Source organism: Mercurialis annua, linkage group LG1-X (genome assembly GCF_937616625.2).
Source record: "Mercurialis annua linkage group LG1-X, ddMerAnnu1.2, whole genome shotgun sequence".
Taxonomy (NCBI): Eukaryota; Viridiplantae; Streptophyta; class Magnoliopsida; order Malpighiales; family Euphorbiaceae; genus Mercurialis; species Mercurialis annua.
Genome location: NC_065570.1, coordinates 9,438,096 through 9,579,400, shown reverse-complemented (window position 1 = coordinate 9,579,400; position 141,305 = coordinate 9,438,096). Strand labels below are relative to the sequence as shown.

At 32.6% G+C, this 141,305-nt stretch overlaps 10 protein-coding genes and 3 non-coding genes across 15 annotated transcripts; 5 read left to right on the top strand and 8 right to left on the bottom strand.

Moving 5' to 3' along the window:
* Positions 1 to 17,926: 17,926 nt before the first annotated feature.
* LOC126657923 (uncharacterized) lies at positions 17,927 to 19,687 on the bottom strand. The gene is made up of 4 exons (XM_050352622.1): positions 19,632 to 19,687; positions 18,941 to 19,526; positions 18,677 to 18,880; positions 17,927 to 18,541 (listed from the first exon to the last, which is right to left on the bottom strand). The coding sequence occupies exons 1-4, from the start codon at positions 19,685 to 19,687 to the stop codon at positions 17,927 to 17,929; spliced, it is 1,461 nt and encodes a 486-aa protein (XP_050208579.1).
* A 358-nt stretch (positions 19,688 to 20,045) lies between these two features.
* Positions 20,046 to 24,343, top strand: LOC126665730 (probable proteasome inhibitor). The gene is made up of 9 exons (XM_050358619.2): positions 20,046 to 20,292; positions 20,368 to 20,539; positions 20,625 to 20,777; positions 21,083 to 21,169; positions 22,291 to 22,368; positions 22,470 to 22,501; positions 22,647 to 22,725; positions 22,832 to 22,909; positions 23,908 to 24,343. Exons 1-9 carry the CDS (start codon positions 20,118 to 20,120, stop codon positions 23,975 to 23,977), a joined length of 924 nt encoding a protein of 307 aa, XP_050214576.1. The 5' UTR covers positions 20,046 to 20,117; the 3' UTR covers positions 23,978 to 24,343.
* Positions 24,344 to 30,536: 6,193 nt separating this feature from the next.
* TRNAS-AGA (transfer RNA serine (anticodon AGA)) lies at positions 30,537 to 30,618 on the top strand. The gene has a single exon. It is a non-coding gene; the product is annotated as a tRNA-Ser (tRNA).
* A 1,848-nt stretch (positions 30,619 to 32,466) lies between these two features.
* LOC126657795 (uncharacterized) lies at positions 32,467 to 33,608 on the bottom strand. The gene is made up of 3 exons (XM_050352610.2): positions 33,416 to 33,608; positions 33,119 to 33,355; positions 32,467 to 32,954 (listed from the first exon to the last, which is right to left on the bottom strand). Exons 1-3 carry the CDS (start codon positions 33,606 to 33,608, stop codon positions 32,467 to 32,469), a joined length of 918 nt encoding a protein of 305 aa, XP_050208567.2.
* A 31,063-nt stretch (positions 33,609 to 64,671) lies between these two features.
* LOC126666190 (uncharacterized) lies at positions 64,672 to 67,647 on the top strand. Of its 2 annotated transcripts, none has more exons than XM_050359185.2 (6): positions 64,672 to 65,049; positions 65,448 to 65,538; positions 66,161 to 66,330; positions 66,617 to 66,677; positions 66,786 to 66,834; positions 67,362 to 67,647. In XM_050359185.2, exons 1-5 carry the CDS (start codon positions 64,909 to 64,911, stop codon positions 66,800 to 66,802), a joined length of 480 nt encoding a protein of 159 aa, XP_050215142.1. In that variant the 5' UTR covers positions 64,672 to 64,908; the 3' UTR covers positions 66,803 to 66,834; positions 67,362 to 67,647. The 2 variants fall into 2 exon arrangements, with proteins under 2 accessions (XP_050215142.1, XP_050215141.1); XM_050359184.2 differs by having other exon boundaries at positions 66,614 to 66,677; positions 67,362 to 67,584.
* A 6,231-nt stretch (positions 67,648 to 73,878) lies between these two features.
* LOC126664599 (putative lipid-transfer protein DIR1) lies at positions 73,879 to 74,927 on the bottom strand. Its single transcript, XM_050357074.1, has 2 exons — positions 74,556 to 74,927; positions 73,879 to 74,037 (listed from the first exon to the last, which is right to left on the bottom strand). The coding sequence occupies exons 1-2, from the start codon at positions 74,884 to 74,886 to the stop codon at positions 74,021 to 74,023; spliced, it is 348 nt and encodes a 115-aa protein (XP_050213031.1). The 5' UTR covers positions 74,887 to 74,927; the 3' UTR covers positions 73,879 to 74,020.
* Positions 74,928 to 80,634: 5,707 nt separating this feature from the next.
* TRNAD-GUC (transfer RNA aspartic acid (anticodon GUC)) lies at positions 80,635 to 80,705 on the bottom strand. The gene has a single exon. It is a non-coding gene; the product is annotated as a tRNA-Asp (tRNA).
* Positions 80,706 to 80,813: 108 nt separating this feature from the next.
* Positions 80,814 to 80,885, top strand: TRNAP-AGG (transfer RNA proline (anticodon AGG)). Its single transcript has one exon. It is a non-coding gene; the product is annotated as a tRNA-Pro (tRNA).
* A 396-nt stretch (positions 80,886 to 81,281) lies between these two features.
* LOC126665114 (rop guanine nucleotide exchange factor 7-like) lies at positions 81,282 to 84,831 on the bottom strand. Its single transcript, XM_050357817.2, has 7 exons — positions 83,957 to 84,831; positions 83,747 to 83,863; positions 83,335 to 83,489; positions 82,846 to 82,920; positions 82,477 to 82,767; positions 82,022 to 82,378; positions 81,282 to 81,937 (listed from the first exon to the last, which is right to left on the bottom strand). The coding sequence occupies exons 1-7, from the start codon at positions 84,513 to 84,515 to the stop codon at positions 81,473 to 81,475; spliced, it is 2,019 nt and encodes a 672-aa protein (XP_050213774.1). The 5' UTR covers positions 84,516 to 84,831; the 3' UTR covers positions 81,282 to 81,472.
* A 10,665-nt stretch (positions 84,832 to 95,496) lies between these two features.
* On the bottom strand, positions 95,497 to 97,771 carry LOC126655575 (extensin-like). The gene is made up of 6 exons (XM_050349807.2): positions 97,662 to 97,771; positions 97,185 to 97,580; positions 96,837 to 97,097; positions 96,551 to 96,757; positions 96,268 to 96,471; positions 95,497 to 96,188 (listed from the first exon to the last, which is right to left on the bottom strand). Exons 1-6 carry the CDS (start codon positions 97,695 to 97,697, stop codon positions 95,562 to 95,564), a joined length of 1,731 nt encoding a protein of 576 aa, XP_050205764.1. The 5' UTR covers positions 97,698 to 97,771; the 3' UTR covers positions 95,497 to 95,561.
* Positions 97,772 to 101,313: 3,542 nt separating this feature from the next.
* Positions 101,314 to 102,503, top strand: LOC126655588 (probable glutathione S-transferase). The gene is made up of 2 exons (XM_050349825.2): positions 101,314 to 101,681; positions 102,040 to 102,503. The coding sequence occupies exons 1-2, from the start codon at positions 101,373 to 101,375 to the stop codon at positions 102,391 to 102,393; spliced, it is 663 nt and encodes a 220-aa protein (XP_050205782.1). The 5' UTR covers positions 101,314 to 101,372; the 3' UTR covers positions 102,394 to 102,503.
* A 3,394-nt stretch (positions 102,504 to 105,897) lies between these two features.
* LOC126655607 (universal stress protein A-like protein) lies at positions 105,898 to 111,928 on the bottom strand. 2 transcript variants are annotated; one of them, XM_056105980.1, is made up of 5 exons: positions 111,718 to 111,928; positions 111,524 to 111,633; positions 107,247 to 107,368; positions 106,926 to 107,009; positions 105,898 to 106,312 (listed from the first exon to the last, which is right to left on the bottom strand). In XM_056105980.1, exons 1-5 carry the CDS (start codon positions 111,875 to 111,877, stop codon positions 106,150 to 106,152), a joined length of 639 nt encoding a protein of 212 aa, XP_055961955.1. In that variant the 5' UTR covers positions 111,878 to 111,928; the 3' UTR covers positions 105,898 to 106,149. The 2 variants fall into 2 exon arrangements, with proteins under 2 accessions (XP_055961955.1, XP_055961956.1); XM_056105981.1 differs by lacking the exon at positions 106,926 to 107,009 and having other exon boundaries at positions 111,718 to 111,927.
* A 4,855-nt stretch (positions 111,929 to 116,783) lies between these two features.
* Positions 116,784 to 118,090, bottom strand: LOC126655599 (universal stress protein PHOS32). Its single transcript, XM_050349835.2, has 4 exons — positions 117,766 to 118,090; positions 117,513 to 117,622; positions 117,305 to 117,426; positions 116,784 to 117,073 (listed from the first exon to the last, which is right to left on the bottom strand). Exons 1-4 carry the CDS (start codon positions 117,938 to 117,940, stop codon positions 116,986 to 116,988), a joined length of 495 nt encoding a protein of 164 aa, XP_050205792.1. The 5' UTR covers positions 117,941 to 118,090; the 3' UTR covers positions 116,784 to 116,985.
* Positions 118,091 to 141,305: the final 23,215 nt, after the last annotated feature.

Genomic DNA, 141,305 nt, shown 5'->3' with positions numbered 1-141,305 from the left:
CGGAAGAAGACGGTAACGTTTAACACGCCTGGAATTGAAGTGGTTTCAATTTAGGGTGACACGATGGAATCTTCTAAGAGTATTATCTCGGCTATTAAAGCTTGTCGTATGTTAAAGAAGGGATGTCAAGGATTCTTTGCAATAGTACGAGACGTGGAGAAGAAAAGTGTGAACTTAAGTGATGTACCAGTTGTATCGGAGTATCCAGACGTTTTTCCAGAGGAATTACCTGGATTACCCCCAGATCATGAGATTGAATTTTGTATCGAATTGGCTCCTGGTACGAAGCCAATATCAATACCTCCTTATCGAATGGCGCCAGCAGAGCTCAAGGAATTGAAAGATCAACTAGAAGAGTTGTTTGATTGCGGTTTCATCAGACCGAGTGTATCCCCATGGGGTGCACCAGTGTTGTTCGTGAAAAAGAAAGATGGATCGGTTCGACTTTGTATCGATTATCGACAGTTGAATAAGGTGACGGTCAAGAATAAGTATCCGTTACCTAGAATCGACGATTTGTTCGATCAGTTACAAGGAGCGAAGTATTTCTCCAAGATCGACCTGAGATCGGGCTATCATCAGCTGAAGATTCGCGATGATGATGTTCAGAAGACTGCTTTTTGAACTCGATACAGTCATTACGAATTTCTCGTTATGTCGTTCGGATTGACGAACGCGCCAGCAGCCTTCATGGACTTGATGAATAGGATATTCAAACCGTACTTGGATCAGTTCGTGATCGTATTTATCGACGATATTTTGATCTATTCGCGTACAGAAGAAGAACACGCTCAGCATTTTCGGATAGTACTACAGACGCTAAGAGAGCATCAGCTTTACGCCAAATTCTCAAAATGTGATTTTTGGCTAACGGAAGTGGCTTTCTTAGGTCATGTGGTTTCACAAAACGGTATCAAGGTTGATCCAAAGAAAATCGAAGCTGTGATAGAATGGAAGCGGCCTGAATCAGTTACAGAAGTCCGAAGTTTTCTCGGATTGGCGGGATACTACAGACGATTCGTACAGGACTTTTCGAAGATCGTTGTACCTTTGACGAAGCTAACTCAGAAGAACGCAAAATTCAACTGGACAGACCAACGTGAACTCAATTTTCTGAAACTGAAAGAGTGTCTGACGACGGCACCAGTCTTAGCACTACCAGAAGGAACAGAAGGATTCACCGTTTACTGTGATGCATCAAGAGTTGGACTAGGATGTGTCCTTATGCAACATGGTAGAGTAATCGCGTATGCTTTACGACAGCTTAAGAAGCACGAAACAAACTATCCAACGCATGATCTGGAGTTAGCAGCGGTGATTTTTGCGCTGAAGATCTGGAGGCATTATTTGTACGGCGCAACGTGCGAGATCTTTATAGATCATAAAAGTTTGAAGTACATTTTCGATCAACGAGAACTGAACCTCAGACAGAGGAGATGGATGGAGTTACTAAAAGATTATGACTGCACGATATAATACCATCCAGGCAAGGCCAATGTTGTGGCGGATGCGTTAAGCAGGAAGTAGGCAGGAAGTCTCGCGCACGTTACAACGACATGGCGGAGACCATTAATCAACGAGATTCACATGATGTTTAGCCAAGGAGTGGAGTTCGAGATTTCATCTCTCGGAAACCTAATGGCTCAGCTAACGATACGATCGACGTTGATAGATCAGATCAAAGAGTTGCAAGTGGACGATCCTCAATTAAAGCATCTAATTGAGGAAGTTCAACAAGGAAAAAGTCAAGATTTCAGTATCGTCAACGGAATACTGAAGTACGGCAATCGAATGTGCGTACCAGACGTAGAAGACTTAAGACAGAAGATCATGGAAGAGACTCATGGAACGATGTATAGCGTTCATCCAGGTTCCACGAAGATGTACCACGACATCAAATCAAAGTATTGGTGGAGCGGAATGAAGAAGGACATCGCGGAGTTCGTGGCTAAATGCGCGACATGTCAACAAGTCAAATTGGAGCATCAGCAGCCTTACGGATTTCTGCAACTGTTACTCATCCCGGAGTGGAAATGGGAGCAAATCACGATGGATTTCATAGTCGGATTACCCAAAACGCAGAAAGGTTTTGACTCTATTTGGGTAATCGTGGATCATTTGACGAAGTCAGCGCACTTCATACCGATCAAGACGACTTATTCTGCAGCAAAATTGGCGGAGATTTACATCGATAAGATCGTGAGTCTACACGGAGTGCCAGTGTCAATCGTGTCAGACAGAGGTTCCGTATTTACCTCTCATTTCTAGAAGAGCCTACAAGAAGCGTTAGGAACACGATTGAACTTCAGCACTGCGTTTCATCCTTAGACGGACGGCCAGTCTGAACGGACGATTCAAACGTTAGAAGATATGCTTCGACTATGCGTATTAGACTTCGGAGGTAGTTGGGATACGTATCTACCTTTAGTCGAATTCACCTACAACAACAGCTATCACTCGAGCATCGAGATGGCTCCTTATGAAACCTTATACGGGCGTAAGTGTCGATCCCCTATATGCTGGGATGAAGTCGGCGAACGAAAGTTAACTGGAGCAGAGATCATCCAGATTACGTCAGAGAAAGTATCATTGATTAAACATCATTTGACTACTGCTTCCAGTCGACATAAGAGTTACGCAGATCCCAAGAGGAAGGATGTAGAATTTCAGATCGGAGATTACGTGTTTCTCAATGTATCACCAATGAAAGGAGTGATTCGTTTCGGAAAGAAGGGCAAGTTGGCTCTGAGATATGTCGGACCATACCAGATCGTAGAACGCATAGGCTCAGTTGCCTATAAGTTAGATTTACCACCGGAGATGTCGCAAGTTCATCCTGTCTTTCATATTTCCATGCTTCGGAAATATGTACCAGACCCTTCCCGAATAATTCAACCGCAAGTAGTGGACGTAAGCGAAGAACTGACTTACGAAGAACGGCCAGTGCAGATTGTCGACACGCAGATACGACAATTGCGAACGAAGATAATTCCGATGGTGAAAATTCTTTGGAGAAGTCAGTCCGTAGAAGAGTGCACGTGGGAGACAGAAGAGGATATGAGGCAGAAGTATCCTTACCTTTTCACTCAAGGTACGTGGCTAATTTTAAATTCGAGGACGAATTTATTTTAAAGGGGGGTGAATGTAATACCCCAAAATTTTTTAAGATAATTAAGTCGTGCCACGTGTCATGATTTTCGATAAATTAAATTAAGGAGAATTTAATTTAATTATATCGGGAATTTAGAATAAATTTTAATAAGTCAATTAGAGGGATTTGAGGATTTAACTTCAGAAATTAATATAAAATAAATTATAAATCCCGTAACGATAATTATTTCGCCAAACTCCGCGAAATAATATATAGTGTTTATGGTAAAAGTTTCAAGTTGATTGGAGACTGTTTAAAATTTGGACGCGAATAGGTTTTGGACTAAATTGAAACTTTTGAAAAGTTTCAAGGACCAAAGTGCAAATTAGCCAATATATATAAATCCTTGATGATGAAGGAATTCTCCAGAAACCATTTTCTTCATTTCTTTCATTTCTCTCGTTCGCTTCGTTTTCGACGGTTCGTCGCGCGGTTTCCGTTTCTCGTCCGTTTCCGACGTTCTATAACTCAAAACGATCGTATTTCGATGGAAAATCACGGTAAGCTTGACGTTTTATCGTTTAGACGGATATATTTTGAGTTATATCGATTCAAAGTTTTAGGCCACGGAACGATTTTATCGTTTTATCGATTATAAGATCGTATTTGGATGTTTTGAAGTTAGAAATAGCGTTTTGGATGAGTTTAGGGCGTTTTTACGCCTAGGAGCATGTCGGAACCGACTCCCGGGCAAAGGCTCGTGGCTGTGCGTCGCACAGCCGGACTGTGCGAACGCATAGCTGGACTGTGCGAACGCACAGTCACGCACTGTGCGAACGCACAGTCCATTGTGAAATCGCACAGGCAGCTGCGCATACGCGCAGTGTTTTTTCCAATCGACCTAGATTTTCGAGAAAATTATATATGCGCATATCTAGATTTGAAATGGATTAAAATTCGATTAATTATTGTTTAATTAGAGGCGTTAACCTAATGAGGTTAAAAGAGGATTGAGTTAAAAGTGATTTACGATCCGTAAACGAGTTAAATGCCGTTTAACAGAATATACGTGAGAAGCACGACGGTTAATGAGAGTTCAATATGTCGAGTCTTGAGTTTAGAGTCAATCTTAGAATAGGATTCTAATACCAGTCAAATGTTTAAAATTTGTTTTAGATCCGGCAAGGCAAGAAGCAGCTCGACCAGTAGTTCGGGAAGTTTGACGTTTTAAAGCCCCGACGTATTTTTGGATAAGCGTTTTCTGTGAGTTTATACGATTTGCTATTAAAGTATTTATTTAAGCAATTACTTTATACTGCTTTGCGTTTGATTTGCATGTTTATAGTGCGAAATCTCTATATGAATTGCATATACGCTTGATTTGAAACCAGTATTGATCCGATGGAACGTGCTACCTATTGAGCGGCAATAGGACTGTGTGATCACCAGTTTCAATTTGATACAGCTGTGAATACGATTAAGAACACGAATTTCGAAGTCAAATGTACGACTGTGATACGAGAGTAAACTCGGTTACAGTGTAACCTGAGCCCCGTATATAGTGGGTTGGACCCACCACTCGAATTAAGAGATTTGTCACGACTGGCGTGGTAGAGTGTGAATACTCCCGGGTCGGACTATTGGATAAGTTTTCCTCTGAGTACATACGTCTAGCATGTTAGAGGATTAGGATTTCAATCGGATCCTGTACTTGGCTGCATATGATTGATTACGGTTTTATGTTTTATTTGGATACTTATTAGTAAATGTATGAACTCACTCAGTATATCCTAATATACTGACCCCTCACAGATTTCCTTTCAGGATGAAGACACTTTGAAGCAACGGACTTCTATCCTACTTCCAGAAGTCTGTATTTTTGAGTATGTAAAGAAACAGTACTTTACTCTTAGAGCTGCAGTAGATAAGTGTTTTACAAGTCGGCCTGTAATGTATAGTTTTCTGTAAATATAACTTTAATGTTGTAAAGTTTTAAAATGTTTTACGCTAGCTGCGTTTTGATATTTGAGACTGCCAGAGGATATGTATGCCTGGCATGTGTGCCTCTGCATGACACGTGTTTATGTATGTCATGCAAGACGTATATGTTCCGCGAAAAATTATTTTACGTTTTTAGGCTGCTACGGGTTTCGGAGCAACCACTCCCATTCCCTAGCGCTGGTCTCGGCCCATGAGATTGGGTCGTGACAATGTTGGTATTCGAGCATGGTCCAGTTACCATTGCTCATTTCAGATATATGTTAAGTGGTCGAGTTCCTAGGAAATCTACTGCAGCACATAGGATTCGAATCTTGTCTTTGTTATGTATTCATTTGATTTCAAAATTTCAGTTCTTCCTCTAGGATGTGAGTCTGTCTTGCGTGTGTGTTCGCATGTGATGAGATGCGCGTTTAATACGATATGCATTTGCAATGATATGCGATTATGTGGCTAAGTAACGCTGTTTGTCTTGGTCAGGATGTCTGACCAAAGACAAGAAGCAGAGCGAGCTGCCGCTGCAACACGAAATGTTATAGAAGGGGCGCATGACGTCCATCCAGAAGCTCAAGATGAGTCTTCTGTGCAGGGTGGAGGTGGTGGCCAAGAGGCCCAGGCGCAGGCACCTGGAGTGCAAGCGCAAGCCCAGCAACCTAATGTTGTGGGTTTTGATCTAAATCAGTTTCTTACGGGAATTGCGGCTATGCAAGCTAATCAGGCTGAGGTGCAGAATATGCATCGTGAACAACTACAGCATCAACAGTTACGCAACGTTGCTTTCACTGATCGAGCTATCGTCTTGGCTTATATGCGCCTCAAGCCAACTAAGTTTGACGGCTCAGGTGATGCCCTCGATTTCCTCGAAGAAGTAGAACGTAACGCTCGACGTCTGCAAGCTAATGAGAGGCAAACCGTCATCATGATGGAAATGTCAATGAAACGACCTGCGAAAGATTGGTTCCAGCAACACATTCAGCCAACCATGGACATTATGACTTGGGCTGAATTCGTGAATCGTTTTAGAGAGTTTTTCTTACCATATGCGGTGACGGAGAGTTATCGTAATCAGTGGCTGACCCTGAGTAGAGGTAATCGGTCTGTGCAAGAGTTTGTGACGGAGTTTACCAGGGTGAGTAGGTTTGCACCAGACCTGACTGCAGACCCAGTTAGAGTAAACTCGAGGTTTGTAGAGGGTATAGGAGCTGACTTTGTGAGTCTGACGTCTGATATCGCAAGAACCCTATTGCAACTGATCGACAACGCTAGGCAAATGGAAGTTTCTTTGATCCGTTTTGGAAGAATTCCCGACCCTTCTAATGTTGCACCTGTGAGAGATAATACGTTTCGTAGCATACAGAGTGCACCTACTCAGTCATATGTTGGGAATTATTCTCGATTCACACCGCGTCAGCGAGAACGCAAAAGGCCTCGACGTGGAACACGGGTTAGTACCTCAGGCACCAGATTTAGTGTCAGATCAATGAGTGACATGGGAGGCGGAGTTCCTTTATGTTTGAACTGCAATAGGAGGCACTACGTCGCGTGCTACACTGCTACTGGAGCATGTTTCAACTGTGGTCAACGGGGCCATTTTGCCAGAGATTGTCCGAGGCAGATACCCCAGGGTTCGATGACTACTTTGATGCAGCCTTCTTATCAGCAGCAGAGGACTGCGCATCAGACAGCGTTAGGATATGAGCAGACAAGGAGTACCTTCACTGGCCAGAGAGGCCGTGGTTACGCAAATCGAGGAGGAAGAAATGGCGGAGGTTATGGTATTGGTCAGACTTCGCAGGCTGGCGGGAGTCAGGCTAGAGTTTTTGCACTGAATCCTCAGGAGGCTCAGGCTTCCAATGCTGTGGTGCAAGGTACTTTTCCTATCGCTACTCAAGACGCATTAGTTTTATTTGATTCGGGCGCTACGCATTCGTTTGTTTCGCCAAGTTTTGCGAGTAAGCTAGGAGTGCAACCAGCGTACCTTAGGAATCCTTTGTCTGTAGCTACTCCAGTTGGCGAGAGTGTGGAAGTTAGTATCGTTTATCCATCTTGTCCTGTGAAAGTTCAAGGACAAGATTTGTTAGTTGACTTGATTTTACTCAAGGTATTAGCTTTTGACGTCATACTAGGAATGGATTGGCTAGCTCAGCCTGTAATGTATAGTTTTCTGTAAATATAACTTTAATGTTGTAAAGTTTTAAAATGTTTACGCTAGCTGCGTTTTGATATTTGAGACTGCCAGAGGATATATATGTCGGGCATGTGTGCCTCTGCATGACACGTGTTTATCTTTGTCATGCAAGACGTATATGTTTCGCAAAAAATTATTTTACGTTTTTAGGCTTGCTACGGGTTTCGGAGCAACCACTCCCATTCCCTAGCGCCGGTCTCGGCCCATGAGATTGGGTCGTGACAGTCTCTTAGAAAGACCACCCGGTGCTGGTGTTTGAAGATAACAAACATCATAAGATCTTGGTGAAAGAGCAAAAGCAAGACAATGAATAGGTATGTTCATTTTTTTCCATCTTTCTAACACAATTTTTTTCATTTATGAATAATCGCTAGCATACTTATTCCCCTTCATAATGTCTTTTATTTCACGAAGCATGCTATCTATCTTTTCATAGATCTCAAACATTTTAGGACCCTCACCATTACAATACCTAATTACTAAATAAATAAGTTTTATAATGGAAACGATATTTTCGACCTCATCCCAAAATTCATCATCAGTTATTATTTTAGTTACGAAAGTATCCATTGTTCTTGTTTTTTCATCTCCATGTCTCATCCATTCCTTCCATGAACTAAGAACAATGGTTATTGCAAGTGCCTCTCTACAATCAATTAACTTTTTTAACAAAATATAATGGGAAGCAAATCTAGTTTTAGCAACTCTCAATTGCTTTAATTTTGATTGAGTTCTAAAAATTGCTAAAGAGTGTGAGTGATTTAAAAAATACTTAATAATGGATTTGCCTCTTTTGTAAGTGTCTCTCATCCAACTAAAAGCACAAGCAAAGTCCTTTAAAATTAAATTCAACGTGTGAACAACACATGAAAACCAAAAGATATGTTTATGTACCTTTTTGATCTCTTTTCCAGCCGCTGCACAATTCTTTGTCAGTCACTATTTGCCCAACATTTGATAGCCTTATATCTTTGATTTCTTTCAGCAACTATAGTGCTATGGTTTGTCCAGTTTTTTCTATTCTAGAAATATCTTCAGCAGATATAAACATTGCTCCTCGACTATTTTGTAGCGATGACACTAATCAATGGGCTATTGTTACGATTAGACCAGCCATCTGAAACAATAGACACGCCTTGGGTGTACCATGTATCTCTAAATGGAGTTATATTTTTTTCAACTTGTCTTTTGCACTCATCTAACAACACTGTTCTTGCCTTCTCAAAATGTAGGTACTTTATATCCTTTAGGACCCTTATTGATTGCACTAATCATTTCAGCGAAGTGAGGATTTCTTAGCACGCTAAAAAGAATTCTATTAGCGCACGATCCTCTCATTACTTTCATACCAACATCATTCCTATGAATATTTTAAATGCATATGTGATACGCTTAGAAGGCTCGAGTTTCATTTTTTTGTAAGTGACGAATTCCTCAACATTGAGGACGCACCTTGATTTTTTGCTGCCTCAACTCTTTTTCTTAGCTGTTCATATGAGTCTCTGCTTGCCAACATCGTTTTACGACAAGCGATCCCTGTTTTTTGATAGACCGGAGCACTAAAAAATGATAATATATTACAGTATAAGAGCTTGTATATGTGTTTTTGCAGTGGTTGCACATCCATTCTTTTTATCCCTTTGGATTTTTTCAATTTCCTACTGCAACAATTGTAACTTCTTTTAGAAGTGGCTTTGAATTTGTATTTGCTTCATTTTTGTTTGTATCTTGAATGTGCAATGGATTTTTTTTGTATTTGTACTTCATCAAACTGAGTGTCTTTCTCACCATCTTCACTATCACCATCTTCTAAATTATAAGGCTGCTGCTATTGTCTTCCTATTCTAATGCCATTTTGATTTTGATATTAGTTAAATAAATTTCAGGAAGTAGAGAAGGTAAGTTGTTGTCGTGTTCATGCTTTGTTTTATATAGTAATTTAAGTTATTGATAAGTGTTTTTTCAAATTTTTAGCATTAATTAGACATGTTTTTGTTATAGTAAAACTCTTTGAGTTGTGAAAAATGAATTTAAGCTGACAATTATCTATTAATGTTAGTGTTTATATTTGTTATAAGGTGGCTAGCTGTAAAAACTGAATATAAATAAGCCCATAACCCATAAACCCAAGATAAGAAAACCCTAGGAGATTAATATTTGAATTCAGCAACACACAACCACTTCTACATCTTCTTCTTCTTCACCTTGCTTCTGCAACTTTTTGAACAATCATGGAACTCTTTACATATAGTTCTAGTACTCGTACCAAAATGTTTCTGGAACTTTAGAGTACCGCGAATTGGGACGCCGTACTCCAAGCTAAAACAAATTATGGTAACACAGTCAACAATATTGAAGTTCACTTGGAAAGACATGAAAGGTTCAGAGAGCAATGGAAAGAGAATGCTCAAAATAGGAAAGTCATCACAACTCTCCTCTCTTCAATCTTAAAAGAAGAAATGGGTAAAATTCAACATTTTATATGTGCCAAACAAATATAATAGGGTTTTTTCCTAAACAATTGCCCTAAAAATAAAATATTCCCAAAACGTGCTCTTGTATGGAATCCGCAAGTCTGACTTGCGGATTCCATACAAATCCCTTAATCCCCTGATTAAGGGATTAATCACCCTTAATCAGGTGATTAAGGGGTGAACCAATCATCGAGATCGCTCTATTTAAATCAACATCTGCCTTTTTTGCAGTTTCCTGTTTAAATCAACATCTATTGCTATATTTGTTTATTCTCTACTACTTAAATTGAAATCGCATCAAGACCAAAACTTTTTATTGATTTTTGGGATATCGTTATATGGCATTTTGTGAATAGTATATAACTAGGGTAATTAATTTTCCGGATACCGTTGTATGTCATTTTGGTGACTCGATTCGTTTCATTTTGTTATTAAACTTTAATTTCATTCCATATGAGGATTTTCCCATCAAAAATGCATACGTGGAAGCCGGATTTTACTTATTTTGTTTGAAAATTTGCCACATGTATAGTTCGACTTAAAATCTTTTTGTTGAATTGAATTTATGACAAATTTTCAGATAAAAATAAATAAAAATGATTGTCATGTATGTATTTTTGGCCAGAAAATCTTTTGTTGAAATGAATTAAAAAGTTAATAATTAGAATTAAACAAACTAAAAATTGGTACCAAATTAAAATAATATAATAGATTAACTACTAATGTGATGAATGTTCATTATATGCAAAAATGTTGCATTTTTTAAAATATTTATTAACTGAATTGTTCCTTTAGGTTAACCACTTTTTAGAAGAAAATGGAATAATAATATAAATATAGAGAAGACTTAAACCTAAGATTATCATATTAGAAATAAGTTAGCTATAACTGATGAGACAAATTCTTTAGCATCTACATATTATGAGATTGCGTATTCAAATATAATATGGCCAATTGCTCAATTATTACATACAAAAGAAAATTTGCACCACATTTTACAGTAATTTTCAGTCCAATCCAAAATAAAAAAATTACTTGAATAATAGGATGAATTAGTAATATTTGAGAAGATATATTAGTTGTATTAGAAATATTTTATTTTATAAGTAATTAAAGTTGGATAATAATTTCTTGAATCAATTAAAAATATTATATTCACTATTTACTATTTTATTATTTAATTATAATTTTATGTAAATTGCCCGTCAATTATCAAACATAGAAACTAGAAAAGATATATGTATGCAATAAGACCGTGTAGTAATAGAAACTAATCACCTGATTAAGGGTGATTAATCTCTTAATCAGGGGATTAAGGGATTTGTATGGAATCCGCAAGTCAGACTTGCGGATTCCATACAAGAGCACGTTTTGGAAATATCTTATTTTTAGGGCAATTGTTTAGAAAAAAAACCCAAATATAATATACTTTGGAGAATTACCATGAAGGCATCATCCAAGTTAAAGAGAAGAAACTTGAATTGCTTCTTGAAGAGTACAGAGACTTCAAATGCTTGCCTCATGAAGATGTATCCATGATGATTGCTAGGTTACTTGGCTTGTTACAAACCTTGAGTTGCTTGGGAAGTCTGTTAGACTAAGGAAAATCAATAGCAAAATCTTAAGGTCCTTTCCAATTTTAGAGTGGCAAACCAAGGTAATTGCTATTGAAGAAGCTCATGACTTGTCCACCTTGAAAACCGATGAGATAAGTTGCAAGCTACTTCTTCATGATATGCCTTACATCAAGAGCATTAAGAAGGAGATTCAAAAAGACCATGTCAATGCTTTCTAGGTCTCCACAAGTGATCTTCATTATAAGAAAACAAGAAAAAAAGTAATGAATATGAGATTATGAGGCTTGTCAAAAGAGTAAATGAGTTCAAGAATAAAATAGGTTTGGAGAAAGTCAATCATGGCAATTCCTCCTCCTCTTCAATAAGAGATGTTAAAGGAGGACCAAATGCCTCATTGGATGGTGATCCACAATTCGATAATGAGAGGCAAAAAGATTTATGCTTTGTGGCATTTGAGGAGGAGCCAACAACTAAGCTAACCCCCACAATTTTTTTTTTATCTTGAAATGGTATTAATGTTTAATCACATGATTGCTTAAATATTGATGATACAAATGTTGATAGCATGCCTGATGAACTTATTTTTTAAAATATGGTGATTATCATGCTAATATGCTTTCTTTTAAGATAAAACTTTAAGCTAGAAATCAAATACTTATTTTAAGTAAAGTATTTCATGAGTTTAAAATGTCTAATGAACCTCTTAAATCATCTTTATAATCTATTTCTAAACAAAATTAAATCTTGATAGTTTGCTTAAGGGAAATAATAAACTAAAGAATAAAATTTTAATATAAAAGATTCGATTTCAAAATTTATAAAGGAAAAAAAAGACTTTTGATATAATTCTTACATTTCGTAAAAATCCAACCATAAAATTTGGATTTAACTATAATCAAAATGCTTCTAGTTTTTCTTTTCTTTATAAAATGCTTATAGTTCAAATGTGACTAAATTCCTTAAAGTCTCTTTGCCTCAAACTTCTTCCATAAAAATTCTTCCTAGAATGGTCAAACCATATAGAGTAAGGAGGGTACATGTGCATGCTACTAGGTCTAAACCATTTTTGGTTCAAAAGGATAATAACAATAAGGACATAAGACCCTTTAGATATGACTATGCTTTTCAATATATTTTAAGAGCATCCACATGTTTTTGCGTCTGATAGCCATGCCACATCAGCTTTTTTATTAAATTCATATTTATTATACAATCTCTATAATAGTTAGACTTTAAAAAGTAAACTAATAAGGATCCCACATTTTTATTTATTAGTTGAATACAATTTAAACGAATAAAATAAAAAATTAAAAAATAAAAAGAGGTGTGCGTCCCTTATTGAGTGGTTGGTTCATACCAACCACTCAATAAATATTGAACATTCATAATGAAAAATGCTCAATACCAACTGGTTATTGAGGTTTAAACACTTCTCATTGTGGATGCTCTAACAAAATGTTGCATTTTTCTCTATACTATATTCTAACTAGGTAAACTTTTTGAACCGTGCCTCTTTTTAACTTCTCATGTCTTATGTCTATTGCTTGTTTTCTTTTTGAAAAACCATGACCATATGGTTGACACGAACCCTTTAACATGTATTCTTTTATAACTTAGTCTCTAATTCTCACATCATAATCATGAATACATATTTGAAGCTCAACATTAACAATAGGTTCAATGGGATTAAACTCTACATGAATTCTCTTTTGTGAAATACTAGTTGCCTCATAAGTTGATCAGGTACTCGAATCAAAATATATAGACGCTTGTTCAAAAAAAATTTAATACATTTATATTTCTTGATTTACCTTATAAAATTAATAAAAAAATCATTAATTGTATATATAATCCATCAAATTATTTATGCAATTATCATCAAGTGTATATCCATCAATTCACTTGAATAAAATACTAAAACTGAAAGACAACCAAATCATTCATTTATATAACAATTAACATACACAAAATCAATTCATTTATGATTCATCATCAATACACTAATTTAAATTAATAATTAATGTTTAAAATAAACAATAATTATAAAATATTTATTTGTTGATGTTTTGTCAAATCCACCACCTAGCATTGCTAAATCAATGTATATGACCTAAAAATATAATTTAAAATTACTGTTAGATAATAAAATAGAAAATTAATTATTATAAAAATAGAAAAAAATTAGAAATCACAATATTTTGATAATTGAGTAGAAATAATGATGGAGTTAAGAATTGAGTGGTATAAAATGATGAATTGAGTGAAATAGATCCAATTTTTTTTGAGAGATAAATAGATCCAATTTTAGGGTTTAAGTTTAGAAATTAAAAGAGAAAAGAAAGAAGAAATGAAGGGCTGAATAGCGAGTTGCTTTGTTTCAAAATCGAAATAGTCCATACGACAAGTCGTTTAGCTAAAAAAATTAAAAAAAGTCCGAAAGATATGTCATTCAACCCTTAAATCCTTTGAAAAATATATAACCAGTTGTAGCGCCCGCGCTGCAACTGGTTTGGCCAGCAAATTTATGTAATCTGTCGATGAGAGTCGAAAACAAAAAATCGGTGGTGGAGTAACACCCATCTCTTGTATTTCTCTAGTGAGTAGGGTCGGCCGACCGCCATTCCGCCCTTAATCTAAAGATTTAAAGTTAGTAAATCTGAACATAAAATTAATCTGCAATACAAAACTTAGTGTTGTTTTGAATAAAGGTTTAATTTGGCCTTTGATTTTGAAATGAAAGATTCAATATGATGACTTTAAATAAAACATCTTTAAAATATGCATTTTAGATTAAAATACCCTTAAATAAGATTGTAAATAGAAATATCATTAAATTAGACATTTTATCTCATTTTACCACTTCAACTCCAAATAATTTAATAATTTGTTGTTATTGTGACTCTACTTATTCCAGTTACTAGACGTAAGTCCCATAAATTTATGCGAATTCAAATTAATAATTTATTTAAATAATAAATTTATTAATAAAAATATATAAAGTGTGAAAAAAATTCATAATATGCAGATTAATAAAATAAAAATCTCTTTTAATGTTAATAACAGATTATTTAAAAGTACTAATGATTTCTAATATTAATATTCTTTCAATAATAATTTTTATATTAGGTAAAAATAATAAAAAAGTATAATGTTAAAATTATAAAAATTAATTAAATATTTTTTATAACATGGTCAATTTGTCAAAATTTTAAATTAATATTTTTTTTCAAAATTAAAATTTTTTATATATAAATAATTTGTAAAGATTAGAGGTTAATATACATTAAACACTATAAAGTGTATAGATTAGAAGTTAATATAGATAAAAATATTATAATGTGCTTAGAAGTTAATATAAATCAAAACATTCATTAAAATAAATATAATTTAAATAAGTGATTTAAAAAAGTGGAAATTGATAAGAATATTAAGAATCAATGAGAGACCTCCGTTGGTGTTCTTAATTATATAAGTATATACAATCGACCCTCTAATAATTAATATACATGGTGGATCAATTTTATTTAATTATTAAAATTATATATTTATTAAATTTTTTATAGAAAAAATTATAAAAAAATAAAAAAATTATTTTAAAGCATCTACATTCGTAAACCTAATATTAATATTATATTATAAAAAAAACTAACTAAATACACTTTGTAATCACTCAATTCAAAAGAAATATTTTTGTATTCAGTTCAAAAAACATCAATTTGATATTAAACCAAAAAACAATTATCAAAAGAAGTATTCATGAAGTAAACTATTTTTTAATATCTTTTTGTACTAGAGATGCTTCATTATTTTTACTTATTATCTAATAACTTTTCTTGAAATTTTCCGAACGAATAGAAAAGTCATAGTTTCATAAAATTTCAGCTTTCACTTTATAAATTAAGGTTAGTGTTAGCCCAAATAAATCATCAATTGTTATATATTGTTTTTAAAAATCTCTCTAATAATTAATATTTCTATAGAATATATTTTAAATTTTATTAATTATTAAATAATAAAATAATTAATTATCCGACGTGTATCGAAATTGGTTCCTTCAATTTTCTATTAATTATTAGAATTATTATAAATTTATTAAATATTAATTATAAGATTGTCTATTGTTTTTGCCAGAGTATAAGATTGTCTATTGTAAATATAGATTTTTATGCCACCTCGGCTAAGAGGGTAAAATAATTATTATTTTTTCCTCATAGAAGAGGGTAAAATAAGTTTTTTTTTCCAAAAGAAGATAGTAGATAGATCATAAAATGTAAGTTACAAATAAAATTACAAAGTCTGAATATATGAGTTCTTAACAGCAGAAGCTAACTCATGTGCCATAACATTAAACCTACGACTAACATATTGAACAATACAATATAGAAAACGACTCTGAAGACGCCATATATCTTGACAAATCCCCCAAGTTCGGTAATCCAGTATCTTGTGTGAAGTAATAACCTGTGAGACTTGAAGAGCGTCACCTTCCAATATGACATGACTCCAAGAACATAGAACAACCCAGTTCATAGATTCTCTGAGTGCTAAAAGCTCTAAAATTCCAGGATCCCATATATGTCTAAAATGAGCATGAAAACGGCCAATAACAAAGCCATTTGAATCTCTAGCCACCGTTGCTACAAACCCACAATGATGTAACCGAGAAGTAGAAGCATCGTAATTAAGTTTTACAAACCCCTGAGGAGGTGGTATCCATGCTGTGTAAGGTGATAAAGGTTGCTGAATAGAATATGAAGAATTAGAAGTTTGACAAATACCTGCAAATTCTTGATAAGCAGCAACAACATCATTTACTACCTGCAAAGTTTGTATTTCATTCCCAAATTGCAATTTGTTACGACATTTCCATATAAACCAACAAACAAAACACGCTAGCTGTAACGATTCTTTAGATGGGTCCTGAGTAAGAAGAACATTAGATAGGTACTGCCATAATAAATGAAATGGTAATAGTGGGAAATTTTTCGGTAATAAACCCAATGGAGAAGCAAACCAAATTCTTTGAGCAAATGGACAAAGGAACAAAAGATGAGCCATTGATTCCGTTTCTCCACAATGCACACAAGTAACGTTAATATTGCACGAATAAGTAACGTTAATATTGCACGAATAAGTAACGCTTCCCCTGTTGGTAAGGCTTCCTGAAGTGCTCGCCAAAGAAAAACCTTGATTCGAGGATATATCTTTAATAGCCAAAGATTTTGCCAGTCAGCTTTTGAATAATGAATTGTAACAGGAGATGTAGCAGGATGTTTATTAAGAGAAGCTTGAAAATATCCAGATTTGGATGTATAATTTCCAGAAATATGATGCTTCCAAATCAGTCGATCAGGTTGAACACAGTACGGTAGTGGCAATGATAAAATAGCATTAGCATGATCATGGAGAAACAAATAACGAATAAGCACTTCATTCCAATTACAGGTTAACTGATTTATCAATCCAGAAATGGAAGTAGGTACCTCATATTTAGCAATTCCATTATTTAACATAGGGACTGAATTTGTAAGGTCAGCTAACCAAGGAGATGTAAGAGGATTAAGATGAAAACCTGAATTAATTTGCCAAAGAAGTCATGGTTTCAGCAATTTGAATCCAAATAGTAAGCTTCTCCATCCCCATGATGGATTGTGTCGCAATGTAGCCTCCATAATATGTTTATTTGGAAAATAACGACCTTGAAGTAATCTGTATAGCAAAGACTCTGGTGCTTGAATAATCCTCCACATTTGCTTTGCTAAAAGAGATTGATTAAATAGTAATAGATCCTTGAAACCCAACCCACCGCGCCATTTGCTTACACAAAGTCTCTCCCAAGCTAACCAGTGATGTTTCTGACCTTCCTTATTCAAACCCCACCAAAAATTAGCAATTAATCTATTAATCTGTTTGCAAAGCGAGACTGGCAACTTGAAGCACGACATTGAATAAATAGGAATAGCATAGATAACAGCTTTTAACAGTATTTCCTTTCCACTCATTGAAAGAAATCTTTCTTGCCATCATAACAGTCTAGATTTAACTTTAGAAAGCACAACTGCAAACGTAGATGTTTTTGATCGCAAAATAACTGGACATAAGCCTAAATAAGGTTTTGCAACATCCATTCGACCCATCTGTAACACTGAAAGTATTTCATTTTGTATAACCAATCCCACATTACGACCAAAGAAAACTGATGATTTACCGTAATTTATCATTTGACCACTAGCAGCTGCATAACTGTTGAGTAGTTATAAAATATTACTAGCCAAAAAAGCAGATGCTCGACTGAAAATAATTACGTCATCGACAAGAATAGATGAGATATGGTAGGACAATACCTGTTTAACTGTATCCCCTTTATTGCACCACATTGAACTGACTTCTCAATCATAAATGATAACCCTTGTGCACATAAAACAAACAATAACGGCAAAAGAGGATCACCTTGTCGAAGTCCTCTTGAAGGGTGTATATAGCCATACGATGAACCATTAAGTTGAAAAGAATACGTTACAGTTGTGATACAGGTCATTATCCATTTAATGAAAGTTTTATCAAAACCCCAACATTGAAGAATAGATTCAATATACTGTCATTCTAATCTGTCGTATGCCTTACTAATGTCCAATTTAAGTGCCATAAAAGGATTTCTCATCGCTGTTTGATGCTGCATATAATGAAATAATTCGTGTACCACCAGTATATTATCAGCTATTGACCGTCCTTTTATGAAAGAATTCTGCGAGTGTGGAAGTAAAATAGGCAGAAATTGCTGTAATCTATTAGTGAGAACTTTAGATATTATTTTATAAAAAATCGAGCACAGACTAATAGGTCGTAGATCGGAAACATGAAGGGGTATTGGTATTTTAGGTATGAGAGTAATAGAAGTATGGTTAAAACCCCTTAGCATACATCCCGATTGAAAAAAATCCTGAACTGCTAGAATGACTGATGGACCTACTATATCCCAGTATTGTTGGTAAAAAAATGCAGTGAAGCCGTCTGAACCAGGAGATTTATAAGGATGTATTGAAAAAACTGCTTTTTGTATTTCAATTGCATCAACTGTAGCAGTTAAAACACTATTCATATTAGGAGTAACCTTAGCTGGAAAAGAATGAAGAACCTGATCAATATTGGAAGGGAAGGAAGTCTGATATAATTCCTCAAAATAAGCAGTAATAAGCTTGACCAATTCCGGTTCCTTTGTATGTCAATTCCCAGCTGAATCCTGTAAAGCCGCAATAGTGTTCCTTCGACGACGTTGCTTTGTTTTTGCATGGAAAAAAGTTGTATTTTGATCACCTCATGTAAGCCATGAAATGCGGGATTTTTGAGCCCAATAAGCTTCTTCTTGAATCTGTGCCTTAACTAATTCAGATTCTAAGCTCTTAATGTAAGGCCATTGAGTATTCGATGCGGTTTGTTGCTGAGCTAGTTCTAATTCTCGACGGAGATAAATGATACGTTTATGGGAATTTGTAGTAGAACCCAATTTCCATGATTTTAAACTTCGTCGAACACCTTTTAGTTTATTGAAAATCTGAAAAATCAATGTACCCGATATTTGTCCATCCCATTATGCAGTAATTATGTCTCTAACCTCATCCACTGATCCCCATCGCTTGTCAAAATAAAAGTGAGTATGTGTAGGATTTGAAGTAGATGTGGTATTAAGTAGAATGAGAGCATGGTCTGAACCAATTAATGGTAAATGATGAACAGAAGCCGTATTGTAATTAGCAGTCCATGTTGAAGTAACTAGAACTCTATCCAATCTTTCTCGAATTAAGAGTGGAAAGGCACGTTTATTACTCCATGTGAAAGGAAACCCCATATATCCCAGATCATGTAATGTCATTTGCGAAACAAACTGAGAAAATAAAGTAAAAGATCGAGACAAGTAAGGAACTCCACCCTCCTTTTCAGAAGGATGGAGAATTGCATTAAAATCCCCCATGATGACAAAAGAAGGCATTAACAGCCTTTTAATAGTTAACAAAGTTTCAAGTTGGGAGCCTAAAATCCTAGGGGAACTATGCAAGTGGCAAAAAAGTACATCAAACTTGATAGTAGTAGAATCAGTTACTGTACAAACAACCATAAAGGAGGAGTAGTACTGAATATGTAGTTGTATACGGTCATGCCAAAATAACAAAAATCCTCCTGCAGTACCCACAGGTTCTACTCTAAACAGATTAGGAAACCCAAGTTTAGCAACATACTTAATAGTAGCTTCAGAATGAGACTTAGTTTCTGATTAGAGATTATGGGACTTGACGAGCCAAACCAACTGTTTTCGTGTTAATGTTGTCCCAAGACCCTGACAATTCCAAAATATCACTTTCATCCTCTGTTGAAAATTGCAGTAGATATCAAAGGAGCAGTGTTAAGAAGAGAAAGCAGAGTCTTGGAAAAAATATTAGCAACTAGACCAGGCAAAGCATATTCAGCAGCAAGTGTCATCACCAAAATCAATAATAAATAACACACAACACCGATGCAGCATGAATAGAGCACCAAATTCTAATTCCAATCCAGAAAAACCATGAACTGAAAAGGAGCACCAAACAGAAAATTACGTACCACATCTCAGTAAATTCATAAAACCCTTGTGTTATTTCTATCTAACATTATGAACTTGTCCTTGATTGACATTGTGTGCAAAATTAAGGGGTCAAAATGAAACTTTTGTTTTCTTTGCAAACAAGACAATTTCGAATTCAGTAGCTACCATTTTCTCAAGAAACAATTCAGTTTCTCCAGTCACTTTTACAACAATGACGAAAGAAAAATCAGTAATTGCTGTAATTAGAGCCGCAAGGCCAACTTTCAAAAACAACGCCGATAAAGTAGTCTTCGCCGCTCACGCCTCCTTCCTCTCCGACGGTTACGTCCTCACCGCCACCGGTCCTCCCGCTTTCTCCGACTCCGCTTTTTACTCTTCCTCCACCGGTAAATCCCCCTCCTCATTTATTCTCAATCATTTAATTTTTTATTCTTAATTTGTTTCAAAATTATTTTGTGTAGAAGAGGTAGGGTTTGAAAACTGGAACGATTCAGAAAACGAGTACGCGTTTGTCTATGTAAACCCTGAGAAAAACGGGAAAAAAGTGCTGGTCAAGTATTTGGTTATTAATGATAAATTGTTTGTTGATGCTTTGGCTGATGGTGTCCCGGAGCCTGTTCATCTCGAAATCATGTAATTCTTCGTGTTCTTGTTGATTTGTGAATTGAAAATATTGTTCTTAATGGAGGTGGAAATGAAATGATGGATTTTTATGCAGGATTGGTGAGTTTGTTGATGAGAATGGAGGTACAAATATTTCTGATCAATATAAAAATTTGGGGAAGCTTGTTAAGAGTATAGACAAGGAAGTTTTGTCTAAATTGGATGGTTCTTCTTCAAAGAAATCAACTTCGTCGAGCAGTCGATCAAAGTAATTCATTTATGTTTTGTTTATTTTATTCACTGTATATCATAACTTTGTAAGTAACTGTTGCTTTCGTGGGATCATTTTGGCATCTATACCCGTATCAAGGTTCAACCATGAATCAAAACGTAGATGTCTGGTTAAATTGAACATAAGGTTTTAAAGTTCTTAGAATCGTTTTTGTTTTGGTTGAATTTCATATATGGTTTTTTGACAACTAGTTCTAAAGCACCTGTAAAATGTTTAACACATGATTAATGGTCGACTCATGTTCTTCTTATTGATATTTTTTCTTTTGGTATATTTTGTAGATTAGAAACGAGTGATGCATCAAGGGGTGGTATAAATGAGTCTGGTGTTCGGCCTCAACCAGTAGGCCCTCAAATTCATCCTTCAGGGTATGTACATTTTTGGAAGTTTTAGCTGATTGTAGTGTCTCGTGCACTTGAAGTTTCCTGTTACATTGGTACTAATAGTCTACTTCTGTTCATGTCGAGTTTTGAGCTCACCTTTTTACTAAATTCCAGTTTAGGAATTTTTGTGAATTGTTAAGTCAGGTACTGATGTGAATCATGATACTATGTAGATTACTTTTCATTTATCTTTTTAATTGTTGCACCTGCATCCTATGCAAGGAGACAAGTTGGCGGTTAGTCACAAAATAATGTGCATTAAGTTGAATCTCTTGTTTTTGACCCAGTTGCATATGATATTATAATGAGACCGCCATTGACCTTGAACAGTGCGTGGCTCAAATGACGAGACTATTGTTTACGATCGTTATCTATTATTTTGTAGTTGAGAATATGGATTGAATACTGGTATTATTATTTCATATGGTAACGGTTTATCCGAATCGGATTGACTCAGACTGTATAGGAACAGGCGCTAACAAGATTTTTTAAGACCAATTAGAAATGAACGAAATGAATACTAAACCTAGAATATTGTTATTTTTACTGCATTAATGCATTGAAACACTTTAATGAACATTATATTGAAATGAAAAATACATAAAATTAATAAAATGATAAGAGTTATTTGAAAATTGCACTAAATGAATCGTGTATTTGGTCTGTATCGGCATCCAGATCGGTTGTATCTGATGTATCAACCAATCAATACTGATATTTTATGATTCTTCACAATATATAGCGTATCAGATAATATTGTTATGGTCTTCAAAAACTTCTGGTACATATTGACCGTCTTGGCCAATACGCACTTGTTCTAAGAACCATGGTTGAGAATGTTTTAGTGACATGAATCATCTATGATTTCTGGAGAATTTGTTATATGTTTATGAAAAATAGGGATGAGAGAATTTCCATATGTTGTTTGCAGGACTTCCATGTTTGGAATTTATTGCAGCCTTTTTTTGTGTCCTTCCTGCATATTCATATAGTTTTCTCTGGTCTCGCCTGCCATGTTAAGCTGTCAGATTAATGATCACGACATATAGAGATGCATCTCATTAAGATTATGGAATCTGACCCTTGTTTTCTGGCTTGCTTTCTAGAACTGTAATCCCTCCTATCAATACAGATAGAGGTAGTGATCTTTTTCCTGGTCCTGGTGCTGGGATGTATCCAACTAGGTACTCATATCCTAAAGCATTGCTTATTGGTAATTCTTATTCTAGTTGATCATAGTAGTTCTCAATGTGAACTTTGAAGTTTTTTTGCTATTCTATTTCAGGGAGGGCTTTGGCGGTGGTAGCATGCTTTTAGGTATATATTTCTGAATGCAAATAAAGATTCTTAATTTCTGATTGGAAAATTTAGAAAGCAAATTAGAAAAAGGTAGGAAGAAACACAGAATAAAAAGGAAATGTGTAGTTTTTTTGGTATCATTGATGTTCCACTTTGTAAACAGGGCCTAATGATCCTCGCTGGTTGATGCCTGGACATCCAAACCGCCCTGATATATATCCAGGCTTTCCTGGTGGGCAACCGTGAGTTATCTATCTATCTATCTATCTCTCTCTCTCTCTCTCTTCCCCTTCTGTGCTATGCACTTTTTATTCCATGATACTAATTATGGGAAGTTCTGTTCTACAGGGGTGTTCCTCCAGGTGCTCGTTTTGATCCATATGGCCCCCCTGGGGTTCCTGGCTTTGAGCCCAACCGATTTGCAAGGTAAATAGACTTTTTACTCAGATTCATATTTGTTTTATAAGTCGACATGGAACATTCGCCCACCCTTTTTCTCTAGAATGAAGATCCTGCAGTTAGAGTGCTTCTTTCTCAATGATGTTTGTGTGCAGCTGCGTGTTTTCTTTTTTTTTAGCTTTTTTTAATTTGTATAGCTGTTGCTGAAGCTATGTGATGATTGGTCCGACACTGATCGTCTTTGGCCCAACCTTAAATTAAATGGCTGAGCTACTAATATATTTAAGAGTGTATATGCATATACAATGACTATAATCTAAACAATCTCATGTATACAATTAGAATGATATAAATTATAATTGACAAGAAACAAAAAAAAATTGAGTGGGAAGGAGAGATGGAAGCTAGTTGTGGGTTTTTAATTGGGAATCTGGTGAATGTCAATTTGACCTGTTTATTAATTGAATAATCTGGAAGACCAATTTGAATTTCATTTCTCCCAGAAAAACATAATGCTATCATTTGGTGGTTATCCATGAAGTTGCTTCAATACCCTTTGGTTTGTCCTCACAAACCCTAGTATTAGATTTTCCTAAACATCTTGCTGATTGCTTATGCTGGGAACTGGTGTTTGATTAATGCGAAGTTCTTTTTCATCTTAGTTTTTCGCAAAGTTATGAGTGTGCTAACATAATTATGTTGCTGAAGAAAGCTGATGTGTTTTTCATAAAAATAGAACTGAATTCATCATGTTAGGAAGTAGGTTCTATGCTTTGATCGGGACCAAGACGGACAATGGTGAACTGAATGACTTGCTTTCACTCTCTTCACGATGGTTTTCTTGAATGATGTCTGTAAAATTGGCAATTTCGGTGACAACTTACAAGACCATAATCTCCTAATTTGTACATACAAACATTTTATTAGAACATAATTTTTATGTCATCTAATGCAGCTACTTTGATACGACATATAACACTGAACATTTGTCATCAACTCATTGTTCGGTTTTATGTTTGTTGCAGAAACCCTAGGCGCAGTGGGGGAACTCATCCGGACCTTGAGCATTTTGGCGGTGGTTCCGATTTCATTTAGAGTGCATAACCTTGTGGAAAATATACACAATCTGAGAAAGCTTTCCAAATACTATACTCTATCCGTGCTACAGACTAGAAGACTGTATATATAGTAAGAAGTTTTGAAATGTCACTGGCTTTAAGTTTTAACAGCTCAAGTTTTTATGTATATGCGGTCGCCAAAGTTGGGCTTTTGGTATGAAAAATTCAACATTTTGTATGTACGGACTCAGTATGCACTCGGGCCAAATCTGCATGACCTGTTGGATATACTAGTCTTGTTTCTTCTAGAGTTGACATATTTTTCCCTTCTATAGCCTTTGCTGTGGCCTTGTAGGTGTTGGTTAATTAATAGGGCATTTTATATAAAATACTGATTTTGGCAGCCCATTTACTTTTATACAGTACAAGTTAAATCTTTACTTTACCTACCTCATTTTCTTACTTTAATAACTTGTACTTCAAATTTCTTTCTTTTATACGATTTTTCTTATTTCTCTCAATCATTCTTCTTCTTCTTCTCCATGATTTCTTTTGAGATGTGAAAGAAAATTTCCACGATTTCTGCTCTTTCGCTTCCGCCGTTCCGCTTCCGCCGTTCCGCTTCCGCCGTTCCGCTTCCGCCGTTCCGCCTCTGCCGTTCCGCCGTTCCGCCGTTCCGCTTCCGCTGTTCCGCCTCCGTCGTTCCGCCTCCGCCGTTCTATTTCCGCCGTTCTATTTCCGCCGTTTCGTCTTTGTCTCGCCGCGCCATCTTTGTTTTATCTTTTTGATTTTAGATCTGAAATTTGTTGTTCTTTTTTTTTTCATTTTCAGATCTGTAATTTGTTTATCTTTTACTGTTTATCCACCATTAAACATGTATAAAGAGTATATTTAAAGTATCTAATACTTATTTCATGTTATTTAGAATAATTTTGTGATTTTATGTAATAAAATTCTGTTGTTTTCTGCATTTTTTGTGTTTTGTTGTATTTCTGCGTTTTTTTATTCTGCAGAACGATTTATTGATGATGATTGATTGCTGAATCATTGTAATGTTACAGTGTTGTTGATTTTATGTTGACTTTATGTTGATATTATGTTGATATCAACTGATTTTTTTTATTTTAACATTGACAAATAAGATAATATTGTCAGTGAAATAAACTTTTGTTGGATGAAATGAAATTGTATCATAACCGGCTTTGTCGAAATTTAGTTAGGTATGAGAGGTGGAAAACGGAAAAAAATTATACAAGTGATATATTGAAGGAACTGTGCGGCTGCTAGCTCATCAATACAATAATTTAAGACTAATTTTATTTTTCTTTAAATGATTGAAAAATCAAAATATTATCAACAGTATATCAACAACATGTCAACATAAAATTGAAAATCAAAAAAAGTTGAAATACTTATCAACATAATGTCAACAATAAATCAACAACGAATCAACATAAGGAATAAAATAAAATATAATTTTTTGAAAAACTGTGACAATTAACAAAATATCAACAAAAAATCAACAACATGTCAACATAATAATGTAAACATATAATTTATTTTTCTTTCAATGATTGAAAAATCAACATATTATCAACAGTATATCAACAACATGTCAACATAAAATTGAAAATCAAAAAAAGTTGAAATACTTATCAACATAATGTCAACAATAAATCAACAACGAATCAATATAAGGAATAAAATAAAACATAATTTTTTGAAAAACTGTGACAATTAACAAAATATCAACAAGAAATCAACAACATGTCAACATAATAATGCAAACATATAATTATCTAGTATCGGTTAAATTTTATTTTATTTAATTTATTTCGCTGACAAAGTTATCTAATTTGCCAATTTAAAAAAAAAATTCCAATGTTAAAATCAAGGAAATACTAACTGATTATTAACACAAAATCAACAACAAATCAACAACACTGTAACATTATAATAATTCAACAATCAACCATCATTAAAAAATCGAGCTGCGGAATAAATAAACACAGAAATACAACCAAACACAAAAACAAAATGCAGAAATAACAAAAAATTATTCCATATAATCATAATTGTATATTACATAACATGAAATTAACATTATATTCTTGAAATATAATCTATATACATGTTTAATGATGAAAAAACAGTAAAACAATTGTAGATCTGAAAATAAAAAAAAAGAAAAAGAAGAAGAATGAATAAATTGTAAATCTGAAATCAAATAGATGACAAGACGAGCAGAGGAGATGATGGCGTTGGCGAAGATGACAACAGAGACGATGATGAGAACGATGACGGAGGAGCGTAGGAATAGAGGACGGCGAAGCGGAAGACGGCGGAGAGGAAGAGAGAGGAAGATGAGCTGAGAGGAAGAGAGAGGAAGAGAGAATTGAATGACGAGGAGAGAGAAAATAAATGAAATTATGATGATTGTGCTATTAGGGTTGAATATATAAGATCCGTATAAAAGTTAGAATCAGCTCCGTGTATGGTAGTTTAGTAAGTGAAAAATATGACATGTATAAAAGTAAACAATTAGTCAATGTAGGTTGTTTGTGTAAAAAGCCCTAATTAATATAGAGATTATTGTTATTATTAAATTAGTTAGAACATTAATAATTACTATCAATTTATCTTCTAGATCAGTAGCAGATATAGGTTTTTATTTCAGTCCGGTCTTAATCTATAGTCCGACCTCTCGATGACCAATCTTTTAAGAACAAAAGGTCAACGCGCCCCTAAACTTGTGACACGGGGTCATCTAACCCAATTTATACTTTTTTGAGCAACTAACCCCAAAACTCTTCAATTTTGGGTCAAATAACCCATAATTATATCTTTTAAATGTGTAAAATATAAATCGGAGGCGAGAGATGCAAAAAAGTAATTATATATTTCTCTAATTGTTGCGATATAATTATTCTAAATTTATTTTTTAAAATAAAAATATAAATTATGGGGTTATTTGATCAAAAAATGAAGAGTTTTGGGGTTAGTTGCTCAAAAAAATATAAATTGGGTTAGATGACCCCGTGTCACAAATTCAAAAAGTGCGTCGATCCTTTATTCAATCTTTTAACCTTGATTTCATTTCAAACCCTACCTATTAGTCTTTAACAATTCTGAAGCGAGTTTGAACTGAAGCTTATATGCTTGTGTATATTTGGTTCCGTCCGTGAATTCTATATTTCTAATTAAATAAATATTTTTTTTATTATTGTAATGATAAACATCAATTTTATGCTAGTTGACTAAAGCGTGCAAGCTGAGTGGTAAATTCATATTTATTATAGGGTTAATGTCATAAAAATTCACCAACTTTACACGTTTTTTCATTTTAATCACGCAGTTTAAATTTTCTCATTTTCATGCATGAACTACTACTTTTTCTCAAATTCATGCACGGTGCTGAGGCGTCACGGCTCCATTGGTGTAATTCGCTAAGGTAGAGGTTATTTTACACCAATAAATGAGTACCACCTCAGCACCGTGCATGAATTTGAGAAAAAGTGATAGTTCGTGCATGAAAATGAGAAAATTTAAACTGCGTGATTAAAATGAGAAAATGTATAAAGTTCGTGATTTATTTTGCCATTAACCCTTTATTTTATGTTTCTGACTTGTAGAACATATGTTTCTGCATTTTTTATTGTTAGAGGTGTTTATTGTTAATACATTAATCCTTGGTTTGGTTCAGTTCTAGTGCAGAACATATTTCATTCACAAACAAATTCATATAACATAAACATAATTAATTTTATAAAATTTAAACCATAGAGCTACTAAATAAATTTTTTATATAAAACTAACACAACAATATTCATTTAAGCCAAACTATATTAAAGGGGTTAAATAAATAACGCTTAATTGCATAAAAAATCATCAACTTTCGCGTATTTTTGGTATTTAACATAATCTTTTTTTCTTGGCGTATTTAACATTAACTTTTATTTTTTGGCATATTTGTCCATGAGACTATTTTCTTTGAAATTTTTTATTGTTTTGGGTGTAAAACGTTGCATTTTTTTGGCATATTTGTTCATGAGACCATTTTCTTTGAAAAGTTTTGTTGTTTTGGATACAAAACGGTGCCGTTTTACACCCAAAACGACGTCGTTTTTTCTCCAAAATGGTCCCGTGGACAAATATGCCAAAAAATGAAAGTTAATATTAAATACGCCAAGAAAAAAAGATTATGTTAAATACCAAAAACACACAAAAGTTTGTGATTTTTGGTGCAATTAAGCCAATAAATAACGACTACTTAAAGTTGAACAACATAAAGTCTTAGAAGCTTATCTTAATATTTTTTATTAAAGTGCAAGTAGGTTTTATTATAAGCTTCGCTAGTTGAATATCTTAGATTGTATCAGTCAAATTAGACCAGTCATTTTGTAGTTGTAAGTTAGGAAGGCAAAATTAGCAGATGTGGATTACAAATTCAAAATTTTTTTCCCACTATTTCAATTTGTGGAATAACTCTGTAATTTTTACAGAGAAAATTTAGAAAACGTTCTATTTTTAAATAAGGATAGTGGATAGAGGTTTATATCAGTAATTTTGGCGGCTAAACCGGTGAGACCATCAGTTTCTGGTTCAACCGGTATAATAAATTTTAAAAAAATTAAAAAAATTGTCGGTTCATCGGTTTTTTACCGATTCAACTTCGGGTTTACTAGTTCAACACTTGGTATTTTACCGGTTCAGTTCGGTCTAATCCGGTTCAACTAAAAAATTTGGTTCTTTATAATTTTAGACCGGACTGCTGGCCGATTCTCGGTTTAACCGGTTTGACTGGCGGTCCAATCTTTAAAATACTGGTTTATATTATAATGGTGGCTTTTAAGTTTTAGTGGTTGAAAGCATCTATTTTTGTGCATTTTACGGAGTTAAAAAGTAAATCGCTGAATTGAAAAAATATATTTATTTATCCATAATTATATTTTGTTTGTCAAATATATCATGATTTAAAAAAATTTACAAATTTTATTATTTTTTCGAGTGTTGCAAATATATCCATGTTTAGTTTTAGCTGATGCGGTGCGATCTTATATATGTCAAACATGATAAATTTTGCACACACAACTATAAATTAAAAATTATATTCAATCTTTTTAAAAACTCAACTGGATATAAAATATTTTGGTTCGACTCTATTTTAATTTTTTTAAATATCAATGTGTTTTTGCTTTTTGTATGGTTTGATTTGAAATAAAAAAATTAAAATACAAAAAACATATACTCTCCCAGTCTTATAAAAACAAAAAAATAACTTCTTTTGTCTCATAAAAATAAAAACATTGCTACATTTAATGTTAGTTAAGAATAAAAATTGTATTAAAATACTTTCATAGCTTATCATATGAGCATTGTTAAAAAATATAATGGCTCTATAATGATTCACTTTGAAAAATAAAAAAGCATTGTAGGAATCTTATCATAGATGAACTATAATTAATTAATTTTTTAATTCTTGTGAAAGTAAACATATTTTATTTTTTATTTTTGAGGAATATAGGGAGTGCTAAATTTTAAATATTTTATTGAATCAAAATATATTAAAATTAATAAAAAAATATATTTGAGTATATTTCTTTTAAAATATAATAAAAATCTAAAACAATTAAAATATTATGATTTAAAAAGTGATTATTAATTATTTTGAAATTTCATTTATTTTTTTAATAATTTTGTGATTTTCTTAAAAGAAAAACAAGTTTGAGGCCAAATTTTGTTTAATCCTTGTAGGACTCTATGAGAACGTCAAATAATATAATACTTTCTCCGGTGCATAATATTTGTCGCATTTGACTTTAACACAAAAACTAAAAAAAAAATCAATATGTTTTAATTTATAAATACTTTTACTAAATTAAACCTACATTAAAACTTATTTATATTTATGACTATTATTTTTATTTATTTATTGTATTTTTTCAATAAATTAATTGGAAGCAAACATGGAAAAATAGTAATTAATGCTCTTTTGATACTCCCTCCGTTCCACTTTAGAAGTCCCATTTGACTTTACACACAGATAAAAAAAACATTAATTATTCTTGTCTTTTCATGTTTTTTCATGTTTTGCCCCTATTAATGATAGTGAAATTTTCCATAGAACTCTTTTAATATGACTAAAATAAGGGTAAAATAGAGTATTCAATGGAAAAATATTCTAAAAATAGTAATGGAACTTTTTAAATGGGACATCCCAAAATGGAATATGGGACTTCTTAAACGGGACGGAAGGAGTATTTTAAAGTGACAAGTATTATGAATTAATATTTTTTTCAAATGCGATAAATATCATGGATTGGAGGAAGTAGTTAACTAAGGGAAGGAGTTAATAGTAATTTAATAAATATTACAATAGAATAGTTGATTTGTCTAAAATATGAAAAACTAGTAATTATCATGGAGAACCAGTTATTATCTTTTTATTTTATAAATGCAGTAAATCATTCTTTCAAATGTAAATTTATAGTTGTGAGCAATTGTAATTAATAATTATCATAAAATATTTCAAAAACTCGGTGGTCTTATCAATAGTTATATGTACATTTATATTGATCAGTAAAATTTACCGTCAAGTGAGCGTGCCGGAGTGGTTATCGGGCATGACTAGAAATCATGTGGGCTTTGCCCGCGCAGGTTCGAATCCTGCCGCTCACGTAACCAATTTCAATATTTCAAACAAGCTAGGTTAGCCTTACTATTCTTCTTTTATAAAGTCTAATTATATTCCTTTTTACCAATCTTTTGTAATTGTTTATCGTTGCAGCCTAGGTAGGGTGTAAATGAATCCAGCCGAGCCAATATTTCAAGCGTTTATGTTCGGTTAATGTTCAGTCGAGTTTTAAATGGAATGTTCATGTTCAGTTCGTTTAGATTTCAGTTCGTGTTCAACTCATGATGTTTGTTTAACCTTTAAACGAACAAGTTCGCGAACGAGCTCGCAAACAAGCTCGCGAACGAGCTCCCAAACAAGCACGCGAACGAGTTCGATAAGTACTAAACGAGTTCGTTCATGAACAAACTCGTGAAGAAGCTCAATAAGTACTAAATGAGACCGTCCATTTAGCGGCTAAACGAACGAACACAAACTGAATACGAACTAAACATGAACACTATATAATTTAAACGAACGAACACGAATACGAGCTGAATAAATTATAAAAAGATTGGTAAATTATAGTATGGTTGTGGCTATGATGGTCGTGTCATGTGGATAATTTCTTGGATGTTTCTTTGTATTCTAGGTGGGGGATGTAAGGGTCTTACTCAATCAAGTTTTAATGTACCAATTTCAGCTTCTGAATCTCGGTTAATTGAATCCCCTGCTCCAGGGATTATCTCGAGACGTTCCGTATAGGAGCCTCTTCACACATTTGCTTCTAGAGCTACTCGATAAGCTACAGCACCAGGCGCTATCATAATTTTTATAAAAAGAACAGTTGCATTCTCATATATGGCGGTGATGCATTAGTGGTTTAGGATAAGCCAAACATGTTATGATGATGTTCTATCGAGAGTCCTAGAGAATAAATAAGTAAACTGAGTTTCGAATTTGGCATTTAAGGTCTGCTATGATGCTAAAGTTAATAAGATACAAGTGATAGTAACTGAATATTAAATTTTTAGTCAATGAGAAGATTAAGGAGTTATACTAGGTCTTTCTCTGAATCCAGGTATTTTTATTTGTAGTTCACCAACATAGATATTTAGATAATATTAATAACAAATCTATATTAGTAAAAATTTATGGAATGATAAAGGATTAATTATAGACAAAATCACCACCTTTACACGAAATTAAAAAAATAACATGATTTTAAAAACGTGTCAATTCAGGAAACCACCTTTTGTTTCTTTTCAAAAACAACATAGCTGATTTTTAGAGGTGTTTTTGCTAATGTGGCAATGACACATGGCACTTCCATCAGATGTCCAAGTCAGCAAAATTTTACCTAAAAATGTGCCCATGTTGTTTCTAAAAAGAAATGAAAGGTGATGTTCTGAATTGATACGTTTTAAAAAGTCGTGTTATTTTTGAGATTTCGTGTAAAAGTGGTAATTTTATATGTAATTAACCTAAAAATATATGATAAAGATGTTAAAAGGAGTTTTTTTATGACAATCATAAGACTGAAATGAAATTTAAATAAGTTTTGAACAATTTTTTTTTTTTAGAATAAGGAGCCATATTATTAAGCTATATCGGAAGCAATTACAGAAGTAAGAAATGCCGAAAAGTTGTGAAACTGTTCCTGCTGGCCTGATAGAACAAGAGGCTTGCGCTAAGAGATGCGCATCTCCATTCGCAGATCGTCTTACAAAAATAAAATAAAAATTACTAAATTGCTTCGATAGAGAAATACACTCATCAATGAGAGGATCAATTCTGGCTTTTAAAGGCAAAGGGAGGTCTGAGATAATGTCCAAAGCGTCTGACTCGAAGATAGCATTCTGATTTCCTTTTAACTAGCTCAAGGCTTCCTTGATGGCAATTAGCTCAGATTTTCAAGCAGAAGAAGAACCCTGAAACGCAGCAGTCCTTGCTTGGAGCAGTCGACCATCATCGTCTCTGATTACGCAGGAAACGCCTATACCGCTCTCGTCTAAAAAAACGGAAGCGCTAACATTGGCTTTCAGCCACCCTCTAGAAGGAGCTCTCCACACAGTCAAACCATCATCGTTTCCCAAACTGGAGGACAACTGCTGACCATTCTTTTTTTGAGCAAACTGCCATGCAGCTAAATCACTGGCTGCTGAATTAACGATTAGCTCCAGAGAACTCCACTTGTCGTTCCAGACGACATCATTATGGTGCAACCAAAGTTTCCAACAGACCATCGCCACATCGTTCTTCTCATTATTATTTATGGAATTAAGAGTTTGATACAACCAGATCTTTATGTCCTCACTGTCATCATCAGGCACCTGAACTCCCAATCTCCGCCAACAGTTTCTAGCAACATGACAGTGATAAAGAACATGCTCAACTGATTCTTGCACAGAATTTCAAACCTTGCAAGTTAACTGAACATGAATGCGTTTTGAGAGAGATTTGTCATAGTTGAGAGATACGATTTACCCGCTTGTCACAAGAAATTTTGAACTTTCATTGGAATATTTAAATTCCAGATAAGCTTCCAAAGGCCATGCACTTTACCTACAATTTCCCCATGCAAAAGACGATACCCAGTCTTAACTGAATGATTCCCTCTTTTCTCAGGCGACCAGGTCCAGTAATCCTCTTCTCTATAGTGGAACAACGGGACTTTCAAAATCCTCTCAACCTTTTGCCTGGAGAACATGTCATTAAGAAGCCCTAAGTCCCACTCTCTTAAGTTTGGTTCAAGTAACTGATTAACAATTGTGTTAATTAAACCCTTCGGAGCCGCTTCATCTACGAACACACCACTTCCATCAACGAGCTATGGGTCTCTCCATATCCTAGTCTGCAAACCAGGACCGATCACCTTCCTCACTCCCCTTCTCATCAAATCATGAGTTGCAAACAAACTCCTCCATATGTAACTCGGGTTGGTACCGATAGAAGCATCAAAGAAACTTCCGGATGGAAAGTACTTCGCCAATAGCACTTTAAAACAAAGCGAATCTCGATTCTTTAATAATCTCCACAATTGGCAGGCAAGCATGGCAACATTAAACTCTTATAAATTTTTAAAACCCATCCCCTCTAAGTTTTTTGGGGTACATAAATGTCACGACCCATTTTCATGAATCGCGACCGGCGCTAGGGTATGGGTAATGTAGTACCGAAACCCGTAGCTAGCCTTTCATTTAATTCATAAACACATAAACCTGCAGAAAACCAATGCTCGGGGGCAACCGAGACTTCAGCCTAAAACTAGCAGTTATAATGTTCAACAGTTAATATAACATGCTTATTCAATTTTGGGTCTAAAATAGGCATAACATAAATAATCCGAAATAAATACATAACATGCCAGAGCAATATAACCAGTCAGACCAATCCGACAAACAACTGTAACAATAAATAAGACGTCTAGTCAACTACTGCGGTCTAAGAATAAAATAGTTTGACAGTTTATCAAAATAAATGGAACCTCCGAGGAAAAGTAAATGCGGAGATCACCAGACTCTCTCAGATCATAACCCTGGGAAAAATTGGGAAAACAACGGGGTCAGATATACTGAGATGAGTTCATACCACTATTTACATTTATTAAGTGGAAAACCTTTAAAACGTTTAAAACATTTAATAATGATATTACAGATAATAGTTGGAACCCTAATCCACAATTCTAAATAATAATCATAATCCAATAGGTCTGGTCCCGAGAGCTGAGCTACACCGAGTTACCACTGACCACACTTATACCAGAGTCCCGAGAGCTGAGCTACACCGAGTTACTCTACCTGGTCCCGAGAGCTATGCTCACACCGAGTTACCACATTTCCATATATACCTTACCCAGATCAATACCGGTGCGCACGCAGTCCTAATGATGCCCATTAGGTAGCATGTTCCAACTAAGAGCCATAATATAAAACAGTTCGAAATATACATACAGTATATATATTTAATATTAAAATAACAATTTACTTAATAAAGCGGTAAATAGTAAATATAAACTCACAGCTTTGCTAATCCGCGTGAAATACCGGCAAGCAACTAACTCTGGTTCGCCTCTGAAGCACGAACAGTAGACGAGTCTAGACAAATAAAATAATTATTAAAATCAGACCCTAACTCTAAAGAATACTAGACACCACATAGGACTAGCACAAATAACACGTCGGACTAAATAATCCAAGGCACACACAAATAATACCCATTAGGTAATAAAACCCAATTAATATAAGTCTATTGAGTTCTCGCTTATAATTCGATTTAAAAATATTATTTAATAATTTTAAATAATAAATAATTTCCAAATAGTGGGTTAGCCGAGTTACCAATAACTACCAAGCTAACCTCACTTGTCGGGTGACCCAAGTCTAACCCGATTCAAAACGTTTATCAAATATAAACCCGAGTCTATATTTATAAAATAATTCCATAAAATAATATACCATTTTAAAAGCGGAACTCAATAACTTCCATTTCAAGTAACCCAAGTTACACCCTAAAAATCTAACCATTTTAAGTTTATAAAAGTTTAGGGACTAAATTGCACTTTAGCCAATTAGGGACTAAACAATACTTTTTCCAATTAGGGACTAAATTGTACTTTAGCCAATTTGGTATCCAAACTCAATTTAATTGCTTTTGTTTATAATTTAAATAAAATATGAAGTTACCAACCAAAAACTTAGGTTAAATAAGTTTTAAAACGTTTAGGGGCCAAATTGTAATTTAGCCAATTTATACCAAATCGAAATTCAAAGTTAAATATAAATTCCCGAGTATTTATATTAACTCGATTTATAATTGATTATTGTTTTCGATATTTAATTAGTAAATCAAAATAAAATTCAAGTTATTAGGTAAAGTTAAACTTAAATGATTAATTTATTTTGATCAAAACAATTGCATGATTGAAATGTTCATTTGTCCATCTCTTTCCTTTTAAACAAAAGCAATCCCCGCCATCACCTACAATTCCATCACTGAACACGATTTCTAAACCTAAATTCATTCAATTATAAAGCTAGCACATCAAGCTTTATCAAGAACAATCTGAAACTTAATCTATCAATTAAAACCAAAATCAAACTTCAACACCAATAACAAAACCGTAGCAATTCATACAAAAAAAGAAATGGCAGGATCATGGCGTGACAACGGATAGATTTAACACCACACTATCAAATCGTTTATGAGCCATCACATCCCTAAAGATTTAGCACAATGAAACACAACAAGATCCAGCCAAATGAAAAGAAATGGTTCGGCAGAAACCATAATCTCAAGAACAGTTTATAGCATTTCTAAAACGGAAACCGTACGGCGAATGGAAACGAGGTCGATCACGTACCGTTCAACGAAAACGAGGTGGGGAATCGAAGGTATATGAGTCTAGAACGTCTGAGATCAAACGGTTTTGATTTCGATCTAGAAACGAGCAAGAACGAATTAGAAAACCGAAAGGCGTTTCAAAATGAAAACTGAAATTTAACGAAACCAGAAAACTTACTGAACAGCGACCTTTGGAGGACGATAACAGCTTCGATACTCAGCGAATGGACAAGAGGGAAACGGCTAGGGTTTGTTTGCAGCGTGATGAAGGTTTTCTGTTTAGAAGTCGACTTTAAATATCGAGAGGAGATGGGTCGAAAATGAGTACGAAGTGGGCTGGACGCAAGGTTCAAAAGCTGCTAAGATTCCCGAACGGGAATGGTCTTTCAGCCCATGACTCCCGTTCGGGAATGCCTGGTCTCGAACGAGACCAGGCCCAAAAAGAGAGATTCCCGTTCGGGAATTCCAATTCCCGAACGGGAATGAATGAATTCTATTTTTTTTTACTTTTGATTTAAATATATAATTGGTTAAACCAATAAATCACACCCAAACCAAACAACTCGAACCAAGCCACTAATATCGAGATTACTTCAAAACGACCGGGAAAAATGTCGGAATTTAAATGTAAAAAAAATGTAAAATATTACGGGATATTACATTCTCCCCAACTAATTAAAAATTCGTCCTCGAATTTACCACGACAAGTAATATCACACCAGAACAACACGTAACACAAGTAGAAATTATAAAAAATCACAGAAATCAAGATATTGTACCTCACGGAAATAGAAAAGGATAGCGATTCCGCATATCCAACTCGGTCTCCCAAGTACACTCCTCTACAGAATGATTGCGCCAGAGAACTTTGACCATCGGAATCTCCTTGTTCCGCAATTTACGCACCTGCGTATCAACAATCTCAACTGGCTGCTCCTCATAGGACAGCTCCTGGTCAATCTCAACACTCTGAGGCACAATCACGTGCGAAGGATCAGAAATGCACTTTCTCAACATAGAAACGTGAAACACAGGATGTACTAACGACATGTCTGGCGGTAGAACCAGACGATAAGCCACAGCTCCAATCCTCTCCGAAATCTCATAAGGACCAATATACCTCGGTGCCAACTTTCCCTTGACACCAAAACGAACCACGCCTTTCATAGGCGAAACCCGAAGAAACACGAAATCACCAACCTGGAACTCAACGTCTTTCCTCTTCGGATCCGCATAACTCTTATGCCGACTAAAAGCAGTCTCTAACCTCCGCTTAATCAACGGTACCTTCTCTGAGGTAATCTGAATAATCTCCGCTCCCGAGAGTTTACGCTCCCCGACCTCCTCCCAACAGATAGGAGATCTACACTTGCGCCCGTACAAAGCCTCATACGGCGCCATCTCGATACTCGCGTGGTAACTGTTGTTATAAGAAAACTCAATCAACGGCAAATGAGTATCCCAGCTACCCTGAAAATCGAGAACACACATCCTGAGCATATCCTCCAACGTCTGAATAGTCCTCTCAGACTGACCGTCAGTCTGAGGATGAAAAGCTGTACTGAAATCCAACCGAGAACCCAAGGATTCCTGTAACGCTTTCCAGAACCTCGAAGTAAACACAGAACCTCTGTCTGAAACAATAGAAACCGGTACACCATGCAAACTGACAATCCTGTCGATGTACAACTGAGCCAACCTCGAAGCAGTATACGAAACCTTTATCGGAAGGAAATGAGCTGACTTAGTCATACGGTCAACTATTACCCAGATGGAATCGTATCCCTGTCGAGTACGTGGTAATCCAACCACAAAATCCATAGCAATCCGCTCCCACTTCCACTCTGGAATAGGTAGTGGCTGCAGATAGCCAAAAGGTCTCTGATGCTCCAGCTTCACCTGCTGGCACGTCAGACACTTAGAAACATACTCAGCGACATCCTTCTTCATCCCGCTCCACCAGTAGGTACCCTTAAGATCATGGTACATCTTAGTAGAACCCGGATGAACACTATAAGCAGACTTGTGCGCTTCTTCCAGAATTTGGTCCCTCAAACCATCTGAATCCGGAACACACAATCTCGAACCATGTCTCAGAACACCATCCACAAAAGTAAACTCAGAATTTCCATCCTGCTGAACTTCCTCAATAATCCGTTTCAATTGTGGATCCTCAGCTTGTAAAGCTTTGATCCGATCAATCAAAACGGGTTGCACTTGTAACTGTGCCAGCAGACAACCAGTCTGAGAAATCTGAAAACCATAGCCTGAAGCTATCAAACTGTGCCACTCTCTAACCATGGGTCTACGCCCAATCTCAGAAATATGAGCCAAGCTGCCCGAAGACTTGCGACTCAACGCATCGGCTACCACATTAGCCTTACCAGGATGGTACTGGATAGTACAGTCGTAGTCTTTCAGCAACTCTAACCACCTCCTCTGTCTCAAGTTCAATTCTCTCTGATCAAAGATATATTTCAGACTCTTATGATCAGTGAAAATCTCACAAGTAGCACCATACAAATAATGTCTCCAGATTTTCAGTGCAAAAACCACAGCTGCCAACTCTAAATCATGAGTAGGGTAATTCACCTCATGCTTCTTCAACTGTCTGGAAGCATAGGCAATCACCTGTCCATGTTGCATCAGAACGCAACCCAAACCAATCCGAGACGCATCACAATACACTGTGAACCCATCAATGCCAGAAGGCAATGCCAAAACCGGAGCTGTAGTCAAAATCTCCTTGAGCTTCTCAAAGCTCGCCTCGCACTTGTCAGTCCACTCAAACTTGACACCCTTCTGTGTCAGTTTAGTCAAAGGTGCAGATATTCTGGAGAAATCTTGCACGAACCGACGATAGTAGCCAGCTAAACCCAGAAAACTTCTGATCTCGGTAACTGACCTTGGCCTTTGCCAATCCATGACCGCCTCAATCTTCTTCGGATCAACCTTGATCCCATCTTTCGACACCACGTGTCCTAGAAAGGTAACCTGATCCAACCAGAACTCACATTTTGAGAACTTAGCGTACAACTGATGCTCACGCAACGTCTGTAGTATAGTCCTCAAATGGTAAGCATGCTCCTCCTCACTCCGAGAATAGATCAATATGTCATCAATGAAGACGATAACAAATTGATCCAAAAACGGCTTGAACACTCTGTTCATCATATCCATAAACGCTGCTGGTGCGTTCGTCAGACCAAAGGACATAACCAGAAACTCAAAATGTCCATAACGAGTCCGAAAAGCAGTCTTAGGCACATCTGCATCACGGATTCGTAGCTGATGATACCCAGACCTCAAATCAATCTTGGAAAAACACTTCGCACCCTGCAACTGGTCAAACAGATCATCGATGCGAGGAAGAGGATATCTGTTCTTGACAGTAGCCTTATTCAACTGTCTGTAGTCGATACACAGCCGAAAGGAACCGTCTTTCTTCTTTACAAACAGAACTGGAGCACCCCACGGAGAAGTACTCGGTCTGATGAACCCGCTATCCAACAACTCTTGTAACTGGTCCTTCAACTCCTTCAGCTCTGCAGGAGCCATCCGATACGGCGGTATCGAAATCGGAGCTGTACCAGGAACCACATCAATGCAAAACTCAATATCCCGATCAGGCGGTAATCCAGGCAATTCCTCTGGAAACACATCAGTGAACTCATTCACTATCGGAACACTATGCATATCACTACCACCAGCCTCCAAATCACGAACCACAGCAAGAAAACCCTGGCAACCCTTGCCTAACATCCGCTTCGCCTTGATGGCGGAAATCAGATTCTTAGGTGTCTCTGCCTTTTCTCCCTGAAAGGAAAAAGGTAGATCACCTGGAATCCTGAACTCGACTGACTTCCCTCGACAGTCAATAGAAGCATAATGGCGTGACAACCAGTCCATCCCCAAGATAACATCAAAAGAAAGAACGTCAAGTACAATCAAATCAGCACATAATTCTCTACCCTGAATAACCACAGGACAAGAAGGATAGACGACGTCCACTACTACACCTTCAGACATAGGTGTAGACACAGCTAGAGGTTCACTCAAAACAGATGGTGCTCTACCCAATTTCCCAGCAAAACAAGTAGAAACAAACGAATGGGTCACACCCGCATCAAATAATACCAAAGCATCAGTAAAAGAAATCGGAATGGTACCTTGCACCACAGCATTTGATGCACGCGCATCCTGAGGAGTAAGTGCGAACACTCTGGCCTGACCCTGCGGCTGCTGCTGCGAACTCTGTCCAGTACCATAACCGTTGGAACCTCTACCGCCGTTACCACGGCCACCAATACCTCTGCCACCAGAACCACGGCCCCGCTGGCCACCAAAAGATGCTGCAGGTTGAGAGTACCCTACAGACTGTGTAAACGCAGGTCTCTGCTGCTGATAAGATGACTGCGCCACACTGGAGTTAGACATCTGCTGCCCAGATGTCGGACACTCCCTAGAAAAATGACCCGGCTGGCCACAAGTGAAACAACCTCCAGGAGCTAACTGACACTGACCATAGTGCCTGCGTCTGCAATTCTGGCAGAACGGAATGTTCGATCCACCACTGAACCCGCGTCCTGAACCACGGTTGCTCCCACTGCTACTAGAACTGTACGGAGCACTCCTGGCACTATGCCTCCCTTTGTTGTGAGTCCGTCGACTCCCCCTGTTGGCCTGAGAAGAGCCACTGTAGTAGTTCCCACTACCATGCTGCACTGGGGCCTGCTGCCCCCCACTAGGAACGTCACTCTTTCCCTTCTGATTCTGGAAAGGGTCAGAGATCGTTCCAAACTGAACCATCGAATTCTCCATCCGCCGCGCACTATCCACTAACCGGGCAAACTCCATGTTTGTCCCTATCAGCAAAGGGAGAAACTCCGAGCCTAAACCCCTAATATAACGGTCGTTCACTCGCTCTTGATCACCCTGTAGATCTGTAGCAAACCGCCCCAAACGTACGAACTCCGTAGTGTAGTCTGTCACTGATCTATCCCCCTTCTTCAAAGTGAGCAGCTTTTCCCTGAAACTCTCAGTAACAGAGAAGGGTAGATAGTAACCTCTGAACCTGACCACAAAATCAGCCCAAGACAAAGTATCCATAACTGGCCTGATGTTATCGCGATACCAATCCTTAGCTGGACCCTTCAGCGACATCTCCACAAGCATCACTGATTGGCGATCAGAAGCTTGAATCCTCTGACTGTTGTACTCAAATTCCTCCAAAAAGTCCAGAGCATCCCCAGTACTATCAAAAGAAGTCGGATTCAACTTCAAGTAGATCATCACCAACTCTCTGTCCGTCGGAATGTGACCGACACCAGCAAGTCCACCAATACCAGCTACAGCACCAACCTGAGGTTGCTGTTGCTGCGCTAACTGACCCAGTATATTACACTGATTCTGCAGTAGAGCCTGATTGTTCTGCATCTCGACAACGCCAGCCAAGAAAGTAGTGAAGTCGAACGCTTGCATATTTGGTGCTTGCTGCACCTCTGGTGCCTGCTGCACATTCGGTGCCTGAACACCTGCTGCACCGCGTCCCCTAGCTCCACCTCTACCAGCACCAGCTCCTCTGCCTCTACCAGCACCTCTACCTCTGCCAGCACCTCCACCTCGACCACGTCCAGCATTAGCCTGAACTGGTGGTACGTTCTGATCGACTTCCATGGAAATCGCATCATCAGCCACAGCTTCTTGCTCTGCCGCAGCACGAGCACGAGTACGAACAACGTTGTCCATATCCTAAGATTGAACAACAACAATTTAAATAACAGATATTTCATACCCAAGTATGAACAAAACAAACAACATACAGGATTTCCCAAGAAATCAACAGCAATAAAATGTTCACCCAAGTGAAATAAGATTAACATTTAACAACATCAAATTAACATACAATGACTGACTCGACGCAATCCTATTGGTGTAGGCAGAATGTTTTTTTTTTAAAATCAAAAGATGACGGTTTTAAAGACATGACAGAATCCTATATCCGCAGTAGTTCCTAAGACACAACCATACTTAACAGAGTAAACACATAGCAAGCAATGGTCTTGGTTTGAAACCAAAGCTCTGATACCAAGTTTGTCACGACCCATTTTCATGAATCGCGACCGGCGCTAGGGTATGGGTAATGTAGTACCGAAACCCGTAGCTAGCCTTTCATTTAATTCATAAACACATAAACCTGCAGAAAACCAATGCTCGGGGGCAACCGAGACTTCAGCCTAAAACTAGCAGTTATAATGTTCAACAGTTAATATAACATGCTTATTCAATTTTGGGTCTAAAATAGGCATAACATAAATAATCCGAAATAAATACATAACATGCCAGAGCAATATAACCAGTCAGACCAATCCGACAAACAACTGTAACAATAAATAAGACGTCTAGTCAACTACTGCGGTCTAAGAATAAAATAGTTTGACAGTTTATCAAAATAAATGGAACCTCCGAGGAAAAGTAAATGCGGAGATCACCAGACTCTCTCAGATCATAACCCTGGAAAAAATTGGGAAAACAACGGGGTCAGATATACTGAGATGAGTTCATACCACTATTTACATTTATTAAGTGGAAAACCTTTAAAACGTTTAAAACATTTAATAATGATATTACAGATAATAGTTGGAACCCTAATCCACAATTCTAAATAATAATCATAATCCAATAGGTCTGGTCCCGAGAGCTGAGCTACACCGAGTTACCACTGACCACACTTATACCAGAGTCCCGAGAGCTGAGCTACACCGAGTTACTCTACCTGGTCCCGAGAGCTATGCTCACACCGAGTTACCACATTTCCATATATACCTTACCCAGATCAATACCGGTGCGCACGCAGTCCTAATGATGCCCATTAGGTAGCATGTTCCAACTAAGAGCCATAATATAAAACAGTTCGAAATATACATACAGTATATATATTTAATATTAAAATAACAATTTACTTAATAAAGCGGTAAATAGTAAATATAAACTCACAGCTTTGCTAATCCGCGTGAAATACCGGCAAGCAACTAACTCTGGTTCGCCTCTGAAGCACGAACAGTAGACGAGTCTAGACAAATAAAATAATTATTAAAATCAGACCCTAACTCTAAAGAGTACTAGACACCACATAGGACTAGCACAAATAACACGTCGGACTAAATAATCCAAGGCACACACAAATAATACCCATTAGGTAATAAAACCCAATTAATATAAGTCTATTGAGTTCTCGCTTATAATTCGATTTAAAAATATTATTTAATAATTTTAAATAATAAATAATTTCCAAATAGTGGGTTAGCCGAGTTACCAATAACTACCAAGCTAACCTCACTTGTCGGGTGACCCAAGTCTAACCCGATTCAAAACGTTTATCAAATATAAACCCGAGTCTATATTTATAAAATAATTCCATAAAATAATATACCATTTTAAAAGCGGAACTCAATAACTTCCATTTCAAGTAACCCAAGTTACACCCCAAAAATCTAACCATTTTAAGTTTATAAAAGTTTAGGGACTAAATTGCACTTTAGCCAATTAGGGACTAAACAGTACTTTTTCCAATTAGGGACTAAATTGTACTTTAGCCAATTTGGTATCCAAACTCAATTTAATTGCTTTTGTTTATAATTTAAATAAAATATGAAGTTACCAACCAAAAACTTAGGTTAAATAAGTTTTAAAACGTTTAGGGGTCAAATTGTAATTTAGCCAATTTATACCAAATCGAAATTCAAAGTTAAATATAAATTCCCGAGTATTTATATTAACTCGATTTATAATTGATTATTGTTTTCGATATTTAATTAGTAAATCAAAATAAAATTCAAGTTATTAGGTAAAGTTAAACTTAAATGATTAATTTATTTTGATCAAAACAATTGCATGATTGAAATGTTCATTTGTCCATCTCTTTCCTTTTAAACAAAAGCAATCCCCGCCATCACCTACAATTCCATCACTGAACACGATTTCTAAACCTAAATTCATTCAATTATAAAGCTAGCACATCAAGCTTTATCAAGAACAATCTGAAACTTAATCTATCAATTAAAACCAAAATCAAACTTCAACACCAATAACAAAACCGTAGCAATTCATACAAAAAAAGAAATGGCAGGATCATGGCGTGACAACGGATAGATTTAACACCACACTATCAAATCGTTTATGAGCCATCACATCCCTAAAGATTTAGCACAATGAAACACAACAAGATCCAGCCAAATGAAAAGAAATGGTTCGGCAGAAACCATAATCTCAAGAACAGTTTATAGCATTTCTAAAACGGAAACCGTACGGCGAATGGAAACGAGGTCGATCACGTACCGTTCAACGAAAACGAGGTGGGGAATCGAAGGTATATGAGTCTAGAACGTCTGAGATCAAACGGTTTTGATTTCGATCTAGAAACGAGCAAGAACGAATTAGAAAACCGAAAGGCGTTTCAAAATGAAAACTGAAATTTAACGAAACCAGAAAACTTACTGAACAGCGACCTTTGGAGGACGATAACAGCTTCGATACTCAGCGAATGGACAAGAGGGAAACGGCTAGGGTTTGTTTGCAGCGTGATGAAGGTTTTCTGTTTAGAAGTCGACTTTAAATATCGAGAGGAGATGGGTCGAAAATGAGTACGAAGTGGGCTGGACGCAAGGTTCAAAAGCTGCTAAGATTCCCGAACGGGAATGGTCTTTCAGCCCATGACTCCCGTTCGGGAATGCCTGGTCTCGAACGAGACCAGGCCCAAAAAGAGAGATTCCCGTTCGGGAATTCCAATTCCCGAACGGGAATGAATGAATTCTATTTTTTTTTACTTTTGATTTAAATATATAATTGGTTAAACCAATAAATCACACCCAAACCAAACAACTCGAACCAAGCCACTAATATCGAGATTACTTCAAAACGACCGGGAAAAATGTCGGAATTTAAATGTAAAAAAAATATAAAATATTACGGGATATTACAATAAATTATTCCAATTGGACCATGAAATACCTTTTTGAGCCGTATCTTCCCCACCAAAAAGAATTCATCATTCTTTAGAGCTCAGCGCAAATATCTACAGGAATAAGAAAGACAAACATCACATGATTAGGCATAGCCTGAGCGACCGTTTTAAGAAGAACTTCTTTGCCACCTAAGGAAAGCACCTTACTTATCCACCCTTGCAACTTTTGCCACACCCTATCTTTAATAAAACGTAAATCATCACGTTTATTTTTGACAATAAGGGATGGAAGACCTAAATACAAGCCCTGGTTATCAACTTCTTCTATACCCAACAAATTGTTAATCTCACCTCGCATTCTCTGATCGGTATTGAAGCTGTACCAAATATTAGATTTGTGATAATTCACAACCTGAACCGAGACAAAACCATACTCCATGAGAGTCTTCTTAATAGTAGAAGCTTCGTTCTTCAGAGCTCGGAAGAAAAAATAGCAATCATCCGCGAAAAAAAGGTGATTAATTTTTAGGGCCAATCGACTAATCGCACAACCATGGATATCTCCAACTACCTCCAGGCCATTCAACTTCGAACTCAGTCCCTCTGCGCAAATAAGGAAGAGATATGGGGATAAAGGGTCCCCTTGACGAAGACCCCTACTAGGAACAAGCAGATTATCCAGCTAAAAATCACCAATCTTGGTATATCGGACAAAAGCTATACACAACATTATAATTCTGATCCATCTGTTATCAAAGCCCATCTTCCTCATCATACTCTCGATGAACGACCACTCCACTCTATCGTACGCTCTGCTCATGTCAACTTTTAAAGCCGCCGTACCCACTTTACCTTGCCGCTTCCTCTTAAGGTAATGGCCAATTTCATAAGCAATGATAAAATTATCTGTCATCAAACGACCTTCTACAAATGCACTTTAATTTTCCGAAATGAGATTTGGGAAATTTTGTTTTAATCTGTTTAGCAAAGATCTTATAACCCACATTACAAAGAGAGATGGGATGCAAATCTACCATAACCGACGAAGTCTTACACTTCAGAATAAGAACAATAGTCGTGTCACTAATACCCGCTTCAAAGTTGCCAAAAATAAAAGAGTGCTGACATAATTTCACCATATCCGGGCCAACTATCCTCCAATATTTTTGAAAAAACGCAGGATTTAACCCATCTGGTCCAGGAGCCTTGTCTTGATGCATACTAGATACTGCAAATTTTGCTTCTTGAGGATCAATATTCCTAAGAAGCATGTCATTCTGCTCCTTGGTAATATGTTTATTAACACACTCAACAAAAGAGTCACTATTAGGGGTAATAGAGCTAAACAAATTCAAAAAATAACTAAACATAACGTTACTCAAGTTGCCGTTAAAATCATGCCAAACATTGTTATCGTCTTTCAACTTCCAAATTTTACTGTGTTTGTTTTGAGATGACGCGAAAGGATGAAAGAACCTGGTATTTGAATCTCCATTTTGAAGCCAGGATTGCTTTGCCCGTTGCTGCCAGTAGGTTTCGTGCTCCTTCAGTAACAAATTCAACTCTTTATTGCATGCATGGAAGCTTTCAACACCAGTTTTGCCTCTCCTCAAACGCAAAGCACAAATCTTCTGCTCCAAGCTCTTGATTTTCTTACGATAATTAACAACAGTTTGTTTACTCCAGACACCTAAAGCCTCTGAACAAGACTTCACCTTATCGCACAACCCCCTAGCACCGCTGTGCTGCCAGCTCTTCTCTATAATGCTCCCACACTCCGGCTTCTTGATCCAAACATTTTCAAAACGAAAAGGTTTCCTTTTATCCCGAACGTGAACTTGTGATGTTTGGAGAAGAATAGATAAATGGTCCGAAGTCGAGGTTCCCAACTTTGTAAGTATAGTATTACCAAATAAGTTTTGCCAAGAGTTGGAAACCAACACCCTGTTTAATCTCTCCTCAATCTAATTTGTAATTCCACTCGATCTTCCCCAAGTAAATTGGTGACCTACAACCCCAATATCTATCAAACCAGAATCAGAGATGGCGTTTCTAAAATCAGACAACAACCAGTGAGGTTGGGGACGACCTCCTCTTTTCTCAGAGTCAAAAGCGACATCATCGACCGAAGACTGTATTTTTTTTAACGAAATAATCTATTAATTTGTTTCATTTTAGTAAGTAAATCTCCAAATGAGACTGTACATGTGTTATTAGTGTAAAATGTACATTATGTGTCAGATCATCAGGTTTATTTTTTATTTTTTTCTAATTTTTTATAAAGCGAATGTTTTAAATTTGATTTATTTAATTAATTTTTTTAATAAAAGAAGAGTTAACATATACACACAAGTAACCAAAACTTAATCCTATTTGAAAAAAGAGATGGCAAAGCGCTCTCACATTTCATGTGAAATTAAGACTTTGCAAATGATTTATGAAGACTATATTAAAACCAAAAGATGATCAAATAACCAAAAAATTAGTTAAAACCTTTCTTTATCATACGTCAATTCGTAACTATTTCATTTCCCTCTAGAAACGTAATCAACTTGGAAACGCGTCTCACCACCCTTTTGTCGGCTCTAGAAGCCCCTTGGTTTTGTTTTGAGCAGGTAAAGTTTGAGTGGAACAATTAAATTTTCATTGTATTAAAAATTAACTCTGATAGAGCATACGATTTAAATTCGGTAAAAAAGTTTGATTTAAACAAATAACATACAAACCCATAAAAATAAATCAAATTTTAATATATTACTAGACTTTTGATTCTTAAATTATTTCGAATTGAATCATCAGTTACTTTTCAATTCGACAATGTCCTACTGTCCGGTCCAATGCAATTTTATAACCTTAAAATTCAGAATTAAGATAAATTAAATCTATATTATTGCATTTTAGCTGAAATTAATTTTTGCACGGGACATGATTTTTTAACTATTCTTTAAAAAGAATGAGCCTCTCCAAAAAATACTAAAATTCTCCCTTTTCATTTTTTATAGTCTGTTTTTAAAAATATTTGTAAAACGTATTTCATTTTTTTAAAAAATTGTTTTAAAAACGGTTTTAAAATTCATTTCTAAAAACCATTTTGAATTTTTTTTAAAACTGTTTAAGAAACGGTTTTTTTGGACAATAGCAAATTGTGTTTTTATAAATTGTTTGTAATCATTCGAAGTCCGTGTAGAGATTGTTTAGGAAACTTTTTTTTTCAAATTATATCTTTTTAAAAAATGTTTGGAGCTGCGGAGTAAAAAATAAAGATTAAGACATGCTGAAATATAACTAATAATTTGTTGTTGTAGGTTAAATTTTATAAATATTTTAAATATTTTTGTAAAGATGTCGAAAGAAAATCTACCGTAACTTTTATGAATAACTAAGTGACAACTCTTTTTCAAAGAATTTTTTTTGTAACGTTTAATTTTTATCATGATAAATCTATAAAAAAAAACTGTCTTTTATTATGCAGTCCGAAAGTTCAAATGTTTGCATTGTCTTCAATTTAAATCAAATCTTTTAATTTTTATAATATTATTATAATTTTATTTTTCATTGCAATAATATCCAATCTTTTTCTAGTCAATTTAATTGTCTCATTTTCAGTTAAATTTATATACTAACTCCGAAATTAGCATAATCAATTTTTCAAAATTGTGAAATTTAACTTCTAATCTAAAAAAAATACAACATTAGAATCTAATTCTAAATTCTCAAACTTTTGTTGGTTGAATAAAAAGAAAACAAATTTGAAGTTAAAAATGATCAGCAAAATCAAATAAGACAAATAGATATTATATTTAGGTGAAAAATTGAAAACATTAAGTTGCTTGAAAAACAATTACAACAAAATTGTCAAATTAGAGTAATATTGTAGAAATGGGCATTAACAAAATAATTCCTAATGTTTCAACCTTATAGCGATTTAATCTCATTTTTTAAAATTTTACAAGATGAATGCTAATTTTTCTATTTTTTTATTTTGTAGTCCAAACTGTTTTTCCGACAATTTTATTCCTCTTTTTAGGCTACATAGTGTAAACACGCTAAAGTTTAGGATTTTATTTGTAACGTTGAAATTTGATATGCCAATATATGTATCTAATCTAACTGTCACATAAAAAAACTTGCCGGAAAACAGTTTGGGCTACAAAATAAAAAAAATAAAAATGTTATTTTATAACGTTTTTAAACAATAAAACTTCCTATTGAAACGTTAGAATTTATTCTGCTAATATCCTTTAAAAGTTAAGAAACATGGTTTAAATTTCAAAAACACATAAAATTTTGAATTTTGGCACTATTGTTTATACCTGTCTAGCTCATATGATCTACTTAATTAAATAAGGTTTAATTGCGTCAAAAATCACCAAGTTTCGTGTGTTTTTGATATTTAACATAATTTTTTTCTTGGCATATTTAATATTATCTTTCATTTTTTAGCATATATGTTCACGCGACCATTTTGCATGAAAAACGGCGCCGTTTTATATCAAAACCGACACAAATTTTCAAAGAAAACACAACCGTGGACAAATATGTCAAAAAATGAAAGTTAATGTTAAATATATCAAGAAAAAAAGTTTATATTAAATATTAAAAACACGCGAAAGTTGGTGATTTTAGTGCAACTAAGCCATCAAATAATTATATTTATATAACTTGTTATTTACTATAAGATATTATTAAAAGAGAGAATTATATGTAAAAATAATTTATCAACATCAGACAAGCAAAAAGAGCCAACCCTTCTAGATTTTTTTTTATGAATAACCCTTCTAGATTAAAAATTAGATTAAAGAAAAAAAAACCAATCATGTGGGGGTTTCTATATAAATAAATAAAATGATTATTGTCTATATACTTCCAAAACCTCTTGACTTGCCTTGATCTTTCCTTAGATTGGCAAATATATAAATCTCTTTAAAACCACACACATGCTTTATTATTGCCAACAAATTAAAGAAAATATGGCTATCAGTTTTAAGTCTTCGTCTTTGTTTATTTTGGTGATTGTACTGACACTTTCTTTAGCTGATCAGAAATCAAGAATATTTACAGAAGCAAGAATGATTTCTTTACTTCCTGAGCAAAGTAAGTTAAATCAAGAAACTTTTAATTAATTATCTTTTATAATTATTAATCAATGATTCTTGAATTTTATTATATACTTATTATGTTTTTTTAAATAAATAATATTACAGATGATTCAAAGGTTTTTGCAACGCTGGGAATTGTTTGTAAGTGCTGCGACGGAGAAGAATTAGGTGGATGCATAAGTTCATGGAAGGGTTCTTGCCATAAGCTTCAATGTTTTCCTTGGAAGTCAGGGTAGCTATTATATATATAAATAATTGATATTCTTATTTTTCTTCTTAATTTGTAGTGTTTGTACATACTTAAAAGTTTTGCCTTGTGTAATTCATAGAAAGAAGATATGCATATTGGTTCAAAAATTATTAGTATTTGTTTTTTTTATTTTAAATATTATTGACTATGTACGAGGGGCTTGAATTAAAGTTATCGAGCGTTTGCGGATTTTGTCAGTTATAAGCAAAACTTTTAAAATCGGCTAGTTTGGTTCATTTTGGATAATTTGAAACATTTAGTCATTCGTGAATAAAACTGAAAGTTTTAGCATTCGTGAATGAGATGAATTAGCCGATTTTGATTGATTTTACTAGAAAATGTTTCGAATATTACATAGCACTCATAATCGGTTAGTTTGGTTCATTCACAAATGAATTTTTTTTCAGTTTTATTCACAAATGGGTAGAAAAAATTTCAAATATCCTAAAATGGAATAAACTAGCCGATTTTGAAAAGTTTGATTACAACTGCAAAATTCGCAAACGTTTGTTATTTTATTGGAATTAAGTCCTAGAATTAAATAGAAATAATATCAAGAAAAAGAAGTGATGAAAAAAGTGATAATTTAAGATGTGTATTTGTTTTCAAAAAAGATAAAACTGGGCTGAACCCAAATTATTTTTTAATCATTTAGATTGGAATTTTTTTGACGTTAACATACTCTTTCGATCATTACTCAATTTACGTAAAGAGAACAAATTTTTTCAAATGGTGTGGCTGCTGGTGGTGGTGTGGTTGTTTGGTTGCACTTTTATTCATGGTGGTAAAGCCTATTGCTATCTATATACCATGGACATATGTATGGAAAACGGCGTTGGATACAACTATAACGAAATAGTGCTATTTTAAAAAATTTCTATACTAAAATCAAATTCCGTATCCGAAATGTTAAGTTTTTTTTTTAAGTTTTAATTATACATTTTCAAAATAAAAAATATTAACTGAACGAAGTGTTCATGCTACTTAAGCTTCTAGTAGTATGACTAACCGACTAATAAAATGCTAAAATGTACAATTTGAACCCTCATGTTTGGCTCAGTTTTTAAGTTGGAATTTAATGATCTTTTTTATTTGAAAGTGGTACCTATATGAAAAAATAATTAAATAAACTCTCCTTTCGGTGTGTGCGTATACGTGGCATCGATAAAGAGTCCAATATATAATTACTTTTTATTAATATTAAGTTTCAAATTAAAAAAAAATCATTTATGTTAGAATTGAAAACATTCCACATATATTCTATATGGAGTTCATGTCCGCGAAGATAACGGCGAGAAACCATTTGTTAACCTAGGAGCCATTTTGTAATTTTTTGATAACATTTGTTACCACTTTTAAACAAAAAAAAAATCATTAAAATTTAGGTTAAAAACAAAGCCTAATATGAAATATAAATTGGACATTCGACCTTAATAAAAAAAATTAATTTTTGATCAAACCAAACCAAACTCATACATTTAAATTCAGTATAGTCTTTAGTATTATATTTAATGGTTATTCTGTTTTTATCATTGGATTAGAGTGATTGTAATTCATATTGATGAGTGAATAAATTATTTAATATCATCAGTTTCTTTTTTGGTAAAATGGAGTATTAGAGATTATCGTTTTCTTTTGGCAAAAGGTACAAAAAAACCTCCAAATTTATTTAAAAGTACAAGACAATCCTTTAACTTATTTTTGGTAAAAAAACTCTCGTAGTTCTAAAATCGAACAAAAAACCCATACGTCCATGACTTTAACTAACAGACGTTAAAATGGTGACGTGGCACTAGAACAAAAATTCAAAAACACCCTTAATTTTTAAAAAACTTACCAAATTTATATTTCAATTTTTTTCTTATTATTTCACCCTTATAAAAGATTCAAAAGTACCTTTAATTTTTAAAACACTTACCAAATTAATACTTATATATCTTTTTGACAAAAAATTAAATTAATCATTTCCGGCACCGCCGCCGCACTCCGCCGCCGCCCTCTTCCGGAAATGAGCCGCTCGTCTTCCATGGAAGACCAGCAGCAGCTGCTCTTCTTTTGATGACAGATCGTCTTCCCTAAAAACCAACCATGGAGGAAGACGATATGTCTTCCCCAAAACCCTTGGGGGAAGACCAGCGGTTGCTGGTCTTTCTTTTGGGGAAGACAGATCTGTCTTTCTCATGGGAAGGCCAGCAGCTGCTGGTTTTTTATGGAAGACGATGACGGAAAGCGGCGGGTGCTGGAAAAAGGGTCGGAAAAATATGATTTTTTTAATTAGTGGAGAAGAGGGTTTGGTTGAATGTATTTTAAGTTAAGGGTATTTTTGAATTGTTTATGAGGGTGAAATAACAAAAAAAACTGAAAAATGAATTTGGTAAGTATTTTAAAATTAAGGGTGTTTTTGAACTTTTTTTTCTAGTGCCACGTCATCAATTTAACGTTTGTTTATCGAAATCATGGACGGAGGGAGTTTTTTGTTTGATTTTAGAACTGTGAGGGTTTATTTGTGCTAAAAATAAGTTAAGGGGCTGTTTTGTACTTTTGGATAAATTTGGAGGGTTTTTTTTAATATCTTTTACCTTTTCTTTATTTGCAAAAATCAAATTAATTTTTAAATAAATATCTCTAAAATTTTCGTAGAAACACTCGAGTTTTTCAAATATTAAAGACCAATCTTAGTTGCGATTTTAATGGGCTAATATGATAAACAGTTTAATGAAAAGATTCAATATATTGATGGATTTTGAATTTGTCCACGTATCATATTTGTTTACCTATTAACATTGTAGAATTGTGTAGACCTTTAATTCTCATAGATATATGGATTGTACATTCATTCTTATCTTTTTTTTCTTCTTCAGATTTCCCTCTGGATTTTAACTCAAAATAGAAACTTTTGGAAAGAGTAGGAGAGGACCAAGTGAACGAGAATTTACTCAATTTACAAACTGAAAAAACAAAAATGTATTGGGAAATGGGTGGCTTGTAAGAATGCCTTAACGTGCTAAAATTTAAATGTTGATTCAATTCTGGGGGAAGTTACAAAGATGACCTAATATTTATTCTAAATTTACTTGACTCCTTTATATTTTTCGGATCTCTCTTATAAGTATAACTCATATTTTTTTCGTTAATAAAAAAAACACACGACTTAAGAAGTACATTCATTCCCGTTACGTAATCTGACATGACTTTTTTTTTGCCTCAAGACTCCAACGTGGCATGCCTTAATTTTTTTATTTTGCAAAAATGATTCTAATATTTACTCCGATAATTTCGTAACTTAATATTTTTAGAATTTCAATTTATGACCTTAACATTTTTCAATAATTTTCTACTAGGATCTCTTCATTAATAGATATGACATGGCATCAATCCACGGACTTATGGACATCACAAAATTCCGATTTAGTATTAATTAGAAATATAAAAAACGTAAATGACAAAGTTTTTAAACTACTATTTGTATTAAATTATTATAAAAATAATTCTTTATACTATTATTTTTATACTACTAATTTTATCTAGGTTTTATATTTTTTTATTCGGATTTTATAGCATTAAATATTATAGTAATATAAAAAAATTATGATTTAATAAAAATTAGTAGTATGAAAAATTTACCATCTAATTTATCATACGGATATTGGCATACTAAATCTCAACGTTTAGCATTTGTAGCGATTTAATCCTAACTATCAAAATATTATAAAATAAATACTAACCTTTTCAATTTTTGCATTTTATAGCCCAAATTTATTTTCCGGTAGTTTTGTTCGTACATAGCAGATCAAAATACCAAATCAGATACATGTACACACATATTAAATCCAAACATTTCATACTTTTGCACTATGTAACCTAAAAATAATTAAATTGATTAAACTTAATTTTTTTATTTATCTTTTCAATTTTACTCTTTTACAAATTTGTAAATATACAAATAGTTTATGAATAATTAATAACTATATATATAATTATTAAGAGTAAATTAAATTTTTAATTTTTAAATTATTTATTAAATATAGAAAATACCATATAATTTAGAACGTCAAATATAATAAGATGGTCTACCAATTTGAAACAAAAGGAGTATCACGATCAGCAGGAGCGTCTTTCTTCTGGAAATTTAAACTCCCGCCTCGAATACAATTCTTCTTGTAGTTGTTGGCAAGAAATATAATCTGTTCTAACTCAATCCTTATTAGCAGAGGTATAATCATTCACGAGAATGATAGATGTACTTTTTGCAGTCAAGAGGAGGACAATATTCATATTATTATCAAATGTCTTTTTGCTTGACTTGTCCGGAGTAAGCTTTTTTGTATGTGCAACATCATCTCAGTCTTATCTCCTTCATTATTCCAGTTATTTCAGTTTTGGGTTCCCTTTCTCATGGAAGATTTAGAATTCTATGGAGGACGATTGATTTTTATTTTTTTTTGCGTTTGGGATTTGTGAAAAGTTAGAAATAAAAGGGTGTTCAAGAATGAATTTATAGAGGTTGATATGGTGGTCTACACTTCGATTTGTAAGGCGGTGGACTTTTTGAAAGACAACAATTATGATTTTGTTTATTCCAGAAATGATGTTTATCACAATTTACTTTTTTTTTTTTGTAAATTTGATTGAATTTTTGCCTTTTAAAAAGACTTTTGCTAATCACGGCTTTGTGATTGAGCTTTTTAAAACCCATCAATAAAAAAATTAACAGTTGTTGATTATATCATCTTATCAACATTTTAATAGTTATTTAAATTGAAAATGCTCGTGTTTGATTATCAAAGAGTTAAATCAAATATCCATTAAATATTCTATATAATTTTTAAAAGAGACAATGTCATAAAAATTCACAAAGTTTACACGTTTTCTCAGTTTAAACGTCTTTTAAAACTTATCATAGAGATACATTAACTTATCATACAGATACATTAATTTCCATTTTTTAAAACTTATCATAGAGTGCCACGTCAGAACCGTGATTTGATATGTATTTTTATGATAAGTTATAAAGACGTGATCAAATTAAAAAAACGTATAAAATTAATGAATTTTTATGATATTAACTCTTCTTTTAAAATATATAAAAAATGATATAGAAAACTGATATGATATCTTTCTTAATCAACTATATGTATTAATTTCAATTTATATTGATTTATTTTTCTAATAAGATAGTTTGTTTTAGTTATTCCATTATAATGAACATAATCAAGTTTACATTTTCTGATCGAGTCATTGCAATCCATAGTTGGTCTACCAAAAATGCCATCAATGAAAAATGACATTTCATTGGAAAGTAGAATTGAAATTCATGAAATAAGAGCCTCAATTTGACATGTCAAGTTGGATAAAAAGAGGAGAGAAATGAAAGGGACCAAAGAAAATGAAAGGGCGACACCCCATGTGGCATCAACATTGGACACTTCTACGTCTTGCGGCGACCCAAAGTGGCTAACTATCTTACTCCACAATTTCCTTTGCAACTGTTTTTTTGGTGGGTAGGTATTTCACACGGAAAGTATCAAAATATCAAATCTTTTATTCTAAAACTAGATTCTAAATATTACTTTCAATTCTTTTTAAAATTTCTAACTATATTTAAAAGTGTAAATAGACCGAATCGAATCCGTATTAGGTCAAATTCGAGTGTCTTATATAGGTTTGAACTTGAGCTAGGATTGGCTTAATATCTGAAGGTCGGACTTGAACAATATCCGAGATACTCAAGTTCAAACAATATCTAAACTATTCAAACCCGGTTTCAACAAAAATAAAAATGATTGTTAAAAATTATCATATTTGATATATTTAAATTTTTTATTGTTATAAATATGTAATTAGTCAATGAATATGATTTATTTTTAAATATAGAGGCATAAAATTAATATAGTAAAGAAACAAATTATTATTTTAAGGATTAATTCCTAAAAAAATCACGAACTTTACACGAAGTTTCATTTTAATCATGACCTTTAAAAGTTATCATTTAAAGGCATGAACTTTCATTTTATTTCAAATCTATCACCAAAATAAAATTCAGTGTATTTTATCTGACTAAAAATTCCTAATCCTAGATACTCTAACTGAAAGATAATAAGATTTGATGTTTATTAATAACTTGGGTCTTTCATTAATGGTTTAGTAAAGAATTTAGTCAATAAAAATACATTGAAATGATGAATTTGAAACAATATGAAAGTTCGTGCCTTTAAATGGCAACTTTTAAAGGTCATGATTAAAATGAAACTTCGTGTAAAGCTCGTGATTCTTTTAGGAATTAACCCTTATTTTAATTATTGATACTTGAGTTACGCTTGAGATGAAATTAGAGTAGTTCGAGCTTGAGCTCAACTTGATTTTTTAGAGCTAATCTCGAATATTTTCAAGTCGATGTTGAGTATATTTGCGAGTAGTTTAACTCAATTACACCCCTAGCTATTCTATATATAAAACTACGGTTATTATAATGGACATGGACATTTACAAGGGCCGATAACCTCTAGCTCAATTGGCTAAGGAGTGAGGCATAAGACCTAAAGGTCTGAGGTTCTATCCCTCATGTGAACAAGAGGGAGCACATATTGGAAAAATATTGAAGGTATTTGAAGAAGCGTCAGAAGCGGCGGCTACAGCATCATTCCGTCATATTGGCGAGCTCGGCGATGCATTCAACGTAAACGGTGTGGATGGCGTTAATGGCGGGTTTGCACATATTTGTAAAGAGTAGTATGTATATGTATAGTTTTGTTTGTAATTTTGTTTGTAGTAGTAGTGTAATCTCTATCTCTGTTAAAAAAATGTACATTTTCAAGGCTATTAATTAACTATGGTACTCAAATTTAGAGCTCCCTATCACAAAACCTCCTGAACTTTAAAATTGGCAACTAAACTCTCTAAACTTTATCTAATGGTCAACTAAACTCCTTTTGCCGTAAATTGACCAAAATTCTCGTAAAATCAATAAGAAAAAAAATCAAACCAACCAAACTTAAAGTCACTCATTTTATCAAATGAAACATAATTCATTCTTCCACTCAAATCAAACCTAGATCACTAATCCACCTAACTGTGTCAAATTACTCCACCGGAAACCGCCACGGGCTGCCATCACCTTTTTTTGGCCATTGCTACTGACCGCTGAAAAAGAAATTCGCCAATAAAATTAAATAAATAATTAAAATAATTTTTTTGTATCTTAAATAATTTTTTATTTGTCAATTTTTTTATTTTAGGCGAGGTATGTTTTCAGGCTAACCTCTAGTGAAAACCGATGAACAGACCTGATCTGGGCCTGTTCATCATCTGATGAATATACCCGATCTAGGTCTGTTTAGTTTTCAGGCGAAGTTCGCTTGAAAATGAACCTCGCCCCTGTTCGTCTTTTCAAATGCAAAAAAAAAAATTAATTTTTTAAAATTGATTTTAATTATTTATTTAATTTTTGGTCGGAAATCTTTCGCCAATGATGGATGGTTGGCGGTGGATCGCAGATCCGGTTGAGTGGTTTGATATAATTGGTGTATTGGTGATTTAAATTTGATTTGGTTAGATGGATGAGTGATATTTGATTTGGTTGGATGAGTGACTTTATGTTTGGTTATATTTAAAATATGCCTAAAATTTTAATTCCTATTTGTATTACGACTCTATTAATGAAGTGTTTGGGAGAAGGATAACTTTGTTATCATTGGCTAATTAGGAAGTATAAATCCAATTAGGATTAATATTCCTAATGCCATATAGACTATTTATTCACTATAAATACAGTACCTTTTTCACTTTTTAGACTACACCAAAACCGAACACACAATGTAGACATTGATGTGAATAAGGGGAAAAGAGGGTGTGTGTGATGTGAGGAATATAAGTTAATTCTTACCCTTTCGGCTTACTTCTTATAGAGAGTGAAACACTTTGTGGGTTTTTCTTCTAAGGGCATATTTATTAGAGATGTTCTCTATTCGAATCTTTCGCCCGTGGATATACGCTTTAAAGAAAAACCACGTAAATCTCTTGTGTTATTTATTATTTTGCTATATAATTGTTTGTTGATCAAATCCATAATTAAATATCTACTGAATGGTTTCGATTCCGCTGCGCATACCAATCCGGTCACGAACCGGTCACGACAATTGATAACAAAGATTCAACAATCGGTATCAATGTTACAACAATTGGTATCGGAGCCAATTTGATTTTCAGATTTAATTATGGATTATGATTATTATGGTAAAGTATTATTTGGAGGATTTCGCAAGGCGCAATTACTTGACACAAAGAAGATTTTTTGGAGATAGAGAAGCCACCAATGTTGGAAGTGCCGAAAGTCGTTGATTCAGATTGAAGACAGACTTGGGTATTAAAATTCTTTAGGAGATTTTTTGTGATGTAAATTAATATGCTACTTTAAACTACAAATAAAAAAAGTATGGCTTTTCTAAACACACAACTATTTGAGGATTTTATAGAGTCTTTGTAAGATTAATGATTGGGGTAATCTCTTTATACTCTCATAAAATTCTATTAGTAATATAAAAATTGCTTTTAAGAGTTTGTTGAATGAAGAGTTCGTTTGGGCATAATCAGATTTTGATAAAATCATGATATTGTAAAAGAGATTTTGTTTTGAATAAGTAGCAATCTTAGACACAAGATGGATTACAACGTTTGTAATTGGAATAGCGTTATTATTGGATCACTTATAAGTCAATTTGTTTGGAGATAATTAGATGAGGACTGAATGCTAGCAGTTACAGGCGAATCAAGTTAGAGAACCGGTCTACGCTTAAAATTACAGCATAATTGTTTTTTTTATCCGAAATTTATGCAGATTCAGGTTGTTCATATCACATTTGTGCCAATTTCGATTGGTTTTCCGTCTACCACTGAGTTGATAGTGGAGTGTAGTTATGGGTAACGGTTAATACATGCAGAATTTTGGGATTTTTGGTTCAGTTAAGGGCAAGATGCATAATGAGGCAGTTAGAACAATAATGTATGTTCAACATGATTTCTATATGCATATATCTGGTATCTCAATATATGGAACTACGAGTTTTATGGGTTATTTGGCGATGAAGTGAGATTGGATGCTGCACTTGTGATGTATGCTTATTGGGTTGGTCGACTTATGAAGATTAAGGGATATGCTACGACCTCAACATTTGTTTTTTGATTTAATCATTGCAGGCTACTAATGACGTTTGTTTCTGGTATCAGTTTTAAGACCGACAAAATTCGAAGCTTCGGGAAATTTTGATTGATACACCCGAAGATAGTAAATCTTCAAGTCATTTTGGTTTCAACAAGTTCAAGACGTTCTTGAAACTTGTATGGTCCTCCTCAAAGAACCTTTTTTGGAATAAGTTCATGGAGAAGGTGGAGCACAACAGTAATCACAGTTTATTGGAGAATTCAAGTCAAGGTGGAGATTGTTGGAATATGCCTAGAATTCTAATTCCTATTTGTATTAGAACTCTATTAATGAAGTGTTTGAGAGAAGGATAACTTTATTACCATTGGCTAATTAGGAAGTATAAATCCAATTAGGATTAATATTCGGCTAAACCCATCTATAGGTCCCTGTACTATATCATTTTTGTTTAAAAAGCCCTTGTACTATTTTTTTATTCTTCAAGTCCCTCTACTTAAATAATTTTTGATTTTCAGGTCCTTTTTTATTTTTCTGTAGTCCTTCTACTTACAATTTTTTTGTTCCTCCAGTCCCTCAAAAGGACCTGAAAATCAGAATTTTGCCAAGTACAGGGACTTGAAGAACAAAAAAATAGTACAAGAGCTTTTTGAACAAAAATAATATAGTACAAGGGACTCTAAATAGGTTTAGCCTTAATATTCCTAATGCCATGTAGATTATTTATTCACTATAAATACACTACCTTATTCACTTTTTAGAGTACACCAAAACCGAACACACAATGTAGACATTGATGTGAATAAGGAGAAAAGGGGGTGTGTGTGATGTGAGGAATATAAGTTAATTTTTACCCTTTCAGGTTACTTCTTGTAGAGAGTGAAACACTATTTGGGTTTTTCTTCTAAGGGCATATTTATTAGAGATGTTCCCAATTTGATGATATTCTCCACCAATTTTGTACTCCTTTTGATGATTAGTGGATGACTCGCATCTTTCGCCCGTGGATATACGCTTTAAAGCAGAACCACGTAAATCTCTTGTGTTATTTATTATTTTGCTATATTATTATTTGTTGATCAAATCCATAATTACATATCTACTGAATGGTTTCGATTCCGCTGCGCATACCAATCCGGTCACGAACCGGTCACGACAATTGGTACCAAAGATTCAACAATCGGTATCAATGTTACAACAGTTATACTGAGTTGTTTTGTTTTTTTATTGATTTTTGAGGTATTTAGGTCATTTTTGAAGAAAAAAAAAATATTTGCGGTGATTTTTGGACGGTTTTGGAGCAAAATGAGTTTAGTTGACCATTAGATAAACTTAAGTGGATTTAGTGGCCGATTTTAAAATTTTAGAGGTTTTATAATAGAGGGCCCTACGTTGGAGTGTCATAGTTGATCAATAGGCCATTTATAAAGTAGTCTTTATAAATTATTACTAATTAGATATTTAATTAAAGTTTTATAGTTTTTTTATTGTCTATTAATCAATTAACGAGTAAAAGTAATTAAAATTAGTCTTCCCCTAACAATTTAAACAATCTAATCACAATTTAATGAGTATTACATTTTTGAAAAAAAATTGAGTATTACATATTCATTCGCAGATTGATCATTATATTGATTTTATTTTGCTTTATTACCTAGTATTGTTTATTAAGTTTGGCTTTTAGATAATAAGATAGCATTGCTTGTTTGAGTCAGACTTCTAAATTCATAATTTATTTATTTTTGAGAGAAAATATTAAACTTTAATAATTAAATAGAATAGACCGGGAATAAAACTTCACCGTCAACAATACAATATTTATTAATACAAATGTCCCATTTAACTAATGCATGGGCGATTTGGTTGCATTAATTGTCTTCGAACATGCTGAAAGTGAATCGTGCGAGAGGTTATTTCCATCATACAATCGTCGATAATATTGTATGGGATCAATGGTACCAACAGGGTTACTGAGTCTATGAATGATGTTGGATGCATCAGATTCAACAATTAAGGCTTCGCAGGACATCTCGGACGCAGTCTGAATACCAAGCTGGATTGCCTTGGCTTCAGCTACTTCCACTTCGGTTATACCACGAAGAATCGAAACGCCTTATCTTAGAATGGCACCAGAAGCATCTCGACAAACACCACTAATCACAGATTTATTTATTTGAACTCCATAAGAAGACATGTTATTTATTTAGCTATTATTTAACATTTCAATTATTTACTAATTAATAAAATTTAAATTTATGATCATTTATTTAATCTATTTAGTGATTGACTAAATTAAAATTAATGATTATTTATTTATGGTTAATTTCATAAACAATCACGACCTTTACACGGAGTTTCATTCTAATCACGACATTTAAAAGTTGGTATTTAGTGGGTGTTTGGTTCAGCTTTTCGATGGAGCTTTTAACTTTTACTTTTCAAAAAACTCCATAAAAGTGTTTGGTGAGATTTTCTTAAGAGCTTTTTGGAGCTTTTTAAACCTCCAACAGCTGCTGTTTGAAAAACTCCATTTTGGAGCTTTTTGCCAACAGCTGATAGCTGTCTGTTTCAACATTTTTAATTATTTTGACAAAATTACCCCCATTATAATATACCATTTTTTAATATATAAAATTATTTGAATTATTTTTAAATACTCTAATCATTTATAAATTATATAAAATTATTTTATTTATATTAAAATAATTATAATTTAATACTTTTTTAAATAAATCATAAATTTATCAAAAAAAATCTAAATAAATTTAAACTAAATATTGGCTTTTTATATACAAATAATTATTAATATTTTATTAAATATTATATAAAATAATATATTTATAGTTTAATAAATAAAAACAAAAATTATGCCCTTTACGGTCATTTTACATATAAACAGTAACAGTTAATCAAATCTCACTAAACACGTATGGTCTATCAGCTATCAACTATCAACCAACAGCTAACAGCTACCAGCTACCAGCTATAAGAAACAGCTGAACCAAACAGGCCCTTAAAGGCACGACCTTTCATCTTGTTTCAAATCTATCACCAAAGTAAAATTTGGTGTATTTGTTTCGACTAAAAATCACTAATTCTACATAATCTAACTGAAAGATAATTACTTGGTGTCGATTTTATAATTTAGGTCTTTAATTAATGATTTAATGAGGAACTTAGTCAACAAAAATACACTAAAATGATTGATTTGAAAAAAAAAAGGTTATGATTTTATATGACAAATTTTAAAAGTCGTACTTAAAATGAATTTCGTATAAAAGTCATATTTATTTATAGAATTAATCCTTTATTTATTAATAAAAAATAGAGGAGCGTGCACATCCACTTATGTATTATTAAATTTCAACTATAATTATACTATATATATAAAAGTATAAATGATGGAAGGATAAGTAAAATTATGTAATAGACCTTTTAAATTTAATACCAATTGATCACTAACTTGAGATTTTATAGTAATTAATTATATAATCTAAATATTAAATTTGTTATTAGAGATAGAATACAATCTAATCAAATAAAATTACTTATGTATATTGAGAATTCAAATATATTTATTTCTTTTTTAGAGAGAGAAAGATCTTAATAAATCAATCATTAACAGTTACATTCGTGAGAAATTCGAGAAAGTGATAAAAGCACTCCCGATGACCTGAAATAGAACAGACATTTATGCCATTACATACATTGCTTAATTCGCAGATCGCCTCATGAAAAAAAAATATAATATTATGAAACTGGTTAGCTAAATACGAACATTTTTCTACTAGCAAGTCAGACTCCATCATATTTGGATTACGATACTCCAACACAACCTCCACAGCATCTATTTGCACAATTATATTATTTTATTTTTAAAAATTAATTATAAAAATTTGTCTCATAAATTACTAATTACATACGATACCTAGTTTCATAAAATATTTATAAAAATAATTTTTAAACCATCGTTTATTCAATATAGAATTAAATTTCTTAATGTAAAAATATAATTCAAAATGAAATTGTTAAAAGAATTTGATGGCATTATTTCGGATGAAAATAACAAAATGTTTTTTTTTTTAAAATAAAAAGGAAAATGATTGGAGGGGGTGAAAGATTAGGAATGGTTAGAAATGGTTGGTATTATCCACTAAGGCATTCGTGGCAGTAAAAGGTTGGAAATCAAAAGCAGGACCCCAGATGGAGTTTTGATTGTACCACGTGTCATTAATCTGCCATTCTGTCGACAGGAGACGGAGTACTTCAAAAGAGAGTGTAAAAACAGAAAAATAAATTGAAACAGAAAAAGAAAGACAGATCTTCGGTGACAAAACAAAATAATTTTTTTTATTTGCATTGATACTTTTTAAATTTCTTTAATGAACAAATGATCAATTCACCCCTCAACTTGTCATAAAATATTAAAAAAATTCAAATTTACAAAGACGGATTTTCTTTACTCTAAACTTGGTAATCGGTTCACGTCTCTAACAAAAAAAAGTGAAATATTTAATTCAATCTAATTACTCCTAATTAATCATACTTTGCTCTAAATCATCCTAATAAAAATTTAATTATAACCCTAATAAAAATTTCAATTAGTCTTATTAACTTAAATAAAATCCAATTTAACTAAAACTAACTTAACCTGATTAACATTTATCTGTTGCCTCCACCTTCAGCCACCACCTTTACCATAAAAAAATTAACGAGAACAACAATGATAGGATGGAGCAGTAGTAGCAATGCATTGAGCCGTTTTTTTGGCTGCAGACGAACTGTTCATCGCAACAACTAAACCTTATTGTTTAGTTTTAGTTGCTCAACAAAAGACGACATTTTTACTAATGGCAAATGCTCGTGAGTTAGGTGGCCGATGGTGGTGGAGGTGGCGACTACGAATTATGTTAATTAGGTTAAGTAAGGTGAACTTTGAAAAAAATATTAGGATTGGATAGTTTGGAAGGATAATCACAATGTGAAAGGCAATGAATTTTTAACGATAATTAAACTTTTAAAATTATAAAAAAAATGATTGATATTTAGAAATAATTAAATGTCAATTTATGAAAGATAAGAATGAAAGATCATTTTAAATTACTTATCATTAATTAGTAAAGAATGTGTCTCACTTTCGGGGGGATCACGAGCAGAAGAGATTTGATACGATTTGGTCAAATTTAAGGTAAAAATAATACACTTTCACGAATTTAGACTTTTTTAGTATTTCATAACAAGTTGAGGGGGTGAAATGATCCTTAATTCTTTCTTTAATTGTCTTATAAATTAGTGACCGACGGTTTCTTTTTCTCTCACAAGAAAAGGAAAAAAGAAAACAAACTAACTAACGCCCGGATCTTCACGTGTATTCTTTTGCTTCTTCTTCTTCCTTTTTCCTTCTCTGTTTCTTGAACAAAAAAATTATCACCGTCTCGTATAATCTTTGACGGTGGTGTTTTTATATGTTGAGTACATGTATATATAGAGTGGGTGATAATATATAGATAAAGAACTAGAGAAGTTTTTTAAAAAAAACTGTTAGAAATGGAAGGAAAGAAGCAGCAACAGCAGCAATTGGGTTCGTCTTCTTCGTTTACTTCGGAACTGTTTGGTTCTCGAGATTGTTCTTCGTCTTCTTCGTATTCTTCTGGGATTTTCGGGTCTATTTTTGCACCGCCTTCTAAGGTAATTTTTTGATGATAAAATCATGTCCTTTTCTGGGGTTTAAGGCATTGATTTGTTAGTTGATAGTAAAAAAACGCTCAATTAAGGGAACAAACAACGAGACAGGTCTGTCTGACGATGAGACCTGACATGCTTCGTATAATAATGGAGAAATTTATCAACTAACGAGCTATAGCTCAAATGGTGGTAGTATTATGCTAAAGTCGTGGATTCAATTTCTCGCAGATTCAATTTTTTCCGAAAACGCTCTTTCTCCTAGACTATAAAAAATGGAGAAATTTTCCTTTCTTGTTTTGTTTTAAATATCATTTTTTTTAAATTCTGTTTAAGTTCTGGAATTCTTAAGATGATTTTATTGAGTATGTTAATTATTTTGATGAGTTTTGATTTTGATTCAGGTGTTGGGGAGAGGTTCACTGCGATCCGACGGTATTGGGAAGAAGCATGATTCTGCTAATGAGCTTTGGAACACCAAACTTGGACCTCAAGGTTTGAATTTTTAATCTGACCTTTTTTTTTTTGATTTTGTTTTAATTGATTTGTTGTTGATTGACAATTAATTTTAAACTTGTAGGTTTCATGATGACAATTGAAGTATGAATTATCCTGTTTGTTTGGCTCCACCACTTTGCTTTTTTTAATTAAAATATTGAACATTTCAGCACTCATTCGTATGAATTTTAGTTTACATACTAAAGAACATTGTTATTGTTTGAATCTTTTATCTTATGGGATAAGCTTATTCTACCTTGTGACTTTCATAATTAAATAATTTCTCGCCAGTATTAGGGAAAAAAAACAGGATTTATATTCTGTACACTGTTTTTAATAGAAGTTTATCGATCTTTATCGAGTTTAAAATTGAGTTAGCCTGAAATGGTATCTCTCTCTTTTACCATGTTATTGGGAAGGTAGTTTTCTCATCAATTATCAAATTTGATGTGGTTTCGTAACATGTCGAAGCCTTTGGAATCGCATTCTGAACTGTAGAAAGTTTAACTCGCAATGATTATGATGTGTTTTCCGTTTCCACTTTAAAACTATTGTTTTCTTAGATTATGAATATAGTGTTTTCAAATAGTGTATCTAATCATTTGTCATTTGTTCTCAGCTGAAAGTATAAGAACCAACGAGGGTGAAGGTCAGAATGTTCAAGGTAGAGATACAAATTCCTTTTATCAGGATCAAAAAATGCAACCATGCCATCTCAGCTCATCGATCTATTATGGTGGTCAAGACATTTATCACCCCAGAAGTAGCCAGAGTTCTAGTCACCCGGTGGTAAGCATAAACTTGGATAAGCAAACCATTTATAACGATTGAACGATGTGTTTCAATATAAAATATACGTAGTCTAACTCGGGTATCCAGTTTACAACATAACTATGAAGAGTTCATTTATCATATTAGTATAATATCAGTCTAGACACGGGATTGTACGATTTGCAAGAATTATTGAAGCAGTTTTATGCATAATTTGACGAAAAAGAAGTTGCCATAAGAATTATCATTCATCTGTCTCATAGTCAAACTAAGGAAATTCTGTCATGTTCTAATTTCTCAGCAGTTGAAGAAAGATGGGACAGAAGATGATTCTGGAAGTGCTTCAAGAGGAAACTGGTGGCAGGGTATGATTCTGTGATCTCTGATCAAAATTCAGTATATTTAATATTGATCAGCAAGGTTAAAAATTGCTCGTGCTGATTTCCGGTTATCCTGATGTTGTTGCTCTGCAGGATCTCTTTATTATTAAGATCTCGCCCGCCATGGCACATACTCAGCTAGGTATTTATGTTTAAAATACATGTCCTGGAAAAAGATATATTATTACTTTTTCTTTAATAATCCGACACTTCGTATCCATAAGCTACAATTTCCTCCATCATTTTATATATAGTGAAGCTGTTACCTAATTGCTTTTGTGAACAATGAAGAAGCCTGATACTGCTTTGGTTTGCTCGATTTTAGTGATAGAGATCATTTATTTTACAGGACCTAATTGCATTTGATCTTTTGAACTGATTGTTTTACATATATTGACCTTTTAGCTCGTTCATAATTACTACATCAAGTTTGGCAGATAATGTTTAAATTTGTAATAGACACATAACTGCTGGTGTGTGAAGACTTTATGCAAAAAAAAAAAATACATATGCTGCAGTTCCAGCAGGTTGAACTTCAACTGATCTGTTGGCTGCCAATATGTAATAATTTGTCTGTCACATTGTCGCTCTTCCATCCGTTGCGCTTCTATGTATAATTGTTCACTGGTATTATGCGTGCTGAACTTTTCGTTACTTGTTGTATTGCAGGTAAATAGAAAACATAGGGCCGTAGTAAAACCTAAATTTACCTTATGTTATATGTAAGACGCGTAGTAGCGGGTCGGATGGCAGTTCATGGCTGGTTATTGTTGTTTCTCCAGCTAAAGATACATTTCCTTCTGCCCACTTTTTTTGCATTATTTATGTATATACTACAGTGTAAAGAATAATGAACCTTTTTTTTGTAATATAAATATATTGGTTTTAGGAACACCATTATGCAACTCACCATTTTCTTGTACTGTAATCTGCATCTGGTGATGGATTTCTTGAACATCCCTTGTGTACAGTTGACAAGCTTTATTGTGAGGAACACTTTTTTTTTTGGATAAATTTGTGAGGAACACTTTTGAGCTTTATGAATTCCTGTGAATTAATCTTTTCTTAGACTTGCATATGTTTATAGCTTTTCAACTCCATTCCTGATTGTATATCGTCTGGAGCCGAATATAACTGAAATTTACCGACTCTCGTTTTTAAGCATTTCATTTTTATTTTTAAAAATGTTTGTGAAATTTTAAAAATATTATTTTATCATTTCTTGTTTCAGCATATATAAGCCATTATGTAGGATGGGCAATTCGTATCACCGTGTCATAAATATTATATAAATTTGAATATAATTCTTCAATCTGAATGTGACACGTTTAAGTAAATGTGTCAAAGTAAAATTCAAACACAACACTAATAGATAATAGGTGTCGAGTTGTCTAATGTGTTTAGTAAAAAACCTACAATAGACCTCTATACACATAATTTCTTTTTCACAAACTCTAATAGCCTCCTCGGGAGGTGGTTTTTGGCTAATTTTTTGTTAAAAGTCACGCCCCAAACTCAATTTTCTTTATAAATCACATAAAACAAATGATTTTATCATATAATTAAATATATTATTGTTTCTTTTATTCTGGGTTTATCTACTCTTTATGAGGTTATCCTTTTTATGGAGTATTTTATTCTCCATATATGAAATTTTCTTCAAGAAATCGTCTACTAAGGTTAACTTACAAATTTGAGTTTTTTCAACTTAATTATTGTTTCTTATATTTTAGATTCATGGCTTTTCTTGTCGTAATTATTTAGATTTGTAATTTATTATTGTCTTTTAAGTAGATTTAATTTTTAGATCTAGTTATTTTAACTTATGTATTTGGGTGATTTTTGTTTGCTAGTTTAGCTCTATTCGATAACTGTATTTTTATAGCTCTCGTTATCCTTTCTAGAATAGTTTACTCAATGTGTTAAGAAATCGTTTATGTACTTTTTATCACTATCAATGCAAGTTATAGCATTTGACAAAAAGAAACTAAAACTTATACAACCTATTATATGTGTATATTGTGCTATATAATTAATTAATTAGTTAACAATTCATTGTTTTGGTTGATCCATTCATGATTCGAAGGTATAAAGGGATCGTTGCATACTTGCATGTTCTAAAAGATGAATATTCCTGAAAGCTCCAGCCGTTTGTTTTCAACAATGGCTGATATTAATTAGGGCCACGCACTAGAAATAGTGTATGGACCAGTTTTTCACAGTTCATGTGTGCAATGTGTCCACTTTATTTAGAGTTATAGTTGTCCTGTCAATTTCTTATCCTCACCCTAAAACATCTAAAACCTGACCCACAGACGGGCGCAGTCCTTATCCAGAGGAGTGCACAAATGTGTTCATTTATAGATGAAGTTGATGTGGGTCATTCTTATTTGGTGCAACATCTTTTCAAATGTCGGTCATTACTATATATTATAATATATTTGTCAAGATCAGAACTTATATCTTTGAATCATCCACATTCCTTCTGCCATTCCTATTTTGCCAACCGATATTCAATCTACTTTAAGTTTTCGGATGGATAATACAGATTTAAGCCAAAGCCACTAAGGCTATTAAAATGGATTATGATATACTGATCCGATTCACCAGAAACGTAATATTTGTAAATCTGTATCGAATGGGTAACATAGAGGGCACATACAATATCAACTTATTTATAACATGAAATAAATAAACGGTTTCATGGATTGACTAGAAAACCCGTATAACCTGTTTTAAATTATACTTCCTCCGTTTTAATAGAGTTGTCCACTTTGAGAATTTTTTTTTGTCCCAAAACTGTTGTCCACTTTCAAAAAGTAACTAACTTTTACACTCAATATTCCTATATTATTCCTATTTAAAATCCACTAATGAGTAAATTGAAAATAAATTGAAAATGGACACTATATTTAATAGTGGTATAATAAAAAAAATTAAAGGAAAATTTTACAAAACTAATAAACAATAATTGTTTTTCTTAAACTATGTGATAAAAGTAAAGTTGACAACTCTGTTTGGACGGAGGGAGTACTATTTAGTACTCCCTCCGTCCCAATAGAGTTGTCCACTTTGCCTTTATCACACAGTTTAAGAAAAGCAATTATTACTTATGGATTTTGTAAAAAAATTCTTACTTTTCTTGTCATACCCCTATTTAATATAGGGTCCACTTGCAATTTACTTTCAATTTACTCATTAGTGAATTTCAAATAGGGGTAATATAGAAAAATTGAGTGAAAAAGTTAGTTACCTTTTCAAAGTGGACAAGAGTTTTGGGACAAAAATATTTCTCAAAGTGGACAACTCTATTGGGACGGAGGGAGTATAATATAGAATTAAAAAGTTAATAGTTTTGTAAAATATAGAAACAAAACTATTAAATAAATGTAATATATTATATTAATATATAAATAAAATAACAATATTAAGGTTTTATAATTTTAATATGGATTGATAAATTTATTTAAATTTTATTTTATATGTTTTAAATATTTTTATAGGTTAAATAGGTCGTGTTCGTCGTGTTAATTGTGTTATTTATTTGTTTTAACGTGTTAATCATGTAATATTGTTATTTGTTTTCAATTCTTGTCGCATTATTGCTGAAAATTTTGACATGATTAGTTAAACGGGGTCGTGCTCGTGTTGATTTTAATAGTATCATCGGAGTAGGACGATATGATACGATCCGCCAATCTATTCTGACACCCCTGAAAATCACTAATAATTAGTCTAATTAGTATATTCATTTTATGAGAAGGTATTGAATTTTTGTAGGACCCTAATATTTATATGTTTAGGTTTATCAAGTGAATATAAGGAAATGAGCTACTATTTATTGATATGCTTAATTGTTTGTCCGACGTGGTGATTCGATAAGCTCTCTAATGCTTCATCTTTGAATAGGAAAAATTTAAAAGTTTGATTGATAATAATGATAATTCTTGAATGGAAATGTGCATACCAAGACTTTCTATAGAGATAGGATGAAAAAGCGCACTATAAGAAAAGAATTATCTATACAAACTGATTAGATCAGAGTGTCATAATATATATGTACGTCGGAGAGTGAGTTTTGCTTGGAGTAGATATTCGAGCTATGGATGTTCCATATGTATCGTAGGTCACCATTCTTACAAGGGTTTTAAGCTTAGAGAAAATTAGGATAAATATTTTATTTTTAAAAGTAATTTGATTTCCTATTTTAACAAGAAAAAGATATAGAAAATACCGCATTTTTAGTATTTTTACTTTTTTACTCTAACACCTATTTATATTATAATTATATCTATCTTTTATTATTATTTTACTCTAATCATATTGTTTCCACTCTTACGTAACAACTGTCACTTATTTTCTTTTTTTCTCTCTCCTTTTCTCTTTTTTCTCCATTCTTTTTTCCCCTTTTTCTGTTCTTTTTTTTCCGCCATTTTTTTCTTCTTCTTCTTCTTCTTCTTCTTCTTCTTCTTCTTCTTCTTTTTCTTCTTCTTCTTTATTCCTTCTTCATTTTTGTTCTATTTTCTTCATCGTTAATTCATCATTCCGTCGTCGCTCCGCCATCATTTCGCTGCTGCTCAGCCGTTTTTCATATTCAATTTTAGCGTTTTTTTCTCGACTCGTGATGATTAATACGATTGTTTAACTTTCAGATCTAAATAAATTACTCTTGAATTTTCTCAATTTTAGATCTAAAAATCTGCATTAAAAACATTTGTATACACAAAAATGATTTTCTGAAAAAAAAATCTGCGTCTGATTATCATATAAGTATTATCACTGCATTATCATGCAAGTATCATAACACTGCAGAAAAAATCAATTTTTTTATTAAAAAACAACGTCTGATTATCATGTTGTTATCACTACATTATCATGTCATGATCATAACAATATATGATTATGATAAGGTTATGATAATACAATGTACGATAATGATAACTAGATGATAATGAATTATAATGAGGTTATGATAACTGGATGATAACGTACATGAAAATATAATTATAAAAAAATTCATGACACCAGTATGATAACAAAATGATAATAAAATAATAAAGTTATGATAATAGTATGATAATATGATACATATATGTAAACAATTTACAGAAAAATTATGACAATGAGATGATAATGTAAAGATAATAGTATGATAATATGATACATGTATGAAAAAATAATTACAAAAAAATTATGATAACGAGATGATAACGTGAAGATAGTAGTATGATAATATGATACATGTATGAAAAAAACAATTACAAAAAATTATGATAACAAGATTAAAGTGAAGATAATAATATGATAATATGACCTTATTATAGTTCATTATCATACTATTTTCTCCACATTATCATCTCGTTATCATAATTTTTATGTAACTTTTTTCCATATAGGTATCATATTATCAAACTGTTATCATAACTTTATTATCATGTCATTGTCATACCATTATCATTTAGGTACAATAATACATTATCATCTCGTTATCATAATATAATCATATGATACCGAGATGATAATACAGTGATAACAACATGATAATTAATTTTTTTGTAGAAAATCTTTCTTTATGCAGTGTTATGATAATAACATGATAATACAGTGATACTCATATGATAATCAGAGACTGTTTTTTTTTTTATAAAAAATTATTTTTTTCTGCAGTGTTATGATAATCATATGATAATCAAATGCTGTTTTTTTTGCAGAAAATCATTTTTTGTGCAGAAAATCGTTTTTTCATATTAAAAATATGACAGTTGTCATATGATAAGTAAAAAGGGCTAATTACTTAAAAAAACCCACCTTATAACATTTTTTCGTTTATACCCTCACGTAGGAAAAAGTTCATTTGTATCCTTTTTTTGATTTTTCATTTTCATCTCTATCCTAAACTTTAAATTTTTGACAATTAAATTTATTAAAGGATGAAAACATTATAAATGATTAATAATATTAATGTTTAATTAGTATATAAGCTAAATATAAAGGATTATTTTGAATATTTTTCCAAATGAAAAGAGGTCAAATTAGCTCTTTAGGGTAGAGACGAAAATGAAAAATAAAAAAAAGGGTATAAATGAACTTTTTCCTAGGTCAGGGTATAAACGAAAAAATGTTGGGATATAAGTAATTAGGCATAAGTAAAAATATATATTTAGAGTAAAAAGTTAATAAAAAGTAGGTATAATTATAATATAAACATGTTTTAGAGTAAAAAAATAAAAGCATTAGAATGTTGAGGTATTTTCATAATCTTTTTCTTATTAAGGTAGGAAATCAAATTATTTAAGAAAATAGAGTATTATCCTAATCTTCTCTAAGCTTTATAAGTCGGGCTCTGCGGTCTAGACTTTGCGGTCTGGGCTTGAAAATCGGGGACTTGTGGGCCGGGATAGGTGTCCGGTCTTGTGGGCCGAGTTTAATCTTTGTTAGACTTAGTAACATTTAAATTTTTTGAAGTTACTTCACCCCTAGTAATATCAAATGGTTTTTAAATGTGTTACTCAATTATTTTTTATTTAATTCAATAAAAAATTAAATAATCATCTTACTTATTATTAAAAAAATTATAATTAATCAATATTATTTTTTATTTAATTACTTGGTATATAATTACTTAGTATAATTCTTTATTTAGCGTAATTAAATAAAAATATACTAAGTAATTATAAATAATGTTTTAATAATATAGTAAACTAACAAACAAATAAAATATTTTAACTTTTAACATAATATTTATGAAAATAATTGATTTCTTAAGTAATACGTTTATAAAAAATTTAATACCATTAAAAATCACTTGTCAATATGTTAAATTGAAAAAAATGATAATCGTTAATTCATATCAGTCTTATAAAAACCAAAATAATTAACTTTTTTTAAAAAAAAGAGGCTAACTCGCTTTAAAGATTATAAATGGTTAAATATTCTTGATCTTTGATCAAAAAGGCTTATTGGTATATTTTGCTTTACATGACATTCAAATGAAATTTTTAAACAGAATTAACAGTCATATCATGTTATTATGATTATAGTAGTTTAAGTGAGAGGATCTTGATCATAAGAGCTTAAATAATTTCAGGCTTTGACCATATATCTTTAAATTTTATCTAAAATAGTTTGAGCTGGTTAGTTTTGATTAAATCAGTTTGATTAATATAAATGTTATTGTGAACCCGGATAATTTAAATAACCATTAACATTCTGAAAACACACATTAATGACAATACATTGGAGTTGCTAAGTTTTATTGAATACAGAAACAGATGACTGGTATAGCAGCTTCCAAGTGTTTCAGCCTTCAGGTTTGATACTTCTTTCAATCACGGAAGCGCATAAGCTGCAAAACCAACAATTTTTAGGTTACTATACAAAACTGTCAATTTATAATCTAATTTCTATTATAAATTTATGACGACATTGTGAAAGATTTGTCACGGACTTTTGAAAATTAATGATGAAAATGTGACTTATTATAGAATTTTATGACGGCAATTTCCTTCATAAATTTATTATGAAATTTTGTGAAGGAAATTCTGTCACAAATTTAATTAACAATGACAAATTGATATTTTTTTTATAATTAATTATATTTCTTCGGTCTCATAAATGTATGTTTCATGTAAAGATAGAAAAACTTGGTACATTTTGATATTAGTTAATAATAAAATTATTAAAATACATTATTGTATAAACATTAAATATAGTGGCTCCATAATGATTCACTTTAAATAAAACTAAAAGAGAATTATATGAGTATTATAATTAATTGACTATGACTAACTATTATTTCAATTCTTTTGCTGTGATTTTTCTATATTTATGGGACGAAGATGAAGAGGGAAACATGGTACTAACCTCCGCACTTGTAACCAACAGGACGATTAGCAATATTGCATCGTTTAGGGATAGTTACAGCGAGCTCCGGTTTGATTCCAGATGCCTTTGCAGTGTCCGAAAGCATGACAGCGCAAAGGCAGCTCGGATTCTGGCCTATCCGCTTGACCTGAAGGCAGCAACTGTCGGAAACAGGAGCTTTCGCATTCTGCGCTGCCTCAGCACAGGGAGCTAGCTTAAATGCTTCATTATCTGCAGAAGATTTTCCACATTCCCCTGCCCCATCAGCAAGGCTCACACTCACCAGCACTAGCAATGCGAGAACTGAAAATGATTTAATTGCAGATTTCATTTCTATATTCTATTTTGCACTATCTATGCATAAATTATGTTGTGCTATCCACATTATATATACTGCAAAACTAGCTCTAAATGTGAATGCAGTTTCTGCCCACTAAGCAATTCTATATTGCAGTTCTTATTTGAGCGTTTCATTTTTTTAAAATACTTTTGGAAGTCCAAAATGTTATATTTATAACTTATTTATAATTTTTTGGTTTTATCCATTTTCCTTTTAGCATTACAGGACATTACAAATCAATAAACTGAAAATTATAGAATTGTAAGTAGCACGGAAATAGAAAACAGAAACAACACAAATATGTAGAAAAAATAACATTTTTTTCGAAATAAAAGACATGGAACTAGGGGTGATCAAAAATACCGACTAACCAAATTAACCAACCAAATTGATGACTTTCGGTCGGTTCGGTTGTGAGTTTGAATCAGGCCCGGGGCCCCATATAAATATGGAGTTCTTTAAAAAAAATATTTTATAAAATATATATTTTATATTTTTTAAAATGTGTTTTATTGAAATTTTTAGGTGACATATATATACATATATATGTATTAATAATTTTTTTCGAATGTACTTTATAAAAATTTATTAATGGTCTATTAAAAACATATTTTATAAAAATAAAAAGTGAAAAATGAACGTAATTTTATGAAAAAATAAAACAAGTTAATTTTTTTAAATACTTTGTAAAAATAGATATTTTTATGGGTAACTATAAATATACCCGTAATAATCACTTAATTTACAAAATGCGTACTTAGTCAAAACAATTCACTTCCACCTAAAAACTGAATTTTTTTATATAATTTACGTACTTTTTGTTTACTATAAAAAATACATTCTTGATACATTAGCAATACATCTTTAATACATCTCCAATACGGTATGTAAAAAATGAAAATATATTTCGTTTTTTTGTAAATTTTTTAGGTATCAAGTGTAAACTTTTTGGGAAGTACGTATTTTTTAATTTTTTCACGTTTTTCGGATTTTTTTGTAATTTTTTCTATTTTTATAAATATTTCAAAAAAATCGCCTAGGGCCTCATCTCGTCTAAGGCCGTCCCTGGTTTGAATTCAGTCGATTCCGTTTAAATAAAATAAAAATTGGTTTTCGGTTATCCGTTCAATTTGAGATTTAGAATATTTGAATTCACCTAACCGGCCGAATAAACAAAATATATGAATTTTTCAATTTTTCCCTGTATTTTTGTCGGTTTAACCGAGCCGGCTGAATTACCGACCTATTCAATTAGGTTCAGTTTTGAATTTATATTTTTCTTTCTATTTGGTCGGTTTTGTTTCGGTTAAACTTTCATTTTGATTTTGGAGTATTTTTTGGTTTTAACCAAACTGACTGAATGCTAACCCCTATACGAAACATAGAAAAAATATGTAAATAATAAAATTATATTTTAAAATATTTTACAATATTTAATTTTATAAATTTTATATATTTTAAATTTATTTACATATATAGGACGCTTAATAAAATAATCATTTTAAATAATCTTAATATTTAAATTTATAACAAATAATATATTATCAATAAACTTTATAATTAAATTTGAAATTAATATTTTAATATTGGATAAATCCATCATAAAATCTCTATACTGTTAACTTTTATTTCACTTGGTCCTAACAATATTTTTGCATTTAAGTAATCCCTCAACTATTTTATTTGTACAATTTGTAGATGAAACTACAAAAATACGTTATCATTTAAATTGCATGAAAGGACATTTTATACCTAAAAGGACTACATATATATAAAATAAATAGTTAGAGGATCATTTTAATGTAAAACAATTGTCAAGGATAGGTGAAATAAAAGACAATAGTACAAGGGCTTTGAGATAAATTTAGCCTTTTTATAAATATTTATAATTTCATATGGTCCAACAAAATAAAAAGATAAAATTTATTGTTGGTAATGTAAATAATAATAATTTTCGATAATTAATTATATTTTTTATGGGTAATTAGTTACATCCTTTTACAAATGCTAAGAAGCACGGAAATTATGACAAAATTGTGTCCTATCTCGAAAATGTTTTGGAAACCTGAAACTCAAAAGAAAATATTTTGGACCCTTTCGGAAAATAAAAATAATTAGACAATTGCTAAAAACCTAAAACATTTGCAACAAATAATTTTTTTAAATCAATGAACCATAATTTTTATTATTCAAGTTATATACAATAAATCTTATCTTTTTATTTATACTGGGTTTCATTACGTTTGATTTAATTTATTAATTGACATAAATGTATAAATAAAATCTAATTTATATAATATTTTATAATTTTTAATATCATAAACATATCCCTATATTATTATTATTTACACGTTTCCTACACGTTTTATGTTCTTTATTTTAGAAAAATACCGTTTTTCCGTGTTTGTTTAGTGTCGTTTCCGTTTGCGTGCTACTTTAGTACAAATGTCAAATTTTCCTTATTTACTAAAACAAACCCAGAATGTTTCCGCGATATTTTATTTTCCAAAAATGTTTGAAACTTTAATTTTATATTTACATTTTATTATTATAAAAGTATAATTTTACTGCTCGTTCGTTGTTATTTTCTGATTCAAGCGTTTGTGTTACCGTACAATATTGTTAATCGTAATGCAAGCAGCACTAGAAGAAGAGAGAATAAATTAAGAAAGCACTTTGGTTTAATTCATTTTTATTGAGTGAAATCATTGTTGGTGTCTCCACTCTCCACTACCATTGTTCTAAAACCGACCCAGATGTAATAACCTCAATGGCATTATTGTTAGAGTAGACATGAAAATGAAGAGCTTTTCTTCTGCTAATATTTAGTGGGCGGATACGTGTTGGCACTTAATTTTCATCCAACTACCGCACATCTATATATATTATATAATTGAGAGGACCAACGGATGTCTCTCATTCATTCTCACTAAATAGAGCATTTTGGTAGTTCCCACCTTTTTAAAAAAACCTATTTAAATTTATTTTTAAATAACTATTTAACTTATACTAAACTTCTTAATTTGTATAAATACTTATTTAAATTTAATTTTTAGCTAACTATTTAACTTAAACTAAACTTCTCCCTTTAATTTGCTACTCTTATCAATTACTACTATATGCTAATAAATTACTATATTTCTTCGTCTTTTTTCAAAGTTGTCTAAGCAAATTGCATGTCTAATTAATTCAAAGTTAAGAACCAGTAGGTGAGTTTCATGCGTCTTCTTTGAACCAGTAGGTGATGAATATGACTGTTCATTTCTTTTATTCTATTTTCCAAAATCATATTATATTTCTTTTATAATATTATAAGCACATCAATATTAAGTTTAATATAATAAATTTTTAACTGCAATTAGAAAGTAATTCAACTTTTTGACTTTTACCCAACTGTATCTTTTCGAACTACAGTTTGTAATATGAGTCAATTTCTTTTGTCTTGAATGAATTTCAAAATTATTATTTTTTTATTTATGTTATATTAATTAATTAATTTTCATTAAATAAATTATTCTCATAGTTTTTAATTTTTTTTAAACCGCATGTGTTTCAAATTTATATAAACTACTTATTTATTTTTGATAAAAAAATTATTTAGATAAATATCATTACATTTCAATTTTATTCATCCAAAACACTTAACCTATTAGTTCTCATTTTCAATAAACTACTTATTTATGTACTCATAAAAAAATATTATTAATAAATCATTATCATCAGCTTTCAATTCAATAGATAGCATATTTAATAAATTAGAGATAGCGAATTGTGTATTAGAAAAACAAATAATTCAATCGGAGTACATAGTTACTGAACCATACCACATAGTTTCAGCAAAAAAACGTCTATTGACAAAAAAAAGTGACTTTGATTAGGGCAACATATTTTGTAAACAACAAATTGTCTATTGGAATTAAAACAAACCGGTGTACATTGTGGATATATTGATGATTCTTAGATATTTTGTAGAGGTTCATCGTTTTCCCTAATCACAATCAAATTCCAGTTTGAAAGGGTTTGCACCACAATCAATTTAGATTTGGTTTCTAGAGAAATTCTTAGGTAGATGGATTAAGCCTATCAAATAATGACACGTCATTAAAATGATATCAATCTTATAATATTACTATTCAAATGTGTAAATAAGTAATAAACAAATTTACAAGATCGCCATTATTTTAATGACGTGTCATTATGTGATATGTTTAGTACATGGAACCGAGTCTACCTAACAATCTCTCTTGGTTTCTATGTATACCATAAATTCAAGTCATGGTTGAATCATTTATTGGGTAATTTATTGAGTGAAAGTGCTTCTAATTTTGAAGATCAATGACTTGATTTTTTTTTTCTGGTGAGATTATTGTATGTTTCTTTATTTACATTTTATTTATAATACTTAAACATATTATGATAATGAACTTATAAATAAAAAAAATTAATTCAAAAATTAATTTTAAATAGGTCTAAATTTAGAATATTAAATTCTAAGGTTTTTAAATAGAAAATTATCCCCAGATTTTAGTATTCAAACTGTGGATGATGATATTTGTTTTTGTCTAATATTTGCAGATTTTAGTATTCAAACTATTTGCTCTCTTTTGAAAAGTAATATATGATATTTGTTTTAAAAAACATATAATCTAATCAAGAAAAAAGTTATGTGTTTTTAAGAAGTCATACCAATTTTTTTTTTGAAATTAAAAAAGAAGTCATACCAATTTAATGCGGCAATACAATAAAAGAATTCCTGTTGAATCATGAATTTCTTTATAAACTCATATGTAAAATTTTAAAAAGTAAATATGACATGATACTGAAATTAAAAGTTAGATATAAATATGTTGTTTTTATTATTGAAATTTCAGTCTTATAAAAGAAAGACTATGTATTTAATTTTTATATATGTGGTTATCAAGTACATATCTTATAAAGAAAAAAGAATATCAATTTTATTGACAATTGTAAGAATAAAAATCACATAGAAAATTTTGATAAATATCGTAAAATGTTAAAAGATAGGATACTCGATCTATATTTTATTATATGAACTACTGGTAAATTTCCGAGGAAATAAAAGAAAATTATTTTTAGAGAGAAAGACCAGATTTTAAAACCATAAATATATAAAATTCATAAAATGTAAAAAATTTATCATAAATATGATATTCAATATTTTAAAGTAATTAATAATTAGAATTAGTAAAAAATATTTTATTTTTACTTTCTTTTATTAGTTTGCTATATTGATATTATTTACATCCTTTGTATTTTTTTAATAAAATCTATATCTATATACTTATATAATAGAGAGGACCAACCGAATCCTCTCATTTATTCCTATAAAATAGAGCTCTCTCATTGATTCCTATAGAATACAACACTCTCATTGATTTTCAAAAAATAGAAAATTCTGATGAGTTCCCACTTTATTTAAACTACTAAATAAAAGTTATGATTAATAAGTATTTTTTATTAGTTTCTCAAATTCAATAAAATATTTATTTTTTGACTTTATAAGCTGCAAAATATTAAATATTGTCCATTTTTTCGTATGTTTCAACAATATAATTATTAAATAGTTATTAATTAGATTCCGTGCAAACGCACAGGCTTACGACTAGTTGCTTAATATTTGGTGGCTAATTTAAAGGCGCATACTGTCTCTAATCCAAGAAATAGAAATCCAAAAAGAAAAAAGAACAGCTAAAAAACTTACAAATGAAAAAGAAAAATCGCCGTTGCCGGGATCGAACCCGGGTCACCCGCGTGACAGGCGGGAATACTTACCACTATACTACAACGACTTATTGGTTAGATTTCAATAATATATTAGTTAAAACCATGTAATGCACTGCAGTGCACAGTTACAAATTCAATTAAATTATTGGGTTATTTTTGAACCCGGCGTAAAAGGGCATTTGGTCTAGTGGTATGATTCTCGCTTAGGGTGCGAGAGGTCCCGAGTTCAATTTTCGGAATGCCCCGTATTTAATATACTTTTTTTATTTTGGAATTTTAAGATTGTTGCTTAGGTATTGACTGCTTTATGAGTAAAAAATCATTTTGGTCGCCATATTTACATGTAAAAATTAATTAAATTACACAACTATTTTAATCGATTAAGTAAAATAATTTCTATTTTTAGGTCAGTTAAGAATGAAAGAATATTATATAAACAAGTTAAGGGGTACTGATAACCCAATTCTAACCTTAATTTGCTTAAAAGTTAAAAATATTGTCTTTAATTATCCTAAACATAGAGACAATGGCAGTTAATTGATTAAAGTAACTTAGTGTGCATTACTTGATTTTGATGAACAAATTTATGAACCGTGATGACCTTTTGTTCGTTGTTTTATCTGTTTGTTGCTTCAGCTGAATTTCTGTTGAAACGCGATGCTCTTTATATATTGCAAGGCCTAAGTACATGAACATGAAGCAATTCAACTCATTTCATCATTACAAATATCTTTTAGCAACAAAAATCTACCAACATTTTCCTAAAGGGAATGCACAAAAACCATGTTAGCTATCCTACTTAACAATGTGTTTGTAAATCCAGTCTCCACTGTCATTTCTCCCCAACCACATCCTCCTCCGGTGAACCAACGGAGCTGGTTGGTTCTTTTACGCACCCGAGAGATTCAACTCCAGCTCGAGACACCGATGCTTTACCTTTAGTCTCAATGCTGAGGTAATCTGTTAAGACCTTTTTCACACCAATACCATGCTGCAGAGAGATTTTGTTGCTCGTCGCGAAAGGAGATCTTTCTCCCTTTGCAGGACTAACTAATTGACCCGGAGAAAAGCTCGGTGTGGTGTAAGCTGTTTTATATGGAGTGCTTGGGGCTGGCACGGAGTATGGAATTGTAACGCGTTTGTGTGCAATGACGCTGACTTTAGAGATTGATGAGTATTGATCTGAATGTTTCGTCAAATCATTAACGTATAGCACATCGTCAATTCGTGCTATTATATTGAATGCCAAACTCTCTAAAACTCTGGAGTAGCTCTCCAAAATGGACTTCCCAACATCCTAGCATACAGTAAACTCGGTTGTTGAGTACATAAATTAATTGGATTCAGCATTAAAAAAGTTATGAAGGTATAAGATTTGAACCTTGTTGCACTGAATTTTGCTCATATCTAAAGTTGTCTGCGGAAGACCAGGAAACCGCTGTTTCAAGCAAAGCAGAAGGCTGTCTGCTCGGTCTGCAAGCAATTCCCTCTTGTCTACATCTGTCATCATCTCCTTGACCAATTCCCATGATGACTTTGAACCGGACCTAGTCGTGTTATTAGCGGGTTTGGAGGTAGTCCTTTTGCGCCATATGTAGGTTGCAGCCTCAACTCTGTTGGCAAGTTCTATAGCTTGATGTTCAGATGACAAATCAAGGCAATCAAGCAGACATTCTGGGGAAAATTGATCCGATGAAATATATCGATATATGAGATCACCTAAGCTGGCTTTTCCATTCTGAAACCAAGATAAGAGGAAAAACGGGAAAGAATTTTAAAAACTTTGGAGGATTAATTTGCATTCAATAAGCCATTCTCACAACAAGTAAAATGTACCTTCGGAAGACCCTCCAAGAATGATTCAGGAACTTCCATGTCGGCTAAAGCAATGCTGTTGATTGCCATTGCAGCTTTTAATATCTGGTTTGTGCAATCACGTTTATGCTGAAGTTGTTTTCTTGAATCTTCATGCAGGCCACAAGGAGGGACCCGAGGAACAGGTAGCCACCACTTCTCCTCTTGGCGATGAAGGCTTCTTCGGAAAGATGATGACCCATCAGCCTCGGGAGCTAAGATCCCCTGATCGACATACCAGAACTCTGTATCGTCAAAGCTTTCTAATATCTCCTGCAAAATATCGTTCAGATTTAATAAACAAAAAACACAAATCTATATGCATGGGCTATGTAGTTTTGTGAATCTTACGAGAAGCATGTTATCTAATTTGCGCAGAGCTGGGAGATTCATGTAAAGATCTGACCGAGGTCTGCAAGTCATGACCTGTATGGCGAACATAAAAAAAACAATAAAGATCAATTCGAAGTAATAATTCTGTTTGATCCAAAGAGGATAATATTTTTCCCTGTACTTTATCCAGTGTAATTTAATTATAACTGTGTTTAACAAATGAAAATGAAATGGTTCTATGTTCTACATACTATTTTAAGCTAACAATTAAGTAATGTTAATGAAATCACTCTGAGGAACAAAATCCGGAGAAAACTTCTGCTATTCACAAAGAACGTTAAACAGCTCTAATTTTTCGGTCATATTCTCTCCATTGGTCCTAGTTCACCACCTAACACCTCCAATAATGACTTGGCAATAATATTCAAAAATGATTAAAGATTACTACAGTACAAAAGCAAATTGCTGTATAAAGTGCAGATTTAATTATGTGGCCGCATTGAGTACCTCAAGCTTGCTACCGTCGGGAAATGTCTGCCAAGAGGGTATAAACTCCACTATGTGGTCACTCACACAAAGAAACCATTCCATCTCTCTTCTCCACATTGCTTTCTTCTCTGTAGGTAGAGGCTCTAATCTCCATAGTTGTCCAAACAAGGTAGCTACATTTTAAAAAAAAACAATCAAAGATAGAAACAACAATCAAAAACCATGCCCAACGAACTATGCTGCATGAAAACTTATTGAATCCTACGTTTCAATTCAATGTTTACTTCCATTTCCGAAAATGCTTATGCAACTCCGAAACTTTACATTTATACATATTCTTATAGATTACATCCTCTTTCTATTTCAATATGTCTCGTTTCGGCCATAGCCACGAATTAAGCAAACAATGCAAAAAGACTAATGAACTTACCACATAGATTAGTAATGGCATTTGAAATAGCCAGAGCAGTGCAAACCCCATTTCCACAGCCTGACATATCCTCTCCAAGCAGCAATTTTGCAAACCTTTCCTTCATCATCTCAACCTCTACGACCCCATAAAAAAACAAAACACATTATATCAAACACTTTAACATCAAACAAAAGATCACATAACAACACAATAGAGACAAATTAATACCTGAAATGGAAGACCCTTGTTTTTCCATTTTCCTATCATCCAAATGTACCTTTTTTTTACTATCATCGGCACCATTAGTACTCCTGCAATCCTCTACTTCTTCTTCGTCTTCGTCTTCTTCATCCTCTTCCTCCTCTTCTTCTTCTTTTACAGGCCAACCCAATGATTCCTCTTCCTCAGAGCTACTATGGCTGTGTTCTTCATGCCCAGTAGTCTCAGAAGTCAAAAAATCAGAACTTGAACTGCTCTCTCTACCCTTAACCTCAATCAAATCCCCAAATGTCTGAACTTCACCACCATTTTTCTCAACAAAACCCTCCATTCCTTCTTCAAGAACCTCACCAAAAACAGAGTTGTTCACTACCATACCACTAAAATGCACTCTCTTGAACCAAACCCCATATGAAAACTGAGCTTTGTTATATAAGTTGTGCGCAGATTTTGAGACCCAAAATCCCAAATTTGAAAATGGGTTGTTCAAAGTTTTAAACTTTTGTAATGGGACACAAAAAAGCTGGTGTTGAGTTGTTTTACTTTGTTGGTAGAAAGCAATCTCCATAAGGTAAAAAGCTGGTCATAGAACAAAAAAACTGAGGCTTTAACATTTTTTTAAGTAATTTTAATATTCTGTGAAGAAGATTTGATATAAATACATGTAAAAATGTGAAGGTTAGTGATGATTACTGAGACTTGGTAAAACACATGACATGAAAGGGACAGGAAATGGCTCTTCTTTGCACCATTTTAGCTCATTTTAAGCAGACAGTAAAGAAAGTTGGTTTGGCTCTTGCTTAAGTTTGGTTTTGCTTGAGCAAGAGTTCTAAATGATTAAGCAAATTAATTGATTTAGAGATGGATAGGTTATGATGGGAGTCGTGTAAGCAACGGATTCTATGAGAAATTATGAAAAGATACAGAACAAAAGTTACTTTAATTTGGACCTAAAAATTATCACCTGTATAACTGGGTCCAGTTCTATGATCACTCAATCTAGAGATCATTACATCAGTTAATATCTATTAAAAGAAATGCTAATAATTAGTAAATTGCTAATAAGTATCACTTTCAGAAATTTAATGGTTCTAACATTTTATATTCAATTTGAACTAATAATATGTAATATTCACACTCATCATGGGTTGGTTAAATTGATCACAAAAGTGGATAGTAAGCATGAGACTTTAAAAACCTAAATTCAAATTTCATATTCTATAAAATGGGACTTATTAGAAGTATTTATAGATAAATAGTTAAAATACATGTATTAAATGGGAGGTACGGGCGGTGGGATGCCGAGAGAGACTAGTCTTTCCGAGAATTTATCCAGACGGCCGGACTCTACCTCTAAAAAGGTGGTCGCGTTCCGCCGGGGGCTTCCGTGTCAGCAAAAAAATGCTAGGTTTGATGCTTTAACTGACCCAGTGTTTAGAGTCTCACATTGGCGATAAATTTGTCATCTCTATCAGTGTATTCCAACCGCGTATCTTGAAACTCTTAAATCAAATGCTTCGCTTTGTTACAATATCTGACCAGGAGCTCTGATTCGCATTTGAATTCACCTATAACCTGTTAATCACCAGCGGTGAATCACTCCACACTTATATTTCCTTTTCCCCCAACTCTACAAGTACTTCGAATTCGAATTTTAATGCTTCGTATTCGGCATGATTGTTTGTGCATGTAAACTTCAATAAAAAGGATATCTAGTATGATGCCCCTAGTGGTGATATAATATGGATATCTGCTCCTACTACTTGGCAAGTTCTAGACCCATCAAATCAAAGCTTCCAAGGAGTTAGTTCTACACAACTTATGCTCTTCTCCGCCAAAATGACGTCCGGATAGTCAACTAAAAATCAGCTAAGACTTGCCCTTTGACTGTTTTCTTGGGAACATACACCAAGTTAAATTTTGTATCACTTGCCTATACGGTTCTTTAAGTATAGTTTTGATAATATAAACTTGATAAAATCGGTCTGTGACAATGCATAAACTGTAACTAATAGCATGTAGTACCGGAGTTTATAATAAGTAAAATATAGACAAAGACAGTTTTTCGATATCACAAAATTTTTGTATCGGTCAAGGCTCAGCTTAAGTAGTAAACTGATCTTTATGTTCCCTCATCCTCTTGGGCAAGCATACATCCCGAAGAGTCGTGAGTAGCCGACAAGTATAACAGCATAGGCTTGTTCGGCATTAGAGGTATCACGACGGGGGTTTTGCAAGTTATGCACCCGTTGTTGCTCTATGGACCAAACAAACTAATCGGTCTCTTTTCCTAATAGCAACATGCTTTAGCTACAGAGGCGCCCCCCAGTGTTAGAAATAAATCGTCTCAAAAAGTTGTTTTGGCCGATTAGTCTTTTGAGTTGCTTCTTGGTTTTAGGTGGTTCAACATTGATAATAACCTTAGCCTTATTTTTATCTATTTTTTCTCCCTGCTGGTGAATCAAGAAACCCAAAAGGTTTTCGGCCGATACTCCAAATGAACACTTCAAAGGATTCATCTTTAAAGTAATTTTAAAATATTAATATATGATCGAGTTAGAGACAATATATTTATTTAATTTTAAATAAATATTTAAAAATCTTATTAAAATACAAAGAACGAAGGATCATTTTACCCCCCGAACTTGGCGCAAAGTATCAAAAACGTCTAAATTAGCAAAACCGAATCACTTTTACCCCAAACTTGGCAAAACCGGTTCAAAAACTCCCCTAATGCTGATGTGGCACTAAATTGGAGAGTGAGATTCCAAAATACCAATTAATCATAATTAACTCCTAACTAATCCATGGGCCTTTTTGAACTTTTTTCAGAAAAAAAAATCAATTTTTTTTTAAATTTCCGACGAGGAAGAGCTCCTTGCCGGAGAAGAGGAGCTGCTGCTCCTAAGGAGCAGCAGCTCCGGAGTCTGTTCTTTGAATAACAGACCGCCGGAGTCTGTTCTTCCAAGAACAGACCTGGATCTGTTCTTCCTCAAGAACAGATCCATGGGGTCTGTTCTTGAGGAAGAAGAACAGACCCCGGGTCTGTTTTTTTTTTTTTCAAAAAAAAAATAAAAAAAATTAATTTATTTTTGTTAAAAATATTAATTTGAGGGTTAATTTGTTGGATGTAATGTAATTGGTGGGTTAATTTGTGATATAAAGGTTTAAATTAAAGGGATTAATTTTTATTTTTTTTAATTATTAGGTATTAATTTAAAATGTTTAAAAACAATAAGGACCATTTTAAACTTTTTTTTATCAAAAACCACCTAAGAAAACTGAAACCACCATCAAAACCGGAGAGTGTATCTCACTCTCTTTGGTGAGAGTGGGGAGGGGGGGTTTTGTACCATTTTTTACAAGTTCAGAGTAAAAGTGATCCCGTTTTGCTAATTTGGACGTTTTTGATACTTTGTGCCAAGTTCAGGGGGTAAAGTGATCCTTTGTTCAAAATACAAATATAAGAAGTTATTGACTGATAAATAGTTGTTTAATACACTATATTTATAACATATTTTATTTTGGAATAGAAGTTAGAGATTGTTGGTGATAACTTGTAAATAGAGGTGGCCATGGGTGGAGTCAGCCCGTGAACCGGCCGGAACCGGTCCGGTCAAACCCGGTCTGGAACCGGTCAAATTCGGAACCGGATTAAAACCAGCCCGAAACCGTACAAAGGGCGGTTCAGGGGCGGTTCCAGATTTGTTGAACCGTGAACCGGTGGTTCCGGGTCGGAACCGGCGGTTTAAAGGTCGAATCCGTTGAAAAAAAATATATTATATATTTAAAACATATATTATATCTTTATCATATAATATATTTATTTTTGCAATAAAATATATGTTATATTTTGTTTTAGTTAAATTTTTGGCTAATATAATTTTTTTTAAAAAAATTCTTTAATTTCTTGTAATACTATCTCCGTGAGTTATTTTATTGTTAAATTATATTTTTTAGTAATTAAATTTTAATTTTATTTAAAAAATTTATTTTAAACCGTCCTAAACCGGAACAGGAACCGTCCGGTTCCAAACCGTCATGGAACAGGGCCAGTTTCACTTTTTCTTGAACCGTGACCCGGCGGTTCCGAACCGGAACCGCCGGGTTATGAACCGTGGCCACCTCTACTTGTAAATCACCAAGTGAGTCTTCAAATAGGAGGATCGGGTCAATCACCTGAAAAAGAGGAACACAATCGGTAGAAGGATGCCGAAAGAGGATGTCGGCAAACCTCTCCGACGGTCAAGTCAGTTTTTAGTGAGAGAAAAAAGAGAAAAGTGATAGAATGTAGTAAAATAATGATAAAGAGTATTACCCGTTACTTTCCTTTGTGGTGGATATTTATACCTGTTTGACTTATTGGGATTTAGTATGAGATAGGACTAATCCGTCCGCACTATAAATATTCTTTTATGCAGTATCTGTCGTCAACTTTTGAGTCAAGGTGTAAGATGTTAGGGAATGTTTCTTAGGTTACTGTCAACGGTTGTATACTCGGTATCTTGTCTTTGTTCGGAACTTAAGTTATGCCCGGAGGATTACATGTTGTTTGTTATTTACAGGTGATGGTGTCTTCAGTTATTATCCTTATCTTACCGAGTATACTGTACTCAATACAGTGTGTCTGACTCTGTAGGAAACCGTATCTCAGAGAGTTGTTGATGCGGTTGCGGAGACGGATTTTGAGTTCTTGGAGAAAAGGGAGCGCAAAGTGGCGTAATGACAGTTTCGTAATTCTGCCGAAGTTGAAAGTGAGCGATTTGAGCGGTTCCGGAGTCTAACTTTATTGGAAACAGGCCAACGATCGATACCCGTCAGCTTTGCTCATGGCCTACGTCGCTTTTGGGCTGATTTCCATCATCTGGGCCCTCAAAATGGCGTTTTTGTGATTTCAGCAGTTTTTGAGACTTTTTCGTTTATTTCGTTTTACACCCAGTTTAGGGTTTTTATTTTGTCTTAGTATTTAAACAACCTTATGAGTTGTTGAACGGCAGTTTTTGATGTTTTGAAAATTGATTTGTTATTTCCTAAATTTCGGTATTCTTTGAATCAACGATTATTTGATGCCTATTGTCTAGTATTCTTTTATTTGAATCAATAGGTTTTAGAAGTTAATTGCTGGCATAATTTGATTATCAGCAGCTTTTAAAGTATCTTGTTCTCTGTTGTGACTTCTGCTACATCAGTTGTGTTGGTATGCTCGATGTTGTGACCGTCTTTAGTCTTAATCTTGGCGTGACTGACTTTATCTCAGTGTAATATGGATAGTCAGCCCTGGTCTATGGCCTGTTTGCAGCTGTTCTATGTAGGTTGTTATTAGTTTGCAATTGCTATGAACATTTTTTTATCAATATAACAATTGTTCATGTTGGAGGTAAATATTTTTTTCTGAATAAAATAGTAAATAAATAGTTTAGATGAATTAAGATATTTATATAAAATAAAAAATTTAAAAAATTAAATAGTTTAAGAAAGGTGTGAACTAATGAAAATAATCTATTTGGTAAAAATTAATGAAAAATATTTATTTGGTAAAATTGAATGAGAGGGTTTCGTTAGTTCTCTCAATTATATAAATATAGATAGTTTGTATTAGTTTTGTTGTTATTTAATTATTGTTTATATTTATTTATTTTTTAACTTTTTGAAGTTGATCTTAGTAAAATCATTATTAATTTATAATTTTTATAAATATGGTTATTGCGATAAAATATCCCCAGCTTTCTCGTTTTTTCAATTTGAGCACATTTTACCAAACGTGTCGCCTCATATCCTAACCTTTTTAAACTTTCATTCTACAATTTAGCGCCATTTTAGGCATTTTTTTCTCTTGTAAAAAACGATTTTGGATGTTTTGAATAATCAAAGAGTCAGGATAAGCCATTTATGCTGAAAAAATAATAAGTTAGCATATGTGATACCATGTTTATTAAAATGTGTTTAAATCGAACAAAACGTGAAATTAAGGTGAAGATATTTAATTGAAAATAACATTTATAAATATGACTTTTGAATGAATGTCATAAGATACATTTGTCTTGATCATTATTTTTTTCTTGTTGCTCATCCGGTTTTCAGAGTTTCGCCCTAACTAATTCATATCCGATCCGCATTGCGCACTTGACATGATGGGTGAGTCTGCTAGCGGAATTTTTTTGCATACACAAAATTCGAATCAGAACTTTATTTAAGTGATATCAAACCGTTTACCGCTTGAACCAACCGTGTTGGTTGTCTTAATCAATATTTTGAGTGTAATATTTTGGGGATAACATCAATATATCACAACATCTATCGATGTGTCCACACTCTGTATTATAGACTATCCTTTTCTTAGCTTTCCTCGGAAGGATCTTTTGGAAAAATAAAATAGTTTGGAACAGTGTTATTAATCATTTTGCCGGTTGTTCCAACAAAAATAAATAGGAAATATAGATCATAGAATAGAAAAGCAGGAAAATCTCCTTCTAACGGCTTCCATTTAAGTTCGTTGGAGCTGATGTTGACTGCTCATTTGAATACCCGTTTAGAGGGAAACTAAAAGCTACGCCATTCTTTTCATTTGATTCATTCCTTCTTTTTCATCAAAATACACTACTCATCCTTAGGTTTAACATGATTAAACAAACCCCAACGGTTTATTTTTTTCTTCGACTGCTGCGGATGATTTTTCTTATCATTGATGTCAGTCATTTATCTTTTCCTTAGTTAACATTCCCTCCGATCCATAATATTTATCGCATTTGAATTTTTTTTATGGTAAATAATATATCGCCTTAAAATATCAAGAAAATATTTATTGTTATTTTTTCAAGTTTACCTCCTGCTAGTTTATTGAAAAATACAATAACACAAATAATGTTAGTAGTCATAAATTTCAAAACAAATTCAAAATAATTTAATAAAATTATCTATAAATTAAGCATATTAATTACTTTGTTAGTTCTTATGTTAAAGTCAAATGCGACAAATATTATGTACCGGAGGGAGTATCGAAAAATACTTCACTTCTTTTTAACTTTTTTTATATATATAATTCCACCTTTTACAATCCTTAATTTTATCCCATTTTTCGAATTTCACTGTTAATTGCAATAATTTGTTTAAATTGGAGTTCAAAAAGATTTAATTATACCTTTTATATTATTTCATATTTAAAATTTTTTATGATAAAAATGCAAGCTGGAGCGATATAAAACAATATAAAAGGCGTATTTGAATTTTTTTTCCGCTTCAATTTGAATAAATTACTACATTTGAAATAAAAAAATGTAAAAATATGCTAAAATTGAGATTTTGAAAGGTGGAATTAGAAACAGAAAAAGTCAAAAAGTAGGATTTTTTTTTTTTATGATTAAACCTTTCTTTTTTATGTTGCTTTAATTTCATTAAGGCATAATGTCTTCGAAAAAATCTAACCTTATAGCCCTTTTTCGATTCTAGTTTGACGTTGAAAACTCATCAATTTTATTATATTTTGTATTTTAATTGTTTCAATTGTACCCCAATTTTTTTTACTTTTTGTCAATTTTTTTAATTTAAATGATAAAATTATTCAATTAACCATGTTTACAGATAAAACTAAATTCGTTTACATTCAAAAACGTAAAAATAAGTCCTTTATTTTTAAAAACTAACTAAAAACTATAGTCATATTGAAACTAATTAAATTTTTTAATTAATTTAACTAAATCTAAAAAAAAAAATTAAACATGTACAAATTAATATATGATATATATGGAGAACGTTTCTGAATTTTTTTTCAAATGAAAAGACATCAATTTAATATTACAGGGTACAATTGAAATGGTAAAATACGAAATAAGGTAAAATTGACAAGTTTTTAAAGTCATAGTAGGATCGAAAAGGGGTTATAAGGTCGGAGTTTTTTTTAAGGTATTAGGCCTTTCTTTAAATATAATAAATCGCCAACTTTTTTTATTTTTTTTGTTTAGATGGATTAAATTTTATCAATGAAGCGCGTCTCATATCAATTTATTGCAGATCAAGAATCAAAAATTGGTCGAGGACATTTCAATCACCAAAATTGAATTACTTATGCATCGTCTTACTTTTAGTTTTTTGAATATTACATTTTTATTGTTTGTCTTTCTTTTTGAAAGTTTCGTTTTGTTTTTATATTGTAAAATATTTGTTTGTCAGTTTTTTATATCGAGTTTATCAGGTGGTGGTTGAATCACATATCATGATTATAGTTTCTGATATAAAAAATAAGTTTACAAATGATACCGAGATTTTGATCGAGGGCTTCATTTTGTTAGCAAGACGGTTTTATAATTTACTCTTTATTTGGCTTCTCCATATAAAGGCGTTTGTAATATATCATTTTTGTTTAAAAACTCTTGTACCATTTTTTTATTTTTCAGGTCTCTGTACTTACATAATTTTTTATTTTCAGATCCGTTTTTAGTTTTCTCCAGTCTCTCTATTTACAATTTTTTTTGTTCCTCTATTCCCTCAAAAGGACCTAAAAATGGAATATTGCTAAATACAAGGATCCAAACGTAAACAACTCTGGAGTAGGGGCCTCTTGAACAAAAATGATAAAATAGAGGGGTCTTCGTAGGAGTTTTGCCTTTATAAGTAGACCTGCGAATCAGACAGTACACACGTTAGCGTAAAATGTATATTCCATTTTTGATTTTTTTTTATGAATGTAACTGTTTCTGACTTGATTCAATAAAAAACAAATACATTATTGAAATTTAAAGATCGAATCCATCACCAACTTTTATCATGAATTTTAAAATTTATAAATACTGAAACCAGTATGAGAACAATTCTTAAATGATTCGATTTAGATAGAAAAAAAATTCAAACTTTGAAAATCCGTCTTGTTTTAAGAGTAAAAGAAGTGTATTACTTACTACATTCTCTTTTGGCTCGTCTGTCGAATTTTTTAAATGCCAAAACAACAAAATGGACCAAACCTACATGTGCATGCATGCATTATATGTAATAATTGTAGAACATTGCAGGCTGTGTTTTGATTACTCTAGCTAGTGCAAAATTCGTGAATGAATTGAATTGAGAATTGAAGTATTAAGGTTTCAAATTTGAATGGTCTTGACGTATGTATCACGTTAAAGCGGGAAAAAAATCTTATATATTAGATTGATATCGTTTTGATCTGGTCATTTTGATCTGAATTTGAATTCAAATATTTTTCAAAAAGTTATAGATTTACGTTTGCATAAATCAAATCCAAAGTCATATAAATTCGGTTATTAAATTCGGTTAGATTATTCAATTCTCTTCAGTTTGATTATTCGGTTTTAACCGTTTAATGCTCACCCCTAAAATAGGATTTGATAATAAAAGAAGGACAACATTCCAAAATTAGACTTATTTTATAAGTTTGGCTAATAATAAACCGTGGCCTCTCTATTTTACCCTTACTATCAGAAAATTCTCCTATTTTAAGAAGTATCAATAAACCCAATATATTAATGACGGCGCTCATTCACGGCTCTTATGGACGAAAATACTCCTAGCGTTGTCTTTTTTAGTTAACTGTCAATTTTTTTTTTTAAAAGGTAAAACGTATAAAAAAAACTCTTCAAATTTTTTCAAAAGGACAAGACAGCCCCTAAACTTATTATTGGCACAAATAAAATGTTCAAAATACCCTTAATTTTTAAAACATTTACCAATATTATAATTATAATTTTTTTTATTTTATTTCACTATCTTTTTCCTAATTAAATGCTCCTCGTTATATCCGATGAGGAGCAGCGGCTCCTCGTGAAAGAGGAGCTCTGCTCCTCAGTTCGGTCTTGCCGGAAAACTATTTATTTTTAAAACAAAAAAGTACTATAAAATTTCTATGTTTTTAAATATAATTAGGAAGAAGAAAGTGAAAAAAAATAAAAAAAAAATTATAATTATAAAATTGGTAAATATTTTAAGAATTAAGGATATTTTTGAATCTTTTATTTGTACCAAAAATAAATTTAGGGGTTGTCTTGTCATTTTAAGGAAGTTTGAAGATTTTTTTGTACCTTTTACTCTTTTTCTTTGAAAAAAAAAATTGACAGTTGACTTAAAAAGACGGCAGTAGGAATATTTTCATCTATAAAGACCGTGAATGAGCGCCGCCATTATAGAGGGTTTACTAATGCTCTTTGGGGGGGGGGGGGGGGATAAAGAGTAAAGTAGAGGGGTCATGGTTGATTTGGCTTCAATCCGGCGAAGTTAGGATGCATAAATAAGTCTATAATTTAATATCACAACTTTGTGTTACATCTGTTTGATAATGAAACTTTTATTTCAATTATTATCGTTTTATGTGTTTTTCATGTAAAATGTAATATGACCTTACAATGTTGAACTTAAAAAGTATCAAAGAAAAATTAAATTTAGATTAAAAAGTAATAATAATTGACTTTGATTGTTAATTAAAACAGACTGAAATTATATTTGAGAATTAAGTACATAAAAATAATTCTACCTCTCTTTATTTTTTTTTAGAGGAAAATTGGAACTTTATTAACTTAAAGAGAAAGTTACAAGTTTGCTAACCGGATAAGGAACGTATCCGTCAAAACTACAATCTTTACCGAAAAACAAGCCCCATTTAGCCAAAGAATGAGCCACTTGGTTAATCGATCTAGGAATGTAGTTGAAGCTAACATCAAAACCGGTAGAAGCTACAAGGCAGTCTTCAACAATAAGCTGCACTTGATCACAAGCATCTCCAGGTTGGTTGATCCTGTTGACAACAGATAGAGCATCTGCCTCAAACACTACTTTACTAGGGTTTTTGACATTTCTGTGTCTCATAGACACAGAAATTCTCATTTTGTGCCTTCTGACACCAGCCCGCTATCTCAGATAGCGGGCTGCTGTAATTTAGCACCAGCCCGCCATATGAGATGGCGGGCTGGTAGCTAATTACGGTGATTAATATAATCACCGTAATTAGCACCAGCCCGCCATCTCATATGGCGGGCTGGTGCTCCCCAATGATTGGGGAGAGAGTTAATTACTCTCTCCCCAATCATTTGAAACTGATTGGGCAATAATTGCCCAATCAGTTTATTTTTTTATAAAAAAAAAATTTATTTTATCAATGAATTGTAATTTACGCTAACTAATTTCGAGTTATTTTCGGAGACTTCCGAGCGTTATTTTATAAAATATATTGTCATTTGTAATTATTGTTTGAACCAATCTAAATTTAAAAAGTTAAGTTTGACATTAATTTTAAAGATCTTACAAATGTCGAATAAAGTTCGAGTAAAAATGAAAGTCGTAGATGGTGGTGCGGACTATATTAATATCCAATTTATTTTGAGTTAGATCTATTTTAATTAAGTGATTTTAATAGTTAAATTTACCTAATAATGTAGTATTTGATTAATTGATTATATGTTAAATTTTAGTAATTCACGCTTTTAGTAAAAAACACGACATTGCTATGCAATACTTTTTAAAAATAGATTAACAAATTTAGGGTTTATGATTTTGATTGTTATGAAGTGTTTTTACTGTTTTGTAAATAATTATAAAAAAGCCATACAAAGAAATTAAAATAAGTCAAATAATCAAAAATATGTGGACAACAATAAAAAAAAGCTATAAAATACAACTACATGTTTGTTCTATATGGGGTCCGTAAGAGTGTCCTCAAGTTTCGACCCCTGTTCTGACGCCGACTCATCTGGGTATGAGTCAATGGCCGATAAGGTCTGAGATCTGGGCCAGAGCTGTTGTCGTCGCTACCACTTGGACTGACCACATCGTCATCCTCGTCGTCAGGAGCCTGTGAGGAGGGGTTCCCTAACCCCAGGGAAAATGAAGGAGGCGTCATGTTAGCAACATCACCAAGTGGAGGTGTGGGAGCCTGCAAATTGCTCACCCACTCATCAGTTAGAGAAAAATGCATTTGCGATGGGCTCTGAGTTGGGCGGGGAGAGGAGGAAGGCGGCTGTGGAATGTACCCCTGAAGAAGCTGGCTAAAACTACCTACTGCAGGCGTTTGAGGATAGGACAAGTTCTCTTCAAATAGTCCTCCGTACTGCTGGGCTGGAGGTGTCTGTGTCGGGGGTGGTGGCTGAAAGGGGGTAAAAGCGGAACCACGGTAAGTGGAGAAGTCCTGCGGTACTGAATAAGACGAAGATGGTGGCGCCTCGGGCTGTGAAGAGGTGCTTCCATAGTGCTGTGTATACCCAGTATACCGCCGAATGAAGTCCTCGGTATTCCCCTGATAATCGACCTGAAAAAAAAAAACAAATTATGTAATTACGGTTATTGATGTTATAACTAAAAAAATATAAATTCAAATTCTAACATACCGGTGTGGCCAGAGGGTCCGGCGTGGCCAGCGGAGTAATGTAAGCGGTCTCCCCAAACCATGGGTCAACATAAGGCACAGAAGAAGGCGGCAATGAAAAAGAGGAAGACGGTGGGCGCTGGGGCTGCGAAGATGTGCTGCCGTGGTGCTGCGTATACCCGGTATACCGCCGAATGAACTCCTCGGTATTCCCCTGATAATCGACCTGCAAAAAGAAAAAAAATAGTGCAATTAGGGTTACTGATGTTAGAAGAAAAAAAATGTAAATTGGAATTTAACCGTACCCGTGTGTCTAGAGGGTCCTGTTGCGTGGCTAGCGGAGTCGTGCCAGCGGTCTGCCCAAACGATGGGTCGACATAAGGCACAGAAACAGGTGGTACTGAAAAAGAGGAAGCCCGTGGCCCCTGGGGCTGCGACGAGGTGCTCCCGTACTCACGCGCAGACCCGTAATAACGCCGGATAAAGTCCTCTGTGTCCCCGTGAAAGACGACCTGGACATAGAAAAAGCCAGTTGGTCACTGTAATTAAGGGATGTAAATTATTAAATTGTACATTGAAATTGAAACGTACCGGTGGGGGAAAAGGGTCTGTCGGGATCTCACGGGTCGGCTCTGGCTGTCTGGGTCTGCCTCTACGACGTCCTCGTATGCGCTGTACATCCACGGTCGGCGGATCGATCTCTGGAATAGCGTCTGGCGGAACAGCAGGGTCTGGCGGTGGCCCGCTGACGTTCCGCCGGTCTTCCCTAGTGGCTAGCTGAGAAGTGCGAGCGTAAGTCCGAACAGTGGAATCCGCCTCAGACTGCAAGCGGATCCTCTCCATGGTATCGCGCTGTAAAAAGTCAACGTAAATCGTCAGGTATTATACATTATTGACAAAAATACGTAAATGAAAAAAAATATTAGCATGACTACGTACATGAGAACCGAGCTCAGCCCCGCGATGGGTAATCCATCTCCTGCTCACTAGCCTGTACCAGTCCATGTACTCTGAATGAAAGTGCGGCGGATGCTCGAGTACACGCCCATGTACCACATATCTCTCTCTAGAGTCCCAGATGTCGATATACTCACTGAAAAGCGCCTGGAAGTCTGAGCTCCCACGGTATTGGACGCCATGCATGATGGGTTGCTGTAAGGGGGCCTCCGGAATAGGCTGAACCAGTCCGAACTGCTGAAGCACCCTGTCTGGCTGGTGCCACTCGATAATGTGGAAGTAGATCAGTGGGACGCGTGCACGCCAGAAATGGGACCCCTCGAAACAATATGACGGTAGCTGACTGATAATCAGATCGGAGTATGGCTGCCAATCGATCTGCCAAAGTACAATATAGAAGTTAGTTTTTATGAAATATAACTTTTGAAACTGAAATTAAATTTTTAAAAATTCACTCACATCTGAATAGCGCATCTCATCAAGTGCTAATCTCATGGCCGCCAAGTTTTGTCTAGGAACGTCCTGAAAATTGAGGTGACCTGCCCATCTGCGTAAGTCAAATATTTTAAATTGTTAGTAGTTACAACAGTTAACATGTGTAAGTCAAATAAACTCCGTCGCTTCAACCAATTCCGGAAAAATCACTCCGTCAAACTCTACTAAAATTTACTAATTTTTTTTTTAACGAGATAACCACTAAAATTTAATTACAATTCCCTATTTTTTTTTCTCTATCTTCTAATTTTTTTTTTCTTCTTTAAAATTTTTGTTCTCTCCGTTTGAATAGGTGAGTGCTGAAGCACTCACCTATTTAAAGCAAAGCAGCCCGCCATATGAGATGGCGGGCTGCTTTGCTTTAAATGATTCCCTGCAACAGCAGGGAATCGTTTGACTGACCAGCTGGTCAGTCAACTGACCAGCTGGTCGGTCAAATGATTCCCTGCTGTTGCAGGGAATCAGTCACCAGCCCGCCATATGAGAGGCGGGCTGGTGCTAATTACGGTGATTAATATAATCACCGTAATTAGCCACCAGCCCGCCATCTCATATGGCGGGCTGGTGCTAAAAAATTGCAGCCCGCTATCTTAGGAGGCACAAAACGAGAATTTCTGTGTCTATGAGACACAGAAATGTCAAAAACCCACTTTACTAACCCCCAAACTGCTCGCCATATCAATACCAAATCTTATAGCAGCAGCTTCAGCACTTTCGACATGAACAATCCCATGCAAAAACTTTATACCACAACGCACCACCTTCCCCAACGATGCATGGATTGCAGATTCTTTTGAAGCACAACATCTCGGGCAGAGAGGCGAGACTGGGATTTTCCTTGCCGCTAACTTAACATTACAAGGGAGAGCGTCATGACAGATCCGCCATAAAAAGTGCTTGACTTTAGGAGGAGCCGAGCAACCTCTCTCTATTTATTTATTTATTATTTATTACCTAATAGTAATTTACCTTTGGTAAATTAAAAGTTTAATTTACATTTTATTATTGTTAAGCAATAGTATTATATTACTAATCTAACACTAAAACTATCTATTGAATAATATTAAACATTGAATACATTCAGCATTCTACATTATTTAATAGATTTTCTAATTTCATTTAATGCTTAAAAATTCACCAATAATAACAGATTTTATTTAGATCCATAATAGTTTTGAGTATATATAAATAAAATATCAAAATTATTATCAGTTGCATAATTTTAAAATTAGATTTATAACAATTATCACATATAAAAATAAAAATATAAGAAGATGTATGATAATTGCAGAGGCCCGAATTATCATACAATAGATCAACTTAAGTGAATATAAATATTAATATTAATAACTAAAATAATTAAGAAAATAATATTAATTAGAAATCATTTGAATAATAATATAGACTAAGGGGCCGTTTGTTTGGCCAAAAAAAGGGGAGAATGGGAATCGAAATGAGAATGATTCTCATTGTTTGTGTTTGTTTTGTCAAATTACACTAGGAAATGGGAATGTGATTACCCCTTCAATGAGAATCACCCATTCACCCCTTACCCCATGAGAATGAACTTGTGGGAATGAGAATCAAAATTTGACAAAATATTTAAATGATAAATAATAAATATATAATTATTAAAAAAATTATTTTAAATTTTAAAAAATATACTTAAAATAAAAAAAATTAATATTTTAAAAAAATATTTTTATTTTTTTAAGTAATTTTTTTAAAAAAAATATTTTTTTTATAATTTTTTTTAAAAAATATTTTATTTTAAAAATATTATTTTTTTATATAAAAAAATAATTAAAAAATAAAAATAGTTTTTTTAATAAATAATAAATAATTTTTTTATTAAACTTTACCCATTCCCATTCCCATTGCTACACGTTGAACCAAACAAAAAATGAAAACAATCATTCTCATTCCCATTCCTTCTCATTCCGATTCCCATTCCGATTCCGATTCCCAACGTTGAACGAAACGGCCCCTAATTGTTTTGAATGTTTTTTTTTGTCAAAATTTAGTAATGTATTTAAACTGATAAAAATTTGAAGAGATTTTTAAATAAGCTCAGACTATCACGTCATCTGTGTACTAATTTATCACATTATGACACGTTATTAAAAATAGTGGCACTATTATGATTTTATTTGTTACTTTTTTATACTTTTAAATATTAATATTACGATAGTGTCACTATTTTAATGGCATGTCATAATATAATAAGCTAGTTTACGGATTACGTGATAAACTCAGTAATTTGAGATACATGTGTAAACCTGAGAATTAGGCCTATTTATATTTGGGCCAAATTACGATTGCTGTTAGCCTATCGAGCTATTTCAATCCTATTCATGGACTAAAAGCCCATAAAATTGTACACGTTGCAAGAACTACTCAATGGAAAATTCCTACTTAAAAAATAAGTCCACAAATATGCATATAATTATTGTTATCTAAAAAAAATTAATTTAACTATTTTTAAAAATTAAACTACCTGAAAACAAAGATGATGATAAAAATTAGTGAAATTTAATAACTTTTGGATTTTATTATATGAAAAATAATAAAAATAAGATTAGTTATATATATTGTTTTCAAATTTCTTTAATATTATTATGTGAAAATTAAGTTCTTTTTAACTATATTAATGAAATTAAGTAGTTTAATTTCTAAATTAAACAAACAAGTTAGGTTAATTATTGAATAAATTACTCTAAGACCTCTCACATATGTTAATTCGCGGTTTGGTACCTCTTGTTTGAAAATCAAACGATTTGGTACCCCAATTTTGATTTTGTAAACTATAAAGTCTTTATGGTATTGTTTTTACATTTTTATCGTTAAATACGAACAAAAAAAATAAAAATACCCTTATCTAAAACTACGTGGTTTTGTGAATCGAAAAAGGTCGCTAGAGATGAACCCATCATCTGGATTCCTCAGGCAAACCCAGATGACGATGGGTTTGCCTCAAACCCTGATGCATCTAGTGCGTCTGGGTTCGTTTTAAGCATGGCACATGTAATTCTGGCAGGGAGGTGGCGGCCTGTATAAAGGCGGTGGTGGGTGTCGGCAGAACTGAGGTAGAAGATGAATAAAATAGTAACAATACCAATTGGTCCCTAGTTTTCGTTGAAAGTTTCAAATGATTCATGGACATTTTAAGATTTAAATTTTTTATTTAAGGTTTGACTAATTTTTTTTGGTTTGACTATCAATTTAAACGGAAAAACTAACATAAGGAGTTTACAGTTTACAAAATCAAATATGAGATATCAAATTGTTTGATTTTCAAACGAAGAGTACCAAACTGTAAATTATGATATATATGGCGGGCCTTAAAGTAATTTGCTCTTAATTTGTCATTATGAAATAAATAATAAATATGAAACACATTAAATATAGGAATGATCGATTCAACTTAGAACTATAAATAATTTTATACTGTGAATAATTGAGTTCATCTGTATTCATCCCACATATGGTTCCAACTGCCAAAGTTGACTATCAAACTCCAAAATATAAAAAAAATGAACCAAATACTTGCTGCCTAAGTAATCTTGATTCACCTACACAATTATAAATAAGCAAATTAGCCAAGACTAAACCAAATTACCAAGAAAAATCTCCACATTAATGATATTCTTTTTCGGGTAATTAGAATTTAAAAAAATGAGTCAAGTAAAGCTACATGGAGCATTTTATAGCCCTTTTAGTGGTAGAGTCCAAATAGCTCTAAGATTGAAAGGTGTTGAGTATGAATATGTTGAAGAAGATCTTGCTAACAAGAGTGATTTGCTTATTGAATTAAACCCTGTTCATAAGAAGATACCGGTTCTGGTTCATAACGGTAAACCGATTTCTGAATCGTTTGTTATTGTCGAATACATTGATGAAACTTGGAAGGAGAATCCTATCTTGCCTCAAGATCCATATGAACGAGCCATGGCGCGATTTTGGGCTCAGTTCGTCGATGAGAAGGTAATTCCATTCCCTCGGTATCCAATAAATTTTATCTAGAGTTAATTATTGGGTCGAGTACATCCTGGTCGATCTAGACTTGACCTGCTTGAACGATTAAGTATTTTTTAATAGAGTGAACCAGTTATGTCAAAAATGAATTGAAATTTTTTAAACCTTAAATTTCAACTAAACTAAAAGTTAAAATTTTTATAATTTCAAACCGAACAGAGCTAAATTAAGTTTGTTAGTCTAGTTTATTTGTTCGGTTTTTGCGCAGCACAACTGTACATATATATGTTGATACTTGATTGCTTCACAATATTGGGTTTTGTTTTAAGAAATTCATATGGATAAAATTATACTCGTTTTTGTATAGTGCAATGCAGCAATTTGGGGAATCATATGGAGCAGAGGGGAGGAACGAGAGAAGGCTATCGAAGAAGCATGTCAACACCTCAAAACGCTAGAAAATGAGCTCAAAGATAAGAAATTCTTCGGAGGAGAGACAATCGGACTAGTCGATATTGCTGCAAATTTTTTGGGGTTTTGGGTTGGAATCGTACAAGAAGCTATAGATGTTGAATTTTTAACAAAAGAAAAATTCCCCATTTTGTGCAATTGGACTGAGGAATTTTGTAACTGCGACGTAATTAAAGAAACTCTTCCTCCCAAAGATAAGCTTTTCGGCATGTTCCAGTCTCGCTTCAATGCCCCATCTTGGAAGTATTAGAACGGAAATTAATATATAGGTTATGCATATGTCGTTTATGATACTTATATTTGCTGTGTTTTGTGTTGTATGCATCTATATTATAATAAAATTGGGGAATTTGTTATTAATGGGGTCATTCTAGAGTACCACTGAAGTTTAGGTACCACTGGTTATGATAACCGTCAGATCATTTTCTAATTAATTTTCTCCGTTGATTATATTATCAGCTACTTATTCAGTTGGTGAGATAATTAAATCACCGCCATCTCTTATCTGCTCAGCCATAATTATCTTTAACCTGCTCTTCTGTTCCGACAATGGTCTTCGCCACCAACAAGATGAACAGTTCCACCACCACCAACAGCTACTCCCCTTCATTCTCCTCCACTTCCACCTCCTCCACTCCTCACCCAACCACCACCGCCGCCGCAACCGCTCCTTCTCTTCTCTCCTCCCATCAGATTCTCACTCTTAATTCTTAATTCTTAAAAGGAGGTGGATCGATTTGTTTATTGTTTGTTAATGCAGGAAAGATGTCTGAGGGAGAGATACCGGTGAACGGTTTCGATCAAGAAAACAAAGGAAATTCTGATTTATTGCTGGAAAAGGTACACTATTGTTGTGTTTGTTTGTTATTGAAGATTTTACTTTCTATGAAGAAGAAATTGAAATTTAGTTTAGTTGAGGATTCTAAGGTCTTTGCTTACTAGATATATCAAAAGTGTTTCGGTTTCAATTTCGAGTTCAGGCATTCCTTATCAGTACTGATTGATCAGTTTATAATTGGTGGTTCGAATTGCGATAAAATTGAAGTTTGTGTTTCGAGTTACAAATATGTGATGAAATTGGAAAAGACGATATAATTCATGATTTTATTTGTATTTAAGTCTTAATTTTCCGAGTGTTAAGAGGAAATTTATGTACCAATGACAATTAAAATGACAGTATTTATCCCATCAGTTTCGTGTTGCAGGTGTAGTTTGATTTTATAGTTGAAGGACTTCAATTCACATTTTTTTCTTGCCTTTTATGTTTCGTAGTACTTGTTTTGTTTACTTTCTTTAAAATTCAATGCTTCAAATGCTATCTTGTTTCTAATTTCTCTTGTATGTCTGATGTAAAGGTTGATCCTGCAACTCCTGCTTCACTAATCTGGCAGTGAAAGCTATATAACGAGGATATTGAACTTAAACAATTCAGTTTAAGTTTTCAGGAGAAGTTTCAAATGGTATGGCTCAATTTTATTTAGGTCACTTAAATACTTTACCATCAACATGATTACATATTCAGAATTTCTTAATATTGCTACCTCGTATTAGTTTGCTTTAATTGTTGAAAAATAAAAATAAAATATGTTTTTTATTTTCCCGCTTCAACTCCCATCTTTTATTTTCCCATCTTTTATTTGTAGAAATTACTAAAAATAAAATATTGCTACCTCGTTTTTTTATTTTCCCGCCGCAACCGCTCTCTCTCTTCTCTCCTCCCATCTTTTTCCTTTACTTACTACTTAATTCTTTCAGAAAAATAAAATATCATGCTCTTTTGATTTATTTTGTTCACCTTGTTCACCATGCTTTGCTCTTACAAAATCTTCCCACTTCAACTCTATAACGTGTAGCACCACACTGTTATAAATTTTCTAGTGCATGTTAATTGTATTTGGATGAATTAACCGTGAACCATGCTGCACTTGTCTTTTGAGCTGTAAATTTGTTGTAATAATCAATGTGTTGCTCATTTTTACTAGGTATTTCTGGCAACTGATGATGATGATGCTCCTGTTATTTGTTTTCTTCTTCAAGAACAAAAGAAGTTGTTGTCAGTAAGGCTTCAGAGTCTTGAAATCAATAATGAGATAATCTTTGATGTTAAACCTGACATGAGCTGGAGCATTACTGCAATTGCTGCTGAACCAGTGGCTGTAACACGACCAAGGTAGGGCTTCTTCTGTTTTCATCACTGTTTTCCTCTCCATTTATTTTCATCCTGATCCGTATTTGTTCCATTTAATTGTTCTTTTTATTGTCAGAGGGAAACTCAGACTGCTGCCATATTCAGATATCATTGTTTTGGCCCCATAAAACACAATTCTCCTCTATGTAAGCTACACACACCCGTCTCTGTAAATTATTGTTAAAAAAGTTTGTTTGAACTTATTTGAACTATGTCTATGGAAAGTCGCTTTCATACTAGAATGAACGTTAGAAACTAATGGAGGAAGGAATGCGAGTAAGCATTATTTTGTTAAAAGTGGATGGTATAAATTAGTTCCTCTTGATCTTGCAAATATGGTAATATTGATAGTTAAATTGCAAGCTGAGAATTTGATTATAAAAAAGTGTTATCATTGTAATAAATTAGTTCCTCTTGATCTTGCAAATATGGTAATTTGTGGTCTGAATCCCATGATTTGGGTGACGGTTACATATCCATTTGGATGATTGATAACATTCATCTGAATTTGGATGCTTTACTCGGTGATGGTACCATTGAAAACGGTGCTGTGAGAGTTTGCAGAATTCGCAATGCGAGTCTTTGAGATGGTTAGATAGAGAAATGAGTGATTATTTGCTGAAGAATGTGAATGAGATACGAAAGGAGCTTCATGACCTGAAGAATGCAGCTGATGAAGCACGAGAGGAGCAAATGGAGACATTGAGAAGAAGAGATCAGATTAATGAGTTGACGAATGAATTGAACGCAGAGCATGCACGAGTTACTGAAGCTAATGCTAGAAATGCAACAATGCTAGACCAAACTGAGACTTTGAGGGCAGAAATTCAGTCGTTATCGCACGAAAATCGGTTAATGAAAGAGGACCATTTTGTGTTGATTAAAGATTGATGTGCATTGAATCTTAAATGGCATAAGCTGCTGAAGTCATTTACTGACCAAAAGTATATGCTTTGCAGTGATGCATTTTGGTGCTTTTAGATGCTTCTAATTTACGGTATGTATACAGGTGCACACCCTGTTAGCTATATAATTTTATGATCTCTAATTTGTGGTTTTATCTCTCTGAAGTTTTTCCTTCTCTGCACCTCTACAGCGTGAAAATTTTCAGATGGAAGGACCAACTGGAGTGATGAAGCAGTTGCAAGCATTGCGGCATATCTTGGAAGTCACAGATTAGAAAATTTTCTTGCATCTTAAATTTCAGCAAATTGCTCTGTTGGTAAAATATATATGTACTATTATTGAAGAAATGAAGCGATAAACTGATTAGGATCACAGAGATTTCTGCCAATTAATTGGCAGTATGGTAAGTGACTGAGATGATAGTTTATAGGAGTGTTTGCCGTTTCTTGCTATAAAGGCACATCAACAAGAAAGCGCCTAACAATTTGAATAACCAAAGGAATATGATTAAAAATGTGAAATTACAAAATTGTAAAGAGCCTATGGTTACACTTCTCTCAATTAAAATCACTCAGAAAAAAGTTCCGGCACAATTAGATGCTACAAAAGCTGAATAAGTGTAGCAAGTTGGGGCAAAGTAACAGAGAATGCAAATAAATCTAAAGGGTCAAATAAAACTCATATATATTAAAGCAGGTTCAAAGGTACATTTCAGGAATAAGGGGGAGAACCAAAACTAAACCCCCTCAACAAACATATAGAACACAGCACTGTAAAAGAAAATCAAACTAGCTACACAACACATCAATACTAGAGATTACGGGTTACGCCTACGATAATGTAATCTGTTTTAAACCCGTTGACTTCCAGGTACCCGAATCAAGATGGCAATGGCAACTCCTGGTTTAAAATTCACGAATTAGCTTCTTGCATCAAAAATATAACCTCCTTTCTAAGAATCCAACATCTCGTCCTAAATCTCATTGGGGGCGATAAGCCCTGGAATAGAAAGCATTCTTTGTCTCTCCCTTTCTCTCTGAGCAGCAGCTTCTTCGGCATAAAGATCTTTGTTATCCTGCAGGGGGGAAAAAGCATCAAATATCCTCGGAACCCTTTCAAATCACAAAGTGCGTAAGAAATTTCAATCATTTATATGAATTAATATGCAATGACAACTTGATATAAAAAAAACCCTAAAGCTTATCTCGACTCCATTTTTGAAAAAGCCAGGCATTTGTTGACATAATATGACTAGGTTAAATTTAGAAAAGAAACTGAAAAAAGAAAATGAACAAAGAAAACGTTTTAGGAAAATGGTTTAATGAGCAAATGTTAAAGTTACCTGGTATATCAAGTTATAGATGGTGAATGACATAAGTGGTACCCAAAGTTAAGTGGTACCGTATAACTAGCCTTATTAATGAGAAGTGTTATTGACAAATTGTTATTGTAATCACTTACAGGAACACTAATTTAGTAACAGTTTTAAAACTGTTACAACAGTATATATAAAGCAACAGTTATGTTTTGCCTAGAAACCATTACAAAATTTATAAAATTGCTTATTTAAAACATATCGCAACAGATATATGAAATTGCTGCATTAACAAAAGAAAATACAACATACAGGTGTATTTTAGAATCAATCAAGAACAGATTTATAATCCAGAATTGCAGCTCACTGTTACTTTTTAGATTCACGTTCTTTGACAATGGTGACAGGGCAAGAAGCCTGAGTCATCACATATGTGCTCACACTACCCAACAAAATCCTGTTTTTCACAATTCAAACATTAACAATTAATTTTCAATTTCGTAAATCCAATATAACACCTGTAGATTTAAATATAAAATTATTTATCTATACAATTTCAGCTTTTAGCATTATTATTGATTTAAATATTAAAATTTGGCATAAAATATCTAAACTTGACTTTTTAGCATTTAACAGCAAAAATGCGAGAGGTTGAAATTTTATATATAAATAATTCTTAAATGTATATACATACCTTTGGACAATGCCCAGTCCTCTACTACCCATAACCAAACAATCAAGCTTCAGATCTTCAATTGCTTCTACAAGCTTCTCTCTTGGATCTCCTCCCCAGTACATTTTCAATACAACAATCACCTAAAATAAATATCAAATTGAAATTCTATATCATTTTTATAAGATAAAAAATGAGAATTTTCTTCGCAACCTTAAAATGTGTTGTCCGCGCTTATACCATTTATATTAGCAAACCTGATTCTATTGATGAGTCAAAGGAGTAATAAGGAATATCTCATCAATTATGGAGTGATAAGGGTGGTAAATCTCATTCAATATTATTTAGTCAAAGGATAAATTTGATGTACAGGCTTCTCAAGAATAGCAAGTCTCTACATATGGTAGTCTAATGAAATTGGAAATCTTCTAATCTACTCCTTGATACATGGCATTATCTCTTGATTTATGGAGATTCATATGAACACAAATCTGCACTAGGCAGATTTGTTTCACACAGCAGTAGCATGTGTGATCTCTATATATAGACTTGTTTCTTTCATTGTTAGATATTAAGAAATTATTGAATAAAAAGGCTACTCATTAAACTCTTCCAATTGTGTTTCTAATTCTCAATTCTAAATTTCTTCTTGGTATCAAAGCAGGGAACGTTCTGTCTCTCCTTTTTCAGCATGACTTCACTTTCTTTGAATGTCGGAAACTTTGTCACTTTAAAACTCAACCCATCAAACTACCCATTATGGAGAGAACAGGTACTAGGCCTAGCCGAAAGTCAAGATCTTATTCACCATATAAACAAAGAAAACCCAATTCCAATCAAATTCAACACACAAAATACAGAAATCACAAACACAGAAACAACCCCAACAAAAGAATTTCTTACTTGGCAAAAATCAGATCGACTCCTCAGAGGGTGGATAATCGGAACTCTCTCCGAAGAAACACTTGGTCTTGTTATCGGGTTAGACACAGCATCGGCAGTATGGGAAGCACTCAAAGAAGCATATGCACAAGATTCTCAAGAACGAGAATTCACTCTCCGACAACAGCTCACTTATCTGCGCAAGGATGACAGTAAAACCATTACTGATCACATAAGAATTTTCAAAGGTCTTTGCGATAACCTTGCAGCGATTGGAAAACCTGTACCTGATAAAGAAAAAATCTTTTGCCTTCTCACAAGTCTTGGTTCACAATATGAAACTTTCACCACCACAATGTTAAAACCTCCAAGACCAACCTATTCAGAACTGATCTCACAACTGCAGAACTTAGACCATCGCCGAAATTGGTTTTCAAATCAGTTAGATATCTCCACAACACATCTGGCTTTCTATGGACAACATCAAAAACAAGCTAGAAATCCCACACCTAACAATCAGTATAACACTTTTAATTCTGCAGGTCGTGGTTTTCAGGCACAACATTCACGTGGACAATCACAAAATACTTCTGGCTCCTTCAACTCACAACAACGACGTCCACCACCACCTGGAGAACGAAGGATGACTGCGGCTGAAAGAGATATGTACCGAGACTCGACTTGTCAATTTTGTGATAAAGGCGGGCACATTGCAAAAATTTGCTGGTGGTTACCAAAGAAATCTAGCCAAGAGCTTCCACAAGCACTTGCTGCACTTACATTGGATAACACTGTTGTTGAAACGGAATGGACATCAGACACAGGAGCTTCAAATCACATGACCGGGCAACAAGGTATGCTAACAAATATTAATAATTATCATGGAACTGATTCTATTATTATTGGAGATGGTTCTTCATTACCAATAACAGGTATTGGTAATTCAATTATCAAACAAAAAAATAATGTGTTACCTCTTCATGATGTTCTTTTAGTACCACATTTAAAGAAAAATTTACTCTCTGTAAGTCAACTTACCTCTCAATTCCCTGTTACATGTGAATTTTCTAATGTTAATTTTTGTGTGAAGGACAAGAACACAGGTCAACCACTTCTAACAGGGAAACGGAAGGGTAATTTATATGTTCTGACAGATGAACCAGAAGCAAATTTTTCTTGTCGATTTCGATCCGGCACTACAAACATCTGGCATCAACGTTTAGGACATTCACAGTTTTCAACAGTTCAGTTTTTAAAAAATAAAGGACTGATCAAAGTTTTAGGCCCTAAAGAAGATCATTTTTGCGATAGTTGTCAATTAGGCAAATTAAGTAAATTTCCTTTTAGTTTATCTGAACACTCAAGTTCTGGCATTTTTGATAAGATACATTGTGATCTTTGGGGTCCTGCCCCAGTTTTATCTATTGGCAAATTTCGTTTTTATGCTTGTTTAGTAGATGATTTTTCGAAATATACATGGATAATTCCTTTACGTAATAAGTCCGATTTCTTTGATGCTTTCTTAGCATTTGAAAAATATGTTGAACGTCAATTCAATAAAAAAATAAAGACTTTCCATTCTGATGGAGGAGGAGAATTCATTAATTCTCGACTTTCTTCCCATTTTATTGCTACAGGAATTCTTCATCAGATTTCATGTCCTTATACACCAGAACAAACAGGTATGGTTGAACGTCGACATCGTATAATAAGAGAACTAGGTATGACAATGTTATTTCATAGTCATGCACCTTTATACTTATGGTTAGAAGCTTTTTCAACTGCTGTTTTTCTTATTAATCGGTTACCTTCTTCTGCTATAACTTTTAATACACCATACTTCATGATACATGGAAGACATCCTGATTATACATCTCTTCGTGTATTTGGTTCTAAATGCTTTCCCTACACTTGGGACACTAGAAATAACAAATTTGATCCAAAGAGTGTTTCATGTGTGTTTGTCGGATATAGTGAAAAACATAAAGGATACAAATGTTATCATCCATCCAGTCGTAAATTTATTATTTCACGGCATGTTGCATTTGATGAAACAACATTTCCCTTTAAAGCATCAAACACCCCTCTCTCACTTCCTCACGTGAATCGCATTTTTGATTCTTGGTTGTTAACTTATGGTTCTGCTGATACAGGTACCTCAAAACTGGAAACACCTCTGCTGTCTTCATCTCATATACCACTCCCTCAAGTTGTTGTTTCAACTAACAACATATCTGATAGTCTTATGCATACTGATTCACCCACCAGCCCCGCTACTTCTACTCCTACGCAGGCTGCCTCAACGACCAATTCTGCACCCACCAGTCCCACGGTCTCTACTTCTACGCAGGCTGTCTCAACAACCAGCCTTGATACTTCAGATCCAATGCGAACAGCCACATCAATCAGATATGTTGCATCTGATGATAATTTATCTGCTCCCACTTTGCAACCCGTACTTCTTCCACAAACCATGGTCACTAGATCTCAACATGGCATAATTAAACCAAATCCCAAATATGCATTAACAGTTACTTCATCTTCTACTATACCACCTGAACCTAAGTCTATCAAAACAGCTTTGTCCCATCCAGGTTGGAAATTTGCTATGCTTGATGAGCTAGATGCTCTTCGTCAAAATCAGACTTGGCAACTCGTCCCTCGGACCTCTGATATGCATGTAATTGGCTCAAAATGGGTTTTTAAGGCAAAACTAAAACCTGATGGAACTTTGGATCGTCTTAAAGCACGTCTCGTCGCTAAAGGTTATCATCAAGTAAATGGACTTGATTACACTGAAACCTATTCTCCTGTCGTTCGTCCAGGTACGATTCGGTTAATTTTATCTGTTGCTCTAGTTAAACGTTGGTGTATTCGTCAATTGGATGTGAAAAATGCGTTCTTACATGGTCATATTATTGAAGACATATACATGCATCAACCCCCAGGTATGGCTAACACCCAGTTTCCAAATTATGTTTGTAAGCTACAACGCGCATTGTATGGTCTTAAGCAGGCACCACGTGCTTGGTTTGATCGACTCAGTAAATTTCTACTTTCATGTGGATTTTTCTGTAGTCTTGCTGACCCATCTTTATTTATTTGTCACTCTGATCGGAAATTGGAAATCTTCTAATCTACTCCTTGATACATGGCATTATCTCTTGATTTATGGAGATTCATATGAACACAAATCTGCACTAGGCAGATTTGTTTCACACAGCAGTAGCATGTGTGATCTCTATATATAGACTTGTTTCTTTCATTGTTAGATATTAAGAAATTATTGAATAAAAAGGCTACTCATTAAACTCTTCCAATTGTGTTTCTAATTCTCAATTCTAAATTTCTTCTATTTAAACTATAACTCGTTAGTAAAACAAATAATGTAAGAAAAATTAAATATGAGTACGTACATTTTTCTGTCTGTGAATGGTGTCAAGCATATCAAGAACTTCCATATCAATCTTCAAATCATAACTATTCAAAATCTGAGGCTCTCTAAACTCAGCCAACGGAATTAAATCTGTTGAAAGTTAAAAACAAAAATCAGATAGGATCAAAAAGTAATGTAAAGTAACGATGATAGATCAAATGTAAGAAATTGAACCAGATTTAGGCCTGAGTTTGTGATCAAGCGAATTGGAATGGACATGGACGATATAGAGAGTGTGTCCATTACCAGCTAAGTTATCGATGGCCCAGTTAAGAGCATTTTTGCTGCTACCTGAGAAATCCATAGCCACACCTATGTTTCTATCGCCTGGCATTTTGTGAGTCTATTTGTGTTGATTTTCTTGAATGCATGGGGCTTTTAATTGCTTGATTAGAGAAAAATGAACAAGATAGAAAATGTTGCATACACTTGGCCGCATGCCCATTTTAAACGGGAGCCAAATGTTTAGCTATTCTTTTGGTTTGGTTCGAAATCATGTCCGGATCTATAATAAATTCTCATTGTGAAATCACATCTCCAACTAACAACAAATCAAAAATTGAGGAATTTGCACAAAATATTCTGTTTTTAAATTTATTTGTTTTAAATATCTCAATTCTGAAAATTTATATTTTTATTCTTTTTTGTAATATTTTTATCTATACTCCAAATAGAATTTTAACTTATTAGCATTTTTACTTCACTCATGTAATGCACATGTGTACTCTTATTTTTTTTTATCATTTTCTCTTTCCTATTTTTCTCTCTCTTTTCTTTTCCCTTTCTTCTCTTCTCTTCTCTCTCTTTCTTCTTTTTCTTTTACGTTTTTTTTTTCATTTTAATGAAATTTCTTAACAAATTCTATCTAAAAATTAAAGATAAAGAAGAATTCATTACGAAAAATTCAACCTAATTCCTCTCAAGAAATAACGAAGTTTTCCGCCATCCCCATCGTCATCACTGATCTTCTTCTTTTTTCAAAATTTTCTTCTTCTTCTTCTTCTTCTTCTTTTTATGTTGTTTTAATTGTAGTATTGTTTTTTTGTTATTTTATCAATTTTTTTTTGAAAAAATCGTTTTTTCTTCAATAATGATGTCTTGACATGGTTTTCAAACGTTTTTAAATTAATTTTAGAAATTGTTGGAAACTGTTTTTTCGAAACTGTTTTATACTGTTTGAAACCTTTGTAAACGGTTTGAAACTGTTATTTTTTAGATTGTTTGAAAATGTTTTTTAGAAACTGTTTTAAACTGTTTGAAACTTTTGTAAACGGTTTAAAACTGTTATTTTTGAGACTGTTTTAAAGTGTTTTTAGAAACCGTTCTAAACTATTTGAAACCTTTGTAAACTGTTTGAAAAATATTTTTAAATTGTTTGAAACTGTTTTTAAATAAAGTTTGCAAATTGTGTTTTATGAAACTGTTTGAAACCTTTATAAACTGTTTGAAATTTTTGTAAACTGTTTAAAGCTGTTTTTTAGAAACTGTTTGATACACTTGTAAATTGTTTGAAACCATTGTATAATTTTTTTTAAACAATAAATATGTCTTTTAAAAATTGTATGAAACCGTTTGAAACTGCATTTGAAACTGTTTTTGAAACTGTTAGAAACCGTTTTTAATAGAACAAATAAATAAAAAAATTACAATTTTTTTGTTTTTGGAGAAAGTTATGATCGTTGGATTTGAATTCCAAGTGAAATTTGAAGCGATTTGATTACGAATTAAAAATTCGAGCGGATCGGAAAATAGATTTGAAACTAGCATAAAAATTTAAGAAATAATAATAAAATCACAGAAATTAATCCCCTAAAATGTTATGAGCTGAAGATTAGACTTGATTTGTTGTTTTGTTATTTAAAAAAAAATAAACAGAAAAAGAGGAAGAGAATAACAAGAAGAATACACTGAAAATAATTGGAGTAATTTTTAGGTATAAAAATAATTAGGACAAGTATAAAAATAATTGGTTAACACGGGTAGATAGATAAATCAAGTCCAAAAATTGTGGTAAGTAATTGATAATATTTTTTTTATTTAAATATTTCTTTAATTCTCTCTAAAAAATTTCGTTGTTTCCTTTGCCATAACGAACTGTTGCATGGTAAGAGATGAACAGAAGATCCCAAACTCCCAATATACTAAAACAAACACGTTTATGGTGCCGATCAACTTACATTGCATAAAAGAGTAAAGTCAAATGTATTATACATTTTGACAAAAAAATGTATTATACATAATAATAATAATAATAATAATAATAATAATAATAATCATCATCATCATCATCATCAAAAAATAATAATAATAATAATAATAATAATAATAATTCTATATTTAAAACAGCGCTAAGTAAATAAAACATTAAAAAAAAATTAGTTTACATTAGTACCTCAAATATTTTGGCCAAATAACTAAAAATGACCAAATTTTTTTTAAAAAAAAGATTCATACAAATCCAAACCGTCCAATTTTATTCGTATTGTCCTGAAACGCATATTTTCATTTCAATAATGTCACTACGCGAATTTGCTGATGTGGCATATACGTGGTGCTGATGTTGTAATGCCACACATTAACGCCACCTAAGGAAACTCGTATATTTGGACATAATTGAAACGAAATTTCGCATTTCAGGACAAATTGGATAAAATTAAAAGGTTTTGACTTTTATGGAATTTTCATGAAAGATTTGACCATTTTTAGTCATTTGGCCAAAAAATTCTTATGCAAAAATCTTCTATAAAAATTTAAAAGGTTACATTTATACCTATAAACCTTTAACTAAACATATTTTAACATAAAAAGATAATAATACCCTTTACACGTGTTAACATCACATTGGTTTCTATTTGTATTAATAAAATGTTGACATATGGCAGTGTGGCAAATATGTTTGGTGGACGGGACCCACCGACCACCGCCGACAATGCACCGATTAGTTGATGACATAACTCTTGGTAAGTGATGTTGTCGGAATTTAATTTTTGCTTTGATGTATGCTTATATGGTAATTTTGATGTTTGACATGTGTTCAAATTGTCTCTATGTTTGGTTTTGATTTTGGATCGAATATTGATCATTTGAATCAAAAAAATTCAAGTTTGACTCGTTTGAGAAGTCAGGAGATCGTCTTGTATGGTCGGACAATCATTTGGGGGTTAAAAGTCGAGGCAATGTGTTAGACGAACGTGTAGGCGATCGTTTGAGGGTCAAAAATTATGATACAATTGATATTTTAATTGTGTTTCAAATTATGTGTATGTTGAATTATGCCTTGAACATGATAAGAATCTTGGCTTAAGCTAATCATAATTTTATGAAATTACATGTAACAATTATGTGATATTTATGTAAAATTGGGGAAATGTGATTATGGTAAGTTATAGTGAATTTTATGCATGATTAAGATAATGGATAAATATGAGCGATTAATAATCTTTGTGGAAAAGGTCATAAAATGTTATGTTCATGTGTTTCATGTTAGGGTTGAATTATGCCCATGTAAAACATTTATGAAATTGGCATAGTTATGAAGTATGTTTAAACTTTGGAAATGTTGGGTTTAAACGATGATTTTGATACTGAGGTTTTGGATTACGGAATGGAAAGGTGGAGTTATTTATTTCTCTTGACGATTTGATATTCGAGTCTCGACTGAATCGAGATCTTATAAATATACTTAATCTAAAGTCGTCATTCTTATAAATAAATTACAAAATAAGTTCAAATAAATTATTAAACTAAGAATTGAGATTCCCTCAAATTTATTTCGACTTGAGAGGTCATGTTTAGTAAATATATACCATTTATTATAAAATAAATTGTATAGATAAAAAAAATTCAATTTTAGTTAAATGAATCTACACCCATCCATTTTATAATGAATGGTGCAAATTGGCCAAAATGACCCATGAAGTTGAAGTGAAATTGAGATCCTTAAACTAAACATACGAGTGATGCTTCTGGTATTTAGTGAAATTATATAATCCAACAGAATTAAAAGGCTTAGTCCCAACAAAATACCAAATATTTGTGCTTTTATCAGTTATAGCTAAACCTTTAAAAATCGCAGAATTAGTCCATTTTAGCATATTCGTTATCTTTTATAGCTATTTCTTTAATTGAACTGAATATATTAAAACAGAGTAATCCTGCCGAATTTTAAAAATTTGACTATCACTAATAACAGCTGCAAACATTCAGTATTTTATTGAGAAGAAGCCTAGTGTCAATGAAAGAAACCGTCGACTTTGTTTATCAAATGTGGGCCAATAGAGTGCATAAAACTTATGCGGGAATGTAAATAGCTGGAGCTAGGGGTATAAGCGGGCATTTTGAGCTCAAATTAGACTAAGCTCGAGCTCGAATGTGTTATATACAATATTCGAATTGCTCAAACTTGATGTATTTGTAATATTTTATTTTATTTTCACTTTAAAATATGTAACTTAACCAATTAATACGAGATATAAAAGCGAATATCATAAAATTAAATTATTATTTTATATTTACAAGAAGCTTAGTTAAATTCACGAGCGTTAATAATTAATATTCGAATAATTCACGAATACTCCAACTCGTTAACACGTCTAGCTGGAGCCACTCATAAATCACAAAGTTCAAATTCAGCATTACTAATCATACAGATTTCATTATCTTTTGGCTTAAATGCATAAAAAATCACCAACTTTCGCGTGTTTTTGGTATTTAACACAAACTTTTAATTTTGGCATAAAAATACACGAACTATCTGATTTTTGCAATAATAACACGAACATCATTTTGGGCATAAAACGACACCGTTTTCCCCATAAAACGGCACCGTTTTTGCCTTAAAACGACATCGTTTTTTGAAAAAAATGCAAACTTGGTCTTATATGCAAAAATTTGATAGTTCATGTATTTTTACGCCAAAATTAAAAGTTCGTGTTAAATACCAAAAACACGCGAAAGTTGGTGATTTTTTGTGCATTTAAGCCTTATCTTTTTCAATACGAATTAACTTGAATATGATTTGGTCTCATATGTTCGCTACTGATAGCAAAACAAAAAGAAAAAATGTTAACATCAAATCCAATAGAAAGTAATTCCCAAAATTAAAGAAAATGTTGCTTATTCTAAAAAACTTTTGATTTAAGAATAAAAATAATGTGTTGTCATTTTAAATACCGTTAGATTAACATAACGATAAGTAAAAAATTGAAGTCAAAGATAGTCAAAACTTGAAGAAAATGGAGGGTACTAATATGACCGGAGGTGAGCCACACCCACTCCCCGGAGTTAATTTATTAGATCAAACGAAAGGGCATCAGCCAAATTCACAATTATTCATTGGCAGAGACAAAAGTATAAAAGAAATTAAATTAAAACGCATCCATAAAGAACCAAACCCATAATCAATCCAAAACAGATTTAAAATCCAGAATCTGCAGCTCACCATTACTTTTTAGGTTCATGTTCTTTGACAATGGTGACAGGGCAAGAAGCATGAGTCATCACATATGTGCTCACACTACCCAGCAGTATCCTGTTTAAAACAATTCAAACATCAACAATCAAATTTCAATTTCCTAAATTTGATACAATCTCTGTAGATTTAAACAGAGGGTTATTTGCCTATAAAATTCCATTTTTTTTGCATTTGTATCGATTTAAGCATAAACGACGCCCATCCTTTCGTTTTTCTGGCAATTTACAGTCTAAACGCGAAAGATTGAGATTTTATAAGCAAATAACTTTTAAATAAAAATATGCATACCTTTGCACAGTACCAAGTCCTCTGCTGCCCATGACCAAACAATCCAGCTTCAGATCTTCAACTGCATCAAGAAGCTTCTCCCTTGAATCTCCGCCCCAGTACAATTTCGACACAACAGTCACCTAAGTAACATCATATTAATGTTTGACCTTATTCAAAACTTGAAAAACAAGAAAAAATCTATCTATAAACACAAATCAGTACATACATCCTTCTGTCTGTGAATGGTGTCAAGCATATCAAGAACTTCAATATCAACCTTCACATCATAACTCTTTAAAATCTCCGGCTCTCTGAACTGAGCCAACGGAATCAAAGCTAGAATCAAGAACAAAAACCGTATCAGATCGGATCAAAAAGCTAAGGTTTCTGAATAAAAATTAGAGTCGAGAAATCAGGAAACGCAGCTGAGCATCTAAAAAAGCAAAGTAAAGTAAAAATGGCGGACCAATTGAACTTACGAGAACCAGATTTAGCCCAGAGTTTGTTGCGAGACTCATCTAGTGAATTGGGATTGACATGGATGATATAGAGAGTGTCTCCTCTATCAGCTAAGTTGTTGATGGCCCATTTAAGAGCGTTTTTGCTGCTACATGAGAAGTCCATGGCCACGCCTATGTTTCTATCGCCTGGCATTTTGTGATTCCGTTTGTTTTCTTGATTTTCTTGAGTTGGGGGTTTTTATTTGATTAATTACAGAAGGATTGAAGAAGATAGAAAAAGTTGCGTACAAGGTGTTTAAAAGGAATGAAAGAAAAATGGGCTGGCTGTCTGTTTTTGTTTCAAGATATAGAAAGAGTTAATTTCAAGTATTCTTTTCTTTACAGGTATTTTCATCATTTAATTATATGTGTTTAAATATTCATTTATGATCATCATACGCATTTTAAATATTCTATATTTGATTAAGTTATTGTTTTTTGAAATTAAATTTTATTTTTATTATTTTTAGGTATGATAAATTTGACTTTAATTTTTTATGTTATGTTATGAAGACATAAACCTAACATTTCTTTCCCTTTTCTAAACTCAACAGCGCTAACATTTTTTATGGGTGGTAATTTTTATTATTTTTGGCAAAACAACAACCTTATCATTCTCTATCATTATCATTTCTATCCTATAGCAAATAAATGATTTTTTTTATAGTGTATTGTTTTTATAATTGAAAAACTGAAGCGTTTGTGGAAGAATTTAAAACCACGATCTTAGCAGTTTACTGTCCAGTATTTATTTTCATTATTCTCTATCGTTTTATCTATATTATATACTCCCTCCTCTCACTAAAAAAAATCTCACTTTTTTAAAAAACCTTCCTCTCATCTTGATCTTTTAGATAGTGGGAGAATATAATTTTTAATTTTAATCAGAAAACCATCAACTCTTCGCCCATAAATACCAATGTCCTATAAAGAAATGAATAGGGAATCCCAATGTCCTAAGACGAATACAGAGTTTTTGACGGATCTGCGCCTACGGGCTTTTAAATATAGTTTTGTGTGGTTATTAAAACTCTTATGGTCAATTCTTTTTATCTATAAATGAAATCATCTCCCTTCAAAAATAGTGTACTACTATTAAAAATGAAACAGAAAAAAGGAGAGCGATTGGATAAAAATAAGTCAGCTTCCGCACCATACATGTATTCGTCTTAGGACATTGGGATTCTCTATTCATTTCTTACCATGTAACAGTCGTATGGCAGAAGAAATAATGAAATATTTTATTTGTTGTTAGAGATGTGATTTCATAAAATGAGAAATTAAAATCGAACTTATTACAGATCGATTCATGATTTCAAACCAAACCAAAACAAAAGCTAAAATTTGGCCCCAAGATGCGCTATAATTATCATAGTACCATGTGAGTACTCATCACTAGACATAAATAATTAACTGTGTTCGTTCATTCGGGGAAAAAAATCATTCAGCATCTAATTGTTATATTATTAAATACACAGAGACTTTGGATATAATTAAGTATACAGAAAATATTAGATCTCGAGGATAGAATTTTAGGGATAATGACAATGATTATCATAAAATAAATAGAGGGGATATGTATGAGGTGGACTGGAAGGAAGTTGCTAAGTAGCTTCCTTTGCCTATACATGCAACACAATTTACACACCACAGGTCCTATGGAACCCAAAGGGTAAGCAAACGGTAAAACAAAACCGAATTAATTAATTAAATTAATATATTTTAATTAAATTTAATTTAAGATTGAATAACTTGATTAATTTAGTTAAACTTTTGTTATCTCAAAAATTAAATACTAATTATTATTATTCTTAGCTGAGGTTGATCTAATTCGACCTAATAGCTTGAAAACAGAGAATGATGATAAAAAAGAACGTCGGAGTAATGGTCACGCTATCTTGTGCAATTCTTGCTAGATGCGGGTAGGTTTAAGCACCAAAAAAACCACACCTTTTAACCACTTTTCAAATGCATCCTAACGTTGTAATTTTGTCAGCTGCACCCAAATTCACACCTTTGAGTTTCAATTCCACCCTCAAGTACTAAATTGATCTTTTTTCTATTTGAAAAAATTAAAATAAGTTATCTATTTTTAACTTTTTTGTGAAAAAGAGTTGAAACGAGTACTTTATAAGGGTTTTTATGAATTTTTTCCGAGTGAAAAATAGTCCAATTTGATTTTAAGGGTGTAATTAAAATCTAAAGGTGCGAATCTGAGTGCACCTGACAAAATTGTAACATCAGAATGCAAATAAAAAGAGGCTAAAAGGTGGAGATTTTTTTTGATAATTAAGCCATGCAGATATTGTGATTTGTGATACCAAATTCTTTTTGTTAATTATTATGAGACAATCTAATGCTAAACTGCATAAAATATGCCTACAAATAGTGGCAATCGTTATAGTAACATTTGGGTATATTTACTGTAACATATATTAAAAATCACTATAAAATATCATAAGTTAATGTCATAAAAATTCATCAACTTTACACGTTTTTCCATTTTAATCACGCAAAAAATCTCATTTTCATACACGAATTACCAATTTTTCTCAAATCCATATACCGTTCAAAAATCCGGTAAAAATTATTGAGTTGGCAACCGGATAATGACATGCCATAACAAACCGGATAGTGACACATCAACAGTTTTCGTCAGATCTTTGAACGGTGTATATATTTGAGAAAAACTGGTAGTATATGAAAATGGCGATTTTTAAAACGACGTGATTAATTGAGAAAACATGTAAAGTTGGTGAAATTTTATGATATTACCCTAATATCATATAATAACACTTATAAGAAGTTTATAATTGCGAGCGGAGCGGGTGAACTAAGAAATTGATAAAAGCATTAGCTTTATTCTTATCTACTTCTACTCCCTGCTAGTGAACCAAGAAACTCAAGAAGTTTCCAGCCAATACTCCAAAGACACAATTCAAAGGGTTCATCTTGAGACCATTCACCCTTATCCTGACAGACCTTTTACGTAGATCACCTTAATGGATTGCCTCTGTAAGAGATTTGATCATTACGTCGTCTATGTAAACATCGAGGCAGTCCAACCCTTTGAACATCCTTTTCATCGCCCTCTTATATGTTGCGCAAGCGTTCTATAAGACGAAAGGCATTACCACCCATCTGTATGCACCAATCGGCATGGGACAATAAAATGCAGTTTTAGACTCATCTTCTTTGCTAATTAGCACTTGAATGAGCATCTAAAAAGCTTAAAATAGCATGTCATGCTGCTCTATCGATCAGCATATCAGCACGGGCATAGGATACTCGTCCTTGGGAGTTGCTAAATTCAAGTTCCAAAAATCGACTCAAACGCGCAGCTTCCTATTTTTCTTCATGACTGGTAAAATATTGGACAACCGCTCGGTGTACTGGGCCTTTCAAATGAACCTCGCATCTTCTAGCCGTGTAATTTTGTCCTGAATCAACGTGTCTAATTCCATAGACATCGCCTAGGAGGTTGCCGAAATGGCCTGAAGCCACTCTTCAGCGTCAACTTGTGTTCTGCAATTGTGCGATCAAGCCCAAGCATCTCGACATAGGACCCGGCGAAGCAATCTTGGTACTCTTTCAATAAAGCGGTCAACTTTGTCGTAAAATTTTCACTTAGATTGGATTTAATGTACATCGGTTTAGGCGGTTCATCCATTCCAAGTTAGCTTCTTGGAGCTTGTCCTGTCCTTGGGCGAGATCGTCTTCTAGCTTGCCGGTGGCAATATTTCAGGTTTTCAATCCTAAGTGCTCTAGTCGGATCTTAATCCTGGTCTTCATAAATGCACTCGGCTGATAATACACCATGTAGCATGGCGAGATAACAAATCTTTTTTCTTAGCTCTTAATATCATCAGATCATTTACAGGGTGAATGATTCTAGATTGTCCATTGCCCCCAAGGGTTATAAAGACTAGTCAATCAGCACTGATTGACAAATGAGCAACATTATTTTTGCCCTTTGAGACTAAGGGACTGGATATTTTGAACCTGCTCATCGTACAAACTCACCCCCAGAACGTTATCATCTTTGCCGAATGGGTTGGGGCTCCCTGTACTACTTCGGCGATACCATCTTCCCTCCATATAATTATCATCTGATGTATGGTAGATGGTATGCACATATTGCAATGAATCCAATCACGACCAAGCAGTATATTATAGTTGCTCTTGGCATGTATAATAAAAAACCCTTCTTCAATTTCCACTCGCCCAACTCTGATTTTTAGAGTTATATAACCTTCTGCTGGCGTTTCGCGCCCTGCAAATTTGTCATGTAAACATCGGTAGGTTCTAATTGATCTCGTTTGATACTTTTTTTTAGCATTTTTCCGGCAATATGTTCACATTGTTTATCAAGACCCTGTTGATAGCAACCCCGTTCCAATCGCCTTAATGTACAGTGGCTGAATATGATGGGTCATCCTTGCTGGAGATTTGCTCAAGGACACAACAACCGTATTTTTGACGCTGTCTTTGTCTGGGATTACGACGTCCCCATCCAATATCACCTTTTCACCGGGTTTTTTCCGGTATGAATCAGGCAATGTCACCACTTTGACCCCAAACTCGTCCTTGTTCATAGAGACCCATGCCTTCAGATGTTGCCCTTTCTTGTGCAATACAATAACTTCTTTGTATGATGGTACCAGGGCTTTCAATATCCATTAATATTGGATACGACAATGTCCCTGTAGAGATGTTTCCTCCCAGCTTTAGGGCTTTCGCCATTTTTATGCCTTTTTTTTGCATAATGGTGTGACATTGGTCTTCCCATCCTTCCTTTTTCGACCCAGACGTGTTTCAATTTCTTTGGTTGTGGCGGCGATGTGCCCTTTGGTTGATGACCAGCTTCATCTTTGCTACTACGGGATTAGGGTGTGCCCTGGCCTCTATATGACAGGTCCTCGCCTATCTTGCACAATATTACTCGTCGTTTCAAAAGTTAAGGTATCTCTAACATGTGAGACCTTGTCTTCTCCTCTAGAATCGCAGATTTCCTTATGTGGCAACCTAGACTCCTGTCCTAGTCTTTGCATTCGCCTCTTTTAGGTTTTTGTCATACAGGGGGTTCTTCTCTGTTGGCCAAAATATCCGTTTGAAGATGGTGGTCTCTGACTTCTGTTATGGTTCATGCTTTTGCCATTGCTCTGTGAGCGACTTTGGCTTAAAAATATTGGGATTCCTCACTTTACAATCTGACTCCTTGGTAATGAAACAATTATTGCACAATGGACAAGTAACTTTTAAGGCAAGGGAATCATGTAACCTATGTTTTTCTTCCTCGCCATTTGGAACCATTAGTTTCAACCCTGCGCCTCGGCTTCTTAGGGTCCCATTTACTAATGCATGTCCCCTGCCTAAAAAACCTTCAAAATTCGGCAGAAATATTAATGGAAACATATTTCGCATCGGCCTCCCTTTTAGTGGAAAATAGGAGTTTTCCTTCGGTTATCGCTTTTTGTTTCACGTTTCTGAAGATCACACAATTATTCGTAATGTGCCTCCACCAGTTATGATACTTGCAATAGTCCTTCCCCGCTCGCTCGTCTGCTAGGGGAATGACATGTCCTTCGCTCAGGGCGATTTGACCATCCTTCAAAAGTTCATCGAAGATATCATCCACCTTGATCAAATTAAAGGAGTACTACTTCTGGACCACTTTTGTCTTGCTTTTCTTAATGAATGGGTTTCTTGAAAGCCGAACATTCTGTTGGTTTTTTGCCGAAAAATTCAGTTATATTGATCTCTTCATCCGAATATGTTATCCTCGGTAAGATACCACAACGACATCTAGCTGGTCTCGGTAATATGTACCTTTGGATTATCCTCGCAATTGCTCCTTTTTCGGCAAAGTCGCTCATATGTAGTGACTCTATTTGTTAACTCAAACAAATCTTTGAATATATGGTCTTCGAAATGTACTCGCATGGAAAAGTTCATGTCCCTGTCCACCATTGGGACGCAATGTACCTCTGACATCTTGGTCATACTCCTCGTCTTTCAATTTCTAAATCGCCCAATATACTTTTCTACAGCCTCATTGAGGAACTGGGAAATATGGGTGAGGTCCGACAAGGTGACATATAGAATTCTTTGTGAAACTTTATCTCCAGGTCAGAGTCAAACGCGAATACCATGTGAATGCCATCTTCGTCAGGGAACTGGCGAACATGCAAAGTTTCAAGAATTCATGAGTCGCAGCTTCGCTGCATTAGGCCAAAAATCTCGCCACATGCTCGACTGTCAATTTTCCTTGCTCTTCTCTAGAGAATGAAGGGAACTCTAGAACTTTGTTACCCCTTTGGATTGGGTACAGCTTATCGATCCAATCTAGGTAGGGCTTCATGTACAACAGGCGAGGCATCGATCTCAAGTCTCTGCCAAGCCTTTCCAACACATCAAGCAGCTGCCTCCGATTATAAATGCTTAGCTCCCCTTTTTTGTTCCTTGATCACCGCTTGAAGTCGTCACTTGTGCAATATATGATTCGAGTTCGTCTGTAGGTACACCTTTCTTTTCCAATTTAGCTCATCTTTTAGATCGAATTTCCCTGTATTCGTCTGTTGTGAATCCGGTTTTTATGCTAACCATGCACAGATTCCAGTGGAGTCGCCAAAATATGTTCGTCCGGAAATAAACCTCACTCAAATCTTTGAGTTTATGAATGGAAACCGTGTGGTTTGATACTTTAACCTGATCCAGCGATCAAACTCACAAAGGATTTTTGAGTTAACAAAAAGTTAACCGATAAACACTACAAGAATTAATCCGGGGATTAAAAAAACTCAAGCGAGATTAATATTAAAATTATTTCTAAATTAAAAACAATCCGTATATTGCAAGATAAACAACACATGACTTTGATTTTTGATAGATTGATTGAATGATAAAAATAAATATAATAAATACTCAGCTATTTATAGCCATCAATAACTAAAGTCCTAATCTAAATCTAAGTCCTATTTCTGTGAAGAAAAGAATTGGGTAATTTACACAAATCACTCAAAAGAGGTCCTTTCTATTATTTCTACCTCAAGAATTTTATTTTGACAATAATCTCTCAAAAAAAAAAAACTTTTCATAAATCTCTCATAACCCAAAATTAGTTATTATTTTAATAAAATTGGACAACTATACCCCCCTTGTTTCTACCGTACAAGAGAAGAAGAATATACAACAAGAAGGTCCAATCCGGCGAGGCTACATCACGGTTTAAGGCTTCCGATCACTGAGAAAGTTGATTTCTCGGCAATCTCTTGCGAGAAAGATTGATCCTTCCTTGTTATTCTTAAAAGATCCATAGTGATTGGCGGCGACAAATTCTAATTCTATTGAGATTATGTCCGGCGAATATTATGATCATCCTCCGCCGTCGCTGCCTCTAGTACCGCCGGTGAGCATGATGCTTTTAGGACGTGATGGCTATAGTGTTGCTATTAATGTCGATTACGAAAAATGGGTGAAGGAGCTGCAATTGGAGAAAGAACGGTACTTGATGAATATGGGTCTGGGTTTTGGTTCCGGTACGGGTTTCAATTTTGATTCGGATTATGGTTAAGAAGAAAGATTGAATGGAGCATAGTATGTGAAGAATACAACAGCAGTATTAGTGAACAGAGAATTAATATTCAGTTCAAGTGATTTTAGTTCAATAAATTTGTTGGTTTAATTCAGAAAATGTTTAACAAAGTTTATCTTTTTTATAACTTTTTTATTTAGAAACATATACTGTCCCGGCCATTGAATTTCAATTGTGGGAGCCGCTGGTCACAATTGAAATTGATAGTTTGTTAACTATAATTACATCAAAATCTACAGTTTGATGCAAGTACAAGTACTGTAACTAAAATGCTTAAAATTTTGTAACTGTATGTATGCTCAAATGTTTCTGCAACTTATGTATCTTACTATGTTTCTCATTTATTTGATGTTTTTGGAAAAGTAATCTAGATTTGTTCTTAAATTCTTGAAAACTTTGATTGATGTTTCTTTTAGAGTAGAAATAATTCCAAAAGCAACTAAAAATTTCTTACTATGGCAAGACAAATTTGATCTCTGTCCTTCTCTCTTGTGTGTCTATGTTATGTTTTTGTTCATGTTTATGGAAATCAAGATATAAGTTATTGTATCTATATCTTCATTATCGGATGAATGCACTTGTAAACAATAGGTTTTCCATTTAAATAAAATTTGATTTACTTGTCTTCAACTTTTTGCTTATAAGGTTGCCATTCTTCTCAATAAATTTATATTTCCTTCTTCTAGCTGATCTTTATAATATGATTAAGAGAAACCCTTTGATTGATCATTTGTATAATACAAGAAGTAGTTGTAATTTATAAACTGTCAATTACATTTCACTTAAAAATATTCAATTTTTATAATAGATTATATCTCAAAATTCTCCTTATACAAAATATCAGGAAATTTTTTTAAAAAGCAGCAAGACAAATTTTGTAAACAATTAAATTAAGGTAGTTCAGTTGATACAGGTTCATATCAGGTTCACATCAGGTTGATTTTTGGTTTTATAGACTGTCAAATACATTTCACTTAAAGAGATATTTAATTTGTATATTACATTAAATCTCAAAATTCTTTGTATATAAAATATCAGATAAAATTGTTAAGAGCAGCAAGGCAAATTTTGTTAAAAATTAAATTAAGGTAGTTCAGTTGATACAGGTTCATATCATGTTGATTTTTGGTTTTATAGATTGTCAAATACATTTCACTTAAAGAGATATTCAATTTGTATATTACACTAAATTTCAAAATTCTCTCAATATAAAATATCAGATAAAATTGTAAAGAGCAGTAAGACAAATTTTGTAAAAAGTTAAATTAAGATAGTTCAATTGATACGTGTTCATATCAGGTTAACATCAGGTTGATTTTTGATTTTATAGACTGTCAAATATATTTCACTTAAAAGAGATATTCAATTTGTATATTACACTAAATCTCAAAATTCTCTCTATATAAAATATCAGATAAAACTGTAAAGAATAGCAAGACAAATTTTTTAAAAAATTAAATTAAGTTAGTTCAGTTGATACATGTTCATATCAGGTTCACATCAAGTTGATATTTGGTTTTATAAATTGTCAAATACATTTCACTTAAAGAGATATTCAATTTGTATATTACACTAGATTTCAAAATTCTCTCATATCAGATAAAATTGTAAAGAGCAGCAAGGCAAATTTTGTAAAAAAATTAAATTAAGGTAGTTTAGTTGATACAAGTTCATATCAGGTTGATTTTTGGTTTTATAAACTTTCAAATACATTTTACTTAAAAAAGATATTCAATTTGTATATTACACTAAATCTCAAAATTCTCTTTATATAAGATATCAGATAAAATTGTAAAGAGTAGCAAGACAAAAAATTTAAAAAATTAAATTAAGGTAGTTCAGTTGATACAGGTTCATATCAGGTTCACATCAGGTTGATTTTTGTTTTTATATACTGTCAGATACATTTCACTTAAAACTTCTCAATTTTTATAATAGACTATATCTCAAAATTCCCTCTATATAAAATATCAGATAAACTTGCAAAGAGCAGCAAGACAAATTTTGTAAAAAAGTAAATTAAGCTAGTTAAGTTGATACAGGTTCATATCAGGTTCACATCAGGTTGATTTTTGGTTTATAGGCTGTCAAATATATTTCATTTAAAAAAAATATTCAATTTGTATATTATGCTAAATCTTAAAATTTTATTAAAAAATGAATTAAACTAGTTAAGTTGATATAAATTTTATTTGTCACTTATTTTTAATAGTATAAATTTTTAATGATTAATTTGATTAGAGTAAGTTAATTTTAGATTTATAATTAATTTACTAAGAATCATTTTAGATTAATTTACATTGGTTTGATATTAAGTTTATATTGAATTGATAATAAATTTACATTGAGTTGACAATAGATTCATATTGAGTTTATATTAAGTTTATATTAAGTTTACACCAACCATTTCAGGTCCCATGTAGTATTTTTTAGTGTGTGTGTGTGTTTTTAAGTTGTCTTTGGTGTTTATATAAGCACAAATTCAAGAAGCATTGTTCTGCAAACATTACTCTTTAACTATATACAAGTAAGCTATGTTTCATATAAACATTATACGAGATAGACAAAGCTCGTAACATAGTACATCTACTGCATAATCCTCAAACATATATAAAACTTGTCAAATTAATAGAAAGGTTTTTCATTAATTGCATAACCTACAAATAGTTAAAAGAAAAAGCTCATTTCAAAATATATGTAATAAGTAAGAAACAAGTTCGATATCTACAAGCAAAATTGATATCTACAACAATTTTGATATTTTCTCATGGCTAATAAACTTAGCAAGATCAACCATAATGTCTTTTTTGAAAGGACATGCCTAGAAAATATATGAAGAACATCTCCTCTGACTACAACTTTAACTGAAATTCTACTTGGCTTATCAACCTTTACAATTCCATGAACTTTATACATTTTAATATGATCTCTTTTCTGGCCACAGTCACTTTTATCACTATTTCCAACACTTTCTAATTCAGCATACTCCTCTTCTTCTGGCCAAAGTTATCACTTTGGTCTTCAATAACTAATCTCTGCAACTCATCTTATCCCATTATGTTTAAATCAACAACACATTCATTTGTTAAATAATAAAAATTAATGACAAATTATATATAAATAACAAATTCAATAGCTTCTAAAAAATGGAAAATAAAATAAATAAATCCAGCAATACCTTCACTGTTGGTTTCCCCCGCTGCTTGAAACCGAATATCAATTAACCCAATGGTGCAGATTCGAACTAACACACTCACTTATCAAAGCAACAATATCTCCAATTTTGAGACCACATAGATCTCGACTGATGTTTCTCTATTTATACTGTCCCGCAATTGATTGCGATTAACAGTAAATCGGTAATTAAACATAAGAAAAAGGACGATTTAGTGTAAGAAGATCCCATGATGTCGATGAATCGAAAACCTATGTGTTGATTCATTGTGTAGAGCAACCTCGCGAGGAAGATGATGCTCTAGTGGCAAATTGAGTGGTATTTTTCCGGCGCCACCGTGTAAAACGTGCCCACCTCATTTTCTCTATTTTGCTGCCTATTGTTTGGACATATGAAGCTATGATAATCAGATCAAGTCGTAAATTTATAAGAAGGTTGAAGCTAATATAAACAAAAACATTTCCGACCACCGACCACCGACCACCGACCACCGTCAATTTGACCGACAACCAACCACACAGATAACTTAACCTATAAACTCTAAATTCTAAGTGAAGGGTAAAATAGAACTAAATTATATTGAGGTACACTATGAAACAAATTTTAAAAAATGAGGGATTATTGCAAGAAATAAATTTCTGAGTCACTAACATAAAGTTTTCAAATTTTGGGTGATTTGATGTAATTTTCTTAAAAGAATTCTGACGAGTATAAAACTCTTATTAAAGCTAACATCTAATTAATCATCTTATTCTAAGCCATACTGTCCAAATAAGCCCATTTATTTCCTAGACCTTCTTATGCCTTTTTTTTGGATCGGTGTAAACAAAATAAAATTTGCAATACTTAAAGGCCCAAAAAGTAGACCACAAAATGGTTTACGTCAACTCCATGGCTAGGGATGGCAATGGGAAGGGGATTCCCCATTCCCCGTGGGGACCCGCCCCTAATAGAGCGGGAAATCCCCACCAATTACCCCCATAGATACGGGGATGAGGGAAAATCATTCCCCAACCACGGAGATGGGGAGGGGACGGGGAGTATAGTCCCCACCCCATGGGGATCCCCATCCCCGTCCCCATGGGGATCCGATTTATATTTATGTATATTTATATTATATTATAAATTTTAGTATGTTATTTATAATTTTAAATAATTTAACATAATTTTTTTTATTAGTTTTTATTTAGTTATAAATATATAATATTATAAAAGGTAATAGTATTTTCTATAATGATTTTTGTTCAAATATCTTATGAAAATAATAAAATTATTTATAAATTATATTTAATTTTACGGGGAACGGGAATCCCCATGGGGATGGGGAATCCATGGAAATGGGGACGGGGATAATTTTATCCCCATTAATTAAATGGTGACGGGGATGGGGATTTCCCATAGACCCGGGGATGGGGATGGGGATGGCTTCCCCGTCCCCACCCCGCCCCATTGCCATCCCTATCCATTGCCTATGAGATCTAAGACATTCTGTTTTTTGAAAAAAAATTCAAAAAGCTGCTCTAGTTCGTTGGGCCATTTCTTGACCCATTCAGTTTCGGTCAGCTTGCATAAGCTTTGGGCCAACAACCGAGACCAAGGTGCGCTACAGATGAGTCATGTCAATTTTTTAGAGAATGAAGGATCACTTTACTTTTAAACTTTACATAAAATATCAAAAACGTACAAATTAATAAAATAGAATCACTATTATTCTAAACTTGTCAAATTTGATACAAAACCCCCCTTTTCCTACTCTCACTTAAAAGAGTGAGATACACTATCCGGTTTTTAATAGTGATTTTTTGTTTTTTAAATAGCTTTTAATGATAAAAAAATTTAAAAGGATCCTAATTTTTTTACTCATTTTAAATTAATACCTAATAATTAAAAAAATGAATCTTTTTTATTTTAAAATTTTATAAATCGAATTAATGTTAATTAAAAATAAAGAGGACCATTTTGAATATTTTATAAAAAAATCAATTTTTTTAATCCTATATTTTATATTTTTAATAAAAAAAAAAAATTTATAAGACACCGAAACAGCACAGGCAAATCCATTGTCATCTCGGGTCGCCTGAGGCAAACCCAGATGCATTTTGCATCTGGGTTCGCCGGCGAACCCATATGTGTTTTGCGTCAGATGAAACGCATCTGGGGTTCGCCGGCGAACCCAGATCAAAATGAATCTGGGTTTGTCGGCGAACCCAGATGCCTCAGCAAACAGATCCAGTGGTGGGTCTATTATTTTATTAGGAAGAATTACAGAAAAGGAGCCCTTATTAATGATATGAATCTTTACAAAAATACCTAATAAATTGAAAAATTTATAAAATTTAACCTCAAAATTATTACTTGAAAACTTTATCCTAGCGCATGTCTCTATTTATTTGTTTACTCTTACGTTTTGGTTTCTCACTTCCAATTTTGTTTTGGTGTCTTAAAAAAATTAGTATCAAACGATTTTTAAAACCGCAGTTTACAGCCATTTTTTTTTAAAAGGGGGTCAAACTGTTTTTAAGAGCACAATCAGCAACAGTTCTAAAAAGGCATATAACAGTTTTAAATAATTTCTAAAAAATAAGTTAAACAAATAAAAGTATTAAAATAAAAGAGTAAAAAAATAAAATTTTAAAACTAAAGTATCTTTTACAAATAAAGTTAGAGATATAATTTTTATTTTTATATAAATTCTCTCTATTATATATGTACTTACTAATCCCCGGTCCCATTTTTCTAATTTTATTTTCTTACTACTCCATTTATTTTATTTTCTCTTTTGCACGTGGTCTCTTTCGTCTATCAACTACAATATCGTCAGTTCTTTCTCTCTTTCTATCTTAATTGTTTCCGTGTTCACCACTTCTCTCTGAATTTAATTACATCACCGAAGAAGATATATTTAAGTCCGGAGAAAGATAGCATGAGATGTTGTCTCAACGTTATTTTTTTTTCTTTATATGATTTGTTTTTATGTACTTATATAGACTTATAATAGTATTAATTGTTTGATTTTTGATATAGTTTAACGATTTGATTTTATATTTGTTAGGCTAAACTTTGAGATTTTCTACTTACGTATTTCTTATGAATTCACTATTTTGGTTGTTTATTAGTTACATATCTCGTTATGAAATCATTCTTATTGCTGCACATAATAAGTTTAATGAAATACTTCAACATGTTTCATTAAGCTTTATAATGTTACATTATTATTCAATGTGCATATTATAGCTAAACTGTACATTTATTGTTGATTTTTCATATATTTCATAAAATTTAATATATATATATATATAGATAGTTCAAAGAAAGTGTAACAAAAATTGATAAGAACCCATGACAGGATGACTTAATTGGTCACAAATATGGACAGTAAGTTTAAGACTTAAAGAATCTAGACTCGAATTTCATATCACACAAAATGGAACTTATTGAAAATATTTGTGGATAAGTCGTTAAAGACTCGTATTAAGTGAGATCCGGAGATTGGGATGCCGAGACTTGCCTGTTCGAGGGTTTACCCATAAATTGATTCAACCGGTTAAGTTATGAATTGATGAGCACATCGACTCATCCACGGGTTTAATTTTTAAAAACAGTGATAGTAAATTGATTCAACCGGTTAAGTTATGAATTGATGAGCACATCGACTCATCCACGGGTTTAATTTTTAAAAACAGTGATAGTATAGTACTAATGTTAGTCAAAGGTGCAGAAGCACGAAAAGAGGAGACAGATGGTCAAAGTTTGGCAGAATTCTTCTATAAACAGAGACGACATAATTCAAAATTAAAAGAAAAAATGAAGCTTTAGACATAAAGCCATTGCTAATCCGGTAATCAAGGTGACATGTTCCTCGATATTCTCTAATATCCCATTCTTTTATTAACACCTGCTCTCCACTCTCCACCACGCGCCACTCACTCCACTGATAACGGCGGAGTTATTATTAAGTTGAGCTTTGTTTAGTTGTGCAACACTTTTAGGGTTTTGACTCAATACACTATTATTTTCTAATTATTGACTGAAAGGGACTATCATGTTACAGTCCAGGTTTTAATAGCAATAACGTACAATTAAATTAACAACATCCATTATTGGCACTAACCCAAACTGTAGCAAGATTTTAGCCAGTCATCTTTACATATTTGAAGATTAGGAATATTTAAAAATATGTTTACTGATTTAATAAAAATTTGTAACCGCTTACACAGTAAACTGAGGATGTTCACTTCAGTAAGTGTATCCCATAGCGAAATCTCTATATATATATTATGGCTACTTTTATATGAAACAAATGATAGTGAAATCTCTACATATGTTATAATTCACATTTTTTTATTTTTTATTTGAAAATTAAACGATTTAATACATCACTTTTAATTTTACAAATAATGACTAACTTCTGTTAAATAATGAGTACCAAACCGTTAACAGAATTAAAAATAAGGTATCATATCTTTTAAAATTAAGTTATCAAAGCGTTAATATAATTGAAAAGTGAGCGGGTACTAAATCGTTAACATAATTGAAATTAAAGTATCAAATCGTTTGATTTTTAAATGAGAGCTTTATGTCAATTATTATAATATATGTAAGAGGCTTTAGAATAATTTGCTTTTTTTTTTAAATTGACATAAAACCGACTCACTTATACATACGTCTAACACACACGTCAGAAAAACACATGAATCACGCGTCAGCGCATGTCAGCGTGTCAAAAATATCTAAACATGTATCAGTTATGCATCAGTTATTTTATCGGAAATATATCACAAACATATTTAATTATTATTTTCTCATATTTGTAAAACAAGTATGAATATATATATATATATATATATATATATATATATATATATAATATGTGTATTATTTATGTGTCTTTAAGGTGTATGTATATTTTAAATTAAAAAATATATGTATCACATGCTTTAAAAATGTATAAATTATATTTTAAAAAGTATATATTACATATTATATATTAAAAATATATCTATTTATCATATATAAATTATATATAAATAATTTTTAATACGTATTCAATATATGTATTTAAAAAATGGCTCTTCCTATTACATGTTTGATTATTGTCTCATTCTTTTGTTTTTTCCATGTTGCATGAGATTCCGCTTTTTTAGCTTAATTTATGCTCATTTTATGCTTTATAATTATGGTGTATCTACGATGTATCTGCAATTTACAGTGTATTGTTGAAGTATCCACTATGTATATACATAATATATAAATAAAATAATAAAATAATGCTTTCATTAAATTTGTTAACAGTTGAAGTTAATCTTACACACATATGAGTTTATATTAAAAGTGTAAATATTTACTATTTTTTATTTTACATAAGAAATCAGATCTCAAAAATAATTTTAATACATCTAAAAAACAAATCAGATATATCTATTTCAGAGACTTTCCTAAACAGCTAAATACACCTCTAAAACAGCAAAAATACGTCTCACAACCATCTTAAATATATGTTAGATCTTAGATACATAAATAATACATATTACATAAGAAATGAATTATTTGAAACAATTCAGATATATCTACAAAATATTTTAGATACATCTTAAAAATAATTTATATACATTCTCCGAAAATAAGACACTAAAATTAATTTTTTATAAAAAAACATTGTCGAAATCCTACTCTATAAAGAAAATAGAAAAGAAAAGTCGGCAACCAATAACCGGACAATTAAAATCACAAAATGTATAAAAAATGCATAAACAATACATATACTATTGATACATGGTACTAAACTCATTTTAAAATCGACACAATTCATTCAATTGCTCTTTTCATTTGCTTGCTCTAATGAATTATGGCCGCTACTATCCACAATGTATCATAGATGTATCGATAATGTATTGGTGAATTGGAGTTCAATCCATAAAGTTGTAAAATTGTGTTACTACGTATCATACATGACATAAGCACTCAAAACATTATTTCTATTAGTGGGATATGTGCAATAATTGAGTGCTTATACTTATGACCAAAACGGAAGTACGGAATCGATCATAGACGTATCGATAATGTAAAATTTTGTATCATAGATGTATCGATAATGCATCAAAATAGAAGTACGGAATCGATTCCACGAAGAGTGAATCTAGAGCGATTGACGAGCACCTAAGATCTGTAACTTTCTATACAAGTAATTCTCATTTTGTCTTCCAACTTGATACATCTTGGATCGTCGAACATTGTCCATCATTATTGGATGCCCTCTCATTCTTATAGAGGATGAGTATTTTCATCATCTTTTTTTGAATTCGCTTTTGTTAAGAATTTTCTAGATTCATTGGATAACGAGTAGTTTGTTGTGATGCTTATTTTGACCATTTGGAGAATCATGCATAGAATGGGGCGGTGTCTCACTATTACCTTGAGTTTTAACAAGTTGTATACATTCTTGCATTGCAACCTACTCAAGGTGCTGCAATTCATTTGATACCTCCTCCTACAGAAAGTGACAGAGTTAGAACTTTAATATCAGGAGGGCCAAATCGTAATATTTATTATATGGAGGAGGCAAATTTTTAAAAATGACCATATCATAAAATATATAAAAAACTTATATACTAATTTTAACATTTTTAGAAAGTTGTAGCGATTCACAACTTTATTAGTTAGATTGTGTGGTTCGAGATGTCTATGATAAAATTAGTGGAGTTTTTAGTCGCAGCTTCACATGTCATTAGGATTCTCTTTTTGGAGAAGCATGCTCGCTTAAGGAAGCTCTGGATCAAAGATCATATGAATCAATACATTATATACTTAAAAGCGGTACTCTTGTGCTAGTTGAAACGTTTCATAGTCGGTAAATACAATGTTGTTTTTGAAAAGTGTAATTCAAGACTCTTAAAATTTATTTGTTTAATTTTTTAAAATTTATATTGCTTTTATAAGGAGATCATCTAATATAACCAGGGGCGGATCCGGAAGGTCGAGGAAGGTCGGTTCACCCTCCTCGCCGAAAAAAATATAGTAGTTGTGACAGTTTTTCTTGTAGGGTGGTTAACTGCCCTTACGTACTACCCCTATAAGTTTTAGGGACGGTTTTTTCATGTAGGGGCATTTCGAAACCACTCTTATAAGTGCTTGTTATCACATTTATACCGTATTTATTATCGTCTAATTTTTTTAAAATAGACAAATACAAAAAATTCTACCAAATTAGAGTTGTGGTTTCACCCCTCAATATAATTGTTCATGTCTTAGTCATAGAGTCAGATTCAGCTTCTAATGTTAATTATGTACTTTATGTACCTTGTATTTTGTTTGTTTTAAATTGATTAAAAGGTTCATTTGAAAGAAAAAAGAAGTAGGTGCAACAGCTGAAATTGAATTTAATTTTTACATGGTGGCATCGATTGCTTCTAATGAGGCAGGAAGTATAATTGGACGTTTTCATGCTGTGTTTTGAAGAATTTGTGATCAAGATATATTAGAATTTATGGCAATTCGATAAGTAATTAATGGAAACACTACAACAAAAATTATGTATTGCGACATTGAACAAGTGTTACTTAATACTTAAAAAATGTTGTTTAAAGTTTATACCAACATTTCTTACAAATGTCATTAAAATGTTACATTTGCCGGTGTCGTTATGTTTTAAGTGACATTTAAACTAAATGTTTGTAGCCATTTTTAATAACATTTAAATATATTTATTGTGACATATATTAAACATTGTTATAGCACATAATATAGTAATATTTATAAAGTGTTACAATAACTATTTAATATTTTCCTAATAATTAGATTATGAGAAAATATTTTGCCATATTATTATGAATTATAATAATGTTTTATTATTATTTTTTCTCCATTTATTGTAATATTTACATGTTTTACACAATTCAATCATCAATATTAAAATAAAATACATAAATTAACAAGATAGATATATTTGAAAAAAAAACTACTAGCATCTTTTATTCATTGATATTTATATTCTTACACAAATTATTAAAAACATGAAATAAAAAAATTACATAATGTAACAAACATCTATTTCCTTTTCCTCTAAAATCATATTACACACTTATGGTGGTAAGATGAGAGATATATGGTCTTTTCCAATAATAAGCGGTTTTAGACTCCATGATTTTTTTGATGCACGCCAACTGTGAGCGAGTGTTAAGATTATAGCTATTTTAGTCTCCATGATTTTATTGATGCACAACAACTGCTTGATAAAATTACTTCTTCAAACTGCAACAACTTTCTACAAGCTCATCTTCACCTCCACAAGAGATTACTTCCATACTCTGAAGTGTATTTGCAAGCCTTTGTCAAGAAACCCAATTCAAAGGCCATATTGAATTCAGAGAGACCTTTGTTCAAAAATCTACAAAAGCCATAAATGAATACTATAAATTAAGACATTTATGGCAACAAACCTTTCGAATAATTATATATTAGGCCTTTGAAATAAAATAAAAAATCTGATACCACTCAAGATCTTGAACAATCCCCAGAAATAAGTATTGTGACAAAATGTTTACAGTTGAAACAATAAGAATTTTTTATATTAATTAGAAGAGAAACGATTAAAAAAAATGCATGAATTTGGTTACCTGATTCCTAGCTGGAGATTGAGTATGAGCTCATAATTCTTATGACCTTTATATATGGTATCTCCTTGTCTCTCAACAAATTTTGATATTTCATATGTTGAATTTCCATCTTACCATTACAAGATTCACCTTCCAAATTACATTGACCATCATCTCCATTACAGTCTCACATATTCATCCAATCAAATGCCCTTCCTTCCACCGATATCCTCCTCACGGCCCCCGCCTTTCGACGAATTCCAGACCGCAAGCGACGGAAAAATCGGCACCTTCTCTCCCGGACAAATGTATCATTCACATAAATCAACCCAGCATGCCTGACTTCATCCCTAGACATTAAAGAGAAAATCTCGGCTACAATTGGATTGATTTTCTGCAGGAACAAATCAAATCAATTGAATAGCAGCAACAGAAGAAGAGAAAGATGATAAAAAAATATTAAAACCTAGAAATTAAACCAAATAAAAATCTAGAGGATCTCAGAAGGAAAGTGATAACTTAATCTAAAATGAGACTTGAAACTTTGAAGAAAAGAAGCAGCAGCAGTGCGGAAGCGTTAAAGCAGTAACACGCCCGCGGCGGCAACCGAGTAAGGAAAGGACAAAACGTGGAAAGTTATTCCAAGCATGATTTAATCAGTTGACATATTTTCGCTGTAGATAAAAGTGGTTAGATGTAAATTAGCCGCTTCTGCAAACCTAAAAACCTCTTTTTTCTCTCTAAAAAAACCCTAGCCGCCAAGAGTTTTCTTCTTATTTCTTCTCCGGCTGCCGTCAATGGTTTGATTTTTGTTGTTGACGGTAGCCATCCCTTTATTTATGTTATTTTAATTTTATAGAATACAATAAATAGCGACTCTTTTTCATTTTTTTGATGGATTAAAATCTATCAACGAAAGCGCAATTCATTTACCAAGAAGTGAAGATAGATCGAAGATCTTTCATCAATAAAATGGAATCGTTTATGAGCTATATTAGTTTTATTTGTTTTTCATTGTTTGTTTTTTTTCTGAATGTTTTATGTTGTCCTTTCATTATGAAAGGTTTGTTGTCCTTTCTCTGTGAAAGGTTTGTTGTCTCCTTTTTATGTAGGAGTTTGCTGTCTCTTTTTTATGAAGGAGTTATCAAGTGGTGATTGAATGGAATGCTCTGAGTTTGTGGGTTATTGGATAAGTTTTGATCGACGAGTGATCGAAGACTGCACTTATTTAGCGAAACAGTTAATAATTTATTTTTATTTTCGTAAGTAAGATCTGCGAATCAGGCAGCATGTTGTCTGTTCCATGTCAGGTCATCGGATTTAGTTTTCGAATTATTCCGAATTTCTTACAAATGTAACTGTTTCATATTCGATTTAATGAGATTTGATGATTTCAAAAAAAAAAAAATGTAAATTAGAATTTCCAATTAAAATTACAAAGTGAGAAGTTTTTATATTTACAATTAAAATAATTGCATATTTATAGTGTCATTTATCAAATATCACTATATTATTGTTTAATTATTTAAAATGACATTTATTAAAAATGTTACTATAAATATGTCACTAAAGATTATTTTTGTTGTAGTGAAATACCGCAAAGGAATTACCGTTTGGATTGAGGGTTTTTAAAATTCATGGATTTTAACAAAATCGATGGATTCTAAATCAATATAATTTAAATCTATAGATTTTAAAATTCCATCGTTTGAATTGAAAATAAAATCAATTGTTTTTAACATGATTTATGGAAAAAAATAAATAGTTTAACAATCCATCATTCATAAAAAATGGTGGATTTAAACTTTCCCACCTAGTAGGTGGGAAATCAAAACCCTCAAAAATGATGAATTGTAGAAAATGAGAGAACTTATAAATCCATGGATTCTATTAATTTTTTTTGAGGCAAACGATGGATTTTGTCCAAATCTATTGATTGTTTAAAATCCATCGTTTAGAATCCATCAATCCAAATGATGCCTAAAGAGCTTCTATATTCTATCTTTTCTTTTATTAATAATGAAAATCATATAGGCACCGTTTGGATTGAGGGTTTTTAAAATCCATGAATTTTAGCAAAATCGATGGATTTTAAATCAATGGAATTTAAATCCATAGATTTTAAAATTCCATCGTTTGGATTGAATATAAAATTAATGGATTTTTAATATTATTTATGGAAAATAATAAATAGTATAACAATCCATCATCTATAAAAAATGGTGGATTTGGACTTTCCCACCTAGTAGGTGGGAAATCAAAACCCTCAAAAATGATGGATTGTAGAAAATGAGGGAATTTGTAAATCTATGGATTCTATTAATTTTTTTTCTAGGCAAACGATAGATTTTGTCCAAATCCATGGATTGTTTAGAATCCATCGTTTAGAATCCATCAATCCAAACAATGCCTAAAGAGCTTCTATATTCTATCTTTTCTTTTATTAATAATGAAAATCATATAACTACAAGTAAAGATGTGGTCTTTCAAATATCCTAATATAGTAATATATAAAATAATTAAAAATATAAACAAAGAATAATAATAATCGAAAGGCCTAATCACTCAAAAACCCCCGACCTTTAATGTTTTTTTCAATTCTACCCTGACGTTGCAAATTTGTCAATTTTACCCACTTTTGAATTTTCCGTTTTCAATTGTACCCCAATTTTTTAACTTTTATTAATTTTTTTACTTAAATGATGAAATCATTCAATTAACTAAGTATAAAGATGAAATTAAATTCTTTTGTATTCAAAAAAGTACAAATAAGTCCTTTATTTTTAAAAACTAATTAAAAACCATAATCAAATTAACACTAATTTAAATTCCTAATTAATTTAATAAAATTTAAATAAATTTTAAAAACATGCAATTAATATATATTAGACGTGGAGAATGTTTTTAAATTTTTTTCAAATAAAAAAGGCATTAATTTAATATTTTAGGGTACAATTGAAACACAAAAATGCAAAATAGGGTAAAATTGACAAATTTACAACGTCAGGGTATGATTGAAAAGGGGCTAAAAGGTCGGGGTTTTTTAAGGTATTAGGCCTAATCGAAAAACAAAAATTAAGTCTAAATCTCACTAATTAGCCATTTCAGCTTCCAACATGGAACTAAATTTTAGAATGAGGGTTTCAACTTGACACTTGATCAAAAAAACAAAAATTGAAGGACCTGAAAAAGTTAAATAGAAGTTGAGGGGCCTGATGAACTGAAAAATGAAAGTTTAAGGATTTGAGAAAGCTAAATAAAAATTGAAGAACTTGATGAATTAAAAAATAAAAATTTAAAGACCTTAAAATGAATTTAGCCAAAAAAAATTATGAAAGAGAGGTGATTAATGATTCGGACTCCCATGTGGACTTTCTTTATAAACATGTCATGGGTTGTATTAGACATGCTAATCATCACTACACGACACTGTTATTATCTGCTAACTAATTAACAAATTTCTCAACTACGTGGAACCAATTAACAAATTTCTCAACTACGTGGAACCAAGTATTTAGCAATTACATTTTAATTAATTTAATATAGTAAGTAGTATTTAGCAATTACTACCTTTTAATTAATTTAATATAATGTGTATTGCTTAGGTTTGACTCAACAGAGCCATTCCTTTTGCCTCCCCTATTCTGCTATCAGCTTTACTTTGATGATTTTCCTTTTTAGATTGCATAATTGGGACTTTTGAAAATTCCATTTTGTGGAATCGGAATCTGTTCCCACGCATTTTTATCAGTTCGTGAATAAGTAAATTATGAACTTAAATTTATAGCATACATAAAAATGTATTTGCGGATGCATTTTTAATTACGGACAAAAATACCCTCTTTCAATTTATAAATTTTAATTGTTAAAATTTTTTAATATCCCATTCAACCACAAATACTTCTATTGACATAAAAATTCTCTAACATTAAAAAAATCTTTCCTAATTTCAATCAAATATTTAGAATTTTGTTTAATCCTAATAACATATAATATTGTAATTTCTGAATATGGAGTCTTTCTATATGCATTAGGTTTTTATATTATTGATTTAATTTTTAATTTTTCCTTCTATATTTAGATAATATTAAATATAAATTACGATAAATATAAAAAAAGAACCACGGGCAATAATCTCAAATATAAATTACGATAAATA

What these genes read in the sequence shown, in the direction of transcription:
- LOC126655588 (XM_050349825.2), top strand. Translation starts at nt 101,373, where the DNA reads ATGAGTCAAGTAAAGCTACATGGAGCATTTTATAGCCCTTTTAGTGGT. An exon ending in CTCAGTTCGTCGATGAGAAG is followed by an intron (nt 101,682 to 102,039) that starts GTAATTCCATTC and finishes GTTTTTGTATAG; the next exon opens with TGCAATGCAGCAATTTGGGG.
- LOC126655575 (XM_050349807.2), bottom strand. Translation starts at nt 97,697, where the DNA reads ATGAGATTAGCACTTGATGAGATGCGCTATTCAGAT. An exon ending in ATGAGATGCGCTATTCAGAT is followed by an intron (nt 97,581 to 97,661) that starts GTGAGTGAATTT and finishes GTACTTTGGCAG; the next exon opens with ATCGATTGGCAGCCATACTC. An exon ending in CGGACCCTCTGGCCACACCG is followed by an intron (nt 96,189 to 96,267) that starts GTATGTTAGAAT and finishes TTTTTTTTTCAG; the next exon opens with GTCGATTATCAGGGGAATAC.
- LOC126655607 (XM_056105980.1), bottom strand. Translation starts at nt 111,877, where the DNA reads ATGCCAGGCGATAGAAACATAGGTGTGGCTATGGATTTCTCAGGTAGC. An exon ending in CCATTCACAGACAGAAAAAT is followed by an intron (nt 107,369 to 111,523) that starts GTACGTACTCAT and finishes TATTTATTTTAG; the next exon opens with GTGATTGTTGTATTGAAAAT. An exon ending in GGACTGGGCATTGTCCAAAG is followed by an intron (nt 107,010 to 107,246) that starts GTATGTATATAC and finishes TGTGAAAAACAG; the next exon opens with GATTTTGTTGGGTAGTGTGA.
- LOC126655599 (XM_050349835.2), bottom strand. Translation starts at nt 117,940, where the DNA reads ATGCCAGGCGATAGAAACATAGGCGTGGCCATGGACTTCTCATGTAGC. An exon ending in CCATTCACAGACAGAAGGAT is followed by an intron (nt 117,427 to 117,512) that starts GTATGTACTGAT and finishes GATGTTACTTAG; the next exon opens with GTGACTGTTGTGTCGAAATT. An exon ending in GGACTTGGTACTGTGCAAAG is followed by an intron (nt 117,074 to 117,304) that starts GTATGCATATTT and finishes TGTTTTAAACAG; the next exon opens with GATACTGCTGGGTAGTGTGA.
- LOC126665730 (XM_050358619.2), top strand. Translation starts at nt 20,118, where the DNA reads ATGACGAAAGAAAAATCAGTAATTGCTGTAATTAGAGCCGCAAGGCCA. An exon ending in CCTGTTCATCTCGAAATCAT is followed by an intron (nt 20,540 to 20,624) that starts GTAATTCTTCGT and finishes ATTTTTATGCAG; the next exon opens with GATTGGTGAGTTTGTTGATG. An exon ending in CCTCAAATTCATCCTTCAGG is followed by an intron (nt 21,170 to 22,290) that starts GTATGTACATTT and finishes CTTGCTTTCTAG; the next exon opens with AACTGTAATCCCTCCTATCA.
- LOC126657923 (XM_050352622.1), bottom strand. Translation starts at nt 19,687, where the DNA reads ATGAAAGTGATATTTTGGAATTGTCAGGGTCTTGGGACAACATTAACA. An exon ending in ACAACATTAACACGAAAACA is followed by an intron (nt 19,527 to 19,631) that starts GTTGGTTTGGCT and finishes TAATCTGTTTAG; the next exon opens with AGTAGAACCTGTGGGTACTG. An exon ending in TTCAAGAAGAAGCTTATTGG is followed by an intron (nt 18,542 to 18,676) that starts GCTCAAAAATCC and finishes TGACATACAAAG; the next exon opens with GAACCGGAATTGGTCAAGCT.
- LOC126657795 (XM_050352610.2), bottom strand. Translation starts at nt 33,608, where the DNA reads ATGCTTGCCTGCCAATTGTGGAGATTATTAAAGAATCGAGATTCGCTT. An exon ending in GAGGAAGGTGATCGGTCCTG is followed by an intron (nt 33,356 to 33,415) that starts GTTTGCAGACTA and finishes GTGTGTTCGTAG; the next exon opens with ATGAAGCGGCTCCGAAGGGT. An exon ending in TTTGCATGGGGAAATTGTAG is followed by an intron (nt 32,955 to 33,118) that starts GTAAAGTGCATG and finishes ATTCTGTGCAAG; the next exon opens with AATCAGTTGAGCATGTTCTT.
- LOC126666190 (XM_050359184.2), top strand. Translation starts at nt 64,909, where the DNA reads ATGGAAGGAAAGAAGCAGCAACAGCAGCAATTGGGTTCGTCTTCTTCG. An exon ending in CACCAAACTTGGACCTCAAG is followed by an intron (nt 65,539 to 66,160) that starts GTTTGAATTTTT and finishes ATTTGTTCTCAG; the next exon opens with CTGAAAGTATAAGAACCAAC. An exon ending in AGAGTTCTAGTCACCCGGTG is followed by an intron (nt 66,331 to 66,613) that starts GTAAGCATAAAC and finishes CTAATTTCTCAG; the next exon opens with CAGTTGAAGAAAGATGGGAC.
- LOC126664599 (XM_050357074.1), bottom strand. Translation starts at nt 74,886, where the DNA reads ATGAAATCTGCAATTAAATCATTTTCAGTTCTCGCATTGCTAGTGCTG.
- LOC126665114 (XM_050357817.2), bottom strand. Translation starts at nt 84,515, where the DNA reads ATGGAGATTGCTTTCTACCAACAAAGTAAAACAACTCAACACCAGCTT. An exon ending in AATTAGATAACATGCTTCTC is followed by an intron (nt 82,768 to 82,845) that starts GTAAGATTCACA and finishes GATATTTTGCAG; the next exon opens with GAGATATTAGAAAGCTTTGA. An exon ending in TCTTGGAGGGTCTTCCGAAG is followed by an intron (nt 82,379 to 82,476) that starts GTACATTTTACT and finishes TCTTGGTTTCAG; the next exon opens with AATGGAAAAGCCAGCTTAGG.